At 44.5% G+C, this 129,101-nt stretch overlaps 7 protein-coding genes, 1 non-coding gene and 1 pseudogene across 12 annotated transcripts; 5 read left to right on the top strand and 4 right to left on the bottom strand.

Moving 5' to 3' along the window:
• The first annotated feature begins 10,939 nt into the window (after positions 1-10,939).
• Cnn1 (calponin 1) lies at positions 10,940-17,469 on the top strand. The gene is made up of 7 exons (XM_026399706.2): positions 10,940-11,071; positions 12,956-13,077; positions 15,532-15,598; positions 15,689-15,826; positions 16,013-16,123; positions 16,546-16,692; positions 16,767-17,469. Exons 1-7 carry the CDS (start codon positions 11,009-11,011, stop codon positions 17,010-17,012), a joined length of 894 nt encoding a protein of 297 aa, XP_026255491.1. The 5' UTR covers positions 10,940-11,008; the 3' UTR covers positions 17,013-17,469.
• A 2,348-nt stretch (positions 17,470-19,817) lies between these two features.
• On the bottom strand, positions 19,818-23,546 carry Elof1 (elongation factor 1). Of its 4 annotated transcripts, none has more exons than XM_026399725.2 (4): positions 23,484-23,546; positions 21,023-21,156; positions 20,796-20,866; positions 19,818-20,497 (listed from the first exon to the last, which is right to left on the bottom strand). In XM_026399725.2, the coding sequence occupies exons 2-4, from the start codon at positions 21,136-21,138 to the stop codon at positions 20,433-20,435; spliced, it is 252 nt and encodes an 83-aa protein (XP_026255510.1). In that variant the 5' UTR covers positions 21,139-21,156; positions 23,484-23,546; the 3' UTR covers positions 19,818-20,432. The 4 variants fall into 4 exon arrangements, with proteins under 4 accessions (XP_026255510.1, XP_026255509.1, XP_026255511.1 ...); XM_026399724.2 differs by having other exon boundaries at positions 23,474-23,533; XM_026399726.2 differs by lacking the exon at positions 23,484-23,546 and adding an exon at positions 23,262-23,467.
• An 8,034-nt stretch (positions 23,547-31,580) lies between these two features.
• Positions 31,581-32,439, bottom strand: LOC113190512 (neugrin pseudogene; annotated as a pseudogene).
• Positions 32,440-35,407: 2,968 nt separating this feature from the next.
• On the bottom strand, positions 35,408-80,089 carry Acp5 (acid phosphatase 5, tartrate resistant). 2 transcript variants are annotated; one of them, XM_026399677.2, is made up of 7 exons: positions 79,419-80,089; positions 39,830-39,926; positions 37,631-37,736; positions 37,120-37,386; positions 36,798-36,925; positions 36,349-36,694; positions 35,408-35,982 (listed from the first exon to the last, which is right to left on the bottom strand). In XM_026399677.2, the coding sequence occupies exons 4-7, from the start codon at positions 37,384-37,386 to the stop codon at positions 35,740-35,742; spliced, it is 984 nt and encodes a 327-aa protein (XP_026255462.1). In that variant the 5' UTR covers positions 37,631-37,736; positions 39,830-39,926; positions 79,419-80,089; the 3' UTR covers positions 35,408-35,739. The 2 variants fall into 2 exon arrangements, with proteins under 2 accessions (XP_026255462.1, XP_026255463.1); XM_026399678.2 differs by having other exon boundaries at positions 37,631-37,717.
• Positions 60,394-66,320, top strand: LOC113190419 (uncharacterized). The gene is made up of 2 exons (XM_026399676.2): positions 60,394-60,481; positions 64,041-66,320. Exon 2 carries the CDS (start codon positions 64,216-64,218, stop codon positions 65,326-65,328), a length of 1,113 nt encoding a protein of 370 aa, XP_026255461.2. The 5' UTR covers positions 60,394-60,481; positions 64,041-64,215; the 3' UTR covers positions 65,329-66,320.
• Positions 80,090-80,093: 4 nt separating the features above from the next.
• Positions 80,094-93,247, top strand: LOC113190418 (uncharacterized). The gene is made up of 4 exons (XM_026399675.2): positions 80,094-80,251; positions 89,166-89,292; positions 89,538-89,595; positions 90,923-93,247. Exons 1-4 carry the CDS (start codon positions 80,249-80,251, stop codon positions 91,899-91,901), a joined length of 1,167 nt encoding a protein of 388 aa, XP_026255460.2. The 5' UTR covers positions 80,094-80,248; the 3' UTR covers positions 91,902-93,247.
• Positions 93,248-100,100: 6,853 nt separating this feature from the next.
• Positions 100,101-115,496, top strand: LOC113190417 (uncharacterized). The gene is made up of 5 exons (XM_026399674.2): positions 100,101-100,215; positions 109,496-109,622; positions 109,818-109,878; positions 110,474-112,870; positions 114,232-115,496. The coding sequence occupies exons 1-4, from the start codon at positions 100,213-100,215 to the stop codon at positions 112,206-112,208; spliced, it is 1,926 nt and encodes a 641-aa protein (XP_026255459.2). The 5' UTR covers positions 100,101-100,212; the 3' UTR covers positions 112,209-112,870; positions 114,232-115,496.
• LOC113190536 (small nucleolar RNA U13) lies at positions 114,226-114,330 on the bottom strand. Its single transcript, XR_003301787.1, has one exon. It is a non-coding gene; the product is annotated as a small nucleolar RNA U13 (small nucleolar RNA).
• A 2,991-nt stretch (positions 115,497-118,487) lies between the features above and the next one.
• Positions 118,488-128,472, top strand: LOC113190516 (uncharacterized). Its single transcript, XM_026399847.2, has 4 exons — positions 118,488-118,577; positions 123,987-124,113; positions 124,301-124,412; positions 125,184-128,472. The coding sequence occupies exons 1-4, from the start codon at positions 118,575-118,577 to the stop codon at positions 126,841-126,843; spliced, it is 1,902 nt and encodes a 633-aa protein (XP_026255632.2). The 5' UTR covers positions 118,488-118,574; the 3' UTR covers positions 126,844-128,472.
• The last annotated feature ends 629 nt before the right edge of the window (positions 128,473-129,101 follow it).

Here is a 129,101-nt window from a genome sequence, read left to right as displayed (position 1 = left end):
ATTCGATGATGACATTAGTGAAGAAGACAGACTGATAACGTAGCGCCGTGACTGGGCCAGTGTTTAACCCCTATGTGCCTCGATTTCCTCACCCATGAAATGGACAATTACAAAACACTTGGCAGAGTTTTTTGTTGTTGTTTGTTTGTTGTTTTCTTGTTTTTGAGACAGCTTCTCACTATGTTGGGCAAGAATTCCTGGACTCAAGTTGTCTTCCCATCAGCCCTCCCACCACGCCCTGCTTTAGTAGGATTTCGCTACTGAGTGAGGAACCAGGGCTCTCCACGCGCTAGACAAGCTCTCTATCCCTTAGCCATATCCCCAGCCCTGTGACTGTGTTTTGAGTGCCCATGTGCTCTCTCTGTGTGTTTGTGTCCGATCCCCACGGTCTACACAGGGCCGACTACCCTAAACGTATGTGAGAGATACCGTCTGAGTCTCCTGATCTGCACCTCTGCTCCTGATATCCAGCTAATCTCACTTCGGGGGTATGGTGATATTGAGATGGTACAGCTGGCATCTGCCTCACTGGCTATAGAAGCCAGGCAGTAGGGCAGAGGAGAATCCTGGGGTGTGGACATGGCGACAGGAGATGACCACCTCCTGTTCCTCCCTGTGGGTGCCTCCTCCTCCTCTAGTTCTGGGCCCTGATTTCATCTTATACCAAATAAGCTCCTGCAAATACCCTGGAACCAGGCAAACTCCAGGAGCCAGAGTCCCGGTAGTAGGAAGATGCCGGGCTGGAGGGTGGGGTCATGCCGTAAGGGGCGGGGCCTAACTTGCCCCTGCCCCCTCCCCAGGTTTGCTCCCCCTGGCCATCAGTACTCTCATCTGGTGGCACCTGCTCTCCGTGGAGACAAGCATCCTCAGCCTTTAAGAGTGAGCTAGGGGGGCTGGGGATGTGGCTCAAGCGGTAGCGCGCTCACCTGGCATGCGTGCGGCCCGGGTTCGATCCTCAGCACCACATACAGACAAAGATGTTGTGTCCCCTGAAAACTAAAAAATAAATATTAAAATTCTCTCTCTCTCTCTCTCTCTCTCTCTCTCTCTCTCTCAAAAAAAAAAAAAAAAGTGAGCTAGGGGGCTGGGGTTGTGGCTCAGTGGTGGAGTGCTCACCTAGCATGCATGAGGCACTGGGTTCGATCCTCAGAACCACATAAATGTAAAAGATATTGTGTCCACCTAAAACTAAGAAATAAAATAAATATTAAAAAAGAGTGAGCTAGGTCCTGGCGGACACACTCCAGCTCCTGCTCTGCGCTCCTGTGGTGGGGGAAGCCATCAACATGGGTTGGGCACTGTTGAGGATGTCCAGCTGAAAAAGGAACCCTTTGGGGAAATTTCTCACCTAAGATTGGCCCGACTCAGGAGCCCCATGGGAAGGCCCACTGCCTCTTTCTGCCTCAGTGCTGTGATTGGGGTGTGGTTAGAGTGTGCCCGGGAAGGGCTCCTGTGTTGACATTTTATCCCCACTTTGAAGCATTAAGAGGGTGGAAACAATCCAACTGTGGTGGTAAAGTGGGACCTTTGGGAGGTGATTAGGATGACAAAAGGTCATCAGAACAGGGCCCCTGTGATTGAATATTGGTGACTTTATAAGAGGATGTAGAGAGCTGGGTATGATTCGTGCACACCTGTGACTCCAGTTAGGCGGGAGACGGAGGCAGGAAGATTGTAAGTTTGAGACCAGTTTGGGCAGCACAGTAAGATCTCTTCTCAAAAATAATAAATAAGTAAATAAATAATAAAAATAGAAATAAAGAAGTGGAAGAAAGACCAAAAGACACATGTGAACTCGGTCTCTTGCCACATGATGCCTTGAGGTGACTTGGTACTCTGCCAGCAAGAAGGCATCACCAAATGTGGGTGCTTGAATCTTCAGAACTATGAGCTAAATAAAATTTTATAAAATAAAATCACCCAGCCTCAGGTGTTTTGTTATAGTAAAAGAAAATGTGTGGGCTGGGGTTGTGGCTCAGTGGCAGAGCGCTTGCTTAGCATGTATGAGGCACTGGGTTCGATTCTTAGCACCAAATATCAATACATAAAATAAGGGTCCATTGACAACTAAAAAACATTAATGTTGAGAGCCACAGCCAAAGGGGCCCCAGCAAACTTCCAGCTGCCAGCTGATGATTGGCTCATAGCGGCCCCAGCAACATCTAGCTGATTGGCTCTTCTGCAGTGATGTTCATTGGGCTGTTTCCCTGCCCTTCAGACTGCCAGCTGATGATTGGCTCACAGCGGCCCCAGCAACATCTAGCTGATTGGCTCCTCCAGGGAGCTGCTCATTGGGAGACTTCTTTGGCTCCGCCCATGCAACCCAGCCAATCAGCCTCAAGAGCAGGAGGATTGTGGGAGGTGGAGAGGCTGGTGTGGGGGTGAGAGGCTTGTGGGAAGTTGGTGGTGGCAGTTGGGCTCTGAGGGTTTTTTCCTGAGGAGCTGTTTTGTTTGGCGTTTGTAGTTCTAAAAATAAAGTTAGTTTCTTTTGACAAGTGGCTCCTGAATTGTGCCCAACCAGACTGTGGCACATTAAAAAGGAAAGAATGAAAGAAAATTGGTGATTACACCCAGCCAAGGCAGAGGCAGATAGAGGAACTTGGCCTCTCTGTGTCAGTCCCCCATCTATCCTGGTTCAAGCTTTCTAGAGTGGAGGGTAGTGAGCCGTCTTCTCATCTCTTGAACTATGGCTCAGCCTTTTGGTTACCTACTCTATGATAGGTAGACTCCTGCTGGGTGAGTGGGCCAAGGGGTCCTATTCATTCAACCTCCTGCCCACTTCTGTCCCCTGCCTCCCTCCAGACCCAGTGCTGATTCTCTGCAACAGAGGGACCACATGTCCATATTGCCATGAAGTTTCTCTCTTTGCCTGTGACTACGGTATATAATGATCCCTGGAGATGCTATCTCCACCCATTCACCCACCCACATGCATTGGACATCTGTTGTGTGCTTGGTTATGCTGTTCTACTTTTGGAGCCCAGAAGAACTGGGTTGTAATCCCATTCCTGACCCTTACTAGCTGTATGTCCTCAAACATCTGACTTTCTCTTTCTGAGCCTCAGTTTTTGCATCTGTGCAATGGGAATAACAAAGTATCTCAAGAAACTGTGTGAAAGGGAGACAAGGTCATACAGGATTACTATAGTGCCTGCTACATACTTGGTGCTCAATAAGTGGAGTTATTTATTATTCTAATATATTCTTTTCACAGCGCTTACTATTTACCATAAACTCTGAGAAGAAGAAGGAATTTTTTTATTTGTGTGGTGCTAAGGATCAAATCCAGAGCCTCCATGCTAGGCAAGGTAATTGTTATAAAAATGAATAAATGAGGGTTTGGGAATTTAGCTCAATGGCAGCATGTGTAATGCAGCCCTCATTCAATCCTTGGCCCTGAAAAATAATAAAATGAATAAATGAGTGGATGGAGGTTTCTAATTTTCATCCTATCTGTAAACCCTAGCAACTCTCCCTTCTTGTTGGGATTCTGTCTGCTTCTGCTTCTGTTTGAAACTTTTTTTTAAAGAGAGAGAGAGAGAATTTTTTAATATTTATTTCTTAGTTATCGGCGGACACAACATCTTTGTTTGTATGTGGTGCTGAGGATCGAACTCGGCTGCACGCAAGCCAGGCGAGCACGATACCGCTTGAGCCACATCCCCAGCCCTCTGTTTGAAACTTTAAAATAAGCCCTGAGACTCTCTTCTGCACCACTGACTAATCACCTAACCACTGTCTTCCCAATCTTTCTGCAGACCCAGAGGTGACTGCTTTACCTTGTTGGCTTCTGTGCCCACTTCTATCTCCTTGCAGCCCTTGATCAATTCTGGGGACTTGGGTGTGGGGACATGTGGAGGCCTCCCTGGTCCTCTCCAGCTTCCCCTCCCACTCTCTAATGCCCAACTCCTATTCTTCTGTCCACAGTGGTTCCTGAGTACAGCTTCTGAAATTCTCTAATGGCCTTACTGTGTGCTGTGGTCATGGATAGAGTCTGCAGAGCTGGAATCACTTTGATGCCTCTCTAAACACACACACACACACACACACACACACACACACACACACACAGGAGATTGATGCCAGCGGTGCTCTACCACTGAGCTACATCCCCAGCAGTGGGTAAGGGAGTCCTCTGTCCCTAAAGTATGAAAAGGGACTGAAGAGAAGTGAAAGAGCTCCCCTCAACCCTGCTCACACCTGGACCCAGAGCCAAAGTGTGTGTAGGGTAAAAGGAGCCTGAGGCCAGGCCCATGCTGCCACAAGAAGGCTCAGAGTCCCTCAACAATCATGTGTTAAATGCCTCTAAGTGTTGGGGAACCGCAGTGAGCAAAAAGAGATCCCTGACCTTAGGGAATGGACATTCTATTGGGGGAAATAAACAAAAGGCCCATATTATAGATAAATATTTTATGGTTTGAACTTAGCAGTGATTATACAGGTGTGTTATGTAAAAATTTATCAAGCTCTTTATTAGGATCTGTGCATTTTACTTTGATACTTTGATCTTAAAAAGGCAGAAAGTGGTAAATGATGTCTTATACACTTTTTCATATACCTGATAGTCTTTAAAAATCAACTTTAAGGTCTGAGTGTGCAGCTCAGTGGTAAAGTTCTTGCCTAACATTTGGGAGGCCCTGGGTTCCATCCCTAGTGCCCCTTTAAAAATGATAAGTAATTTAGAGAAAAATGAAGCAGAGACAGGAGGCGGTGTGGAGGATGGGGGGGGGGAGAAACTGTTGGAAACCAGGCGGTTTAAGGAAAGCCTCACTGAGGTAAAGACCTGGAGGCAGTGAGGACTTGAGGTGAGACTGAGAGTCTCCGGTGCTCTCCCAGAGACACCCAGCTCTAGGCTGTTAGTAACCCAGATGAATTAGCACACAACACAGAGTCTTGGCAGTAGCCCTGGCCCTGGGCAAGGAGGGTTATCAGTCCTCACTAACCCATTTCTGAGGCAGGCGCGGAGGTGCGCACCTATAAGCCCAGCGTCTGGAGAAGCTGAGACTGGAGAACCTCAAATTCAATGCCACCCTTCAGGCCTGTCTCAAAATGAAAAATAAAAAGGTCTGGGTGGTGCAGCTCAGTGGCAAAGAGCCCCTGGGTTCGATTCTCAGTACAAAAAAATTAAAACACCAATTTCTGCAGTCTTTCAGTTATTCTGTTCAGAGAGCTGATGGGAGGTCGAGGATACCCATAAAGCTGCCTCAACAACTTTGCGCAGACGCAGCACACCCTCTTCATCAGGGCTCCGGTGATTGGCCAATCTTAGAGAATCTGCAGCCAATCAGCTGCAGGCCTAGAAGGCTTACGCGCCCCTCCCGGGACCAGATGACAGCCCACTCGGGCAGCGGCCGGGGACACTACTGACTTCTATTCCGTGTGTCCAGCTGCGCGTAGGCGCAGTTCATTCTATTGAGCTGGAACGTGGGCGGTGATGGGGTCACCTGGCTGCGGGCTTCAGAGTTCCCAAAGTCCCGCCTCATGAGGCATCTTGGCTCTTATTTTCTTATTTATGCTTCCAGAGTAGTCGGTTTCAACATAGACGTTTGCTTATTTTATATACGTATTAGCACGGAACACGGTGCTACATGTGAGACCCAAGCACACTCTAGCATGCAGTCCTCAGAAGCATCCTAGCAAAGCGCCGGGTGCGGCAGCACACGCCTGTAATCCCACCTACAGGGGAGGCTGTGGCAGGAAGATCTCATGTTTGAGGCCAGTCAGGGCAATTTAGCGAGCCCTGCCTCAAAAAATAAAAAGGACTGAGGGTGTAGCTGAAAGATAAAGCGCCCCTGGTACACACACACACACACACACACACACACACACACACACACACCCTAGAAAAGCGGCAGCTTCAGGGTGGAGGATCCCGGCAGACATCATCTTAACCAATTGACCATGGTTAATATCACCAGCAGTGAGTCATCGTGACATCATGAAGCCCTTGGAATGATGCACTAGGGCACATCGTCATCTTTTTGGCATCCTTCCCAGCAACGCCAAAACTTCAATCTAATCGACATAAACCAAACAAAGAGAGGGTCGACAAAATAACTTTCCGAAACTGTCAAGGTCGTTGTTCAAAACGTTACAAAGCTCATGACATATCATCTTTCATACATTTGACTCAATTGGGTTATGAATTCCCATTTTTACCCCAAATACAAATTGCAGTATCACATCGGTTACACACTCACGTTTTTACATAATGGCATATTAGTGACTGTTGTATTCTGCTACCTTTCCTATCCCCTACTATCCCCCCTCCCCTCCCCTCCCATCTTCACATATTCGAGGAATCTAAAGACACATGACAATTAAATGCAAGGAGGGATCTTGGCTTGAATCTTGAGACATAAGTGGAAAAGGAAAAACTGAAGAAATCCGAATGAAAATATAGCAATTGTAGCAAAGTTAATTTCTTAGTTTTTATAAATTTATGATGATTATGTAAGATGTTAACATTAGGAGCAGCTGGGTGAAGTGTAAATGAGAAGTCTCTATACTATTTTTTCAGCTCCTCTATAAGTCTAAAATTATCTCAGAAAGTCTTTTTTAAAAAGAAAACCCAGGGAACAGGCACTATTGACATACCCATCTTCTAGAGGAGGGAATGGATGTGCAGAAAAGTTAAGACATCTGTTCAAGGTCACACAGCCAGGAAGCAGCAGAGCAGGCTTCAAACTTGTAAGCCAGGGATCTAGAGTACTACCCCCCACCAGTCCTGGGGTCGAAGCCATTGAGTTACCACTGAGCTTCCCCTGCCCATTTTATTTTGAGACAGGGCCTCACTAAGTCAGCCAAGCTGGCCTCCAACTTGCAATCCTTCAGAGTAGCTTGGATTACAGTAGTTGTATGCCATCACAACTGGCTGAGAGCCCCTGCATTTAAATGCAGAGCCACCGTGACTTCATTTAGTTGAAAAAAAAAAAGTACTGTATATTCTGGATCCATCTTTGTCTATCTCCTTTGTCCCCTGTTGATGGACCCACAGGGTGATAAGGCCACTGTGATAAATATTCTTGCACATATTCTTGTTCTTCATATCTACATTTGTACTTCTTCATAATATTCTTTAAAAGAGGATATGCTGATTCAGAAGTTAAGGACATTTGTCATTTTGAAAACTCTCAATAAACTGCCCACATCCCTGCATTGCCTAGTGTTACATATTCTGATTTTGCCAGTCTGAGAGTCACCAGTAAAAAATTTTTAAGTTTATTCTACCAGATATTTTTTCTACAAAAAAAAAAATTCATTCAAAAGCTCAAGGTTAGATAAGGGATCGTCCAGGCTGGACAAGTTGTAGAATGGTTTTTATAGCCCCCATCACAGCCTGTGACACACACTCCCTGCCCACTCCCCTAATTGCTCTTCTAGGCAGAGGAAAAGTGAAAATATAAAAAATCCCCATACCTCTACTGACCTCCGTCCAGAAGGTGCTGGGAAATCATGCCCTTTCCTTGTGTATGGTTAGGCATCCACATGTCAGACAGACGTGAGCTCCAGTCCCTGCTCACCCACTTTAGTCATATTTGTAAGATGTCAGGAGAGGGCAAGGGAAAAAAAGGACAGGAACAGAAGAGAGTGGCATGGCTATTTTTATAAATCAATTTTTTTAATTAAAATGTTTTTCAGTGGTGGGGATTGGATTTAGGGCTTTGCACATGTTAGGCAAGTGCTTTACCACTGAGCTACACTCCCAGCCCAAAATTAAAGTTTTGAGAGATAAAAAACACCCATTTCCAGATGTAAACACTTAATGAACAGCTCCCTCCTGCCCACCCTCTCATGGGCAGTATGGGATTGGGGCATGCTATTGCTTTAGAGCAGGTGCTCAGGGAGGACCTCTTTGAAGAAGTGACATCTGAGCACAGACTGAATTAAGGGAGGAAGAGGCCACACAGACATCTTGCAGAGATGTGTTCCAGGTGGCAGGAACTGCCAGCACAAAGGCCCTGGAGGTGGGAACATACTTGGGGACTCTAGAAATATGGAAGCATCTGGAAGGAAGGGTATAAGCAGTGTGACCCTGGGAGAGTGGCTTGACCTCTCTGAACCTTGAGTTTCCTTACCCATGGAATAGATCTGAGAGTTTCCATTCTCAATGGGTTATGGTGAGGACTGAATGAGATTGTGCCTGGTACAGTGTCTGGTACCAACTGAGCACCCCAAAACAGAAGCCATTAGGAACAATGGCCTCTACCTGTTTTCTGGAGGGAAAAGCTAGGCCAGGAGGGAGCCAGCAAAGAGGGGCTGCCACCATAAGCAGATGCAGCATAGGACTTCAACCGTCTCCCAGGATACACAGGGACAGAGATGAGCTGTGTTCAAGGTTTGGGGCGTTCACTCAAGCAGAGGGGAGGCACGGGTTTTTCTTTCAGGACTGAGACTTGGAAGGAAACACTGTTCCTTCCAAGATCCCACACTTCTCATTTAGATGAGAAACTGAGGCACAGAGGGGTTGAAGCCTGGGAAATGCCAGCTGGGAGCTGGGCAGGGGGCTGCACGTGGTGGGCACTTGGAGATGGAGCTGTCTCCGGGGTTGGGGCCTCCGGTTGGGATCAGCCCCTTCTCTCTGCCTCCACCGCTCTCTTCCAGATAGAGAGACCATACAGCGACCTCAAGAGAGAGTCACAGAATGCGTCGGAGCCCTGGAACTAAAACGGAGATGGAGAGATGGAGAGAGAATGGAGGGAGCGATGAGACAGGAGGGCAGAGACAGTGAGCCAGGCCGATTCACAGCGCCATCAGAGAGAGAGAGAGGGAGAGAGAGAGGCAAAGGCAGAGACTGAAAGAAAAAAAAAAAAAAAAAAAAAAACCTTGGCGACACAGAAGGACCGACAAAGAGCGACCCAGAGACGGGGATGAATCAGGGCGAGAAGTACAGCGTCACAGACCCAGAATCGGAGAGGACAGACTCAGGGAGGGCTGCCCTTTCGGGAGACCCCGGGCTGCCCCGTCGGGGGCGAGCCAAGAGCTCCCCACCCCGCCCCCGTCGTGCCTGGACCGTGACTTCAGAGGCAGCGCAGATTCTATAAATGGCCAAGCGGCCGCGGGCCGGGGAGCGCGGCCCGGTGAGTCAGCGCGTGACGTCACCGCCGCCCGAACCCCCACAGGCCCCGCCCCTCCCGGGCCGCCAGGGGGCGCCGACTGCGAGCTGGGCCCAGGCACCGGTCCTCACATGCGCAGTAGTGACCTGCGGTCCTCTCAGCGAGGGCAGCAGGCAGTAATTTGCACGTTCGATTCCCAGCTGTGCCATCCTCGAGCCGTGTGATCCGCACTGCGGGCTTCGCTTCTCTGTGCCTCATACAGAACCACCTCACAGGCTGCTGTGAGGGATGAGTTAACTGAGCCAAAGCACTTAGGACATAGTAGGTGCTAACTGCCAGCTCGTTTGATGAATTTTATTGTACCTTCACTGTATGGTGACATGCCATCAACTGTTTCTTAGCATGTTGCCTTAGGCCAGTGGTTCTTAAATGGGGGCGATCTGCTCCACTGCCACCCCCAGCCCCAGAGGACACTTGGCAATGTTTGTCTACATTTTGACAAGCTAAGAGGATACTACTGGCATCTAATCAATAAAGGCCAGGGATGTTGCTTAAAAAGTCCTACAGCACCCAGGACAGCTTCCCATCAGGAAGAATGATCCAGCCCTGACTGGATGCCAAGGTTGAGAAACCCTGACTTTAGCCCATAGCATTAGGGACAGGGGCCTGCATTCATTCAAATTCTCTGCTCTGCAGGGTCTGGGAGTGTCGCTCAGTGGTACAGTATTTGCCTAATATGTACGAGGCCCTGGGCTCCATTTCCAGACAACAATTAAAAAAAAAAAAAAAAGATTCTGAGCAGTGGTGTATGTCTATAATCCCAACAACTCTGTAGGCTGAGGCTGGAGGATCACAAGTTTGAGGCCAGTCTCTGCAACTTAGCAAGCCAAAACCCTGTTTCAAAATAAAAACATATAAAATTCTGTGGGTGTAGCTCAGTGGTAAAGTACCCCTGGGTCAATGCCTAGCACCACCAGGGGAAAAAAAAGCAAAATATCTTATCAGCATGTGGCAGGTTGCTGGCATGTCATCCAAGTGTCTCTGTCGTGTCCTTGACATATGTTGCATAATGTGGATATGACATCTACCCCTGTGGTCCAGGGGTAAGAGCTGGCCAGGCAGGGCAAGTATCCAACTAGTCTAGCCAGTCTGGGACAGGGACACAGGTGATTATTCAAGGCCCAGGACTCACTAACAGTCAGCTCATGGTTCGAGTGACCCACAGGTGGATGGGAAGAGTAGATCCAAGATCTCTGCTCTCCTGGAGCCTTATGAGGGGCTGAAGGGGACCGAACTGGGGTATCAGATCCTCAGTAGAAATATTACTATTGCCTGAGTTCTTCTCCTGTGCATGTTGGAGGCAGCATTTGTTCTGATCTTCACAACACTACACAAGGTAGGAGCTGTCATTAGCCCATTTTACAGATGTGGCAACAGAGGACCAGAGAGAAGAGACTTGCCTAAGGCTATATATAGACTATTGGTGTCTGGGCTAAGCTCAGGGGTAGTGCTTGCTAAACTACCAGGGATGACAGTCTTGGCTCAAGATTGGAGAGGGACAAAGGGTGATGACCTCAGAAATAAAGTGCCTCAGAGACTCAGCCAGAGACTCAGTGGACAGTGACAGGCTGGGGTGGGGGAGAAAGTTGGTCTCTGTCTGATCAAGCCCCCTTCTCAGAATAATGCAGGCTGCCCCTCTAGGTGGAAACAATGACACAATTAGCTCCCAATACCAAGGCCCTGACATCACGAGGAAGGGGGTGGCCAAAGTGGGGGGGCGCCCCGCCCCTTGGCAGGCCCGTTCAGCCAATGGGACGGCCTTGGGAGAGACCCGGGCCACCTCCGGAGCTTCAAAAACGTGTGAGGAGGGAAGAGGGTGCAGACGGAGTCTGAGCTGCTGCCTCCCTGGTCCTCAGCGTCACTACTGTCCCCACCAGAGCCTTCTGGTCAACATGTCCTCTGCTCACTTCAACCGAGGCCCCGCCTACGGGCTGTCAGCTGAGGTCAAGAACAAGGTAAGACTGGCCCACACACTCTGCCAGGCCACAAGCCCCTCTCTTAGGGTTCCCTGAACCCCCTCCTGCCTATCCCATGTGACCGGGAACCTGAGACGGGAAGAGGGAGAGGTACAGGGTAGTTCTGGCTTTCTGCCTCTTGTGAACACCCCAGAGCCCTCAGATACTTTTGGGGAGTGGGATGGGGGCACCCAGCCACCTGATGGAAGTCTTTTGTCAACCTCTGGTGTTCCTGGCAGGACACAGAGGGAAGACTTGATTTTTCTCACAGCCCCCAGCCTGACAAAGAAATTGAGAACCCTTGACAGCTGGTTTCCTGGGACGTGAAGAAAGTGTGGGAGATCAGGAAGGAGATGGTTGGGGCGTCAGACCCCCCAGGGGGGTTCCTAATTGCAGTGCTAGGCAGACACCAGGATACCATGTTCACGTTATGGATGGGTTCACTGAGGTCCCAGCTAAGGCGGGCACAGAATTGGGACTCTGAACTCACCTCCCCACCCCATGCACGCCAGAATGAAGTCAGCTTCTCCAAGATAGGGCACTTGAAGCCCCATCCCACCGGAACGCTCCCGCGGCGTCACTAGGGCAGAAGTTCCAGCCCCATTTGACAGAGGGGACCACTGAGGCTCAGGACGGTTTTTCCCAGGTCCCACAGCAAGGGAGCGGGACGGGATTAGAACCTGGGTTGCGGGACCCTCGGGCTGGAGGAAGGGGCGGCAGGGGGCGGGTGCTCTGGCGGGAGTCCGATCCCGGCGCCGCCCCCTTCCCCCCAGAGCCGGCCCGGAGTCGCATCGAGCCGCCGCGCCATATAAGGCGGCCTCAGGGAGCCCGGGCCGCGCTATATAAGGGCGGGTTTGCTTTATAAAGCCGAGCTGGTGGGGAGGGGGGCGGCAGGACCCGGGCCAGGTGAGGGGCCGTCCCCTCCCACCTCCCTCCTCCCCACCCAGGGGAAGGGGCCGCCCGATTCCTGGGGGGGGGGGGCTGGGAGCCTGGCTGGGCTGGAGGATTCTAGAGACGTGGGAGTGGGGGCAAGTGGAGAGGGAAGGAGGGGGAAAGTAGACGGAGATACTGGGATCCTGAGACACCCGAGAGACAGACGGGGAGGGCGAGCCAGGAGCGAGATAAGAGCGAGGCGGGGAGGGGAGACTGAGGAGCCCCACCCCCCACCAGAGCCAGCAAACCTGAAGTCAGAGTCGCAGAAATGGACCTGCAGGGTGCTGGCTGGCCAGGAACTAGCTACAGAGATGGGGACCTGGAAACTGGGCCCAAGGAGGACACACAGAACTGGGGTTGTCCGGGAGAGCCTGAGGAGAGGGGGATTGGAGAAAGAGACAGAAGTATAGGGACCCAAGGATCAGAAGTGAGACAAGGCAAGCCCCCCACTTCTAGCCTGGCAGAGAGCCTGGGGGCAGAAGACCCAGAGAGACACGGAGAGACAGATGTTAGAGTATGCCCCCTAAAAGTCAGCACCCAGCTCTGTAACTTTCCCCCTCCCCTGCCTATGGCACCCCCTCTTCCCAAATGGGAGTAGAGGGGGCAGGGCCAAGGGAAACTAAGCCCCAAGTTTGGCCTGGAGGGGGAACCAGGAGGCCAGGCGCCACCCCCCAGCTTGAGGATCCAGCTCTCCACCCGCCTCCTTGTCTACATTCTCTGATGCCAAACCTCAGAATGCCCGGAATGGCCCCCTGGGCAGGTGCCACCTCAGCCCTGGCCCTCAGCCCCTTTCTAGCCCCCGCCCCCATGGACACTGGGATAGAATTACCTTAGTTGGGATGGGGCAAGGAAGGAGATCAGGCCTGGGGAGGCTCGAATCAGACTCAGGGAGCCAAAGCTGTCCTCCGTTGCCTGTGTCCTCACCACCCTCTCTGTGCCCCTAACCCCCAGCTGGCCCAGAAGTATGACCACCAGCGGGAACAGGAGCTGAGAGAGTGGATCGAGGGGGTGACGGGACGTCGCATCGGCAACAACTTCATGGATGGCCTCAAAGATGGTATCATCCTTTGCGAGTGAGTGGCGCTCTTGTGGTACAGACCTTACCTTCAGCGACTCCACACCCAAGTCCCTGTAGCCCCTCAAACCCCCTCAAATGACCACGAGCCTGGATCTTGGCTGACCACCTTATAGCTGATATCTCCAAATAGTCCTCTGAGCTGGCAAAGAATCACTGTGCCCATTTAACAGGCAAATAAAACTGAGGCTCAGGTGAGACACATTGTTCTAAGTCTCATGGTGTCACAAGGGAAATGATTCCAGAATCTTAACCAGCAGCTTTACAGGGTATGTCAATTTATGGTCTCCAGCATCCCAAGAAAGAGAGGTGACCGTTAAAAGGCAGGGGCAACCATGACTGTTCATCATGCGCTTGGTGATGGGCATGAGCCATGATAATTTTACTACCCTCAGAACCGCGCTGCCAAGGGAAATGAAAACCCTCAGTTCCGAAGCTCCCATCCCCTTCCTTGGATGGGGCCTGAGCCCAGCTGGGGTCTTGTGTGCCTCTCTGTGTCTGGTCCAGGCCCCCAGGCCGGTGACCACGAGAGCCAGAGCTTGCCCTTGAGCTTTCCAAAAGTGCAGACTATGGAGTCCTAGGTGCTGAGAAGGAGAAGTAAGGGTGCCCATCTTGCTCCATCTCCATCCATGCTGGTGTCCCACCTCATGAGCGCTGCTTGAGTCTCAAGAGTACAGAGCGAGGGCTGGGGTGCAGCTTGGTGGTAGAGTGCCTTCCTTGCATGAAAGAGGCCTTGGGTTGCACCCCTAGCACTGCCAAAAAAGAAGAAAAGAATACAGAGCTAACCAACCCATCCATAATCCACTCATGCAATAAGCATTTATAGCTTCTGCTGTGTACCAGGCTCTGGTCTAGGCACAGGGATAGTGAACCAGATCCACTTGGATGGAGTCTGATAGGAAGCTTTAATCCTACTGAGAGAGATCAAAGAATTGATCAAACAATCACACACTTGCTGATAAGTGCCAAGGAGAAGAATCAGTGGGAAGTGGGGTGGGAGGGCCCCAGGCGGAGTGGAAGTCCTCTCCTAGTGTGGTCTGGAGGGCCTTTCTGAGGAGGTAACATTGAACAGAGTTCTGGATGAAGCGAGGGAGGGAGCCAGGAGACCTGGGAGAAGAACAATGGAAGCAGAGCAGAGCAGACAGAGCAAAGGCCCTAAGATAGCATGCTGGTACTTACTCAGGGTGGGGAAATGGAGGGAGGTAAAGTCATCAGGTTAACTGGAGGCCACGTGATACAGGGTCTGTTAGTCATGTAGAGGAATTCAGACTTTATACTGAAGGCAATGAGAATCCAGTATGGGATTTTGAACTGGAAGGTAACTTAATGTGTGTGTGTGTGTGTGTGTGTGTCACTGGGGATCAAACCCAAGGCCTCATGAATGCTAGCCCTTGAATTGCTTTTAAAAGGCCATTTTGGGGCTGGGGATGTAGTTCAGTGGTAGAGAACAAGCTTGCTTAGCATAGGCTGGGTTTGATCCCCTGCACAGCAAAATAAGTAAATAAAATAAAAGGTCATTCTTGTCTGACACAATGTCTTGCCTGTAATCTCAGCTACTCGGGAGGCTGAGGCAGCATGGCAAGTTTGAGGCCAGCCTCAGCAACTGAGTGTTAGGACAACTTACCCTGCCTCAAAAATACATCAATAACTATGTAAAGGGCTGGGGTGCAGCTCAGTGGCAGAGCACTTGTCTAATATGCACAAGGGCCTGGGTTCCATTCCCGACTTAACAAGGAAAAACTAAAAAGGCCAAATGTTTGTGAAGGAGGAGGTAGAAGCTGGGAGCCCACGGACAGGAGGCCACTGCAAGGGCCCAGCAGAAGCGCTGGGGACTCAGAGCAGGGTAGGGGTGGTGAGGGGCAGCGGGCAAGTGGGTGGGCTTCCTTGTGCATTTAGAAGGCAGAGCCCAAGGACTTGCTGCCGAAGAGAAAGGGGAAGTCAAGTCCAAGTAATTTGGCTGAGCACCAGGAAAGGTGGGAATTGCTGCTTACTGAGCCAAGACAGAGGGAGGAGGGATTGGTGAGCAGATGTGTATGTCAGGAGTCTGGGGTGGTGGGTGCTGGATTTGAGCAGATTGGAGCTCCCATGGAGGGAGGGCTGGAGAGCGAGAGGCCTGGGCTGCTGGCCTTGCCCACTGGGGAATCACTGGCACATGGAGGGCACTGAAAGTGGGGATACTGATGAGATCACCAAGGGGGTGAGTGTGGTCAGCGAAGAGGTCCATGTGGGTTCCCCGCTGTGTCCACGAGAGAAAAAGAAACTGAGACACATGTGGCCACCAATGAAGCCATAGGAAAACCAGGAGATCCTGACATGGGGACTTTGTGGCTGGCGACCTGAGTCCACTTTCCCTGTGGTTGGTTTCCCATTCGCCCTGAGTGTGCTCATCCCACCTGCCTGGCCTGCTGGGAGCAGCAAGGGCTCACCCCGGACCCCCCTCCTGTCTTTGTAGATTCATCAATAAGCTCCAGCCAGGTTCTGTGAAGAAGGTAAACGAATCAACCCAAAATTGGCACCAGGTAAGCCCAGAGGCAACTTCTCTTGGTCCATTGTCCACAAGCCCCTCAGCCCTCCCCCTCTCACCTCTAATGTTGCCTGCTCCCCTCCAGCTGGAGAACATTGGCAATTTCATCAAGGCCATTACCAAGTATGGAGTGAAGCCCCACGACATCTTTGAAGCCAACGACCTGTTTGAGAACACCAACCACACCCAGGTGCAGTCCACCCTCCTGGCTCTGGCCAGCATGGTGAGTGTAGGGGCAGTGTGGGCACAGGATAGGGCTGGGCTAGGCTGGGCTGCATGCGGGGCCACTTGTGCCATCAAGCCCAGAATGGGTGACATGGGAGGACGGGTGACCTGCCAAGTCTCCCAGGGGACAACGCAGCCTGCTAGAGGCTCCCTTGTCAGTCCTTGTCCTCCTGGCCCCACCCAGGCCAAGACGAAGGGAAACAAGGTGAATGTGGGTGTGAAGTATGCGGAGAAGCAAGAGCGGAAATTTGAGCCAGAGAAGCTAAGAGAAGGTCGGAACATCATTGGGCTGCAGGTACTGCCCCTTCCCCATTCACTGCTGCGCTGAATGGGAGGTCAATGCCCTCCTGGAGGGAGGGCATCTGGTGCCTGGAGGTTTGCTGGGGCAGGACATCCGGCATTAACTAACACTAGGCCAGGACCTTGCTTAGCCCTTTCCACTCGTGTTCACTCCCTCTGCCAACAGACCAAGGGGCCAGACACTCTTCACCCCCCCGACCCCCAGGCCTGGAGAAGCTGCTAGCCTACTTTTGCCAGGATGGCCCAGTTGATGAGAATTGGGAACCCAAAATATTGGTTGTGTGCTATGCCCACTGATTCTCATTTTCTAGCTTGTAAACCAAGGGAGGAAGCAGGGCCTCATGATCTGACATCAGCTGTCTCATGGCCCACGTGGAGACTTTGTAATCTTTGGTGTGTCTCTTTCTGGTCTCCTAGATGGGCACCAACAAGTTTGCCAGCCAGCAAGGCATGACAGCCTATGGTACCCGGCGCCACCTCTATGACCCCAAGTTGGGCACAGACCAGCCCCTGGACCAGGCCACCATCAGCCTGCAGATGGGCACCAACAAGGGAGCCAGCCAGGTGAGTAGGGGGCTGTTGGTCACACTGGCCAGGTCCTCATGGTAACCACGGCCTGACCACTCTGTCCTATGTAGGCCGGTATGACTGCACCCGGGACCAAGAGACAGATCTTCGAGCCAGCATTGGGCATGGAGCATTGTGACATGCAGACTGTCAGCCTGCAGATGGGCAGCAACAAGGGGGCCTCACAGAGGGGCATGACGGTGTATGGGCTACCGCGCCAGGTCTATGACCCCAAGTACTGCCTGACGCCAGAGTACCCGGAGCTGGGTGAGCCCACCCCAAACCACCACGCACATAACTACTACAACTCTGCCTAGGGCCCCCCAGGAGGCTGGCTGCTGCTCTTGGCTGGACCCAACCGGCTCCAGCCAACCCTGTCCCCCTGCATGGCGTCCTCCAGCCCCCTGGCACCTGCCGATAGGGTTACAATTTGGGGAGTGCAGACTGGGGGACCTGTGAGGGAAGGGGGCCATCCTCCCTGTGGCACTGCAGGGTCCAACCTACAGCTGGGTGTCCTTGAAAGCACCCAGACGATGCACTGAGCAAAGCTATTCCAGCTGTCCCCCACTCCCTCACAAGTGGGTACCCCCAGGACCAGAAGCCCCCAAACCAAGCCCCCAGAGCCCAGGCTCCGCCTGCCCCCAGCCCATTCCCACAGTGGGAGCAAACTGCATGCCCAGAGACGCAGCGGACACACGCGGTTTGGTTTGCAGAGACTGGCGTACGCGGATGTGACAGCAGCGTTTGTAACGCGAGCACTTTTTTCCTATTTCACTGGAGCACAATAAATGCTGTAAAATCACCTGAGGCTTGGAACTGCTCTGTCCCAGAGCCCGTGTGGCTCTCGCACATATGCAAACAACCTTGCTCAGATCTCCTGCACCCACATACCTGCCCCAAGGAATGCACAGGGACCTCAGTCCACTAGACATAGGACAGGTACCGTGTCTAGGGCAACATCCACATGCACTCCTAACCTTGCACACAAGATGTGCACCCACATGTAGTCCACACTTGCCACCAGCGACATGTGAAATGGCAAATATTGGGTTGGGGTGGAGCTTGGTGGTAGAGCCCTTGCCCAGCATGTGTGAGGCCCTAGGTTCCACCCCCAGCACCACAAAGAAGAAATACCAGAATGGTGATACACGCACAGCCTCACACACCACAGTATCCATGCACGCACCCTCCTGTGGACAGATGGGCGGTAGTGAGGAAGACCGAGTGCTGACACTGTTGGGATGTGACTCTGCTGCTTGCTGGCTCAGTGACCTTGGGCACAGCCTGTTTTCTCATAAGAAAAATAGAACAGTGAATCTTGTAGGGTCAGGGGAAGCTTAAATGAAATGACATGCAAGGGTCCTGGTGGTACTCGTGGGCAAGGACAACCCCTTCAGCTTGACTGGGGGGAAGTGAAGATTGGTCCTATGGGGACAAGGCAATGTCCTACTGACTGGCATGGAGCTGCTGAGTGGCTTGCCACAGGGTACAGCTGCCCCTCTCTGCCTCACTTGCTCCTAGCCTTCTTAAGGCTGAGTCCCAGGACCTTAAGTTTGTGGATAGGCCTGTCAGTCCAGGACCTTAAGTTTGTGGACAGGGCTCCAACCACTTCACCCTTCAGAGGGCGCCTTGTTCTGGTGAGGAGGGTCCAGCCCTCCTGCCTGCAAGACACCAGTCACAGGGTGCTAAGGGGAGAATGCAGAGAATGGGAGGGGGACCCAGAGCAGTCTTCTTCCCCTCCCTCTTCACTCCCCCATAAGGACAGAGGTTGAGGCTGGAATGTGGGGACCTGCAGAGACAGACACCAGAAGTCCCTCATGTAGATGCACACAGTCCCTGGGGCCTCGTAAACCAGATTCCAGGCACTCTTGGCCTGGTGACCACAAGATCTGCTCCCCCCAGGGCGGCGCAGGGAAGCTATGCTGAGGAGGATCCATGCCTGGCCCAGGGCCCTGCCTCCTTAGGAAAACAGCACCATATTAGCACTTGGTCTGTCAGGCTAGGGTGGGCCGGTGACAGGGAGGGCTCTGGGTGCCAAAGGAACAAGACCCCTTTCAGCTGGATCTTGGTACTCCTGAACTCAGGGGCCTGTCTACCATGCTGCCTGGGTCCTCTATCTCCTTCCAGGTCTAGGGGACCTTACCCGAGGCGCTAGAGAAGGTAGAAGTGCCAGGGAGGGGTTCGTCACTGCACAGTGCATGGCGGCTAGGACTTCCAGGCCAGCTGAACCTTCCTTGGCTGTGCTCTTGTCCCTGCCCTGAGTGGCACTGGAGCTGTTTGAACAGTGCCAGGCACTCTCCCTGTCCATTCCCTCCTCTGCATAGCCCCAGAAATTTCTTACATCCTTCCCTCTGTACCACTGAGGACTCTGAAGCCAGGTCACCTGCTGCCCAGGTTCCATGAGGCCAAGTTCAGGTGCTGGATCTGCCCAGGTTACCAGGGTCAGGGCTCCTGCCACCCTTAAGACCCTCTGAGGGCAGGTGCACATCATGAACAAAGCACATCTATCCACAGTCTTCTGAACTCCCCGCCAGCCTTGCAAACAGGTCCTCTCAGTGGAACCAGTATGTTTCTCCAGGGTTCCGCCCCTGCCCACAGCCCCCAAAACATCCCATCAACTGCTGTTCCCTGGACTTATAAGGAAGATCACAGGCCGTGGAGCCAGCCCGAGTTCAAGACACAGCTATGTCTTTCTGGCTGAGGGACCTCAGTGGCCTCCTAGTTCTCAGGCCTGTTTCCCCATTTGTAAACCTAGGGTTACTTTGCACCCATCTCACAGGGCAGCTGTTGGGACATGGAAATAACAAGCCCTGAGAGCAGGGTCAGGTATGGGGTGGCCTTGAACACTGCCTCCTCTGTACTACCTCCAATACCCCAGGGTTTTCACTGTGACTTCTGTAAACACCTGGCCAGATGTGTCTGCTCCATCCTATGCACCCAGCATTGCCCGTTTCACCCTGAATGCTTCATGAATGAATGAAATATTGAACCGTTTGAAGGACTGTCAGAACCCCACCTCCAACCAGTGACCGCTACCTCTTAAGTGCCTCACCCTAAATCCCACCTCCTCTTCTGGCGCTGGGGTAGACACAGAAGCCAAGAAATCACAGCCAGCCAGGATCTGCCTGAGCTGCTTTATTGAAGGGCTGGTTGATTGACAGCTATCCCCACACCGTTCCTTGCCTCCTCTATAAAAGCAGCTCACATTAACACAGAGCTTCCTAGTTAGCACAGGGGAGCTGGCCTCCTACCGAGGCCCAGCCAAGGGACCTGGGGAACATGGCTCTGACACCCAGTTACAGGCACTGGGAGGAAGGGAAGAAGGGCGGGAAATTCTGTTCACACAGGTGAGGTGCTGGTGAGGTGGGTGAGGAGTCCAGGGAGGTCCCGCTTCAGATTCTGGTGGCTTCTCTTGCCCAGGATGTCAGGAACCTACCCCGAGGGAGCCAGGACTCCAAAGCCACAGGAGGCTGGGGCTGGAGAATGGAGCAGTTCAAAGGAGTCTGGAGCCAAATGAGGCCAGTTTGGGCCTCTCAGGCCCAGGAGACCCTCAATTCCACCCCAAGTCCACGTGCACACAGCCATGCTTGCAGCCACACCAGCTCACTCACACTCACACCCATTCCATACACACAGCTCTGGACCCACACCCTAAACCCCTGGAATGTCTCTGGATTGGGACCCGGCAGGTGGGTCCGTGGCAGGCAGGGCCACCAAGGGGTGGGTCCTCTGTGTTGCTACTGATTGGCTGCCTCACAGGCATCTATCCAATCGCTGTACACATCCACTGGTTCTGACAAATCTGAATTGCTGAGGTCAAGGACAATTAGTGGTACTGGACACCCCCTGCCCCATATACCTCTGTTCAACTTAGTGGCAGACAGACCCCTGCCCTTCATCTTGTTACCATATGTAAGCCAGTGGCACCCATTCTTCTGGGTGGCAGTGGCCCTGTGCTAGGCCACAGTGGGGCTGGAGGCGTAGGGATGGACTCCAGCCCCTTCACCCTTAGCGATCTGCCCCTAATTAGCCCACCCTGGGCAGGACAGCTCTGATTACCCCCGCCCCTCCCAGCCAAAAGCTGCATTTTCCAAGGATACATGTGATGGGCGTCTGAAATTCCTCTAGGCACACGGTACAAGAGATGACTCCAGTATTGCGAGCACGGTCCCTGATATGGGATAGAGTGAGGTGGAGAGAATGATGAGCAATAAGTCCTTGGTGACCCCCCAAACAGGAGGACTGGGGCAGGATGGAGAACTACAGGCAAAGGGGAGAGACTCGGGTACCCAGTGGGGCAGGAGGCCTCACCCAGCCCCTTACTCACATTTTCACGTCACAAGACTTTTCGTGGTTGCAGAAAGGACAGGTGAATTGGGTCTCCAGGGTGCCTGTCATCTTCTTCTTGGGGGGTGGTTTCCGTTTTGACTTCCTGCGTCCCATGGCTATAGGTGGGCAAACCTATGGAGGTGAGGGAGGGCAGAAGTCAGAGGCTCATAGTAGCTGGCAGTCCTCTCGTTTGATACTCTGCAGAAGCAGACTGGGAAGGGGCCTTGGCGGTGGCCCATGGAATAGGGAGGACTTGTACAATGGTGCCCAAGCTCTACTTCAGGGGGCTGAAGTTCCCAATCCCAAGGCAGAAAGACAGTCCCCTCCCCCAGTGCACTCTGGGTGGCTTTAACCCTTGCTCCCCAACTTACTTAAGCTTTCTGTGCCCTGGTTTCATTATCTTCAAAACAGAGTTAAGGATGCTACCTCAGAGTCCATTAGATCACTAACCACTTTCTACCTTGCTCATCTCTTAAAATGTCAGAAAACTACCTCTTCATCCTCCAGCTCCCCATTTCTCCGCAGGTTTTTCTCTGCTGTCTGTGTCCCCTCCCATTCTTTACACTTCTTGTCACTCAACCAAGGTCATCAAAGCCAACACCAACAGTCAGTCCCCCTTTCACGGCACTGGACCCACCTATCCCTCCCATCTTTCCCCTGTAGTTCTCGGGACCCCAGCCTCTCCCTACCCGCTGCCTCCCTGGTGGTCCCCTCTAGCCCTCCTGTCCTCTGTTGCTTCTTCAGCCTCCCCAGTAATAAGAAAGTCCATGAGCTCCATCTTTTGGGCCTCTGCCTGCTCCCTCCACACACCTCCACGGAGGTCCTAGGGCTTCATGCATCCCACCTCTTCAGCCTCCACCACAGACCCAATGGTCTCCTTGTCTTGGACACAACGTCACCTGATGTCTATGAATGTTTCAAAGTAACATGACCAAAATTGAGCTCCGGGCACCTCAACCTCTTCTCTTGAAGCTTTCTCCATCTCAGCAGACAGCACCTCCATCTTTCCAGTTTTCAGGCCAAAACCCTTGAACTCATCCTTCTTGTTTTCTTTCTTCCTCATACACCCTTCACCAGACTCTGCCCCTACCCTTCTGAAATACATCCAGAACCTTACCACTTTTCATCACCTCTAAGGCAATCCCCATGGTCTGAGGTGCAGTAATCTCAGCCTTCTCATTCTAATCCCGGGCTTTCTGATCTCCAATTCAATTATACCTCCTATAGATTCCACAAGGGCAGGAATCTGTCTTTTCTTTGTATCCTCAGAATCTGGAATTGCTCATGGCCATAGAGTTGCCCTCTCCCTCCAACATATATTTACTGAATGAGTGAGTAAGCAGATCCCGGGAACTCTGTCCAATCACACTAATGCCGCAACCAACAAGGCAGGCAAGGTGTCTGTTCCTGAAGTTCCAATGGAGGATGGCAGGCTTTATGAAGTAAGCACATAAGCAAGAGAATTTCGTGTATTAGTAAGTGCTATGAAGGTTATTAAACAGGGCAAAGTGAAAGTTTCTGAGGTGAGGCTGCTCCAGATAAGGGGATTGGGAAGGACCCTTTCTGGGTGTCATTTAAGCTGAGGCCTCAATGACAGGAGGCAGTCATGATGCAAAGATGTGCAGGCAGAGGAATGGCCAACTCTAAGTGCCCTCAGGCAAACTGTTTTTTTCCAGAGTGTGGCTGTAGCCCAGAGAGCAATGGAGAGAAGAGTGTGAGATGCAACAGATCAGCTACATCCCACAAGACCTTTAAGGTTTAAATAAGGTGCCACCTGGTCTGTAGCCCATCTTGTCACCTGCCAGGACAGTGTGTTTTATTTTTTTCTTGAAAGCTCAACTCTGGCTACAACAAAAATCAGCTCAGGGTGCTCAAAAAAGGCAGTTCTCTGACTCTAATCCTAGACCTCCTCCCATGAGAATGTCAGTTCTGCAGGGACATGTTTTGTTCACTGCTGAATTCCTTGCACGCACAGTGCCTGGAACACATTAAGTACTTAACTACTTATTGAATGAATAAATAAGTCTCCTGAATGAGAGCAACGGAGGGGGCCCAGTATCTCATTTCACCCGGTGATCACAGCACCGCACCTGAGGAATGGATTCTGCCTTGCACAAGAACCAGAGGTCCAGGTGTGTCCTATGGCGCGTCAAGGGAGTGCTGGAAGAGGGTTGATCCCCGCCCCCCAAACTGCCGCGACACAAGAGGCGAGGGGCGGGCTGTTTCTCCAAGCTCACCGAGGCCTGGACGTCGCCTCCTGACGACCACCCGAAGGAGGCAGGGCCAGAGCTGCCCAACTTGGAGGGCTAGAGTCCGGAGATCAATTTCCCCGACCAGCCGCCCCCCAAGCCGGGGACCCTGGCGGCTGTTCCAGGACCGAGCGAGTGTCCCAGAGTAGAAGAACGACCAGTCTGGCCCAGCCCCAACGCCCGCCCGCGCGCACGATCACCTGCACTCGCCTTCCCTCGTTGCAAAGGCCCGGTTCGCCCGGGAGACAGTGACTTCCGGCTCTCGGAGGAAGCGGAAATCCCCTTCCCTCTCAGGTCCCGCCCACCCCGCCCTAAGAGACCCGGCAAATAGGCCCCACCGCCTCCAGCTGCTTCTCTGTGCGCACGCGTACTCAAATTTCAGGCAGCGAGGATACAGTGCGCCTGCGCAATGGCCCGTACTACTTGTAATTGTTGCACCGCTTTGTCGCTACTCTTACTTTCTAGTCAAGTTCCCGGGATTGACTGTTCTGGCGCTTCAGGACCAAATCAGTGCTGGGAAGGCGGTCTCGCCGTGGGCTGCACCACTTGCATGGTCTCTCTCAGTTCTAGCCCTAGCCCCTTTCCTTCACTGCCCACCTAGACCTCCACCTCGGGCACCCTGTTCATTTTACAATCCCAGCCTTGAGTAGTAGCAAATACCCTTAAGGCTAAATGAGGTTTGAGGGGGAGATTATAAGAAGCTGTCCTCAAACCCTAAGAGCACCTGCAGATCTCTTAAAAAATTCAAGTTACATTCAGCAAGTCAAGAATCTGTATTCCTAACTAGCTTCTCAGCTGGTCCAAGGACTACAATTTGAGTGCAGAGGTTGGATATGGAATAGAGACCATGTGAGGCCTTGTGGGCCATGTTAAGGCCTTTATTGGATTTTAGGTTGAGGAAGTTATGTTTGGTTTAGGGGTAGGGTTTGGTTGGTTCTTGTTTTTGCTTTCTGGTCTGGGTTCTAAGAAGCCCACTCCAGCTGCTTAGCGAAGAATGAGATGGTAGAGTGGAGCTAAGAGAACATTTTGAAAGCCCTAGCTGTGATTGGAGGAAAGATGGTGTTACAGAGCTCTGGCGCCTTCCATGAAACTGAGGCAACACAAAGGCCCGCTCCAAACCAGATTTTTGCAATTATGTCAGAAAGATTTCAGTCATATGATCAGAGTAACAGGCCTGAGTTAATTGAAGGGCTAGAAAAAGAGAAAAGGCACACTCTAGGAAGACAGGAGATCCTCTCAGAGGGGAGGGGGACATTTCAGTACCTCCTGTCCCCCAGTTTTATTGGGAGTCCCAGGAAAGTTTCCAGAGAATCCCACCCAGGAGCCACCTCTTTCTTATTTCTTAACTTTTGACTGAGCAGGATGACACCAAACTTAAGTTCCTACTGCCATGGCAACTCTAGGTCACCTTGATCCATGCTGATCAGCCTAACTGGAACCTATTCTTACAGATTTTGGTTAGGGGAAATTAAACTTACCTCCTTGAGTTCTGGGATCTGGTCTTTGTAAGGGTCTCAAACCCCCCCTGTATTCGTCAGGGTTCTCTAAAGGAACATAATCAACAGGAAGTATAATTATAAAAAGGAGTCTTACTAGCTTGACTTATGTGACCAGAAGCTGGATGGTCCACAATGGCCGTCTGCAGGCTGGAGATTTGGAAGAACAAGTACCTGCGCAGTCCACAGGCTGAAGCCTCAGAACAAGAGACTGAAGGCTTTTGGAGAATCACTAGCAGAGTCTGCTTTGGAAGAGTGAAGAAGTGAGAGTCCAATTCCTCAGATAAAGAGACCGTACTCAAGAAGAACCGAGCTTGCGTCTGCTGCTGCCGCCTTATTCTACCAGCTTTTATTCCATCCAAGCCGTCATCCTATTGGGCGGTACTTCCCACACTTAGGGAGGGTCTCCATTTCTGTTGGCTATCCCACATGCCAGTCATTCTTAGACACACCCCCATCGTCACACCCATAATCGCCTTAATCCTTTCTATTTCTTAATCCAATCAAGTTGATAATTCTAGCCCGGTGTGGTGCCGCATGCCTGTGATCCCAGCAGTTTGAGGACAATTAGGAATTTAAAGCCAGTCTCATCAGGCATTCAGTAACTCAGGGAGGCCCTGTCTCTAAATAAAATACAAAATAGGGCTGGGGATGTGTCTTAGTGTTTGAGTGCCCCTGGGTTCAATCCCCAGGGGGGGGAAAAAAGTTAACAATTCCAATTAACCATTACACCACCCACTTTAGAATAACTTGGATTCTTATTGCCATTTTGGAGTCTGCAGTTCTCCTGCAGACAACAGGTAATTCGCTGAGGAATGAAACATTCTATTGACTTAAGCCAGATAGGGCTGCAGGTAAATTGCTTTTTTTTTTTTTTAACAATTATTTTTTAGTTGTAGTTGGACACAATATCCTTATTTCATTTATTTTTATGTGGTGATGAGGACTGAACCCAGGGCCCTGCACCAAGTGCTCCACTGCTGAGCCACGGTCCAAGTCTGGTAAATTGCTTTTTTTTTTTTTTTTTAATATTTTTTAGTTGTCAATGGACCTTTATTTTATTTACTTATATGTGATGCTCAGAATCGAACCCAGTGCCTCACACATGCTAAGCAAGTGCTCTACCACTGAGCTACCACACCAATCCCTCACCCCCCCGGAAATTGCTTTTTTAAAAGAGAAAGCATGTGGGGGTCTGCACAATGGAACTATTTTTTAGAATTATCCTCTTAACCTCCTGTTCCTATTGCTCATATCTCTGTAGCCCCTATCAGTGGCCTAGGCTGGGGTAGAATTAGTGGAGGTGGATGGAAGTTTCCACATCTAGAAATCTAATGTGAAGCCAAATTTTGTTTTTTGGACCTAGAATGGGCAGAGAAAGGCCCCAGAATTCCCCCAATTTAGTGAGGACATAAAGGATCAACTCAATGCTTCAGTGCAGCAGAGAAGGCGAAGGAGGGAAGGGGTTGGCAACTCATCTGAGAGGTTAGGGGAGGTTTCTGTGGAGGCCTGATGCTCAGGTGGAAACCAGAAGTCTGAGTAGGAGTTAAACAGGCAGGGAGCACCTATCAAATTTATGATGGATGGGCTGGAGATGTGGCTCAAGCGAAGCGCGCTTGCATAGCATGCGTGGGACCCGGGTTCGATCCTCAGCACCACATACAAACAAAGATGTTGTGTCTGCCGAAAACTAAAAAATAAATATTAAAAAGAAAAAAAAAAAACATGTGGAGGTTACTGGAAGCCCTGGGGATAGAGGAGGTCACTTGGTGTCAGGGGTGAGGGGCAAAGGACAGTGAAGAGGGCTCAGGAGGAGACCAGGAGTATCCACCTCAGACCTTAGCAGGAGGAGACCAGTGAAGTAGGAGGAAAAAGTTGTGTATCTTTTCCTGGAAGTCTCCAGAAGAAGGTGTTTCAAGATGGGAAAAGTGGTCAGATGTATCACACATCACTGAGAGTTTGAGGAAGATGAGGAAAGAGAATTGACTATTGACTTTGGCAATGTTTTAATTACTGGGGATATTGTTAAGAGCTGTTTCTTTTTTGTTTGTTTTGTTTTTTGTTTGTTGGAGGGGGTACCAGGAATTGAATTCAGGGGCACTCGACCACTGAGCCACATCCCCAGCCCTATTTTGTATTTTATTTAGAGACAGGGTGTCACTGAGTTGCTTAGCATGTCACCATTTCTGAGGCTGGCTTTGAACTTGCAATCCTCCTGCCTCAGCCTCCTGAGCCGCTGGGATTACAGGCGTGGGCCACCATGCCTGGCTGATCTGTTTCATTTTAGCATTCCAGAAAATAATTTGTAATGCAATTTATTTTAAATGAATGGATCTCCAAGATGTCCCCTAGGGGGCAGTGTTATCCTTGGAACTGCCCTGCTGGAAGACCCTTTTCTCAGTGCTGGCAGAAAGCTGAATACACAGGATGGGAGCATACATGCAACCTTGCAACTTGCTTTTTCCAATTATTGGTTTATACATATTCGCATAACTCTTGTTTTCAGTAGCTACCCAGTCCATAGTGCAATTCAGCCATAGTGTATCCAAATATTATTCTGCTAATGAACAATCTCAAGAGCTTTTCCAGTTTTTTTTTCCCCCTGTGATGAAGCAGTAAAAGTCCTTGGACCAACATCCTTAAGACTAGCTATTTTATTGTGTAGGATAGATTTCCAAAAGATGACATTGCTTAGTCACAGGGTGGGTATGTTCTTCAGTTTGCTTGAGATCAACAGGTTAATGTTCTTTCTTTTATTTCTCCTTTTCTTCTTTCCTTCTTCCATAGGTTAGTCCATCCATCTTTCTTCCTTCCTTTAAGATATAATTTACAGACAGGGAAACAGCTTGTTTTTACATAATGACATTTGTTATAATACACATGTCACAACTATGAAACCATCACCACAAGCCAGATAGTGCAGATCTCCAAGAACTTCCTTAACCTTTTTGTGTTCCTTTCCTCATCCTTGCACCTAGCACCATCTGCTCCATAGTTTTCATAAAGTCATATAAACAAAATAAAATGACATGTAGGTTTTAAGTTTTGTCTCTTTCACTGATTGTATTACATGAAACATATGAGATACCAGTAGTATGTTCCTTTTTATTATTGAGTTGTGTTCTATTAAATACTTGTTCCATAGTTTGTATATACTTTCATCTGCTAATAATGTTGAGTTATTTCCAGTTTGGGATAATTTCTTTTTTCTTTTCTTTCTTTTTTGTGTCTCATAGAACCCTTATGATTTATCTCAGGGGGAAGGGTGGCAGAATGTGCCACCCCCAAATATGCCACTTTGTCATACAAATTATTCTGAATTAGAAGCTGTTGAAAGTCAGTAGGTGTAAGAAGCCCCTCTGACCTCCTTTGCTTCCCGCCCTCCCCAGTGCTAGGGATGGAACTCAGGGCCTTGCATATGCTAGGCAAGTGCTTTTCCACGGAGTTACCTCTCTTTGCTTCTTGAATGCAAGAGATAAACCTCTAGATGAAAGATGCCTTCCCTAAACCAAGAGGAAAATAATACCCATCTTTTCAGAAGACAGAAGTCACAGCTAAATACAATTTGTTCAGACCAACCTATATATTTCTAGGTATTTTTCCACCATTAACTGCCCTAGCCCATGCCCCTTTATCTTATTATATTTTCATAATTGACAATTGTGTCCAAATCAGTAGGTAAGGTATTGGACTCTGCTTCTTTGGGTCTTCATTTCCTTTTGAGGGCTTTTGTGTCTCATAGAACTTATATTAAATAAACATGCATGCTTTTCTCCTGCTAATCTGTTTTATGTCAATTTAATTATGAGTCTCATCCAAAGACCCAGGAAGGTAGAAGAGAAATCCTGTCTTCCCCTACACAGGTCTCTGGTGGATGTTCATTTTCACCTTTTACTGTGACTTATTTATTTTTAAATTGGCTAATTTAAAAAATTTCTTTCTTTGTTGTGGTGCTAGGGAGGGACCCCAAGGCCTGGTGCTAGGGAAGTGCTCTACCACACTCCCGATATTTTATTTTGGTACCAGGAATTTGAACCAGGGGAACTTAATCACTGAGCCTCATCCCCAGCCCTTTTTATTTTTTGTTTTGAGACAAGGTCTCTCTACATTGCTGAGGATGGCTTTGAACTTGCAATCCTCCTACCTTAGTCTCCTGAATCACTGGGATCACAGGCATAGCTACCACTCCCAGCCCAAATTTATTTTTGCATATGGTCTAAAATAGGGTTCAGGATTTGACTTCTTATGATCAGTCAAAACTCACCTCCTTTCCCATGAAGCTGCATATCCCTCAACTTATCATCATGTTCATCTATGACCCTGAATTTGTTCCTGGATAGTCTCTTGCTGTTTGCAGAGCTGATGTCATACTGCTTTGATGATAGTGTGCTTTGTCTTATCTTCCTACTCATGCTTCTTGGCCTGGAATGGTGACTAGGAAGTGGCAAGGTCTCACTCTCTGTGACATTGTCTGCTGGTGATACGAGGATGCCTGTCCCTTTCCCAGCACCTGGTGTGCAGCCTGGAATGGGGAGTTGAAAATATCCAAATACCCAAGGTGGCTGAAGCCAGTAGTGGTTATTTGGGAAAATGGAGAAGAGGTGAGACCTTGTGACCTGGATGGGGAACTTTGCCATCATGGTCCTTGCATTTAGAAGTCTTTCTTTCTTTCCCTCCCTCCCTCCCTCCCTCCCTCCTTCTTTCCCTCCCTCCCTCCCTCCTTCTTTTCCTCCCTTCCTCCTTCTTTCCCTCCCTCCCTTCCTTTCTTTTTTGGTACTGGAGGTTGAACTCAAGGGCACTCAACCCCTGAGCTACATCTCCAGGCCTTTTTAAAAGTTTTGAGACAGGTTGGGCACAGTGGCACACACCTGTAGTCCCAGCAGCTTGGGAGGCTGAGGCAGGAGGATTGTGAGTTCAAAGCCAGCCTCAGCAACTGCAAGGTGCTAAGCAACTCGGTGAGACCCTATCTATAAATAAAATACAAAATAGGGCTGGGGATATTGCTCAGTGGTTAAGTGCCCCTGAGTTCAATCCCTAGTACAAAAAAAAAAAAAAATTGAGATAGGATCTCACTAAAATGCCCAGGCTGGCCTAAACTTGCAATCCTCCTGCCTCAGCCTTCAGAGTAACTGGAATTCCAAGCATGCTGCCATGCTGGGCTCCAAAAACGCATCTTTCTAATGATGGTCAAGGGCTAGCTGGTACTGTTTCCTCAGTTGGACAGAAGACCTCCAGGGCCATCGCCCACCGTGCCTTGTTCCTCAGTGTCCTTGGGTCACCAGCTGCTGGTCTCAGAGCTTTGTTACTTGGTGCCCATGGAAATTAGTGCAAAGGAGGGGGCCTGGGTTACAATCCTTCCCTTTGCCACTCGTTTCCCATGTGACATTGAATGTGTCACTTCTCCTTTCTGAGCTCTGGGCCCTGGGAACAAGGACATTGGGCTAAAGTGATCTCTGATTCAGACCCCTGCCTTTCCTGAGTCAGTGGGACAAACCAGGATGGCTGTGAACTGCCCAGATTGTTGGAGTTGAGTGAGGGTCTAAGCCAGGAGCTGTGATGTATGTATAGCCTGGACTACTCCAGAGGCTGAGGCAAGAGGATCCTTGAGCCCAGGAGGCCGAGGCCAGCCTGGATAATATAAGGAGACCCTGTCTCAAAAAAGAAAAAAGAAAAAAAATTGAGGGTCTGCCACTTCCTGTGCCTAAACTTGGACTTGATATTTAAGATACTTAATCTGTCCCAGCCTCTTTAATGTCCTCTGAGAAATAAAGAGGATTCTGGCGCTTGTCTCATGGATCAGTGCCGCGTCCCCTCGCCAGCAAAGGAAACACGACACAGGATTCTTCCTTCAGCAGTTTATTCAGGCCTTTATTTTGACATGTCTTCTAGTTTCTACTTCTACTCCTACTGCTACTTCTACTGCTACTCCTACTACTGCTTCTACTACTACTCCTACTACTACTCCTATTACTACTTCTCCTGCTACGTGCCCCAGCCTTAATAAAGCAGATAAAGCCCCAATGCACAACTGCCACGTGGATCTTTCTCATAGGGTGTTTTACAGCTACGTGCCAACTCTCCCAAAATAAGGAGTTGTTTATCACAGGCCACGGCGCTTATCAGCGCCATCTTGTAATGGCGGCCACAGTACACAGAAACGGCTCACTACAGATCAGGATCAGAAGTGAGGGGGTTTTCTGGTTTTGCCTTTTTTATTTTTTGATGCCAGGGATTGAACCCAGGGGTGCTTAATCACTGAGCCACATCCCCAGCCCTTTTTATGTTTTGAGACAGGGTCTCTCTAAGTTGCTTAGGCCTACTGAGTTGCTCAGGCTGGCTTCCAACTTGCAATCCTCCTACCTCAGCCTCCTGAGTTGCTGGGATTATTATAAAATTGTGCCCCTGTGACTGGTTTGCCTTTTTTTTTTTTTTTTTAAGAGATAGGGTCTTTTTTTTTTTTTTTTTTTCACAAACTGCTACATTTTATTTTTGCACCAAAGGAAAATAAAAGAACCAATTTTCTAAGCAGCTCAAAAACTGTTAAGTGTTCAATGATCAAGAAGGAAATGAGGTCAGAAAGCAAACTTTTCACTTCCTCCCAAACATATTATTGCAAGTATCACAGAAACAATACTGATTTTCAACATACAGAAGTTAATCAAAAAGGAGAATACTGCAGATACACAGGTCAGACTGGGAGTAGTGATCCAAGAAGCTTGAATAACCAAGCAGCTCTTTCTGTCCATATTCCAGGCTCATCAAATTCCTCCTATTTCAAAGTAGATATCCACATGCAGAAATCTTGGCAGCTCCAAATATATTAGTCTAGCTGTTTCACATGGCATCTCCACAAGCCGGGCCCCAACTCAAATTCTGTACAGGAAGTTCCCATTGCTGTCAAAGAACCCCCGTCCCCTCTGCACTACTTTGCTGCTGAAGTTCTGGTTCCGTAGCTCCCCTGTCTTCAACATTTCCAGTTTCTCATCACTTGGCAATCCATTACTGTCAGTTCTTCTGGTACCTACACAATCATTGGAGTATTTTTGCAGCTCTCTCTGATGATCTAAGGCTGCAGTGATAGGCTCAAAGCTTTCCTTCTTCAAGCCCTGGATTCCTTTATTCCTTCCCTTTTGTCTCAGTGCATTTGTACTGTGAGTTTTTGACTCTATCACTGTCAAAGCTGTGCTGTGATGCTGACCTTCAGATGAGGCTTCATCCCCTGGCATCAGAAAAGAGTTTGATACAGAGTGGCCTGCAGCAAGTGAGTGAGTGGGCAAACTCAGCTTTCTTAAGAACTTTTTGGTCCTGCTTCAGTTTCTGTTCCAAAGTGGGTACAAATTTACTTTTTAAAACCCTTCGGATAACATCGGTGCTGACATCAAAACCTTCAGCCAACCTGGGAACTGACCAGGACTCAGCAAATTCCTTATGTAAATACCATATCTGCTCCATGGCTTACCATGTCAGAGTTCTGGGCGGGGCACCTGGCGCCTCCATTTGCCTCCGAATTTTCTGGAATCGAATGGCTTTTTTCCTGTTGTTTCAGGGTGCTGCGGGAGAGAACCAATGGCAGAAGCCATGCGTGGAAGCAAGATGGGTGTTTGAAAAGTCTTGGGCTAAATCACCAAGAGCCCAGCCCTCTTTGGTGTCAGTAAAGGCCACGGGGCCATGTTTGCCAGCTTAACGCCGCTCTGTCCACCGACCCCCAAATCTAACACCTACAACAATAACTGCCCGTCAGCATGCTGAACTATCTGAAAGTGTAACGAAATATACGTCACTAGCGAAGGAACCTGTGGTCGCAAGGGAGCTGAACATCTGTCCCTACGCCACTAACAACAGGTAAGGTAACAACAGGGTAACCGCCGTGGAGAAGTAAACCAGCCTCCAGCAGCCCTCTACCCTACAGCACCGAGATAGGGTCTTAGTATGTTGCCCAGGCTGGCCCCAGACTCCTGGGCTTAACTGATCTTCCTTCAGCCTTCTGAAGTTCCCCATCCTAGTCACAAGGTCTCACCTCTTCTCAGTTTTCCCAAATAACCACTGCTGGACTCAGCCACCATGGGTATTTGGTTATTTTCAACTCCCCATTCCACTCTGCACACAGGTGTCTCCACTGCATTGGCATGTAGTGGTGGTGTTCTTTAGCTAATAGGCTTGGCTGATAGTTATGCCAGCCAGGTAAATGCCAGCTGGAACCCACTCAGGGTTGCACTTTGGTAAGATAGCTTTATTTAATTATACTATATGTGCCTTGTCCCTAAGTCAACAGTATTAATATCTATGAGGTAGCAAACAAAAGAGGTCACTTCCCCAAGTAACATTCTGTCCAGGTTGCTGTTTTGCTTCACTCAGCTGGACTGACAGTTGGAGCCAAACAGTGAGGTCCCTGCCCTGTAGCCACTGGAGTGGTGGTTGAAGGCGAGCCAAGGGAGCGGTTACTGTGGCTTGCCTTGCACCCGTGGCTCAGCCGTGTGTGGGTGAATGTTTCTCAACTCTCCCTCAGAGGGGAACTTTGCCCCTGAAGCTGTCAGCTCAGCATGAACACTCTGCTTTCTGTGTTGATCCTAAGTGGGGGTTGGGGGTGTGGGGCTGAGATGTGACTCAGTGGTAGAGCACTTGCCTTGCATGCGTAAGGCCCTGGATTCCATCCATAGCACCCAAAAGGAAAAAAAAAAATCTGTATTCACCCCAAGAAACAGGCCCTGAAATAATTGTTCTAGAGGTTTTCCTTCATGTATATTTTCACAGATGTATAAAAGCATTGGTCCACGGATATCTATAGCAGCTTTGTTGGTGAAGATTGAGGGCTGGGGTTGTAGCACAGTGATAGAGCGCTTGCCTAGCATGTGTGAGGCACTGAGTTCAATGTTTTGCACCATATTAAAAAAAAAAAAAAAGAATAAGTTACTAAAAAAAAAAAAAAAAAAAAAAAAAGAAGGGAAGATTGAAAAAGGCCTCAAAGATCACCAGCAAGGAGCCAGTGACATGAGGTGGAGGCTCCGTGGCTGTCCAAACAAAGGCAATCTGGGCTGGCTGTGTGGCTCGAAGCTAGCATACTTGCTGAGACGCACCAGTTACTGGGATTGCTTCTCAGCACTCCCAAGAGAAGGTGACAAAAAAAAAAAAAAAAAAAAAGCAATTCACCCTGAGAGCAAATCCTGTTTATCCAGAAACATGTCTGCACATGTAGAAAAGAATGTGCAAGATCACTGCTTGCAGCACTGTTTGAGGGTTGCAAAATGATTGGAAATAATTCAGATGACCCTCAGTACATAAGAAAAACAATGGTATACAAAGGGGACCTTTGGGGCAGATGGAAATGCTGTGTGTGGGTCTGTGCCTTTTTCAAAACTTATCAAACCAGGGATGGGGGTGTAGCTCAGCGGTAGGGTGTGTGCTCAGCATGCATGAGGTCCTAGGTTCCATCCCCAAAAGCAAAGTTCAGATCAGTGAGAAGGAGGAAAAAAGCCAATTACCCTTTGTTTTGATTTGCACCAAGAAATTCAGGGGGGGGGTGGGAAAGACATGGCATTTATAAAAAGGCATTTCCTCAGGAGAGGGGAAGGAATGGGGTGAGCTGGGACGGGGAGGGGGTGAGGCATTACACTTTTCTATGAACTTCAGATTGTGAATGGTGTGAACGTGTCACTGGATCCATATACAAACCAACAAAAATGAATGTCCTCAGACAAACCATGGAAGAACCGTGGTTAAATAGTGGAAGGACCCCATGCAGAATTGTGTGTGTCACTTTGGGGTAGAAAAGGAGGATGTTGGCTGGGGGTGTGCCTCAGTGGCAAAACACAAGCTTAGCATGCCCAAGGCCCTAGTTGAACCCCCAGCACCTCCAAGAATAAGAAAAAACACAAAAGAAGGATTTTTTTTTTATTATGAAAAAAATTAACTTATTTCTAGAAAAAGAATATAATAATGGCAGCTGCCGCTGGGAAGAGGGAAGGCACAGGTTGAGGTTTTTTGGTACTGGGTATTGCTCTTGGGGGTACTATTCCACTGAGCTAGATCTCCAGCTCAATTTCTGGGGGGGGTTCCAGGGATTGAACTCAGAGGCACTCAACCACTGAGCCGCATCTCCAGCCCTATTTTGTATTTTATTTAGAGAGAGGGTCTCACTGAGTTGTTTAGTGCCTCGCTGTTGCTAAGGCTGGCTTTGAACTTGCAATCCTCTGGCCTCAGCCTCCCAAGTCCCTGGGATTACAGATGTGCATCACAATACTTGGCTAGGAGGAGGGCATGGTTTGGAGAGAGGGCCTGCAGATTTGGCCTAGAAGACTTGCTTTATTTTGTATCTTTCTTCCTGCTTGTTTTGTTTTTGTTGTTTGTTTGTTTTGTTTTTTTTTTTGAGACCCGGTCTCACTATTTTACCCCAGGTTGACCTTGAACTCCTGGACTCAAGTGATCCTCTTGCATCAGCTTCCCAAGTAGCCGGGACTACAGACACACCACGGCACCTGGCTCTTGATTTTTACTTAAAATCATATGCATGTATGAGGACACTTGGTTATGGATAGGATTAGGAGGTGGTGGAAGCAGGGGGCAGGGGCTCAGGGGAGCCCGGGCGCTCTAACCCTAAAGAGACAACACATTCCAGGCACACATGAAGCCTTGACAGTTATGCTTTTATTAAATGGCAGTATCAGAAACATGATTGCTTCAGGAACAAGTTTTCCCTCTCTTCCTCCCGGCTCCCCAAAACTCAGCCTAGGTGAGTCTGGCCGTGGGGAGTGACATGCCGGCCGGAACACATGTCCATGCATCTTTCACATGTGTGGGCATCTGTGCCACCATGGCCATGTGGTGCTGTGGCTCTCTTTCCTGCTCTGCCAGCGCACCAGGGGCCTGAGAGACAACCTACCTGTGGCTGGGGTCTCCACAGGGCCACGCACCACCCTTGCAGAAGCCCCACTGCCTCCGGCCTCCAAGTGGGCAGGCAGGGTCCTCCTGGGTGTTCAGGCTTTGGCTCGCTTGGGCAGGCTGGTCTTGAAGAGGGATTTTCCCGAGGCTTCGATGTATGTGACGGTCATCTCCTTAGGGCTTATCTCCACGTAGGCAAAACCACCCAGTGAGTCCTCGGACCCATAGTGGAAGCGCAGGTAGCCGTTGGGGACTTTGCGCTGATGCCGCACCGAAGGGTCCATGAAGTTGCCTGCCCCACTCAGCACGTAGCCCACTCCATTCTCATCTTGAAGGTACTGAGGATAGAGGAGAAGGCAAGGTCAGTGGAGTCCCCAGCCCTGACTTGGGGTGAACCAGGGGTTCCACCCACAGCTGCCTTGGGTACAGGGCCAAATTTGTCCCTGACCCCATGATTTTTTTTTTAGCAAAATGCACAACCCCCCTGACCTCAGTTTCCCCTACAGGGGTGTATTAATGCCACCTCACAGGTCCAGCACTAGTAAGCAACTATTGTCATGACTTTTATGAAACTTTAGGGTATTTTCCTGGATAGAGAGAAAATTCAAGTTCAAACCCTTCAGAAGGCCCCAGGAGGCCCCCAAACAGCAGGAGGACACCAGAGCTAAGAACCTGGCTCCCCTCCCCACGCACAGAGTCCTCACCTGCAGGTTGTGGTCATGGCCGCACAGGTAGGCAGTGACCCCATATTTGACCAGCAGTGGTTGCAGGTGCTTGACCAGGCAGCGGGTGGGTCCATGCTCAGCAATCGACCACACGGGATAGTGGCCGGCCACCAGCACGTAGTCCTCTTTGGCTGCCGCCAGCTGCTTCTTGAGCCAGGACATCTGGGCTCGGGCCAGCGTCAGGTCTTTGGGCCTCTCAGGCTGCTGGCTGAGGAAATCATTCGAGTTGCCACACAGCGTCACAGTGTCCAGCATGAAGATGGCCACAGACGTGTTGGTCCGTGGGATCTTGAAGTGCAGGCGGTAGAAGGGGCTGGGGAAGTTCCTGTGGAGGAAACCGAGGTCAGGTGTGAGCATTTTGGGCAGAGAAGCACCAGAACTGTCTCGGGTCCCTTTGTCACTGTGCGTGAGAGGCAGAGCAGGCTCACCAGCGCTTGGAGACCTTGGAGTAGGCAATCTGTGCCGAGACGTTGCCCAGGTGGTCATGGTTCCCTGCCAGCACATACCAGGGCACATTACGCAGGGAGCGGTCAGAGAACACATCCTCAAAGGTCTCCTGCGGCCGACAGAAAGGACACCCCCACCAACAAGGGTCAACAGCTACCCCAATGCTGCCACAATCAGGGCCCAGGGCCCAGGGAGTTGGTGCGTGTTTCAGGCACTGGTCAGCTTCCCTTTGCCCTCCCCAGAAGGTCACCAGATTGGGTGGCTTCTTCCCACTGCCATCCCCCTACTTTGCCAATCACATACCTGGAACCTCTTGTCATTGACATCATGCACGCCATTGAAGTAGAAGTTGTCCCCCAGGGACAGGATCAAGTCTGCACCCATGGTCTGCACAGTTCTGGCCATCTCCTTAGCGTTGGCCATCTCCCGGGCTGTGTGGAACGGGGCATTGGGGACTCCTCCCCAGTCACCCACAGCCACAAAGCGCAGGGTGGGGGTGGGGGCAGTACAGTCAGCCAGAGGGAGCAGCAGCAAGGCTTGCAGGACCAGCAGCACCGTCCATGTGTCCATCTGGAGGGGAGAGAACATGTCTGGGGCCCTGGCTGAGGCTGGGGAGCAAACCCTTGAGACCCCAGGCTGCCCTGCTCTGAGAAGAGGAGACCCCTCCCTACAGGGCTGGCGCGACAGGAAACCCTTGGGTGTCGAGTTCCCAGGACACTGTGGCATGAACTGGCTGGAAGGACTCCAGGGGCCAGGAAGAGTGGCTCTGCAGGGCCCTTCCACCCTCCCTCATTCTGTTGTGCCCAGCACTTACCCTGGGGGAGACACAAGTCAGGCTGTGGGGGCTACGAGAGGCAGGTGGGCTCCAGGGCAGAAGTGGAGGTCACAGAGCCTTTATTCCCTGGGGTGGAAGCGGATCACTAGAGAGGATGATGCAGTTTCTCCGAGGACTGTCCCAGAAGCCCTCCCCTTGGGTCATGTGAGCCCTGGACTTCCCCAGAACTGGACATGGGATTCTGGCAGGGGGTCTGGACTCCCGTGGGAAGCAGCGCTGCCTGCACAGCCTCTGGGCTGCCTGCAGGGGCTCGTTTGTGTTGTGGGCAGAGGTGTCCTGTGTGTCCGAGTGTGTCTGTGCATCTGTGTGTGTGCACGCGCATGGGTGCATGAGGCTGTGGGTTGTATACTACGTGTCTGAGAACATCATGCACATCTGTGTTCTCTGAAGACACGCTTGTCCGACCATGTCTGGGTGGGACTGTTTCCTGTGTGTGGCTGATCAGGCCTGCCTGGGTCTCTGTTCTCTGCAGGGGAGGCCTGGGCTGTGGAGACCTGTCTGCTGAGCCAGCAAGTCCTGTGTTGAAGCGCTAGAGTTCTCCTGCAGAGCATTGTGTAGAAGTTTGTGTGGACCAGAATTTGCAAGTCCATCTTCCAGGCCTAGTTGTGCTGTGTGTGTGTCTCCGTGATGTGTTGTTTGACAACATCTGAGCGTGGGACTCTCCAGGGTCCCAGTGCTCTCCCACTTCTCCATCCCCCACAAAAGCGGCAGTGGTGGCCTCCCTTTTCCAGGAAGTCGTCCCACACCCTTCCCTAGTCTCCCACCCCCCTTTCCAGCAGGAGGAACCCAGGCAGGAGGCCTCTGGAGACACATCATGTGACTGCAGCCTTCTGACCCTCATACCCTGAGCAGCTGCCCGCAGGCGGTTCGTGGAAGCCCAGCCTCAGAGGGAGGGGAACAGGGCTGGGTAGTGCAGGGGTGTGGCCTGCTCCTCACCTCCTGGCCTCCCTCCTCTGCTTTGAACACCGCCCAGACGCGTTCCCTGAACACTCACCACCAGTCCCTCCAATCCCTGCGAGCGAGCGCGGATGGAGAAACCCTCATTCAATGTCAAGGACACAGGCACAGAGAGGGTCGACGGTCACCCAGCTAGGGCTGGCTGTTGGTCCCCTCTCCCTACCCCCCAACCTCTCAGCCGAGACCAACAGGAAGGAAGTGAGAAAGAGGGCAGGCTGAGACCCCTCCCCCGGGGGCGCGGTGCCGAGAGCCCTGGCCAGGGATCTCACCTGCGGTCGGTGGGTTCAGGGTCGAGCCCAAGCGCTGCCACCCGAGCTGAGCTGCAGATCCACAGGGTGCTCGCTCTGGGGCTGCCCGGGTTTTAAGAAGGTGGCAGCCGGCCGGCCCTGCCCGCGGGCCCCAGGCCAGCCCCAGGTGAGCCTAGGCGGAGAGGGCGGGTGCCTCCGCCTCCCCACCCCGAACCCGGAGCCGCCACGCCTCCCAGAGGCCGGCTTGGCGTCTGTGAAATGGACCGAGGACTCCAGAAGCTGCTCAAACCCATGCCTTGAGGTTGTGGCTTGGCCGAGAGGTCAGCTCCAGGACCCGATCGCCTCCTCCTCCTCCCGCACCTGCAGCCCCGACGCCAACTGGGAGTTGCCACCTGCCCAATGTACTTGGGGCGCCCACTGGCCCTCCGCCCCCGGTGGCAGCGCTGGAGGAGCCTCAACTCTGGGCTGAGCCAAGATCTAGGAAGGAGGCCTGACACCTTCAGCCGCGGGCTCCTGGACTTTAAAATGTGTGTGAAAGGCTGGGGATGTCGCTCGGAGGTAGAGCGCTGGCCTAGCATGCACGAGGCCCTGGATTCCATCCCCAGCACCGAACAAACAGAAGAGAGGGGAGAAGAGTCCATTTTTTCCTTAGAATTCCAAAAAGCATGAGTAACCCCAGAGCCCTAGAAAGGAGCTTAACTCCTTTCCCATCCGCCAGCCTCCACCCAGGGGATAATGTAGGGAAAAGTGAAAAATAGCGACTTTGCCATGGCAGACACCTGGCAGATGCCACCTTAAGGAAATGATCCAGATGAAACGTCATAGTTATCTCTCATTGGTACCATGTGTCTTTCTGCTAATGTCTGAGGACACCTCCTGTCTGTGGTTTCTTTCAGAAACTCATAACCACAAGCTGTTGTTGAGAAAAATAACTAACAGACAAGACCACATCGAAGAACAGTCAACAGAATACCTGACCAGTGCTCTACAAACACGTCCAGAGTTGTTGTCGACTGGAGGGGACCAAGGAGGCATGAGGACTGGATGAAGTGTGGGGTCCTGGGCGGATTCTGTACAAGAAAGAGGATGCGTGGAAAACTGATGAAATCTGGAGAAGGCCTTGAGTTTTGTAAATAGCAGCACAGCCAAGAAATGCATTTCTCAGTGGGCCTGGGGGTAATCCCAGTGGCTCAGGAAGCTGAGGCAGGAGGATGGGCAGCCTCAGTTCAAAAAGTTCAAAGCCAGCCTCAGCAACTTAGCAGGCGCTCAGTGAGACCCCCATCTCTAAATAAAATACAAAATAGGGCTGAGGATGTGGCTCAGTGGTCGAGTGCTCCTGAGTTCAATCTCTGGTACCCTTCCCTCCCAAAAAATGCATTTGTCTTCTTTTATTTTTTTGGTAAGAAATGAGGTCTCTCCATGTTGCCCAGGCTGGCCTTCAACTTCCAATTCAAATGATCCCTGTTCCTCACCAGAGCTGCCTTCAAAGCTGGAATTACAGATGGGCACCACTATACCCTAGCTGAACATCTATTACTTTTTCTATGCCTGCATTTATCTTTAGAAAAATAGGATACTCTTGGTACCGTTTGATAACTGTTTTAAATTTTTAATTAATTAATTAATTAATTTAGTTTAATGATCTTCATTGGCTTTACTTTCAGTTCTAGAATTGGGCGATGCTTAAGTCCAGTAAGTAGAGAAAATGTTTCCTTATGACTTTTTCACTTAAGTTAGTGAAGCCAGAATTAGACAGGCAGTCAGTGTAGATGGGTAAATCAAGTCAAGTCCGATCAAGGAGGCCAATTTTGAGTGAGTCTGGGGTGTTGGAGACTGTTCCCTGGGGGATTAAAATGTTAATTCCTTCAGAGCCCTTCCTCCACCCTTAGCAAGAGCCTGCCCCTGCTCCAACCTGCTTCCAAGGTAACCTGTCGCAGGAATTTGCTCTCCCTACAGGAAGCCATAAGGTTGTTAATGTGCCCTGGGCTACTCACCCTGCTCTTCCCCCTTCAGCCCACCTGTTTCCCACTTTTGGTCCTCCCAGGGAGCATTCCTGGGCCTTGTCACGTATGCAGGAAGAAGGATGGAAGGATAAGGGGGAAAGGGCAGGAGAACAAAGGAAGCCAAGGACACAGAAAAGGGGTAGAACTGCCTCGCTTCTGGGGATACCAGGATACCAGCTACGGCCCCCTTCTCCCTCGCGGGCCAAGTCTATGTTACCCCCTTTTAAATAAATCCTGCTTTAGGGGCTGGGGATGTGGCTCAAGTGGTAGCGCGCTCGCCTGGTATGTGTGGGGCCCGAGTTCGATCCTCAGCAACACATACAAACAAAGATGTTGTTAAATAAATAAGTTAAATTAACCATAATTAATGTGATAAAACCTGTGGATCCTTGTATATTTCTCTGGTCCCCTCCAGTGTTCAGAAGAGGGTCTTCTCTCTGGATTCATCAGGAGAGACCCCCTTCTGCAGATTTTCTGTGGGGTTGGATTAGGATTTGGTTCAACGTCTCCTTCCCCCTCCACCCATGTCCTTTTATTTTATTTTATTATTATTATTTTTGTGTGTGTGGTGCTGGGGATTAAATCCAGGCCTTGTGCATGCAAGGCAAGCACTCTACCAACTAAGCAATATCCCCAGCCCCCACCCATGTCCTTTTTCCCAGTACCCATGTCAACCCCAGGTGACATCAATCCCAAACTGGAGTTCCTCCTTGGGCTACACCGGCAGGTCCTCCTCCTAACTCTTCTTCCCTCCCTCCCCAACCCTTCCCTAATTTCCAGCCCCCTCCCTTTGTTCTGCTTCTCTGACCTCCACACCCTCCCAGGAACATCCCCAGTCCTCTGACCTCAAGGCCTTCACACTGCAGCTCTGGCTGACTGTAGGATTCTTCCTGACTCAGATACCTAGTGGCTTCCTGGCCCACTGTATTTCCCTCCCTTTAACTTATCTTTTGGGGTGTGCTGGGGATGGCACCAGGGCCTCCTGCCTGCTAGGCAAAGGCTCTGCCTGGGACCTACACCCCCAGCCTGTCCCCAGCCTACAAGCTTATCATCTTGCTATAGTTTTCTCTGAAGCAATTATCACTGGGGACAGACTGGTTTATCTAGTTTTCCATCTCTCTCCCCAAGGTGTGAACTCAAAGGAACAAGAATGTTCTCTGTTTTTCTGGCATCTGCAATTGGAAGCCCGCACAGGTGGTCGCTCAGGAATCATTGGGGAAATGACAGAATGAAGGGATGCCCTTTCAGGACACACTGTTCTGTCCACCTTCCATCCAGCCTGAATAGGCAGGCTCTCCCCACCCTCCTGGATTGGATTCCATTGACTCATTTTTAAGTGGTGCCTTTTTTTCTGTGTGTGTGGTTGCTTTTGTTTTTATTTTGGTGCTGGAGCTTGAACCTATGACCTCACCCATGGTAAGCTCCACCACCGAGCTGCATTCCCAGCCCCTAAGGGTCATCATTAGTAATCAGCTGGGACATAACTCTCCCATGATTCCTGGTTAGTTGGAGAGAGAGGGAGAGAGAGATCCATATCTGTATTTATACCCCTGTATCTTGGTACAAAACTTCAAGTACTCTAGTCAGTACACACTAAGAAGTGCTGGTACAATAGAAACCAAAGTAAAATGTGGTATTTGGGGCTGTATCTTTGAGGTAGATTGCATGTTTAGCATGGATAAGTACCTGAATTCAAGGTTTTGTTCCAATGAATCAATAAATTGAATGAGTGAATAAAGGTGGGTAAGCTTGGGCACACCTCAGTGGACTTTCTGTTTCAGATTCTAGGTCCTCTGCTGTTATTTAGCTGTGTAACTGTGGGCCAGAAATTTTACCTCTCTGTGCCATACTTCATCTCTAATGTGGGAGATGTTAAAGTTGCTTAGTCAGAGTGTGTGGATCAAGTGATTAGCCACAGTGAAAGGATATACAACACTACCTTGCACATGGCCAGCAACACTCTAAGGCAGCTGTCACTGTTCATTATTATTTCTGCTATTATGTGTGTGAGTATTAGGTCAAGTGGTGGTAATTCGGATAAACTGAATATGTTTAAGAGACAGAAATGCAGGCTTGGGGTGGGGCTCAGTGGTAGAGCACTTGTCTAGAATGTGTAAAACCTTTGGTTTGATACCCAGCACTGCAAAAATAAATTCTTTTTAAAATATTTTTTTTTAGTTGTAGATGGACTCAATACCTTTAATTAATTAATTAATTAATTTTATGTGGTGCTGAGGATCAAACCCAGTGCCTCAAACTTGCTAGGCAAGCACTCTACCACTGAGCCACAACCCAGCCCTAAATATTTTTTTAATTAAGAAAAAGGCCAAAATGATAGGTTGGGGACCAACTCATTCTAGTCTTTCTTGAACTGTCTTGGTTTTATCACAGAAAGTTCATATTCTTGGAAACCCTTAAGTCCCAGATAAATTGGAACAGTTGGTTGCCCCAAGATAGTGAAACACAGGGGTGGGGCTGGGGTTGTGACTCAGTGGTAGAGCGCTTGCCTAGCACAAGTGAGGCACTGAGTTCTATTCCTAGCACCACATTAAAAAAAAATTAAATAAACAAAATAAAGGTATTAAAAAAAAAAAAAAAGCTAGTGAGATACAACCATTGGTGAGAACTGTAGCAGGATCCCAGCCTTTTACGATGAATAATTTCAAACATCCAGCAAAGTTGAAAGAATTACACAGTGAAACCCCTTCATATTCATCCCTGGATAATGCAATTAATATCTGAATATGTTTTGCTTTGGTATCACTCACCGTCACAGCTTGGTGTGAAGCTTGGAATCCACCCCTGAGGAGGAGGTGCAGGGAGAGGAAATGCTTTGGGGGAAGTGAACCAACCCCTGTGTGGATGCACTAGGCATGAGGGCGCCCTCCTGTTCAGGTGGGGAGACAGGCTTTCTTGTGGGAGGCTCAGGACAGAGACCTGTGTTAGCCGATTTTCCGTTACTCTCATGGATACCTAAAATAATCAACTTATGGAGAGGAACGGTTTATTTTGGTTCACAGTTCTGGAGGTGCTAGTCCATGACAGGTTGGCCCTGTCGCTTTGGATCTGTGGAGAAGCAGCACATCATGGCAGGAGCATGTGGTGGATCAAAGAAGCCACAGGGAGAGAATGGGACCCCATTCCTCTGTGACAGCACTCATGAAGGACCCTCAACCTCCTACTAGGGCCCACCTCTTAAAGTTTCTACCACCTCCAAGTAGTGCCAGGCTCGGGCCCAAACTTTTAACACTGGGCCTGTGGAGGACATTCCAAACCCTAAGTATAGCCAGTCCCTAGCATTTTATTTTGCTTATTTATATTTTATTTGCTTATTTATAATTGCTCATTTATATTTTATATTGCTGATTTATATTTTATATTTTACTTATTTATATTTTGGCTCTGGGGATAGAATCGAGGGCTTCACATAAGATATAAAAGTGATCTATCCATGACCTACATCCCCAGTCCTTTTTGTAAACTTTATTTTAAGACAAGATCTCGCTAAGTTGCCCAGGCTGGCCTCAAACTTATAACCCTTCTGCCTTAGCTTCCCAAGTAGCTAGCTCCTGGCATTTTACTATGAAGAATTTTCAAACACAGCAAATTTGGGGAAGTTATATAGAGGACACCCCTACATACTGACCCCTGGATGATGCAATTAATGTTTGGAGCATGTTTGCTTTTATATCTATTTATCTCTATGTATGGACTCATCCATCTTAATCCTTGTCTTTTTTTTTTTTTTTTTTTTTTTTTGCAGTGCTGTGTCCCAATAACTCAGGGCCTCATGTATCCTTGGTAATTCTATGCAATTTCTATGCACTTTAATATTAGTTGCATAAATTTGTACGTTTCCTTGCTAACACTTCAGTGCTCTCATTACTAGCTAGAGTTCATTATTTGTTCATAGTCCCTCTCCTCAACCATGTAAAATTTACATACAATGTTTCACCGAAATCTACGGGTACATTGATAAATATCAGCTGCAATATAAGCTGGACTTCAAAGCCACTTCCCTGGGATTACTCATTGAATATATCCCATGATATATTGAATATGTCTCATGTATATATGAAATATACATGTTAATAAACTGTTTAGCCAGGTGCTAAACAGTTTATAATGCAACCATTAAATAAATAACTTATTCACTCCCCAATTATATTTAAAACAACAACAACAAAATATAATACAATATAAAAATAACAGGAGGGGCTGGAGATGTGGCTCAGTGGTAGCGCGCTCGCCTGGCATGCGTGCGGCCCGGGTTCGATCCTCAGCACCATATACCAACAAAGATGTTGTGTCCGCCAAGAACTAAAAAATAAATATTAAAAAAAATAAAAAATAAAAAAAATAAAAATAAAAATAACAGGAAATGTAAGGTCTTGAAAAATAACCTTTTCCTCAACTCTTCTAAGTTCTTAGCTGAAATGGATCCCTGTCACTCTCTCTCTCTCTCTCTCTCTCTCTCTCTCTCTCTCTCTCACACACACACACACACACACACACACACACGTGAACAAAAGAAAATGAAACAGTTTATTTATTTTCATTTTTTTGGTGAGGGGTACTGGGGATTGAACTCAGGGGCACTCAAACACTGAGCCACATCCCAAGCCCAATTTTGTATTTTATTTAGAGGCAGGGTCTCATTGAATTGCTTAATATCTTGCTGTTGCTGAGGCTGGCTTTGAGCTTGCGATCCTCCTCCCTCAGCCTCCTGAGCCGCTGGGTTTACAGGCGTGGGCTACCACACCTGGCTAAACAGTTTATTAATATGTATAGTTCATATATACATGGGACATATTCAATGAGTAATCTCAAAGAAGTGGCTTTGAAGTCCAGCTTATATTGAATGTTCAAGAGGAATAGTAAATTTTTAGAGAGCTGATAGAATCAGGGGATGGCAACTTCTGGGAAATCAAATAAATAGCAGATAGAGGCTAGTTACTAAAGCTCACGTTCCTGTGGTGCCATGTCCAGAGCCATAGTGTCTAATGTCATCTTCAGTGTCTCAAACGGTAACCCATAGGTGTGACATAGGTTGGGCCAACTGGCATCTACAATTATGCCACTGGTTGCTGGAGGACCTCCTGAGTTTACAGGGGGTATCAGAATGGAGTGTCCCCCTCCTCATTTTTTTTTTCCAAAAGGGTCCACAGAAGGAAAGAAGTTCAGGGACATTTGAAAGAAATCTTTGCTGTCCCATAGTCTTCATTCCATCATAATAGGAAAGAATTAATTCTATTTCCTTTCTTTTTTTATTTTAATCTGGAGTTTGAAGTAGGGACAGTTTATATCCCCAGTCCTTTTTAAACACTGTGACTCAGTGGTTAAGTATCTCTGGGTTCAATCCCCAGTACCACCTTCCCAAACTGGGAGTGCCTACCACTTAGTACATACTTTAAAAAGGTTCACTTTAAATAATTTTTTTTCCTGTGCTGGTGATGGATCCCAGGGTCTAAGCCATGCTAAATACATACTTTACCACTGAGTTCCATCCTCAACCCCTCCATATTTACTATTACCTGGTTGTAATCGTCAAAGGAGTTATAGTTGTTGGGAGAAGAAATAAAGAAGTACGATGGCTTGGATAAGTGTCCCCCAGGCCCGTGGGTTAAGGACTAGGTCCCTAACCCATAGTGCCACTGGGAGGTGGCGGAGCCTTTGAGAGCAGGAGCCTAGTTGGAGGTCAGCTGATCAATGGGGACATGCCCTGGAAGGGGAGATGAGGACCACATCCCTTCCTCTTTCTCCTCCTACTATGAGGTGACAGTTTGCTGTAGCCTGCTCTCCCTGCCCTGATATGCCACATTGCTCCAGGGCCAACCGCCTGACCATAACCACCAAACTCCAAGACCTTGAGCCAAAATAACCTTTCCTCTTTTTAAGTTGCCTTGGGTATCTGTTACAGTAACAGAAAGTTGACTGACACGGGGACAAGAGTAAAAATGTTAAACATGGCCAAGAGAGCAACTTTAAGGCCAGGACCACATAGAAGGCAGGGAGGGATGGAGGAAGAAGATAGCTGAAAACAAAATCTTGATCCATCTGCACAGAAAATCAGCAAATGAGAGTTCCATTCACCAGTGGGTGGATCAAGGAAGAGGAGCTGTTCAGAACCCAGGAGAGTCGTAAAGGGAGAAAACCAAAGAATCCATAGATGCTCACTTAAAAAAAAAATGTTTTTAAGTTGTCAATGGACCTTTATTTAATTTATTTATATGTGGTGCTGAGAATTGAACCCAGTGCCTCACACATGCCAGGCAAGTGCACTGCCACTGAGCCCTAGCTGCAGCCCCAGCCCCAGATGCTCGTCTTTTATGACACATTTTATCAGTCTTTTCTCTGCTGCAAACACCTGAGGCTACACAGTTTACAAAGAAAAGAGTTTGTTTGGGTGCAGTGGCACATACCTGTACTCTGAGTGCCTTGGGATGTTGAGGCAGGAGAATTGCAAGTTTGAGGCCAGCCTGGGCCATTTAGTGAGACCCTGACTCAACATAAAAAAAGGCGGGGGGGGGGGGGGGGAGACTGGGGCTGTGGCTCAGTGGTAGAGCGCTTGCCTCACATGGGTGAGGCCCTGGGTTCAATCCTCAGCGACACATCTAAATAAAAAACAAATAAAATAAAGGTATGTGTCCATCTACAACTAATATATACATACAGTTAGAGATATATTATATATTATATATATATTTTATATTTTTAAAGGATTGGGATGTAGCTCAATGGTAGACCACCCCTGGGTTTAATCCCAGTACTGGGGGAGGGGTGCTTATTTAGCTTGTTCTTTTGGACATTTGGATGCTAAAAGTCCTCCGGTGGCCCCCTGTGTGCAGCCTCTGGTGAGGACCTTTGTGGCTCAGCACATGGTGGGGAAGCAGAAGGGAATCCTCGGCTTGGAGAAGAAAACAACTGCACGGGTAGTGCCCCTTCATAACGACTCATTCTTGCAAGAACTAAATCACTAGCATTCATCCCTTCCAAGGGTGAGGCCACCAGGACCCAACCACCTCCCACAAGGTCCCACCTATTAAAGTTTCTGCCACCTAACTTCCCCACACTGGGGACCAAACTTCCAGCAGAGAAGACTTTAGGGGACACATTCAAGCTCTATTCAAACTGTAGCACACACCCTGCACAGATCTGGCTTTAAGATCATGTGCACATGAATTTGCACTTAAAAACCATAAGTTAAAAAATTTATTTGAAGTTAATTTTATAAACATTGAAAAGATTCTGACACATGATCCACTTGGTTGAACCTCAAGGGCATTATGCTCAGCAAAATAAGTCAGATGTAAAAGGACAAATAGTGTAGGATTCCACTTATTTGAGATCCCTAAAGTAGTCAGATTCATAGAAAATGGAGTGGAAGTTACCCAGGGTGGGTGAGGGAGAGGGAGCATTTAATGGGGACAGATCATCAGTTTAGGAATATGAAAAAGCCCCGGAGCTGATGATGGTGATATTTGCACAACAGTGTGAGTGTGCTTCATGCTACTGAACTGTATGCTTCAAAATGATGAAGATGGCAATGTTTTTGTGATACGTATTTTATCACAATTAGAATTTTAAAATACAGAAAAGTACAGAGAATAAACCCTAAAACATGCCACTGTACCCACCATATGAAAAATAAAATGTACATTTGGTCATAATTATTTCACATACACATCCCCCCTCCCCTCACTCCCCCCTCCCCCTCCTCCCCCCTTCCCCTGCCCTCTCCTCACAGTACTGGGTATTGAACCCAGGGCCCCACACTGCTAGGCAAGCCCTCTACCACTGAACCACACCCCTCACCCCTTTTTATTTTTTGAGACAGGGTCTTGTTAAGTTGCCCCGGCTGGCCTCAGACTTGGGATCTTCCTGCCTCAGCCTACTGAGTTGCTGGGATTACAGGTATGTGCCACCATGCCCAGTTAACATTTTCTTTTTCTCTTTTTGGAGGTACTGGGGAATCAAACCCAGAGCCTGGCACATGCTAGGTAAGAACTCTCCTACCATTGAGCTACATTCCCAGCCCCACACATTTTCTTTTCTTTTTCTTTTTTGGTACTAGAAATTGAACCCAGGGGTGCTTAACCGCTGAGCCACATCCCCAGCCCTTTTTATTTTAGTTTTGAGACAGGGTCTCATTAAGTTGCTTAGGGCCTTGCTGAGTTGCTGAGTTTGGCCTTGAACTTGTGATCTTCCTTCCTCAGCCTCCCAAGCTGCTGGGATTACAGGCCTGCATCACCCTGCATGGCCACCTACTTTTCTTGTAATGAAACAAAGAAAATCAGGAGAAGTAAGAAGCCTCATCCCCACCCATGATTTCAGCTCAAAAAAATCCTATGTTTTGTATCCTAATCCTGTCCTCTAATTGCTTCTCTCTCATTGGAAGGAACAAATACTGCCAGATATTTATGTCTATAAAAGACTGACAACTTTAAATAGAAAAGTATCTGATAATGAGGTGGAGCTTGGAGTAGCAGCAGAATATTTAAGAGAACTTAAGTTCCTGCTCATTGAAATATAATCTTCTTGCTGAGGTATTAAGAGGTGGGGCAGCTGGGACTATTAAGAGTCGATGGTCATCTAGGCTCTGACCTCACCAGTGGGAGAATCCACTAGTTAATGATCAGTGGGTTCTTGCAGGATGGCCTTTATTGCAAAAGCCAGTTCTTTCTGGAGCGCTTGCTCTGTCTCTCCAGGTGACGTCCCTGCCATATCATGATCTGGCAGGTAGCTCCTCCCCAGATACCAGGCAGAGGCCAGGTCCATGCTCTTAGGCTTGCAAAAACCATGAGCTAAATAAGTCTGGTTTCTTCATAAATTACACAATCTGATATTCCGTTATAGCAACAAATAATATTTATTAATTTAGTCCAGTGTGGGGTTTGAATCCAGGATATTAGGCAAGTGCTCTACCCATGAGCTACAGCCCCAGTCCCTCCTCTTATTTATTGAACCCCTGCCCCACGCTGGGGATTGGACACGGGGCCTCCTGCTTGCTAGGCAAGTGCTCTATCACTGTCCTACATCCCTGTTCTCCTTATTTATATGTTTACATTTTAGATTTGCCCTGGATGTCATGGACTTGAGAAGGATTTGCTGGGTGGAGACATTTCAAAAGGTTCAAATGTAAAATGCGTCCCACTGATAAATGTAAAATGTTTAAATGACTTCAATTCAATAAACTTGTAAATGGACTAAAAAATGTAACCAACAGCCTCTTGCAAAGAATCCAGCAGCTATGGAAGTAACAAGATGATGGTGATTGTAATTGTAACTGAAAGTTTAAGGGAAATTTTATTTCTAAAGGTGTAAGTAACTCAAATGCACTTCACACTTACAAAGTAACCATCATAAGGGTGGAATCTTCTGGGACTAATAGCTGGAGCAGAGTGAGCAAGGAGGTAGGGAGGAGAGATGACCACAGGGAGAGAAGGAAGGAGGGGGTGTTTGGGGCAGATCATGTGGCCTTCGGGATAGTTGATGAATGAGTGAGGTGGGGGCCCTGGAGGGTTCTGAGCAGAGGAGGGATGATTTGAGTGGAGTTTTGCATAATGTCCCTTAGGTGTTGGGGTGCATGGACTAGCCATTGGACAGGTTGGGTCTCAGCCAAAGGTTTGGGCCAGGTTCTGGTATCTGGGGGCACCTTGCTGGGCCCAGCAGCTCCTGTGTTTTCTGCAGATGTCTTGACCTGCCACTGCCTCTGTGTGGCACAGCCTGAGGTGTAGCAATGTCCTGCAGACCTGCTGTTTTGTTGGAATGAAGGGCAGAACTCCTTCCAGCCCCCTTGGTGCTAGGCCTGAGTCGGGTGTAGAGGATCCTATGATGGATCAGAGACTGCCCCAGAGAAACTCCAGAGACGGACTGCGAGAGAGATGTGCCCAGAGGCAGGAGGATGGCAAGTTTGAGGCTAGTCCAGGCAACTTAATCAGACCCTGTCTCAAAATAAAAAGAGCACAGGATGCACCTCAGTCGCGGGATGCTTGCCTAGCATGCACAAGATCCTGGGTTCAATCTCCGGGACTATGAATAAACAAACAAATAGCAATGCTGTAGTTGGGATCTTGAGTGTTTCCTAAAGGCCCGGGTATTGAGGGCTTGTAACCCCATGGTTCTATTGGGAGGTGGCGGACCCTTTAGGAGGTAGGGACTAGTGGAAGGAAGTTAGGTCATTGGAGGTGTGCTCTTGAAGGGACCCCAGCACCCCTCCTCCTTTATTTGCTTCCCAGCAGCCATGAGGCAGTAGCTTCCTCCATCAGGGACACCTGCCATGATGTGCTGCCTTGCCACGGATCCCAAAGTAACAGACCAACAGACTATGGACTGAAACCTCTGAAGCTGCCAGACAAAATAAACCTTTCCTCTTAACAAATTGATTATCTCAGGTATTTTGTCACAGTGACAGAAAGTTGACTAACCCAGGCACGAATCCCATCATGAGGGTCCCACCATCCGACATCATCTAACCCTACGGCTTTGATATATGAATATTCAGGGGAAGTAAACATTCCAGTTCATAACAGTCTCCCTTCTGACCTTGTTCAGATTTCACCAGGCTTACGTGCACTCATTTGTGTGTGTGCGTGTGTGTGTGTGTGTGTGTGTCTACACTCATGTGTGTGCATGTAGGTGTGGGGGGTTCTTTAGTTCTCTGCAGTTTTATCACCTGACTAGGTTCTGGTGGGCACTAACCCAATGAAGATATACAGCAATTTCACTGTCATAAGCCCTCATACTGTCCTTCCACAACCATAGTCATTTTCCCCCAGCCTACTCCTGACAACCACACATTTGTTTTCCATGTCTATAATTTTGTCATTTAAAGAATATTTAATGTGGTGCTGGGGATAAAACCCAGAGCCTCATGCATACTGGTAAAGCACTCTCCCACTGAGCTACCTCCACAGCCCCTCAATAATATTAGTCTATTTATATAATGAAATATTATTCAATAAAAAGACATCAAGTCCTGATACATGCTGTAATATGGATGAACGTTGATAACATTATGTGAAAACACACACACACAAAAAAAAAAGAAAAAAGGAAAAAAACAAAACAAAACAAAAGAACAAATGATTGGAGCCATTTGAGAAGGATTACACATTGTATAATTCCATGTATCTGAAATATCCAGAAGAGGCAAACTTACTGAGATAAAGAATACACTAGTGGTTGCCTAGGGGTGGTAGAAAGTTGAGACAGGTAAAAAGGGGTTGGTAGGCAAGGGGTATGGATTTTTGAGGGGAGAACAATGAAAATGTCTTAAAATTTATCATGATGATGGGTGTATAAGTCTATAAATGTAATAAAAGCCATTGAATTTGTACTTTAGATGGGTGAATTGTATGGCATATGAATCATATCTCAATAAACCAATCTTTTAAAAAGCATCCTGGCCAGGCTGAGTGCAGTGATGCATGCCTATAATCCCAGTAACTCAGGAGGCTGAGGTGGGAGGGTTGCAGGTTTAAGGCCAGTCTCAGCCATTTAGGGAGGCCCTAAGCAACATCGAAAGATCCTGCCTCAAAATAAAAAAAATAAATAAATAAAAAGACTGGAGATGTGGCTTAGGGTTTAAGCACTCTTGAATTCAATCTCTGGTACCAAAAATAAATAACTAAATAAAATAAAATATAAAAAAATTCCATGTTACTGGAATTCATGGGATATGTAATTGTTGAGACTGGCTTTTTCTTCTTTCAATCTAATTCCCTTGAGATACGTTGAGGTTATTGCAGTTATCAGCAGTTGGTTCCTTTGCAGTACTAGCTAAGAGCTAAAGACCATTTTCTATCTTTTTGTGTGTTGTTTTCAATGTGGGGTCTTGTTATGTTGGCCAGGCTGCCTCGAATTCTTGGGCTCAAGAGCTTTTCCTGCCTCAGCCTCCTGAGTAGCCAGGACTTCAGGTAAGCCACTGAGCCCAGCTCACATTTGACATTCGTATTTGCTATAGATATCTCTGTGAAGTATTAATTACATTGCTTTCAGGTTATTAATTTTTGACAATTATTAATATATTCTGGAAATAAATACTCCATTGAATTATGATTTGTAATTGTTTTTTTCCCTTATTATGAAAATGTAATAAACTTCCTTAGTAATTACTTTAACAGAGTGAAGTTCCTAATTTTTTACATATATTTTGATGCTGAGGATTGACCCCAAGTCCTATGCATGCTAAACTCATGCCCTGCCACTCACTTACTGACCTATACCCTGGCCCAAAGTTCCTTTTTTTTTTTTTTTTAATTGGGAATTGAACCCAGTGGCACTTAACCACTGAGCCACATCTGCAGCCATTTTTTGTATAATATTTAGAGACAGGGTCTCACTGAGGGCCTCGCTAGGTTGCTGAGGCTGGCTTTGAACTCATGATCCTTCTGCCTCAGCCTCTTGAGCTACTGGGATTACAGGAGTGCGCCAACGCGCCCATGATATTTCTGCATTCTTTTTCCATTCCGTTGATGTGTTTGTCTATCTGTGTGCCAAAACCAATTAGTTTGATTATTATGGCTTTTAAATAAGAATTTAGGCATTATTAAGTCTTCCAAAATTGATTTTTTCCCCCTTCACTATGTTGAAGATTGAATCCAGGGTCTCACACATGCTGGGCCAGTGCTTTACCACTGAACTTTGCCCCAGCACCTAGTTTTTTTTTTTCGTTTACTGCCAGATTTGTTTAGCTATACCAGGTAACTTGTATTTCCATATTATTATTATTATTTTAGTTGAAGATGTACACATACCTTTATTTATTTATTTTTATGTGATGTTAAGAATCAAACTGAGTGCCTCAAGTATGCTAGGCAAGAACTCTACCTCTGAGCCACAACCTCAGTCCCTCCATATTAATTTTAATACCCCATAACTTGTTCTCATTATTGTTTAACAGAATCAATGATCTCTCTCTCTCTCTCTCTCTCTCTCTCTCTCTCTCTCTCTCTCTCTCTCTCTTTAATTTCTTTTGGTGCCAGGGATTGAACACTCAGGGGCACTCAACCTCTGAGCCACATCCCCAGCCCTATTTTGTATTTTATTTAGAGACAGGGGCTCAATGAGTTGCTTAGCACCTCACCATTGCTGAGGCTGGCTCTGAGCTCATGATCCTCCTGTCTCAGCCTCCTGCTGGGATTATAGGCGTGTACTACTGTGCCCAGCAACTTTTCTTTTTCTTAAAATTTTGAAGATCTTTTGCATGTTTTTTTTTTGTATATATATATTAATCCACCATTTTTCAGAGGCAATGACCTTTTAAAAATATTTAAACAACATTGAAATGCCTTTCATATTTACCCATATTTATAATGTTTGGTACTTCCTTTGTGTATATCCAGATTTCCATATGGTATCATTTTCCTTCTGCCTCAGGCATACCTTGGATATTTTTTTATAGAGCAAGTATACTGATTACAAATTCTTTCACTATATCTAGACAAACTATTTATTTTCCCTTCATTGGGAAACATATTATTTGTTGAGCATAGGATTCTTGCTTAATGTACCTGTTCATTCCATTCTTTAAGTTGCTGTTCCATTGTCTCATGGCTCACATTGTTTCTGGTGAGAAGTATGAAGTTAATTTTTGGTTTTCTGTGGTTAACCTGCCTTATATCTCTGGTTAATTCAAGGAATTTTTCTATATCCCTGGGTAAGCAATTTGATGATGCTGTGCTTGGTATATATTTTTTTCATAATCTCGTACTTGCAGTTTGTTGAGCTTTTTGGAACTCCATATTTATGTTTTTAATCTAATCAGGATTTGTGTGTGTCTTTGTGTGTGTGTGTGTGTGTGTGTATGTATGTATGTGTGTGTACATGTATGTGTGTTCATACTGGGGGGATGTAACCAGGTCATTGTGTGTTCTAGGCAAGTGTTTCTACCACTAAGCTCCCTATTCAACCCCTAATTTAAAAAATTTGAAGCAATTATTTGTTCAAACTTTTCTGTCCTTCCTGCTTCCCCTTTTAAGGAATCCAAGTGTTAACATATTATAATAGATATATTTGTTCCATTATATAGCATGTTGATGTTATCTTCATTTTTTTCCATCACTTTTTAATTCTTGATAGTTTGTATTGCTACATGTCTCTCTCTCTCTCTCTCTCTCTCTCTCTCTCTCTCTCTCTCTCCTGAGGATTAAACCCAGGAGCACTTTACCACTGAGTTACAACCCCAACCATTAAAAAAAATATATTTTGGGACAGAGTCTGGCAAAATTGCTGAGAATCTGGCTAAGGTGCTGTGGCTGACTTTGAACTTGCCATCCTGGTGCTCAGCCTCCAGAGTCTGGGATTACAAGTGTGTGCCACTATGCTCAGCCTAACTCATTTTTTCAACTGTAATGTCTGACTTAATGTTTATTTTTGTTGAACATAATGCATAACATAAAATTTGTCATTTCAACCATTTTACAGGTGGAATTTAATAGCAATAAGTACACTTACAATGTGGTGCAGTCATTACTGCTATGTGTTTCCACAATTTTTTTTTTTTAAAGAGAGAGTGAGGGGGACACAGAGAGAGAGAGAGTTTTAACATTTATTTATTTTTTCTTAGTTCTCGGCGGACACAACATCTTCGTTTGTATGTGGTGCTGAGGATCCAACCCGGGCCACACGCACGCTAGGCGAGCGCACTACCGCTTGAGCCATATCACCAGCCCCACAATTTTTTTTAACCTTTTTTTTTTATTTGTTTGTTTTAGGTATCAGGGATTGAATCCAGGGTGCTTACCCACTGAGCAACTTCCTCAGCTTTTTAAATTTCTTATTTAGAGACAGGTTTCACTAAGTTGTTGAGGGCCCAAGTTGCTGAGGCAGGCCTTGGACTTTTGATCCTCCTGCCTCAGCCTCCTGATGTGCTGAAATTACAGGCATGTGCAACAGTGCCCAGATTTTACACCAATATCATCAGAAACTCTGGCCCCATTAAATAATAACTCCTAGCTGGTCATGATGGTGCACACCTGTACTCTCAGATACTAGGGAAACTGAAGCAGGAGAATTACTTGAGCAAGATCAAGAGAAGTACATAGCAAGATCCCAACCCAAACAAACAACAATAACAAAAATAAACAATTAACTTCATGCTGTTAAGCTACATTCTACTTTTTCTCTTTCTCTCTCTCTCTCTTTCTTTTTCATTGCTAGAGATGGAACCCAGGGCCCCTGCTTTACCATTGAGGGATACCCTTGGCCCCTCTACTTTTTCTCTCTGTGAGCTTTCTAAGTACTTCATGCAAGTGGAAGCATGTAATATCTGTCCTGTGTTTGGCTTATTACGCCTGGCATAATGTTTTCAAAGCTCATCTGCATTGTAACTTTGATCATTACTTCCTTCTTTTTAGGGCTGGTTGATATTACATTGTGTGAATGTTCCATAGTTTGTTCCTAAGTTGATGGATGCTTGGGTGGTTTCCGCTACAGTCTTTTGGCTATTGAGAAAACCACAGATAGGAAAACTGGTGGATATGTATCTGTTTAAGTCCTTGATTTTAGTATGGTTTGATACATATTGTATCATTTGTATGCATATGTATATGTGCACATATATACGTACTGTGTAGGAGGGGAGAGGCTATGTCATTGGGTAATTGTATGTTCATGCTTACCTGCAATGCCCAAGAGTTCCAATTTCTACAAATCCTCATGATCACTGGTTATTTTATTTAAAACAACAACAACAAACAGGACTGGGTTGTGGCTCAGTGGTAGAGCATGTGTGAGGCTCTGGATTTTTATTTTTTATTTTGAGACAAGAGTCTGGCTAAGTTGCTGAGGCTGACCTAGAACTTGTGATCCTTCTGCTTTAGTATCATGAGTCACTGTAATCACAGGTTCATGTTATCCTGACTGCTTGTTTTTCCTTCTTGTTTTCTTTCTTTCTTTTTTACACAATACCATTTATTTATCTAATGTGGTGCTTAGGATCAAACCCAGTGCCTCCCATGTACTAGGCAAGTGTTCTACAACTGAGCTACAACCCCAGCTCTTCTTTCTTTTTTTGAAACAGGGTCTTGCTGGGTTGCCTAGGTGACCTTACTCCAACTTTATGTGTAGATTTTTTCAGTTACTTTTCAGAATTAGGGATAGACAATGAAAATTCACAGGGCTTATTGCTTTTTTAATTACCTAGGATTATTATCTGTTTGTTTTGTTTGTTTGTTTGTTTATTTATTTATTTATTTATTTTGTACCAGGGTTGAACCCAGAGACACTTTACCATTGAGCCAAATCTCCAAATCCCCCCCCCCTTTTTTTTAGAGAGAGAGAATTTATTTATTTATGTTAGTTCTCGGCGGACACAACATCTTTGTTTGTATGTGGTGCTGAGGCTTGAACCCTGGCCGCACGCAATGCCAGGCGAGCGCGCTACCGCTTGAGCCACATCCCCAGCCCCAAATCCCCTTTTTTTTTTATTTTGAGACAGGGTCTTACTAAGTTGCTTAAAGCCTAGGCTAAGTTGCTGAGGCTGGCCTCAGACTGGAGATCCTCCTGCCTCAGCCTCCTAAGTTGCTGGGATTAGAGGTATGCGTCACACGCCCAGCTAACAACCTATAAAAAACTAAATAATATAAATGGAATTAAATTGAATGGTGGTGTTACCTTTATTTCTACCAACTGGTTTTCCCTTAATAAAGAAGTCCTCCAGAAACTGCTTTGAGCCACTTTCTAGAAAGGGAAAGTCAGTTTGCGCCCTCTTGTGGTGAGGATAGCAGTAGCATCCATACCTCCCTTAAGTATGGGGACTTCTCAAGGTTCTGCTGAGAGGACCCCTCCATCCCGCCTCACAGCGCCCCACCGGCCCCACCCCAGGTAATTTCCATCAGGTAAAGGTCAGTGTAGGATATGCTCTGTGTATCCTCAATAAGCAAGTTCTGTGACAAATTAAAGAGAACAGAATCAAGTAAAAGAGATGTGGTCCTCATCCAAGATATCATATTTTATCCTAGATGACAGTTTTGAATGAATAATTTAAATTGGGAGACAGGAGAGAGCATCAGATGGGTTCAACCCGGGGATAGTAGAGTGCAGTAAAGGAAAACTTCATACAGTCTAGCATTCAGTTACAAAACTGACTCAATGGGTCAGTCAGTGGTGTGGATGTGGGATGGAAAGAGGGTTTCAACTGATAAACTGGAGGCTGGAGATGTAGTTCTGTGGTAGAGGGCTTTCTTGGCATGCATGAGCCCTGGGGTTGATCCCCAGCACGCACACACACACACACACACACACACACACACACACAGAGAGAGAGAGAGACAGAGAGAGAGAGAGAGAGAGAGAGAGAGAGAGGTGTGGGGTAAACTGGACATGTAAATCCTCAGACAGAGACCCCAGATAGCAACCATCCACTGTGAAGTTCAGGGAAGAGAAAAGGGAAAGTTCACATTTTTTTTTTGTTTTAGCTCTTTTCCACAATAATTTCTTAATGTGGAAATAATAGTTTGCCAGCAAATTTTTTTTTCTCAAAGAAATAATTTTTATTTGCCAGTTTTTTAATCAACATAAAATACGTTAGAAATTTCCTCTTTTGTACATAAACAGAAGGAAAACAGGAGTTCTGCAGACTTCTTTTTTTAATATTTATTTTTTAGTTGTAGTTGGACACAATATCTTTACTTATTTTATTTATTTTTATGTGGAGCTGAGGTTTGAACCCAGGGCCTTGCACGTGCCGCAAGCACTCTGCCCCTGAGCCCCAGCCTCAGCCCCAGCCCCCAGCAGACTTCTTATTCAATACAATTGAAGGTCTTTGTCTTATTTAACTAATTGAATATTGGTATTGGAGCAGGTGAATAACTTATAGAGAGGGGAGCAGCGGCCTGTGGCCAGTGACTCCAAACTGAGGCCAAGCCTGAGCCTGCAGAGGAGGGCAATGAAGTTTCTCTTGGTGCGTCCTGGGCAGGCGCCCTCTCCTGGATGTGGTCTCCAGCTGCTTAGAATAGTTAACAGAAGCAAAGTTGATGCTGGAAAACTTAAGAGCTCTGGGAGACAGGGAACCCACATGCAGATGTAGTTGGGGGTGTGTGTGCCTGTCCTTTCTGAGGCTGTGATTCTGGTTGCATGGGACTGTTTTCTGATAAGTATTTTGATTGTGGCTTACAGAGTTACTGGAGTTACTTTCACAATTATACCCTGTGAAGGTCAGGTTTAGAGACTCAGTCTCCTGGAAAAAGAGTTTATGATTTTGACAGTTTATTTAGGGCAGAACTCTAATGTGATTCCAAATGGGTGTCCCTCTGGAGAATATTAACGTATCAAGAAAGGGAGAGTTTCCACACTATAAGGAGGGGACAGTAGCACATGGTGAGCTCCCAGAGTTAAATCTTTAGATGTCCTGCTTCAGAACCAGGGAGTGATCCACAATGGGCTCCATTTCAGCAGCATCTGCTCCCAAGACTACATTATGATAACCTCTGGATGTGGGGTTTCTTTGTGAACTGTGGGCGAAACAGGATGCTTACCTGAACTACATGAAATGTTTACTTTTCTCTCTTTTCAATTCCTTTATAGAATACTGATGCCATATAATTCCAGTTTTTCCATGCCTTTCATATGTTTGTTCTCTCCTTAGAGTGTTTTCATTTTCCTGGATGAAAATGAGTAGTTTGCAAGATAAAATTTCAGGAAGCTTTGGTCATGCTTTTGATAACATCAACCTCATATCACATTCCTAACCTTTGCAGGACATCAAGCTATTCCTCCTGTTGTAGTCTGGTCTGACCTGGCCTGAGATCCTCTCCTCCTGTGAGGCCAGGGGATTGCTTCATCGGAAGCTGAGTCTGGAATTCCCTGAGCCCATTGTGACCCCGAGTCTAGTAGGAAAAAGGGGAGGGCTGGGGTTGTGGCTCAGCTGTAGAGCGCTCCCCTAGCACGTGCGCGGCGCTGGGTTCGATCCTCAGCACCACATAAAAATAAGTAAATAAAATAAAGGTATTGTGTACACTTACAACTAAAATAAATTTTTAAAAAGGCGGCGGGGGTGGGGGGAAGCTTCATGAATACAGGTAAGATGCCAGTATCTGGGTTGGGTTTGGGGCTCAGTGGTAGAGCGCTTGCCTAGCACAGGTGAGGCACTGGGTGCGATCCTCAGCACCACATAGATAGTGTGTGTGTGTGTGTGTGTGTGTGTGTGTGTGTGTATCTACCATTTAAAAAAAGAGATCTAAAAAAAAAGATGCCAGTGTCTTCTCTGGAAAGCCAAGAGTTAAGTTCTCCCGAAATGCAAATATTCACCTACTTGGCCTCCCTTTATCAGGCAAGGTTCTGGGGAGAAGAGAAAACCCAGTCTCAGAAAGGATGGAGGCTAGGACCTGTCATTCCCGCTCCGCTTGCTTCTTCTTTCAATATTCGGGGGCGGGGCCTGAACCGTATCCAATCAGGAGCGCAGGGGTGGGCTGCGGGCTGTCCAATCCGGCGGCGCGACCCCGCCGCGCCCGCGGGTGTTCAACATTCTCGCGGGATCTTATTTCTCGCACCCCCCAGCTCCACTGCGGTTTGGCTTCCCTGCTACGGGGGGCGGGTCGCTCTGCTCCTCCGGGACCGAGCTGTAGGCCGGTTGCGGGAGCCGTGGGGAGAACCCAGGAGCTCTCGGAAGCGGGGAAACGGTGAGTGAGGGGCGGGGCGTTCTGAGATGGGGCTGAGGCTGGTGGAACCGGCCCTGGGGGGACCCCGGCCTCCCTGCCTCAGTTCCGCAGTCTGTGGCCCTGTCAGCCGCCGGCGCCTCTGGGTCCTCGGGCACCTCTGGGTCCTCGGGCACCTCGGCCCAGCGGGGTGGGGCCGGGCGGGAGGCCCGTACCCACTGTCCTCTCCTGTACCTGCGCCGCGACTTGGGCCGAGCCAGAAGCCCTTTCTGGACAGCGCTGTGTCCCCCCCGACTGTGCGGTGGCGGCGGAAGGGTCGAGGGGACATCTCGCGTGAGGGGTTCGTGCGCTGAAGGGGCTGTGGTCGGTGGGGTCCTCTGTCCCTCCTTTTCCCGCTCCAGGGTCATCGTTTTCCCCTTGAGTTTTACAGATGTATGGGAAACAGTGTCACAAATCCACATCCCTGTCCCCATGCCCAAATGCCAACTGTCCTCCTCCAGTTCACAACATCAGTGTCAACTATTCATCTTTCGTTTTGCGATTCATACGGACATCACATTTTAATTGCTTAGTTTCCCACAAAGCAATGAATGACGTTCTTTAAAAGATGTATTTTGTTTGGAATCTTTTCAACCAAGAGTAAAGCAGAGGAAAACTTCCTGACACTCCACTGTAAGAATCTTCCAATCTCCTTTTTTATATTATCTAGACACAGACGCCTTTTAAGAATGTCTCGGGGGCTGGGATTGTGGCTCAAAGGTAGAGCTTTCGCCTGCCACACAGGAGGCACTGGGTTGGATCCTCAGTACCACATAAAAATAAGATAAAGATATTACATCCATCTATAACTAAAAAATAAATATTAAAAAAGAATGTCTTTGGGTAGAGGGTTCCCTTTAGAAACTTTATGGGTACTAGGTGTGGGTGGACCTCTCCAGTAATCCCAGCAATTCAGGAAGCTGGGCAGGAGAATCAAAAGTTCGAGGCTAGCCTCAGTAACTTATCCAGACCCCATCTCAAGATTAAAAATTTAAAAAAGGGCTAAGGATGAAGCTCAATGGTAGAGTGTCCCTGGGTTCAATCCCCAGCACCGTAGTGAATGAATGAATGAATGAATGTATGTAAGACCAAAATTCCATAAGGCCAATGTTGATTCTGCAAAGAGAGGTCATTGAAGTCCTGCCTGGTTGGTTCTTCCTGGGGAGCCTTCTCTGTGTCCTGCTTGCCCACACCAACTATGGCAGGCACCCTTTATTTTTATTTATTTATTTTTTTAATTTTTTAGTTCTCGGTGGACACAACATCTTTGTTGGTATGTGGTGCTGAGGATCGAACCCGGGCCGCACGCATGCCAGGCAAGCGTGCTACCGCTTGAGCCACATCCCCAGCCGGCAGGCACCCTTTAAATTGAGAAGATGTACTGGACAGCTGGGGATGCATATGCTGATGGGGTTGGGTCGAAGAGAGGGGGTCTTGATGTCCTCTCTCCTTCTTTGTTTTTAGTGGTGCTAGGGATGAAACCTGGGGCCTTGTGCATGCTAGGCCAGCATTCTGTCACTGAATTACACACTCTGTCCTTAATACCTTTTCTGAAGGTGTTATTTGCACTAGGGCTGTTTCTGGACAGTGTCTTTCAAACAAAATCCTGATTGAGGTGTGAAGTGATTTTATTTGAAAGGAATATTGTAATAGGGAGAAACCCCTACTATCTCAACAGTTAATGAGGAGCAAATGAGTAGAAAACAGGTGGAGTCCTGCATGGTGGTGCACACCTGTAATCCCTGAGGCCAGAGATTCTGTATGACAATAGATAAGGCCAGAGGATGGCAAATTCCAGGCCAGCCTGGGTAACTTGGTGAGACCCTGTCTCAAAATAAAAAGGGCCAAATATATCTCAGTGGAAGTGTCCCTTTGTCCCCAATACCATGGGGAGGGAGGAAGGTGGAGATCAGGGGATGACATAGGGTCGCATTTCAGGGAATGTTTTCCCCTGAGGTCAACCTGTTCTTAAGAGAACATTAAGGGAGGGGCTGTCTGCTAGTTTAGGTTGAGAGGGCTCACTCCTAAGCAGTGATTCAAGAAATTTAATTCTGGCACCTCCACACCCTACTGTCTCCTCCTCTTTCAGGGTCTCAATTCTCACCTGCACAGGAGGGTGGTCTTCAGGCTTGGGAGTGTGTTTCACCTTCTGAGTGTGGGTCCCCATGTGAACTGTGGGTGAAGCAGGCTGCTTTCCTTAGCTGCTTTCCCCTTGTTCCCTTTGTGGGATCTTGTTGCCACTGGATCACACTTTGTTCATGTGCTTAGGCATGGGATACCATGGTGTAGGTTTAAGAGTTTTTCTTGTTTGGAACCCGAATGGATTGAATAATAAGATCTGAAGTGGCAAAGAGAGTCTTGAAATAAATTATTTATTCTATGCTTAGTTTATACAGTAAGAACATAAACATGCATGGACTTACCACCCAAGTGACTAAATTGACTATTGTCAGTTATGCTATGACTCCTTGATGTCACCACCTATCTGCACTCAGAAGTCACCACTGCCCCAATTGTTTTCATTATTCTGTAGAGCATACCATCTGTTTATCATGAAGCAGAATTTTGCCTCTTTTCAGAGTTCAGTAAGTTAATATTATTATCAACATACCATTGATATTGTGCCGAAGGGCTTTTCTTGTGCTTTCTTTGCCTTAGTCTGTCGCACACATGCTGCTGAGGCACGGCTCACACAGTTCACTCACCATCTACTGCTATAAGACTTGGGTTGTTTCGAGTTTGTCCTTTAATTAGTTATTTTGCATGCTGAGAATTGAACCCAGGACTTTGCATTTGCACATGCTAGGCAAGTGCTTTGCCACTGAGCTAGATCCCCAGCTCTCAAGGTGTTTCTCTCTCTCTCTCTCTCTCTCTGTATGTTATTGGGGATTAAACCCAGGGTTCTTTACCATGAGCTACACCCCTGGACTTTCTAATTTATTTTTTGAGACAGGGTCTTACTAAATTGCCTAGACTAACCTGGAACTTGGAATCCTCATGCCTCCTGAATAGTATGCACCACCACACCCAAGTTTATTATTGTTTATTATTATTGTTGTTATTTTCAGTCCCGGGGAATTGAACCTAGGTGTGCTCTACCACTGAATTACATCCTCAGTCCTGCCCCTCCCTGCCTTTTTTTTCACCAGGGATTTAACCTAGGGGTACTTTACCTCTGAGCTATATCACTAGCTCCCTAATCCTTTAAAAATTTTTTTTAGGTCTTGCTAAGTTGCCCAGGCTGGTCTTGTGATCCTCTTGCCTCTGATTTATGAGTAGCTAGGATTATAGGCATGTGCCACTGTGCCTGGCTGAAGTTTGTTGACAGTGTCATTCTTGTTCTTGTCCACAAGTTTTAATGCCTTGAAAACTTTTTATACAGTGGGGAAAATGGCTTGGTTGTCGGTTATGGATAAATTCAGATTTAATAGGAAATGTTGCTGGAGCACGTGTAATAACTGTCTGACCTTTCCTAAGTATTTATTCTTGCAATTTGTCAATGTTTCCAATTATCTAATTAATCTTTTCATCTATTGTCATACAGACTCTCCAATGGTCATATATTACTTTACATAGTCATGTTCTGCATAATGACATTTCAGCCAACAACGGACCCTGTGTAGGACAGTAGTCACCAGCAGCCTCCTACAGCTGGTGGTTTACTGCATCTTTTGATTGTTCTCATATACTCAATTTAATTTTATGCTATTGTGTTCATCATGGCTCCTACTCACACAAAATCCACTGCTAAAGTTGCCAGTAAGAGGCCACGTCGAGTGATTGACCTAGAAACAAAATTAAAATTGATTAAGGACTATGAAGGTGGAAAATCAGTAATGGTTATTGCTCGCCAATCAGGGATGTCCCATTCCACCATAGCTACAATCTTGAAGAACAAGAACAAAGTGACAGAAGCTCTTAAAGGATCTGCCTCATTGAAGGCCACCAGACTAACAAAAATTCGAGAAGGGCCCATATCAGATATGGAGAAACTTCTAATGACCTGGATTGAAGATCAGACACGGAAGCGGGTCCCTCTCAGTACTATGATGATTACAGCTAAAGCCAAAAGTTTGTTTGCAATGTTGAAGGAAAAGGCTGGACCCGACTATAATGTTGAATTCACTGCCAGCTCTGGGTGGTTCAAGCGATTCAAGAATCGCTATTCATTACATAATGTGAAAGGGAGTGCTGATGTCACCAAGGAATGTATGAATGGCATCTGGAAGAAGACACTCAAGAGGTTTGTCCATGATTTCAAAGGATTTGCTCAGGAAGAGGAAGGTACAAACATGGATAAGGCTGTGGTTGAGATGGCCAACAACTTTACTCTGGGTATGGAGGAGGATGACATGGAGGATGACATGGAGCTCCTGGAGGTGGTTCCTGAGGAACTGACCAGTGAGGAGTCGTTGGACCAGGAGCGCAAAGCCCAAGAAAAAGCAAGAGAAAAGGAAACTGCAAAAGAAGAGAAAGAACTTCCAAGAAAATTCACAGTGTCGGGTCTAGCAGAAGCTTTTACAGACCTCAACAAGCTCCTTAAAAAGTTTGAAAGCATGGACCCCAACCCTGAAAGGTTTTCATTAATAGAGAAGAATGTTCATGGTGCATTATCTGTGTACAAACAGATCTATGAGGCAAAAAGGAAGCAAACCACCACAGACATATTTCTGAGAAGAGTGACACCTCAAGAGCCTCAGGCAGGTCCCTCAGGAGGCATTGTCATCATAGGAGATGATGGCACTATGCACATTATTGCCCCTGAGGACCTACCGGTGGACCATGTCAGAGAGGGGGAAGTCAGTGATATTGATGATCCTGATCTTGTGTAGGCCTAGGCTCATTCGTATGTTCATGTCATAGTTTTTTAACAAAAAGCTAAGAAGTTTAAGAAAAATTAAAAATCAAAAAAAGCATCTAGAATAAGGATATAAAGAAAAGATTTTTATACAGCTGTGTAATGTGTCGGTTTTAAACTGTTATTACAAAAGAGTCAAAGGTTTAACATCTTAAAAAGTTGATAAAGTAAAAAAAAAAGTCTGGTAAGGTTAATTTGTTATGGAAGAATGGAAAAATTATATATTTTAATAATCTGGAATAACCTAAGTGTACAGTGTTGATAAAGTCTTACAGCAGTGTACAGGAATGTCTGCAGCCTCCACATTTACCCCTCACTCGCTGATAACCAGAGAAACGTCCAGTCCTGCAAGCTCCATTCATGGTAAGTACCCTCTACCTGTGTACCATTGGTTATTTTTTATCTTGTTTTTGCTGTACCTTAGACACACAAATACTTAACATTGCATTACAGCTAAGCATGGTGGCACATGCCTATAACCCCAGCAGCTTGGGAGGCTGAGGCAGGAAGATCACAACTTCAAAACCAGCCTCACCAACAGTGAGGTGCTTAGCAACTCAGTGAGACCCTGTCACTAAATAAAATACAAAATAGGGCTGGGGATGTGGCTCAGTGGTCGAGTGCCCCTGAGTTCAATCCCTGGTAGCAAAACAAAAACAAACAAACAAAAAAACCCATTGCATTATACCTGTCCATTGTGTGAAAGCAATATTGTATTTTATACATTTAAAATTTTTTGTGTGTGCTAAAACTGGAAATGAACCACATGTATGTTTAAGTCATAGTTTTTAACAAAAAAAAGTTGAAGAAGTTAAAAGAAGGTTATAGAGTAAGAATATAAAGAAAGAAAATATTTTGTACAGCTGTGTAATGTGTTTGTGTTTTAAACTAAGGGTCCAGTGTTCAGTAACAAGCTGTCAAGGTTTGTTGCCTGGGAACAGTCAGCTATGGCACATGGCCTGAGTGTAGGAGCTGTCCTGCCAGAGTTGCACACTCTGATGTACAATGAAAACACCTAATTAAATGTCTCTCAGAACATGTTCCCCTTGTTAAGTGATGCATGATTTTAATAAAAATAAACAAAAAAGAAAAAAAGTGACACATTCTTCTACTGGTCACCCCTGGTTTTGAGCATTTTTCTTCATGTCTTTAAACTTCTATGAAATAGTTTTCAGTCATTTTAAAAAATATATATTTTAATTGTAGTTGCATACAATACCTTTATTTTATTGATTTCTATGTGCTAAGGATTGAACCCAGGGCCTTACACGTGCAAGGTGAGTAGTACCACTGAGCCACAACCCCAGCCTGTTTTCAGTCATTTCTTATGATTAATTCATTTGCTTTTTTTTTTTTAATGTTTCATTTGTAGGGATTTTTGAAAGAACTTGAGGAGGATGGTGTCAGTTCTTGAAATCTGTAGATTTCAAGAGTGAAACCTTTTGGTCCCAGGCTTTCATTTGTTAGGGAGTTTTTGATTATTGTATCAAGCTCTGTGTTGTAGGCTTGCTCAGATTTTCTATTTTTTCATGACTGCCTCTGTAGATTACGTTTCTAGACATTCATTGATATCATCATTGTTACCCAATTTGTTGGCGTGCCCCTGGGGACTTCCAAGGGGGCTCTAAGCTCTGTTCTCAGTGCATTCTGCAGGTGGTGCAGGATGCTCTGGCAGGGAGAAGTGTTCCACTGCCCTGTGATCAGGCCTTGTTTTGAGGAAGCCTGTGTTCCTGGTTGGTGACTTGTCATTTCACCCCTCCACTGGTAGAGGTAGACAGGTTAGAGGGACATGGACTTACTTGGGTGTTTCCCTTCCTCCCAGAGGTTGGGCTCTGGGAACATTCCATTTGGTTATGCTTTTGGCTTACAGTTTTCTTTTGAAGGAAACTTAAGGAGGACAGAATTCTCTGGGGATATTTCTAAACAACTGCTGTTTTCATCTCCCTATCAGAAGCAGGAAGCCATTTTTCTTGAATCCACTGGGTTTCTGACAGTGAGGTTTACAAATCTGTGCAGTTCCCTAAGCCTGGGCCTTTTCAAGTATTTAAGTCTCGGGTCTGTCCTTGCTTATCCCCAGCAATTCATTAATTACAGTTTAGGTTGACCTCCTTCTGCTCACAGGGCAATCCTGAAGTTGCTGCTCATTGATCTTTGTTCTAGGAAATGATGATTCTTGATCTGCCTTTTATCTCTGCAACTTGGGGACAGTGGATTGCCCTGTGACCTCGGTTCTCCTGTGGATCTAGGAGGAGCTGCTGCTTGAGCATCTTTGTCTTTTTCTTGTGGAGCAGGACTGTTGTCCTCTATGTCCTTCTCTGCTGGTTTGGAACCAACACTGATTTCTTCTGAGGGCAGAGTCCATATGAGCTTCTGCTCGTCCCTACCTCAACACTGCCACACTGGGGACCAAGTTTCTAGCACATGAACCCTTGGGGGACACACACAAACCAAGGTTTCTTCTGTTAAATATGTTTTGGCCATTTCCCCATGGTTTAATTATGTGTTCATTAATTTATTTTCACTCTGCACACTAATTCTTTAAATTTATTATTTTTAAATTTTCTAGTTGTAAGTGAATCCAATACCTTTATATTATTTATTTTTATTTAGTGCTAAGGATCAAACCCAGTGTCTCATATATGCTAGGCAAGTGCTCTATCCCTGAGCCACCATCCCAGCCCCACACTAATTCTTTTATATTGCATGTATGGCTGATATTCTCTCCGACTTTTTGTTTGTCTTCTACCTCTTGTTAGTACATTTCTTCATGGCTTGCTCTGTTTCTTTTATGAGAAAATTCTCTATTCTGGCATCAAAAAGATTTGTGATTTCTCAAAGAGACTAGATTTACCATTCACATTCGCAGGAAGAGTAAATTGATTATTAACTCTGAATTGGAAAGGATGCATGTTTCTAGTTTGATACAACTTTGTTCCTGCCTTATGTACTAAAGTGATCCCGATTTATGCTACTATTCTACAATGTCTGCTCCATCAATAGACAGCCTACCAAATATACGGTGGCCCATAGAAGGCTCTTTTCCCTCTCTTGGTCTATTTGTCAGTAATGTGATCTGCTGATCTTAAAATCTTTTATGTATGTTGGTCAAGTTTTCACTTTCTTCTTCAGATGGCTATAAGTATTGTCAGTTACTTGTTACTCCTATTAGATTTGGTAAAGTATTTCTGTTGACTACTAAAAGCTTTTTTTATTTTTTGAAATTTACTTTTGAAAGGTGACATTTTTAAGAATATGCGCCATCTTTTATTTCATTCTTTTTTTGGTGGCGGGGGTGGTGGTGTCAGGGATTGAACTCAAGGGTACTCAACCACTGAGCCACATTCTCAGCCCTATTTTGTACTTTATTTAGAGACAGGGTCTCACTGAGTTGCTTAGCACCTTGCTGTTGCTGAGGCTGACTTTGAACTCACGATCCTCCTGCCTCAGCCTCCCAAGTCACTGGGATTATAGGCCTGCATCACCACGCCTGGCTATTTCACCCCCCCCCTTTTTTTTAATGGACACAATATTTTATTCACTTTTTTGTGGTGTTGAGGATCAAGCCCAGTGCCTCACACATGCCAGGTGAGCGCTCTACCACTGAGCCACAACCCCAACCCTATTTCATTCTTTTTTAACATATCCAATAATCATCTGGTCACAGTGGTGCTTGCTCATAATCACAGCTAGTTGGGAAACTGAGGCAGGAGGATCCCAATTTCGAGGGCAGCTTGGGCAACTTAGTGAGACCCTGTCTCAAAAAATAAACCAAAAGGGCCAGGGATGTAGCTCAATGGTAGAATGCTTGGTGTGAGGCCCAGTACTGCAGAATAAATAATTAATTAATGTAAAAATAAAAATTTGCCATTAGGGCAATGAAATAGCTTTTATTAGTGTTTTATCCTACTTAATTAAATTGTTCTACAGTACATGTTTCCAAGTGTTCTCTTGATATAATCACATAAGATAGGCTTAATTCACACAGTAACACTTTGGGACAAAAAGAGAGAGAAGTCCATTGAGACTCGGGCTCAGAGTTATTTGGGGGCTGATCAAGTAGGCTACCTCTGCCAAACATGGGATAAAATTCCAAACTACCAGAGAGAAAAAAGAAACAGGAGTTAAGTAAATACCATATTGTTCACATAAACAGTTCAGGCTCACTGAGCCCTGGGTGCCTTCCAAAATCCAGTTCCCAAATGCCGGCAAAGGTTGAAAACTTTGACCAAGCACTTGTAAGGTTATTCAGTTTCAGGACTGCTATTCTTAACTCTTTTCCACCCAGAGTTAGTAGGACTTGGGTAAGAGAGGTACTGTAGACCTAGGGTACAGAGAGAAAGTAGGGGTGATTCAGGCACCATGTTTTAAATCACTGAGTTCACCAACAGGAGGTGTGTTTCTAGTCCACTGTTGCTTTACTGACTCCTTCAGTCCTAACATTAGAACAGCTGTGCAGGAAGAAGTCAGTGAAGATGGAGAGTGAGAATCTGATGAACGAGTCATGAGATAAATGGGGACCTCAGAGTCATGTGAACTGATGAATTGAGTACACACCCCAGTGCTGTCGGCATCACCCTTCCTCCTGTGCACGTGCAGATCTCTCGGGACTCACTGGGCTTTGAAGGCTGAACTTCAGCTGGAAGGAGAGAACTTTGCTGGATCCTTCCCACCACACTCTCTACCAAGATGCAGTGCTGGCAGCCCTCAGGAACCTGGCCTTTGAAGGTAAGCGTGAGATCATGCCAGATTAGCTGGAGGTCGAGAGTTTCTTGCTCATCAATGCTGCTCAGTGATTTAGAAAATGGAAGGGGAGTACTTTGGTCAAGATGGCCTTAGTGTACCATAAGCCTAGAATCTGATATTTTTTATAATGGTGTAAGTAATTCATAATGATTTTCTAGGTCTACATTTTAGAAATAAAATTGGAAGACTAGAACATTGAAGACCAGTGCAGAAATCAAATCTATACTCTCAGTCACTCAGGAGCCTGAGGCAAGAGGATGGTGAGTTGCCTGGGCAACTTAGTGATCCTCAGTCCACATGCAAAGCAAGGATCATATCCTTTGAGAAATCAAAGGTAATTTGTAAGAGAAACTTTGTTCCTTGAAAGGATCTGAGAATCTTAAAAAATAAGATTAAATAAAAAAATAAAACATAATGCCATTTTCAAATTTTTTATTATTAGAACATTTTTTTCTAAAAATATATATTTATGGCTGGGGATATAGCTCAGTGGCAGAGCACTTGCCTAGCATGTGTGAGGTGAGGCCAGGGATTCAATCCCAAGCACCACAAAAACAAAACAAAACAACAATAAAAAAGTACTTAAATGTGACATTGATGTTTAGAGTTTGCAAAGTAGCTCATTTGAATACAGTATTAAGAAATCCCATTAATAGCTAGGCATGGTGGTGCACATGCCAGAAATCTCAGTGGTGAGATAGGAGGATTGGGAATTCAAAGCCAGCTTGAAGAAAGTTAGCGAGGCACGAAGCAACTTAGCGACACCCTGTCTCTAATAAAAAATATTTTGGAAAGGGCTGGGGATGTGGCTTGTATTTAAGCACCCTGGGTTCAATCCCTGGTACCAAAACTAAACCAAACCAAACCAAACCAAACACCCATTGATGTTATTGGGCATGGTGGCACAAATCTATAATCTCAGTCACTCAGGAGCCTGAGGCAAGAGGATGGTGAGTTGCCTGGGCAACTTAGTGATCCTCAGTCCACATGCAAAGCAAGGATCATATCCATTGCCCAGGTGATGAAGCTGGGTTCAGCAATGCAGCATTAATGCTATTTAAAGGAAAGAGAGGATTCTCCCTCATCTGAATTTCACTGTGTCACTTGGACACATGAATCCTGAGAGTTCTCTTCAGGAATGGGGAGTGAGACTCAGGCCTATGTCACAGAGCTGTGCTCTCTCATCACACAGTAATCCTGTCATTGGGGGAGGGACAAGATGAGGAGGCAGCACCACACCCCTGCCCATCCTCCAGCCAGCAGGTCTTCTGTTTTCCTGAGCTTTCTAGATCTTTACTTCCATCTCCACTTGCCCACCCTGTCAGAGAAGACCTCAGTATATTCAATATTCTTTTCCCCTGGAACCCAGACATTGCCTGCTTTCTTGTAGATCTCTGTTTGAGCTCCATAATTTCAAGGTTTTGGAAATTCTTATTATGTCTGGAAATTTTATTTCTCTGGGAATATTACTTTCAGGATCTCTTCTCTTAAAAATTTCACCTCTTCCATACAATATGTTTTTGCCTTGATCAACTAAGCATAGAACTGGAATTTCTCTTATGCTTATTCAGTCATGCTAATTTTAAATGAAAGCTTTTCAAATTTATTTTACTATCTTCAACTAGAGGGTTTAGACAAAAGAATTGATACACGATTAATACAAATTTATAAGACTAAGTACAAAAATTGAAATAAACTCTCAAAAGATATATTTTTGTATGATTTTAATAGTTTTTTTTTTGTAAAAATAAGTGAAAGTTAAACTTCAAGAGAATTTTGGGATTCATGTCTACACACACAGTATAAAGATGGCCTTAGCCTAAGCAACTCCATTTTAAAACTCCATATTAAAATAAAACTGGAGTTCCTGCCAGACAAGCCTTCAGAGCCCTTCAATATTGTCATCAGGCATAGCCTAATAAAATAAGTCATTTTCCACAACCCTGATAAAACTCAGAGTGAAGTCACTGTCATTTGCCTTCACCCTGATAAAAGTCAGAAGAGAGAGATCAGGGCAGAAACCACCAGACCCTAGAATGTCCTAACCCTAGAATGAAAGACATCAATAAGACACCCAGTAACAGCTGATAGGGACTGAAAGGGCAAGCAGAAACCCCAAAATTTAGTATAAATGATGTAACAAATGAACAGACATTCAGCCAACCGACACTGATGCCCCCATGCTGGAGAGCCTGAGGAGGACATGTGGATGGACATCCCAACTCTTCACATCATCCTTACCACTCTCCAACTCTACAGCCACATCTTGACCCTGATGAGAACAGCAGCTTCTCCTTATGACCCTCTCTTCAACCAGCCTTCAGCTTCACCCAGTGAGAAGCCTCCATAGATTCCTGACCTGATTATTGTGGGGTCTGAGTGAGTGTGCATCTGCTGGACTTAAGGACCAGGACTTGAGACTCGAGATCTGCTGAGGATATAGCTCAGTGGTAGCACGCACTTGCCTAGGATACGTGAGGCCCTGGGTTCAATCTCCAGCAACACACACATGAAAGAAAAAGAAAAAAACTGGTTAGTGTGTACTGCTGTTTTGATGACAGCTGTGGTACAGATCTTGCAGAACATTCAGTCCATGCAGATTCAGACAGTCCAGACAGGGCATCGAGTCTATACTTTGATGATAATGTTATAAAGAAGTCCACGGGGCTGGGGATAGAGCTCAGTGGGAGAGCACTTGCCTAGTATGCTTAAGACCCTGTGTTCCATCCCCAACACCTCAAAAATTTTATATTTATTTTTAAATGTAAGTTCAATACCTATGAACAAATGCAAAATCATTGATAAACAAACCCTTGGTTGTGTGCATCTCATTTCTTACAGAGGTAATATGATAGATAACACGAAGAAGATAGTCAATGTGGAGAAACTTCCAGCCAGATTCCAGGTCATAATCTAAAAAAGAAAACACCTCCTAGAATAAAACCTTGTGAAAGCCATGTGTTTGGATAAGTCTTCCTTGGTCATTCAATCCTACATAGGCTTATCAGAGTTCAGCCTGGTCAGAGTATGGAAAGGAGCCATGTACACACAAGGAATGTGGGAAAGCCTGCAGCCATGGCCAGTGCTTTCAAATGAATGAAAGGACTCATGCTGGAGAGAAACTCTGGGAATGTAAAGTATGGAGAACATTTCTCTGAAACGTATTCAGAGACACAACATAAAACACAGTGGACCTTTTAAATGTAAGATGTGTGGGAAAGCCCCTGATTATCTCAATTTACTTCATACACGAGAAAGGACACACTGGAGAGGAATCTTGTGATTGTATGAATGTGGGAAAGCCTTCAATTATAATATAAATCTTTAAAAATGTGAAAGGACTCACACAAAAGAGAACTAAATAATGTGGGACAGCTTTTATTATCAACAAAGCCTTCGAGCCACATGTGGGGAGAGTGCATTGTTTGACAAAGGCCTATAAACATAAAGTGTGTGGGAAAGTCTTTCATCATCCCAGTTCAATTCAGAGTCATAAAGAAGCAGAGTGGAGAGAAGCCTCTTGAATAGAAGTGATGTGCGATTGGCCTACATGTAAGAACACACACAACCAGGCATGGTGGTACCTGCCTTCAGTCCCAGCCACTGGGGCTGGGCAGGGAGCGTTGCTTGAGCCCAAGAGCTCAAGACCAGTCAGGGCAACAGGGGGAGACCCCTTCTCAAAAGAAAACAAAACAAATGTACATTGGATCAAAACTCCATAAATGTGAAAAATACAAGAAAGTTTTCAATTTTAACAAATACATTTTAAAACCAAGCTGGGTGCAGCGGTGCACGCCTGTAATCCCAGCAGCTCAGGTGACTGAGACAGGAGGATCGCAAATTCAAAGCCAGACTCAACAACCTAGTGAGGTACTATGCAACTCAGTGAGACATTGTCTATAAATAAAATAGAAACCAACCAACAAAAAATGGGGCGGGGCACTAGGGATGTGGCTTAGTGGTTGAGTGCCCCTGAGTTTAGTTTCTAGTACCCACCCCCCAAAAAAAGTAATCTGAAAATGCCCAGTGTAATTTGTAATTGGTATTTAATGCTCCAGAAAATATACAACCCAAAGGAAATGTTATAAAATCATAAATGTATTGTGTCTACCAGTGGCTCATTCCTAAAAACAGGCCCCTGAACTATGTGTTAAAAAAAATCCACCTTGCAGTTTGGATTTTCTTTCAAGTCCTAAGTCTAGACTCTAAGAAGATCTAATTTGTATGTCAGGTATCTTTGTTCATGGGGATAGTGATAGTGTTCTTGATTGAGCATGACAGCTACAAGGATGCTAGCAAAACCCACTGGATGAGAGTTTGTTATGGTTTGGATGTGAAAGCTCATGTGTGACAATGTAGGAATGTTCAGAGGTGAAATGATTCGATTTTTAAGAGCTGTGGCCTAATTGTGGATTAACCAGTTGGGTTAGTAATTTGAATGTAGGCAGGAAGGGCATGACTGCAGGAAGCAGGTCACTGGGGGCCTGCCCTGGGGAGTAATAATATTCCTGGCTCCTTGCATTCAAGTTCTTTCTGCTTCCCTCCACCACACCCTTCTGCCTTGATGTTCTGCCTCACCTCAGGCCCAGAGCTATGAAATTGTCCAGCCATGGACTGAAACTCTGAAATGGTGAGCCAGAATAAAATTTTCCTCCTGAGTTATTCTTGTTGGGTATGTTGGTCACAGCAGTGCAAAGCTGACTATAACAAGAGTTTGTTCCTCTGCTGCACTGATTGTGCAGTAACTGCTCTCCCAGCCTTTCATGGGAGAATAAGCACCTTCTTCCTGTGTGGAAGATCATGGGTGTTTCCTCTGATGCAGCTGAATGTAATACCTCAGTTCCAGTTCAACTAGGTTTCAGTGTATGTGATTAAAAACAAAATATTTTTTTTCCTCAGACACAAGATTCATATTTATGTTTCTTAAAAATAGTTTATTAGCTACTTTCAGATAGCTTGTACACTAAAAAATGTTATTGTCTTATTCATTTACTGAGAAGCTACATTAAAATTTTCCATTGATTTCATGGATGAAATAAAATATATAATTTGCCAGGGTGTTTATTTCACGCTGTGAGTCACTGTGAGCATTTATACTGCACATACATCAGGCATCTTTTATTATGTAAAATTTACTTCTCATGCTTATACAGTTACAAAGTTTATCTTTTTTTTTTTTTTTTTATTATAGTGCTGAGAGTGGAACCTAGGGGCTTTGCGTATGTTAGAACAGTACTCTACCACAGAGGTACACCCACAACTCCACAACTCTCACCTGTTATTTGTTCTTTGATTAATTTTTTTTTAGATGTAGGAGGATACAATACCTTTATTTTATTTATATGGTGCTGAGGATTGAACCCAGGGCCTCCATGTGCAAGACAAGTGCTCTACTGCTAAGACATAGCCACAGCCCCTTGATTAATTTATTCTTAAACTAAGTGTTGTTTATCCTCATTTTGTGAATTTTCAAGTTTTCCTTCAGTTATTTATTCCTAAGTTCATCTCATTGTGTTTAGAGGAGATACTCTGGATATTTACTTTTATTTTTTGTTTTATCATTAACTACTTTTATATTCTATTTTGATATTCTATCATTTTAGTATTTTAACAACATAAATTTACATTACTTATGTCAAATGTATATTATAAAATCATATTACTTTTCATTATTCATATTTTTTAAACAGACTTGGGGCTGGGGGTGTATGTAGTTCAGTGAGAGAGTGCTTGCTTAGCATGTGTGAGGACACCCTAGGTTCAATCCCCAACACCATTAAAAAAAAAAAAAAGTTCAATCTGGCCTTTCTGGCCTTTCCTAAACCTGGAAAGGATGAATGATGCCTCACCAAGGATCACAGAGAGTCACTGAAGCAGAGGAAAAAGGAAGGTTTACACTTAATTAGTTGCTTTCCATAAGAATTTGTTAATATGAAAATAATAGTTTGTTGGGGCTGGGGATGTGGCTCAAGCGGTAGCGTGCTCGCCTGGCATGCATGCGGCCCGGGTTCGATCCTCAGCACCACATACAAACAAAGATGTTGTGTCCGCTGAGAATTGGAAAATAAATATTAAAAAATTCTCTCTCTCTCTCTCTCTCTCTCTCTCATTCTCTCTCTCACTCTTTCTTAAAAAGAAAATAAAAGAATAGTTTGCTAATATCTTTGTTTTTCTCAAAGGAATAATTATTTGCCAGTATTTTAGTTTTCCTCCTTTACTGTACACAAAAGCACAGAAGGAAAGCAGGGTCTCTGCTGGTTTTCTTATTCAAACAATGTAAGTGAAGGTCTCTGTGTCATTGAACTTATCAGTGTTGGTGTGAAGCAGGTGAATGACCTGCAGTGGGGGGCACAGGACTGAGACAGGTGGCTAAGAGCTGAGGCCAAACTTGAGCCTGCAAAGGAGTGACAATGGAGTTCTCCTTGGTGCCTCCTGGGCAGGTGCTGTCCTCTATAGGTGACCTTGTGCTACAGAACAGCTACAGAACAGCTGATCTAAGCTGCAGAGCACTGAAAAGTGGGAGATGCACAGCAGAGTTGGGAGTGTCTGTCCTTTCTGAGACTGTGACTCTTGTTGTCATGGGGCTGTTTTCTGGACAGTTTGGTTTTGGCACTATAGAGTTGCTGGTGTCAGACTGTCATCCATGTAAGTGAAAAAAACCTGTGAAGGTCAGACTTAGAGAAAGACTCATTTTGGGTATCTCCTAGAGAAAGTTCATAATTTGATGGTTTACATAAATCAGAACCTGAAATTGATTCCTGGTTAGTTTCTTGCTGGTGAAAATGAAGATCTTGAAGAAAGGAGCATTTCTACACAGTTTGGAAGAGACAGAGGGCAAGGTGAACTCCCAGAGTTCAATCCGTAAGTGTCCCTGCCTCATGGCCAGGGAATGAGCCAACTGGGGCTTCATTTCAGCAGTCAGTCTGGCTTCCAGCTTGGAATATGTTCAACCCAAATGCCAGTTTCCTTGTGAACTGGGTGAAGCAGTCTGTCTGAGTACAAATATTTGTTGTTATTCTCTTTATTGTTATAGAATATTACTGACATAATCTGCACATTTAATAATTTTTCCACACATTTAATAATTTTATTACAGTGGCATGTGCCTGTGGCCTCTTCAAGGGGGCTGAAGTAGAAGGATTGCTTGAGTCCAGTAGTTCAAGGCCAGCCTGGGCAATATAGGGAGACCTTATCTCAAAATAAATAATTAAAAAATAAGAATTCCCGACCCCTGCCAAACACCAAGCCCTCCTGTTCCAGTCTGGCTGGCCTGGACAGGTCTCTCCTACTCTGAGGCCAAGGATCTCTCCATTCAACACATATGTCTGGAATTCTTTGCGCACACTGTGACCCAGTATTCATACGCTGTGACTTGTATGGATCACAGGATCCTGTAGGAAGATGCCAGGAGACCTCAAAAGAAAGGAATGGTGAACAAGGAGCCAGCATCCTGAGCTAGGGAGTGAGGGCTGATTGGAAAAGGCCATGTGGGACCCTGGCCTCCTCAGACCCTGGCATCCTGTTCCATCCCTACTTGGAGACTTGGCATGGCACTGAGCCCCTTTCTGGGCAGCTCTGCCGGCAGCCCTGCATCTCCAAGGGAGCATGGTGTGTGAGGTCCCTGGACCTTAGTCTCAAATCCACCTCCCCCAAAATAAGGCTTAGGGGTATTTATGGGATAAAGAAGCAGGGTGGCAGGGCATGGTGGTGCACTTCTGTAATCTCAGCCTCAGGAGGTTGTGGCTGGAGGATAACAAGTTCAAAGCCAGCCTCAGCAACTTGAGGCCCTAGGTAACATACTGAGATCTTTCAAGATAAAAAATAAAAGGGGCTAGGGATGTGGCTCAGTGTTTATGTGCCCCTGAGTTCAAGCCCTGGTATCAAAACAAACAAAAAACCACCCAAATATGGTGGTCTGAGATATGAGGGAAAGATGATCAGAGGCAGGGAAAACTGAAGTAATCAGCAGTACTGGAATAAGGTCCGAGAGGCTGCTTTTACTAAAAGTACTTCACTTGGCTCTGTAGACACCTGCAGATGCCTGATGGCTAACTAAAAAACAGTTAAAAATGTGGCATCTCTGCCTCCGTTCTGATCTGTTTCCTTTGCTCAGTGCCATTTTCTCCTGTGGTCACAATGGATTCTAGGCAGGTCTGATGAATAAATATCCTATGAGAAGACTTGAACTACTCCCCAGCAACAGCAATTTCTTGTCCCAGACAAGGGCCCCTGACCAATCTTGAAATAATGATAAACCAGATTGTAGCTTGACAAGACTACACTTGATCATGCACACTTCTGGCCTCCTTAAACTCTATAAGCTGGGAGTTCATGCAAGTACCCCTGAAGACAGGGTTGAGGATGTAAGTCCCCTTGTCTTCCTGGTATAGCTACACTGATTAAAGTTCCTTTCCTGCCTTCACAACTGCATGTCTCTTGGACTGGAATCTTGGATGTGTGTCAGAACCAATAGTCCACCAAGACCCCTAGCACTGGGGCCTTTGCCTCAAAACTCTGGTAAAGTCACATATGCATAACCAAATTTTATGGCTTTTATATTGAACCCGGCATTTGAGTTGAACATATTCCAAGCTGGAAGCCAGACTGACTTCTGAAAATGTTGGCAACGGTATGCTCTGAGGTTCAAATTTTGGGCCCTGGACCTCAAAAAGTCACCCATCAGACAGCTTGGCAGGCCCAAGTGAAAGGTCATTGGTTTCAACAGGTTTGAAAGTGACAAAAGTAGCCTAAAAAACAATGCAGACAACTACCTTCATGACCAATATGACTGAGATGTTAGTTAATGTGACCCACAAAATTGGTGATGAAAGCATTAGCTAAAAGCAAATGAAGCTTGAGGATTTATCCCTGTTTCCCCTTGGTTCCATCTTTGTCCCCCTGAAGCTGACATTTTACTTTTGCGTGCGGTGGGGCAGTACTGGGGATTGAACCCAGGGGTACTTTACCAGTCAGCTGCGTCTCTAATCCTTGTTATATTTTGAGACAGGGTGTTGGCAAGTTGCCAAAGCTGGTCCCAAATTTCTGATCCTCTTGCCTCAGTCTCCTGAACCACTGGGATTATAGGCCTGAGTCACCATGCCTGGTATTTTAGTTTTGATCCTATGTGCTATTACTTTTTTCAGACTCATTCTGTATTTCTAAAACCTGTTATTGCTTTCCTAGTATCTATCAAAGAGAGTAGGAATTCCAATTACCTTAGAAGTGTCCTAACCTTTTACAAAGTTTTATAGGGGCACATGGAAAGAATGATCTGAAATACCCTTCTGGAGTAAACACACCTGACAATTTTAAAGAACATACCTTATAGGTGGCAGTTGATTGAGAAGAGTTTCTGATCTCAGACTTGGCCAGCAAAGTTCACACTTCCTGCCAGAATCAAAGTGCCAGATGTGCAGGGTGAGGAAGGGATGGTTTAGGCCTCAACGCTGGCAACGGTCAAGATCAAACTCGAGGCTGACTGTATTATATACGCTGACGTCACTTTTAAGTGTCTGTGATTCTAAGTGATCCTAAAAGAGCATCACAGTTCCATGAATGGCCTTCATGCCTTAATGCCAAGCCCCTGACCCGGTGGAGAAAAGCTGGCACTCCTTTCAGTTCTGGCCTTGCTCCCCTCTTGCTTTGCACAAGTGGGTCGCTCCAAGTGAAAACAGTCTGGAACTACTTGCCCACGCGGTGCCAGTCTTCTTTCTGGGATAGGAACAAATTCTTAAAATGCCAATACGTTAGGGCTGAGGTGTGGCTCAGTGGTGGAGCACCTGCTTAACGCGCTGAAGCTCAGGATTCCTTCCTCGCCCCTTCCTCAAGGTTGGGAAGGACTGGCCTTGACCGCTCGGAAGAAGGCCGGCAAGCGGGCTGGGTCACGGGAGGTTCGCCTACCACGTCACTTAGGCGAGGGGGCGTGGCCTCAGTTATTGTCCAATCAGATGCGCCTCTTGGAGGGGCGGGGAGTCGCTACGCAACGTCGCCTGGGCTTTGGTCCTGGGCTTCTGTCGGCTCTTGGGAAGGGTCTTTCCGGCCGGTCGCCACCTTAGGTCCTTCTGCCAGCAGCTTCCGCCCTCTGTAACCTGGTGACCTGAGGCTCCGGGAGCCGTGGGAGGACGCCGGGCAGGACGCCCCGGAAGCCGGAAATGGTGAGTGTCGGGGCCGGGAGTCGGGAGTCCGGCTGGCGCTGTCGGAACCCCCAGGAAATGGAGGGCCTCCTGGCGCAAGCCCCGAGTTTGCCGCCAGGTCCACCGCTGGCCCCGCTCGGCCCTCGGTCCCCTATGGCCCGAGAATGGGGCTGGACTGGCATCTGGGACCCCAGCGACCTGTCCTGTCCCTGTGCGGCCCCTTAGCTTGATCAGGAGCCTTCTCTGGGCAGCTTCGCGACGGCAGAGTGTCGCGGGAGACTCCGACTCTGGGGGGGGGGGTTCTTGCCGTGGAGGAGGTGGAGTGTGCAGGGCCGCAGTCCCTCCGTTCCCCCCAAGGGGGACCCTTTTGCCCGGAGTTTTCCAAAAGTAGGGGAGGTCTCAAATCTAGGACCCTAATCCCTCCCAAGTCTTCCTAGGGCTGGCAGTAAATCCCTAGATTTCCAGTACCCTTTCCAAGTTCCCAAATGGTAACTTCCCTCTCTCATTCAACTATTTGTCCTTTCTACACACGAAGTTTTAATTATAATTTTCCCATAGTACCATGGATGCCTGTATGTAAAGACTTTTTTTCTTTTTGTTGGTTTTGTTTTCTTTGTTTGTTTGTTAGTATTTTACCTGAAAGGAAAGCAAGAGAATAACCACTTGGATCTGTTGTCTCTCAGATGCATGCGCCCCTTCTTATAATCTTTACTGGACAGGAACATTCAAGGGAACTCCTTTGGATTGAGGTTCTTCTTTAGAAATCTTCCAGACTGATCTGCCTTTAAGTTCAGCTGTAGATCAACCCTGCCCTTCCTTGGCATTTCAACCTCTATTGATTTAATTACTACTGATACTTACAGAAAACTGAATATCTCTATTGATTTAACTACTGACATTTACAGAAAACTGAATACGTTTATGTATTCAGTTTTGTATTCAGTTTTCTGTAAATGTCATTAGTAGTTAAATCAGTAGAGGTTGAAAGACAATACAAAATATTTCCTAGAGTCAAGAAAGACATGAATTTCAGAATAAACAAAAGAGTCCTAGCTTACATTACAATTTTTCTCCAATTATCAGAGCCTATTATATTCCATCTTTATTTTTTAGTTTTTTATATTAGGCATTGAGCCCAGCAGTGTTTTACCACCGAGCTACATTCCCAGCCTCTTTTTTTTTTTTTTTTTTAATTTTTTAGTTGTAGTTGGACACAATATCTTTATTTTATTTTTTCTGTGGTGCTGAGGCTCGAACCCAGGGCTTCACACCGCGAGGCGAGTGCCCTTCCACTGAGCCACAACCCTAGCCCCCCAGCCTTTTAAAAAATAAATTTTAGGCTGGGGATGTGGCTCAAGCGGTAGCGGGCTCGCCTGGCATGCGTGCGGCCTGGATTCGATCCTCAGCACCACATACCAACAAAGATGTTGTGTCCTCCGAGAACTAAAAAAAAAAATAAATAAATATTTAAAAATTCTCTCTCTCTCTCTCATTCTCTTTTTAAAAAAAATAAATTAAAAAAAAATTGTAACAGGGTCTCATTAAGTTGCTGAGGCCTTGAACTTATGATCCTTCTGCTTCAGCCTCCTTAGCCGCTGGAATTATAGGTGTGTACTACCACACCTGGCTTCATCTTTATTTTTATTTCTCTTATAGTGCCAGGGATCTAATCAAAGTCCTGTGAGTGCAGGAGCTCTACCATTGAGCTACATGCCCAGACTTTTTTATATATTTATCTTTTTGAGACAGTATTGCTAAGTTACCCAGCCTGACCTCAAACTTGTGTTCAAATATCATTAATTGTATACAAAATAATTTCCTACGTGAATGTTTTAGAGTGAACTGAAGCCTTCATTTTCTGAAAAACAACAACAAAAATCTGGATATTTGTAGTTTTTCTTGCTGAGTTGGCAAATGTACATTACAGTTTTCTTTCCATGAATACTAGGTTTGAGTGATTTTGCTGGATTCTTCAAACACTGGCTTTGTATCATTTAAAATATCAATGGAGGAAGAGAGATGTAGCTCAGAGTGTGTACCTTGCATGGGCAAGGCCCTGGGTTCCATCCCTAGCATCACACACATGAAAAAAATCATCGGTGACCTTCAGAACTATGAGTTAAATAAAACCTCTTTTCTTTATATAGTTAATTAGATTATCAGTGGTTGTTCAAAGCTACTTGTTGACTCAGAGGCAGAAGCCCAAGGCCAGTGACACTGAGTTAAGGCTACCTTTGAGCCTGCAGAGGGAAGTAATGGAAGATCAAACTGGTTCTTTCTGGGGATTGTCCCCTGGCAGGTGTCCTGCCTGCTCACACCCACCTAGGAAAGAGCTCTTTGTATTAAGTAAAGATGCAGAGCACTGGAAAACTGGGCATCCACATGCATGATAGGTGACAGAGGCTCATTCTTGGGTCTGTATATAGACCCTTTTGAATTTTGTATCCAGAAATTTGTTGCACATAGAGTGTTAATTGTGCATACTGGGAAAATCAGTGAAGATCAGGGTTTCTATGTTTTGGAAAAACTGTTAATAAATTTGGGGATTTATTTGATTCAAACCCTAAACTGAATCCAACTGAGAGTTTCCTCACTTATGAGAACAGGCTTATGTGGGGTGGGAGGTATTTCCTTGCTATCTAGGAAGAGGACTCCATTCCTGTGGCTGCCCAGGTACCCTGCCCTCCATCTCCAGGGATTGACCTATGCTAGGAGTTATATTTAAATTATGAAAGGCCACCCCCAGACTTGGGAATGTTTTAACCCTCAGTATGTGGTTTTTCCTTATGAATGAATGGGAAACAGTTTGCTTATCTGAACAGATTCAGTGTTGCATTTATTTGTTATTTTGATTCCTTGATGGGATATTGCTTTCTTTTAACATAGTTTCCTTAAACTTTGTAATTTTATTCCTTCTGTTATGTGTAAATTTTAGTTTCTTGTTTGAATCTGTAGATTAAGAGACATGTTAGTCAAGGAAATTCTGAAACAGCACAATTTTTGACACTTTTAGGCATGAGACACTCAGTGATGGGAGGATGTATTTTAAGTTCTCAGGTGAATTTTTCTTTCTTTAGATCATTTTTTAGGGCTGAGGATATGGCTCAATGGTAGAGCACTTGCCTAGCATACTCAGGGCCCTGGATCTGATCTCCAGCAACACACACAAAATCATTTTAGAAGCCAAAGTCAATAGAGTATTGAGTTGGGGGTATGGCTCAGTGGCAGAGAGCTTACTTAGCATGTGGGAAGCTCTGTTTTCTGCCCACCCCTCCGCACTGCAAAACAAAAAATTTTAAAAAAGAGAGAGAGTATTAAACAGTAACACAAAGCATTGTGTACATAAATTTATCTTAATTTACAGTAAATAATGCAGGGAGATTTATAAAACCCTCAAGAGGGAAGTCTGACTTGAGAAGACTCACTACCATATATCCTGTGCTCCTGCTCTAACTTTTCCAACAAAAACCCTTTTGGGAGCTGGGTTGTGGCTCAGTGGTAGAGCATTTGCCTGGGATGCGTGAGGCCCTGGGTTCGATTCTCAACACCACATAAAATAAATAAATAAATAAAAAATAAACAAAATAAAGGTATTGTGAACACTAAAAAATAAATATTTTAAAAAGCCCTTTTGTTAATTCCTTGTGCATATTCTCTGTTTTTTTAATGTAAAAATAAGCAGTTGGGAATGCATATTCTCCCTGTCTCTGTTCTTCATTGTATGAGTAGTCAGACTCTAGTGTTTTTTTTGTGTGTGGTTCTGGGGATCGAACTCAAGGCCTTGTGTATGCAAGGCAAGCACTCTACCAACTAAGCTGTATCTCCAGTTCTTGCTGTTGTTTTTTGGTTTGCTTGTTTTGCAGTACTGGAAATCCATCCCTGGGCCTTGCACACTCAGCTGCATCCTTAGCTCTTTTTAATTTGTGACAGGGTGTGACCAAGTTGCCCAGAATGGCCTTGAACTTATGATCCTCTGGACTCAGCTTCTGGGTCTCAGCTTCCAGAGTAGCTGTGGTTACAGGTTTATGCTATTGCATCTGGCCAGACTCCAGTTTCTGATGTGTGATTGCTGAGACTAAAGCCTCTGTCTTTATTCTTCCCTTGCATCCATTCCTGGACCAACTTCCCAGAAAGCTTGGGGCTCCCTTCTCTGGCTTAGCCCCTGGAACTCCCATCCATCCCCAACCACAATTAAATTGCAGGCCAGGCTGCTGTTTTCCTCTCAAGCCATTACACACCCTGCTGTTCCCCAGAGACCTGAATTACTGCCTTACGACAATGTACCACTTTTGGGGGAGTTCACTTGAGCTGTGCTGCTCTGGGTGGAATAGCTGAGCCTTCTCAAACCTGGATGAAGCTAAGAAGGTAGATTTTTTTTTTTTTTTTTTTTTTGGTGCTGGGGATGAAACACGGGGCTTCATACATGCTAGGCAAACCACTGAGCCATACCCCCTGCCTGATTTGGCAGTTTTGATAAGATATTGGCATTTAGAAGCAGGAATGTTGGGTGGGGGGCCCTCCTTAATTCTGTCTTGGGTGATGTCTTAGCCAGATTCTATCTGTATCTTCAGAATGAAAGCCAGGGTGGCCTTGGTATGGGTGGGAGTTGTGAGGGTGGAAATATTTCCTGGGCAAAAGGTAGACCCACCGGACTGAGGTTGTGACTCAGTGGTAGAGCGCTTGCCTAGCATGTGTGAGGCCCTGGATTTGATTCTCAGCACCATATATAAATGAATAAATAAAATGACAGTCCATTGACAACTACAAAAATATTTTTTTAAAAAAGGTGGGCCCATATGATGATCCTCCTCTCCACATAGAGCCTTTATTTAGAGAAAGAGAAGGGTGGGAAAACTACTAGATAGCAGGCCAAATTCAGTATCCTAACAGCAGGAGGTTCACAAGGCCTTTTAAGTATTTTTGCTGCTATAGTTCCTTGGGCTACTATCATAACAAGATCCCAACTCTTGGTTTTATAGGTGACAACACTCAAACACCCCTGGGGCACTGCAGAGAGATGTTAATTCAAGTTCAGGTTCAACATGAAGCCCTTAACCTTATAACCATTGCCATGAGGAAACCTAAAACCCTGGTGATGCCAGTGTGAGGCTGTGTGTGGGAAGAAATTCATGAATCTTAGGGAAGACAAGACAAGACAGTCCCTTTCTGTTGAGAGCCACAGCCAAAGCAGCCCCAGCAAACTTCCAGCTGCCAGCTGATGATTGGCTCCCAGCTCCCAATAACTTCTAGCTGCCAACTGATCGGCTCCTCTGCGGTGATGCTCATTGGGCTGTTTCCCTGCCCTTTCAGACCACTGAGTTGCTCATTGGGGGACTTTTTTGGCTCCGCCCATGGGACCCAGCCAATCGGTCTCAAGAGCAGGAGGAGTGGGGGAGGTTGAGAGGCTTGGGGGAAGCCGATGGTGGCAGTTGGGCTCTGAAGGTTTTCCTGAAGAGCTGTTTTGTTTGGTGTGTGTGGTTAATAAAGTTCGTTTCTTTTGACAAGTGGCTCCTGACTTGTGCCCAGCTAGACTGCGGCACCTTTCCCCTCTCCACAGAGTATCTGGAGACTCAAACCAGGAGCTAGGAGTGAGTGCTTAGTGGCAGAGCATGTGCTTAGGATGCATGGTGCCCAGAATTCATGCCCAGCATAGAAAATACAGCCTGCCAGGGAAGGAAGAGAGAGAGGGAACAAAATAAAAACATGGAAACAGTTGTCCATACTGTGACTTAATTGGAAATCCAGAGTGTACTCCCAAGTATTTCCACAACTAAATAGATAAAATAGCACTGATTGCTTTTTTTTCCTCTGCAAGGTAAGTTCTGAATTCATATCTGCTATATGCACTAATTGGCAATCCTTTATGTGGTTAATCTACACAAGACTCTAATTACATTATATCTCGGGATCCCATTAACTGTAAGCAAGGTTTACTCTAATCTTTGAAGAGTAATGGGTTATAAAATAGAGGAGAAACAGACATGTCTTCCCTTAAGATCTATGGTCTTGCCTAAATCCTCATGGTCATAGCAGCCATTGTTTTAAAATATCCCATGGTGAGTGGAAGCTCTAAATCAATGAGAAATAAAATAAAATTAGATCTTTGGCACTTACAAAGAACCTTACCAAAATCAGATCTCCTATACCTTCATTCTGTGGTTAACTTATTTAGCATGGTCTAATGTAAGTTGTGTACATCTCTGAAGGATTAAAGAGCATTATTCAAAATCTGTTTTGCCTTTAAACCTGGAAAGGATGAATGGCATCTCACAGTGGACAACCACATTAATCCCTATACCCAGTAACCACCATTACATAAATTCCTGATTGTGTGCAGCCAGCAACTTGTAAATATTCTGCTGTCACCGTGCTGGGTAGGTCTGTGCCCACTGCAGCAGCCTCTTAGCTGCAGTTTGCCTTTGTCTTTGGAGAAGTGTGGTCCACCTCAGGAACCTCGGCAGCCTTGTCATCACATGGTCTTTTCAGGAAAGATTTGAACTACACTGAACTTTCTCCAGGAACACAGGCTGACATTATGTTGAAGTCAGGAAGCCATCCTTTTCTGGGAACATCCATTTAGCATTCATTGAGAGCATACAAATATTGAGAAAAAAAAAAAAAGAGCTCAGAAAAAGTGGGCCATTGCCTCACACTTAATACCAGGGACCCTGATACCCCAGTTAATTCCTGAAAACAGGGCTACTCCCTCCCTGACAGTATGAATAGCCATTGACCCTGTCACCACCCACAACATTTTCTGGGTTTGGGATGTTATAGAGGCGATGTGTTCCTTGTTGACACATTTTACTTACTCCAGTTTACCTCTGATTTGCAAATTGACCACCCTACCACAAGGGCTTCAGCCTGTTAGAACTGCCAAACAACAGGCACTCCTGTTAGTGCCTAAGAAACAGACCACATGATTAACGAGGCTTCAGCAAACTCCAAGCATTCCCTGTAGAATCTCTGGACCTCTCATCATGGCCATAAGTTGTCCATTGTCTTTATTTATTCATTTGGCACTGGGAATTGAATCAGGGCTGCTTTACCATTGAGCTACACCCCTAACTTTTTTGAGATAGGGTCTCACTAAGTTGCTGAGGGTCTTGTTAAATTGCTGAAGCTAGCCTTGAACTTGAGATCCTCCTGATTCAGCTTCCTGAGTTACTGGGATCATAGGCAAGTGCCACTGTGCTAGCTGTCCATCGTTTTCTAATGCAAAAAAGGCCCCTCATCCCCACACTGTAGACCATTAGAACTACAGTGTCTGGTCCTGAAAATAGAAGCTTTCCCAGGCTTTGAACAGGTGACACTACTCAGCTGCCTGTGATGTCTTGAGTCTTGAAAAAAAAAAAAAATCCCATAAGTTCAGCACAGCTACCTACCTGTCCTTGCTATAGGGTGGAGCCAAACCTTTGCCATCCAGTGTTTCCTGCCTGTAGGAGGAGGTGACCTCATCCTTCCCCAGTCTCTTGCCAGATGTCACCAATGCTGAAGGAGGTTCACCCTATTCTCAAATTTCTTGGTTCCCCAGGAGAGCTCCTTGGGATTAATTGAGTGGATACTGGTAGAGAGTTTGAAGGCTTTACAGATGACACTGCCAAATTCATATAGGATAGCTTTTCTCTCTCTCTCTCTCTCTCTCTCTCTCTCTCTCTCTCTCTCTCTCTCTCTCTCTCTTTCTCTCTCTCTCTTTCTTCGGACCCTTAAGATCAGGGGAGCCATCACAGCACCTCCAAAGAAAAAAGGTATTTCTGTCTCTTGTGTAGTTATTTTGTGCAGCCCAGTTCCCCTGGAGTAACCCCTGAGTGTTTTAGACATGTGCAACCTGGCAATTGGCATCCCTGGGTGGGCAAAAGGTCTGAGTGTTTAAGTCGCTGGGAAAGCGACAAGTGTGTGTTCATTAAAGGTAGAAAACCTCACCCTGGATGTGACTGGAGTGCTGGGCAGTATGGTAGGTAATAAGGAAGGAAGTAGAAAAATTTTTCTCATAAGGATTGATGGTCCTAAAATTTGTTTTTTTGTACAGCATCTCTCTTATTTCTCCAAGATTCTGGATTCTGCCATTAGAGAGCAATAAAACTTGTACTATGACCACAATTTAAACATAGAGATTGATTCTATGTGTTCTTGGTGCTAGGATTAGAATTCTGATCCCCACATTCACTTACCATAAATGTTTAGAAACCACAGAATTATATGTGAAATTCTTTTTTTCAAATATTTTTTAGTGTTGATGGACCTTTATTTTATTCATTTATTTATATTTGTTGCTGAGAATTGAACCCAGTGCCTCACACATGTGAGGCAAGCACTCTTCCACTTAGCCACAACCCCAGCCCCAGTGAAATTTTTTTTTTTTTGTATTGAGTATTGAACCCCAAGGTGCTTAAACACTAGGCAGCATCCCCAGCCCCTTTTAGGTGTTTTTTTTTTTTTTTTTTAATTTTTTTTTTAAGCTGTAGATGGACACATAGTATCTTTGTTTATTAATTTATTTTTTATGTGGTGCTGAGGCTCGAACCCAGTGTCTCACATGTGCGAGGCAAGCATTCTACCACTGAGCTACAGCCCCAGCCCCCTTTTTATTTATTTACTTATTTTTTTAATTTTTAAAATACCTTATTTTATTTATTTTTATGTGGTGCTGAGGATCAAACTCAGGGCCTCGTGCATCCATGCAAGCGTTCTACCGCTGAGTCACAACCTCTGCCCCCTTTTTAGTTTTTATTTGGAGACAGGGTCTTGCTAAGTTGCTGAGGCTGGCTTTGAATTTGCAATCTCCTGCCTCAGCCTCCCAAGCTGCTGGGATTACAGGTGTGTACCACCATGCATGATTTATGAATTAAATGAATATGAATTAAATATGAATTAAATGCAGACCTTCTTTACTATAGTTCACCTTTCCTCTGTAAACATGTCTGGGATGTTTCAGGACTCAGTGACCTTTGAGGATGTGGTCGTGAACTTCACTGTGGATGAATGGGCTATGTTGGATCATGCCCAGCGGGAACTCTACAGAGATGTTGTCGGGGAAATCTTTATGAGCTTGGCCTTTATAGGTAAGGAAGACAATTTTTCTTTACTTACTCAATTAAAGAGCAAGTGCTTCTTGCCCATCAGTGATGTTCATGATTTGAAACGTGGAAAGGAAATACTGTGGTAAATAAACTGGCATGGTTGCAACTCATCAGAAACTTAGAGTCTAATATAATATGTTTCCTTTTAAGTTGTAATAATTAATGATTCTGACATTTTCTCTAAGTTATAATAATTCATAATGGTTTTTTCTGGCTCTACTTTCTAGGGGAAAAATGGGACCAGAACATTGAAGATTGGTATAGAAATCAGGGGAGAAATTTAAGGTAATTTACAATGAAAGGAGAAAGAAGTCTTACCAAAGCATCTTAATATGTCCTAGAGGTTTTTGTTGTTGTTGTTGTTTGTTTTGTTTTGTTTTTGTTTTTTGGTCCCAGGGATTCAACTCAGGAGCACTCTACCACTGAGCCACATCCCCAGACCTATTTTATATTTTATTTAGAGACAGGGTTTCACTGAGTTGCTTAGTACCTCGTCATTGCTGAGGCTGGTTTTGAACTTGTGATTCTCCTGTCTCAGCCTCCCAAGCCGCTGGGATTACAGACATGTAACACCTAGCCCAGCTGTCATAGAGTTTTTTATGTAAGTAAATAAATAAGCCCCTCTCCAAATTTTATGTGTTCAGAAAAATTTCACCTATATATGTATTCAAGTGTGATGTTCAATGTTTGAAAAATAGGAACCATTTATTAGAGTCTGCAAATATCACTGAGTATTGCTGTTTTATTTAATAGATGAGATTAAGCCCTCTTGCAGACCATTCAATCTGTTCACTTTCAAATAATTTAGACAGGGCAGAAAACCCTCACTTTCTCTGATAACAATAAAAATGTCAATTTACATAATCCCAGTGGCTCAGGGGGCTGAGGCAGGAGGATCACAGGTTCAAAGCCAGCCTCAGCAACTTAGAAAGGCCCTAAGAAATTTAGTGAGACCCTGTCTCATTATAAAAAAAAGGTCTGGGCATGGCAGCAGGAAAGATGATGGAAGAGATAGACATCATTACCCTAGGTATATGTATGACTGTGCGTATGCTGCAATGCTACATCATGTACAACCAGAGAAATGAAAAGTGCTGTAATTGTGTACAATGAATCAAAATGCATTTTGTTGTCACATACCTAATTAAAATAAATAAATAAATAAATAATTTTTAAAAAAAGGTCTGGGGATGTGGCTCAGTGCTTAAGTGCCTCTGGGTTCAATTCCTGGACCAAAAAAAGGAAAAAAAAAAACAAAAAACACATCCCCAGTGCTTAAGTGCCTCTGGGTTCAATTCCTGAACCAAAAAAAGGAAAAAAAAAAAAAAAAAAGAGTTGGGCATGTGTGGTGAGGCACTGGATTCTTTTTTTTTTTTTTTTTTTAATAACTTTATTTATTTATTTTTATGTGGTGCTGAGGATCAAACCCAGTGCCTCATACCTGGGACGCAAGCGCTCTGCCATTGAGCCACAATCTCAGCCCTGAGGCACTGGATTCTATTCTCTGCACCACATATAATAAACTTTTTTAAAAAGTAAGTTTAATACATATCAAAAATGTATAAAGGTAAATTGTTAGTAGTTAATACGTTCTTTTTTTTTTTTTAAACAGTAATCATATTATAGAGAGACTCAGAGAAAGTGAAGAAAATAGTCAATATGGAGAAATCTTCACCCAGATTCCAGATCATAATCTGAACAAGAAAATTCCAACTGGAGTAAAATTACATGAATGTAGTGTGTGTGGGATAGTCTTTATGCCTCGTGTATCCCTTAACAGTCCAATCGGATCCCACACTGGACAGGAATTGTTTGAATATCAGGACTATGAAGGAAAGCCAAATAAGTGTAAGCAGTGTGAGAAAGCCTCAAGTTACTATTGCTCTTTGCAAATTGATGACAGCAGTCATGTTGGAGAGAAACCTTATGAGTGTCAGGAGCAGGAGAAAACCTTCATTTCCCTCACTAGCCTTGGAGGATATGTGATAACACATGCCGGAGGTGGACCACATAAATGCAGCATGTGTGGAAAAGGCTTCCAGTATCCCAGTTCACTTAGAGTACATGAACGGACTCACACTGGAGAGAAGCCATATCAGTGTAAACAGTGTGGGAAAGCCTTCAGCTGCTTGGCTTCAGTTCGAAGACATCAAAGAACTCACACTGGAGAGAAACCCTATAAATGTAAAGAGTGTGGGAAGGCTTTTAGTTCACTCTCAGGCCTTCAAGGACACATGATAAGGCACACTGGAGGTGGACCTTATAAATGTAAGGAATGTGGAAAAGCCTTCAACTCTCCTAGTGCACTTAGAAAACATGAAAGAACTCACACTGGAGAGAAACCTTATCCATGTAAACATTGTGGCAAAGCCTTCATTTGTTCAACTTCAGTTCGAAAACATGAAAGGAGTCACACAGGAGAAAAACCCTATGAATGTAAGCAGTGTGGGAAAGCCTACATTTCTCTCTCAGGCCTTCAAGGACACATGATAAGACACACTGGAGTTGGTCCTTATAAATGTAAATTTTGTGGGAAAGCCTTTGGCTTTCCCAGTGCAGTTCTAAGGCATGAAAGTGCTCATGTTGTTTAGAGTTCTGTGACTAAAGAGTGGGGGGAAGCCTTCATTTCTTCTTCAGACATTTCAGGACAAATAATCACATACACTGGGTGATACTATAAATTAAATGTAAGGTATTCAAGAAAACCTTTTCTGTCCTAGTTCACTTTCCTAGTACAGAAAGAAATTTGCACTGGAGAGAAACCCTGTGTATGTAATGAATGTGGGATTGCCTCAGACCTTCAAAAGCGTATTTGGAATGCATGCAAGGGCTTATATTGGAGAAGAATTCTTTGAATAAAAAGCAACGTAAAATCTTCAGTTTTCCCAGTTCCTTTGAAAACATGGCAAAAATTTATGGTGAAGTCTTTAGTTTTACTTTCTGATGTATGTAAGAGCTCATACTGGAGAGCAACCTTATGAAGGGAATAAATGTGGGAAAGCATATTTCTAACTGTCACACTTATGGAAGAGAGAAACCTGTGTGGAAAAACTTTTATTCATTGCACAAACTTCAGCATATGAGAGAATGCATAATGGTGAAATACCTTATGAATGCCAGGGTGTTAGAATCCCTCCATCCTTCCAGTTCAGTTCAAAGGCATATATAAGTGTTGTAGAAAAGCCTCCAATTGTCCCACATTCTGACTAAAATATGTAGGAATACAGAATGAATTCAAACTGTTCAAGGTAGTATTTCAGTGTGAATCCAAAGCTTGTCTGGTTCTTTGAAAACAAATTTTTTCCCCTTTAGGTTCTTTACACTGAGATAATATTATATTTAAAGATAATATTTCAATGTAATATTAAAGAAATATTCAAAAAATATATACAGTGAATTGAAATCCTAATTATTTTTTAAAATAACAAAAAAAATCAATTTAACAAATATTTTGAGTCCTGTGAAAATCCTATAAAGATAATATGGAAAGCTCAAGTGGAAGTTAGTTTTGTGTGTAATGCTGAAGAAAATTCCCAGCATTGAAGAAATATTGTAAAAATGGTAAAGGTATTTATTATTTTATCACTTTCCCACATTTATCATTAAAGTGGATCTGTGGACCATGGACTTCTACTCCTTTTGCAAATTAGCACAGGAGTGAGATCATTCTGTAAGTACCTGTAAATAATGAGTTTAACAGGTAATGTTTTTATTTTTAAGTCAGCTAATTTTTTTTTTCACCATTTGGAACCATGCTGGTTCTGTGTATGAATCTGATATGTATTTCTTATTTGCAGGTTGTCTTCATTATTACACAGTTTAATTGTTCTGTGATTAATAGGCCACTGGAAAATGAGTTTAATTCTTGAAATTTTTCTACTGGTTTCTTTTACCTATTTTATATATTCCAGCTTTCTTATGGGAAATGCTAATTTTAAAAAATTGGGACAAAAACAGCTTTATTCAGTTTTCCTTATTAATAAATAGTTGTCATCAATCTATAAGTATGTGATGTTTTATTATATTCTTTTGTGAGTTTTCACTTTTTCCCCTATTGTGTTGGGTGTTATTTTCTGTAGACCTTGTACATGCTCTTCCACCGAGCTACACTCCCAGCTTGATCTTAGCAGTCTTGATCTTAGTATTTAAAACATGTTACACTCAAGTGTGAGCCTCTATGAATCAAGTGCAGGCTTCTTGGAAGAAGGGAGTTCTCACTTCTCACTCTGTCTCCCATATTTAAGGCACAGTCCTGGGTAGCTGGGAATGGAGAGAGAGTGAAGTTTGCACCTCTCAGGAGGAAAGCTCTCTCTGTGCAAACTTAAGGCAGAAAGAGTCTTGTGTTTTGGGCTGTAGAGTCTCCAACCTCCCTGAGCTGAGCCAAAGGAAGTGTGTGAGTAACCTTATTTCAAATATGGTGAACTTTCTCCTTTTTACCAAATTTACATAGATTTCCGTAAGTGTTTCTCCTGTTGCTCTGTACCCTCAGAGCTTTCCTGGAGGCTTTTCATCTGGTGATTTTCTTTTTGACACTTATCACTTTCCTTTGGGACTAATCTACAGGTTCCTCACATACTACCAGATGACAAGCCCCAGGATTCTTTCTTAGTATATAAGTTTATGCATTTGTTTATTTAGAGAAACTGGAGATAAGTCTTTGTTTTAGCAGTGCCAGGGATGGAACCCAAGGCCTTGTGCATGCCAGGCAAATGTTTTACATGGAGCCACATCTTCATATTTATATGTGGTGCTAAGGATCCAACCCAGGGCCTCACACATGCCAGGCAACTGCTCTACCACTGAGCCACAACCCCAGCCCATCATTAAAATCTTAAATGAAACAAACTCAGTGTTTGAAGAATCCAGCAAAATCACTCAATCCAACTTTTATGTATAAGGAGGAGAGAAAACTATAAGGAATATTTACTAATTCCACAAGAAAACCCACAAGTTTCTGTTCTTTTCAGAAAATGAAGTATTGGGAGAAAGCTTGCCTCGCATGCAGGAGGCCCTGGGTTTGATCCTCGGCACCCACCCAAAACACACATAACAAGAAAATGCTGTCAATCAATTGTTACTTCCAAGGCAAGAAATTATTTTATAAACTCATATTTGAACACTTCAAGGTGTTAGAAGCTTAAGCCCTGGAATTCTTTTTGAAATCATCAAAAAAGAAAAAACAGACCCGAGAAACTTACTATATATGCTCCAAGAAGAAATAGGGAAACAAGAATTAAGACAAATGTAACACTGAAAAATTTTTCCCCCTGAAATTCATGTCTTTCTTGCCTCTTTGGAAATATATTGTATCACACTTTATTAATTATAAATATTTTGCATTTACTGGAAAAAATGAGACTCAAATGAGTACATAAATTTTTTTGGCTTTTCACTATGTTGTTTTAAAATTTAGGCTTCACTTATTTAATTACTTTTTACCCATTCCATCCATCATTTTTCCTTTTCATGATATTCACTTATACATATATTAAACTAATAAATAGTGCCCCAAAGCTTACTCAACTTTATATAATTTCATTAAATTCTTTTCCTATTAACTATTTTCAAGTTCACCAATGCCTTGTTTTTGTCTAAAATTTGTTGCTAAGCATATTCGTGAATGTTTTTAAACATTCTGATATTAATCTTTTTAAGGTGACAAATGCAGAGAGGGACAGTACTCAACTGGAACAATGCTGAAAGGCTAGATCACCCAAAAAGTTTGCAAAGAGGAACTTCAAAAAAACCCTAAAGAGATCCCACAAGATAACTTATATCCAGGAAAGATGCTGCTCAAGAGGAATCACGGCTTGGAGTCACTGGAGGAGACACACAAAGATTTTGTGCAACCAGTTCCAAGTGTTGTTCTTTCTCTTGTAAAAATTCTCAAACAAAAAGCAAATCTTTAAAAAAGAACCATCCAGGGCTGGGGTTGTAGCTCAGTGGAAGAGCGTTTGCCTAGTATGTGTGAGGCCCTGGGTTTGATCCTCCACACCACATAAAGATAGATAAATAAAATAAAAGTATCCATCTAAACTATGAAAAAAAACAAAAGAAAACAAACAAAACCATCCACTGCTCTGTGAGAAGAAATGATATTTAAAATAGTGCATTTGACCAGGCATGGTGGCACAGGCCTGTAATCCCAGCTTCTCAGGAGGTTGAGGCAGGATGATGGCAAGTGTCAGGGCAGCCTGGGCAAACTAACACCATGCTTGCCTAGCCATGCATGCCCTGGGTTCAATCCCCAGTACTGATGGGGAAAAACAGTGTCATAGGGGCTGGAGTTGTGGCTCAGTGGTGGAGCGCTTGCCTAGCGTGTGTGAGGCCCTGGGTTCGAGCCTCAGCACCATATAAATACAATAAAATAAAGGTCCATCTACAACTAAAAAAATTAAAACACACACAAAACAAACAAACAAAAAACAGTGCCATAGTTTGAAAATCAGCATAGATGACGAAATCAAATCAAAACATCTGATTGGCTTTTATTTGCAATTCTAAAACAGATTCTACAAATCTGAATGTGTGCTTCTTCGGTGAGCTGAGCAGAAGGAGTTTGGGCTTTAAAGGCAGAAAAGGGCCGAGAGAGAACAAAAGTCCCATTGTTCTGTTCAAAGTTACTTTCCACAGAAAGGTTAAAGCAAAAGGGGCTTTTTTTTTTTTTTTTTTTTTAATCACCCAGCCTAACACTGGCCCATTTGGGGATCTGGCCATTGTCTGTCTCCTGATTTTCTTGGCAGATTGGACTTGCTGACATGGAACTTGTGTATGAGTAAATCCATCTGGTGGTCAGCTGGACCTAGTTCAGGAGCTCAGAACAAATCAGTGGTCTTTCTTTTTCTAAAATATTTATTTTTTAGTTGTAGATGGACACAATACATTTATTTTATTTTTTTATTTTTATGTGGTGCTGAGGATCAAACCCCGGGCCTCATGTGCTAGGCAAGCACTCTACTGCTGAGCCACAACTCCAGCCCTAAACCAGTGGTCTTCTATAAACTCTATTTAATAGGACAAGTACTAATAATGTCTACTGGAGAGAGGATGGAACTTGGAACGTGGGTTGGAAACTGGAAGTCTGGGATCTGTAGCCAGCACTGGGGAGAGCGAGGTGGGGCTGAGGATTTGAGATCCTGCTCTGAGTTGGGGAGAGAGGCAGCTCCTCCCATGCACGACTCCCTTGAAGGAGTTGGCATCACAGTGACCCTCCATGGGTCACTACACAGTTGGGAGAAGAGGGGCTGCAGGCGGAGCTGCCCAGAGAGGATTCTATGCCAGGCCGATTCGCAGTTTTCCAAGGAATATATACAAATGACCAAGAGCAAATGAAAAATGCTGAGTATCTTCCAATACAAAGAAATCATATATGTCTGAAATGATAGATATGCCAGTTACCCTGACGTGATCATAACATTATATGCATTTACTGAAATGTCACACTGTACCCCATAAGTATGCACAATTACTATTTTATTTATTTTAAAAATAAAGATTTTTTAAAAAGAAAGATTTTGGGGCCAGGCTGGGTGGCACACACCTATAATCCCAGCAACTCAGAAGGCTGAGATAGGAGGATGGTGAAAAAGCCAGCCTCAGCAAAGGTGAGGCACTAAGCAACTCAGTGAGACCTTGTCTCTCATAAAATACAAAATTGCACTGGGGATGTGGCTCAGTGGTTGAGTGCCCCTTAGTTCAATCCCGGTGCCCCCTCCCAAAAAAAGAAAGATGTGCTAGGGGGTGTGGTTCAGTGGTCAAGTGCTTGCCTAGTATGCTCCAGTCCTTGGGTTCAATCCCCAGCACTGATGTTGAACATTATTATCCATGAAGGAAATGGAAATTAAAACCACAATGAAACGAAGGTCTAGCATGGTGGCACACTTCTACAAACCCTGCTACTTGGGAAGCTGAGGCAGGAGGACCTCAATTTGAGGTCAGACTGAGTAATTTAAAAGCCTGCTTCAAAATAAAAAAATACAAAAAGGGCTGAAGATGTAGCTCAGTGGTAGAGCACGCCTGGGTCCAATTTCCAGTACTGCCAAAAAAAAAAAGAAACAAATCCACAGTGAAGCCAGGTGTGGTAGCACACACTAGTAGTCCTGTTAGGAGCCACAGCAAAAATATTGATATAGGCACCTTTGGATTTAATGACTGCCAGCCAGCAATTCACATTCATATGGTAATTGGACTCATGCTGTTTAGCTGGGCCCATTTCAGGACTCAGGTTACTCATGTCACTCTTGTAATGGGAGAGTTCCCATTGGCTGGAATAGGATGGTAGGAGGGTGTTCCGGGGGAAGTGGAAGCCCCCCCCCCGCCCCCTCAGGTAGAACACACACGTGGCGGACCCACCTGTTGGGGGACGCACACGGCCTCTCTCTAAATAAAACTTTGTCTCAGTTTGACTGGCTTGTGTTTTTGTGCCCAACCGGGTTGCAAGATTGCAAGCCCGCGTGCACTGACAGCTCAGCAGGGAATCGCTCAGCAGGGGTGCCGCAGGCAGTGCTCGGCAGCAGGAGCGGGACTCAGCCGGCCCGGGGCCGGGCAGTTTGCGGCATAGTCCAGCTACTTTGGAGGCCAAGGTAGGAGGATCACTTGAGTTCAAGATCAGCCTGGGCAACATAGTGAGACTGTCTCAAAAAAAAAAAAAAAAAAAAAATATATATATATATATATATATATATACCACTTCACAGTCACTAGGATGACTAGAATCAAAAAGATTCTGGGTTGGGGGTATAGCTCAGAGGTAAAGCACTTGTCTAACATGTGCAAGACCTTGAGTTCCATCTGTAGCACTGCCCCCTTCAAATAAAGGGGGAGGGAATATGGTAACAAGTGATGCTGAAGATATGAAAAAAAATTAGAATCCTCATGCATTGCTTGTGGGAATCTAGCACAGTAGCCTTCTTAGAAAACTGTTAGTTTCTTGGAGATTAAACATAGAAGTACTAGGAGTCCCATTCATTCCACTCTAAAAGAAATGAAATTAGATATCCATTAAAAAACTGTACATGAATGTTTATAGCAAACATTAATAATAGTTTAAAAGAATGAAACAACCAAATGTTATAAACAGACATGAATGGATAAGCAAATGAGTTATTTGGATACTAGAAAGTTCACTGAGGTTAACAAAATGAATAAATTTGAGCCCCAAATGAAAGGGCCTATAATCCCAGTTACTCAGAGGCTGAGTAACTGTTCCAGGCAACATGGAAAACTTTTAGTAGAGTGCAAATATTAATACATACTACAACACAAATGTCTCTGGAAATAATTATGACAAGTAATAATTACAAAGAACACATGTAATTTTATTCCAAGTATGGAAAACTATAGCAACAGAAAGTAAATTAATGCTCGCCTAGAGGCTTAGATAAAGAAGTGAAAAGATAGGAGATGGAGAGCTAAAGAGCATAGTGTTTCTTCTTTATTTCTTGTAGTTGTTGTTCTGGGGATGAAACCCAGGCACTTTAGTATTCTAGGCAAGCACTCTACTACTGAACTTCACCCCCCAGCCCCTAATTTTAAATTGATACATAATAATACACATTTATGGGTTACCATATGAAGGGATTTCTTTATTAGGTGTTGAAAATGTTCTAAAATGACGGTAATTAACGGAGCGTGGTGGCCTGTGCCTGGTAGTCTCAGCTACTGTGGAGAATGAAGCAGGGAACCTAGAGTTTGCTTGAGCCCAAGGAGTTCGAGGTCAACCTGGCCAACCCATCGAGACTCTCTCAAAAAGCAGAATAGCCGCCGCGTGGCGTAAGAAACACGAAGATTACAAGTTCCAGGCCACCCTGGGCAATTTAGAGAGATCCTGTCACAAAAAAAGTAAAAAGGGACTTTAGCTCAGCGGTGGGGCTCCCAGGATTAAATCCCCAGTTTTTGTTTTTTTTAAAATCGACTGCACTAATGATTGTTTGTATATGTGAATATATTGAAAGCCACTGAATTCTACCCTATAATTAGATGTATTGTGTGAGTATGCATTATACAAAACTGTTCAAATAAATAAGTAAACGCCTTAGGAGTTTCGATCCAACTTAAGGTTTATTCACTGTTTTCTCTAATGGCAGAAAAAACGGGAATTAATCGCCTCATGAATATCACACCCATTTCCATTCCAAAGTTCTCTAGGTGCACAAATTGATGGCTATCCATCCAGTGCAAAATGTACAGTTCATAGTTTTAATGAACATATCTCATAGCTTGTGTCTTATCTAGAGAAAGTTTCTCCTCCCAGGCTAGGGCTTCGGGTTTTACCACTTAGTACCAGTACCAAGTGTTTGGGGGAAGGCTCAACCCTGTCAATTGTCAAAGACCAAATGGAGCCAGATTCTTTGTTGGATATGGCGAGGTTACTTTAAGTGTTTGTGTTTGTAAACAAGCGTTATAAGTCCACAAGAGGCCTCAAAGTCTTAGGTCAAGCCTAAGACATCTGACCCTTCAGTTTCTACCTTGCAAGACCTGAACAAAAGGCCTCGCTTTCTTTAGAAACTAAACCCGTGATTCCCTGCACACACTTCTGTCTCCGCGTTCAGCAGGAGCTGTAGGAAGCCACCAACACCAAACCCAAGGAGCAGTACGACTTGTGCTTAAAGCCAAAACCCCCTAACAGGTACCGGTTCCCGGCCCGGGTAACACCCCGGCGGCTCGGTGAGCGTCTTTCCGCCCGCTGTCACAAAGGGGGCGTGTCCGTGAGAACCGTCCAATCAGGAACGCCGCCGGAAAGGTGTGGGCGGGAGCCGCGGCGCGCACGGCAAGGGGACGCTACGCGCTGGGGCCGCTCTCCACCTTGGGTCTCCTCGCCGCTGGAGGGCCTCAGGTGGCACTAACACCTGCGCGGGCCGCCTGAGCCATAGGGAGGACGCCGGGACACCCGGAAGCCGGGAAATGGTGAGCTGGGACCAGGCCTCCAGGGGCGGGGAGGGGCTGAAGGAGCCGGCCGGAAGCGGCCGGGGCGGGACCCGGGCCTCCTCGCCTGGCTCTGGAGTCTGCGGTCCAGTCCGCCGGCGCCGCTCGGCCCTGGCTCCCTTACCGTCCGCCGTAGCTCCGACAGGCAGCTGGGACCCTGGTCTCCTGTCCTGCCTCTGCGAGGCGACTTGGGCCTGGCCCAGAGCCTATCCGGGCAGCTCCGCCGCACGTCTCCCCAGTCTGCGGCGACCGCGGCTGGGTCACGGGGAGACCCTCACTCGCGCGTTGGATCCGTGCGCGGGAGGAGCTGCGGTCTACCCAGGCCCGGGTTTCGCTTTCCTCCCCAAGGGCGACCCATTTTCCCGAGCTTTCTAAATATCTGAGAAACGGGGGTCGCAAATCCACAGTTCTGTGCCCGGGTCCAGCCCTTCCTAGAGCTGACAGTAAATTCCTAATTTCTAGATAGGTTTTCGCATGCCCAGATGCCACCTTCCCTTCTCCAGTTGACAGCATCACTCATTAAAAGCATCTTCGGTGGTGCATTTCAATTAAACGCAGTATTTTAATTACCATTTTTCCACTATGAATTAACAGTTCTTTTTTTCAAAAAATTCAGTTGTTTGTGGATAATCTTATGAGAGGGAAGCTCAGAATAGTCGCCTGAAGCTAGGTTGTCTGATATCTTTGTGCCTCTTAGTCACTTTCCCAGGCACATACATCCTAGGGGAATTCTCTTGGATAGAAGTTCCTATTTGCAAACTTTCCTGGGAAGTCTGACCTTTTAGCACAGCTCCAGGTCATCACTGTCCCTCAGTTTGTCACCCTGAAAAGATTTAAGTACTCATTTGATTTTCATTTTCTTTCAGAAATATAAAATATGTGTCATGAAGAGATCTTGGGGGAAGATGTGAAATATTTCCAAAAGTTGAAGTCCAGTTTTTCTAGCACTACTTGTTGAAATGACTATCTTTTGTTGTTGTCATTCTAGGTTTTTTTTTTTTTTTTTTTTTTTTTTTTTTGTGTGTGTGTGTGTGGTAATGCAGATGGAACTCAGAGCTATGTTTATTTTTTATACCTTGGTCTTTTTTTTTTCCAACCCCACCCCTATACCTTGGTCTTTTAACTTATGCTGGAATTAGAAATATACATACCACCACTATAGTGTTAGAATATTTTAGATATGACTGCAGTAGGACTCCCTACCCACAGCTTTGCTTTTCATAGTTTCAGTTACATGTGATTAACTATGGTCTGATTAAATGGAAATTTTCAGTAATATAAACAACTCACAATTTAAAATTCGCACCTTTCTGAATAGTATGCTAATATCTCATACTATCTTGTGTCTTACCTGAGATCAAGGACAAAAGGACCCTTTTGTCCTGCATATCCCTGTTCTATGATACCTGCCTGCTAGTCGCTTAGTAATAATCTCATCATCATAAAAAGGATGAGTACAATGCAGTAAGGTATTTTGAGAGAGAGAAAGAGAAATTCATATAACATATATTTTATAGTATTATTATTATATTTTGTAGTACTGGGGGTTGAACCCAGGACTTGGGAGTGCTAGGCAAGTGTATTATCTCTGAGTTATATGCCTAACCCTTTTAATTTTTTATTCTGAGCCAAGGTCCCACTAAGTTACCCAGGCTGCCTTGAACTTGCAATCCTCCTGCCTTAGCCTTCTGACCAGCTAGAATTACAGGCCTGTACCACCATGTCCAGTTTATGACAGCATTGTTATGATTGTTCTACTTTATTATTGTTGTTATTGTTCATTTGTGGTACTCCGGATGGAATGCAAGGCCTTGTGCATGCTAAGCAAGTGCTCTACCACTGAGCCACATCCCTGGCCCGGATGTTACTGTTAATTTTTTACTGTGCCTGTTGTAATCTCTTACTGTTCCTTTATCATAGGTACGTGTGGATAAGGGAAAACAGTACTTATGCTACTGCCAGCCAGCTCAGGGAACCCATCTGAATCTCAGTCACTTGCATGCGTAAGAAACAAGCAAATGATGTAAACAGGAAAAATGAATTTAATCAAACTGGGAAGCAGCTAGATTGTTTTTCTGCAAGTCCTATAGAAGCAGAACTATTTAAAGAAACAAAACCAGGCACCTGATATATGTAGGCTTAGTCAGGCTGTGCTAGCCAGGGAACATGTCAGTTCTAGCTTCCTTGGTGCCCAGCTGGGCCAGGGGGTGGTTTTTCAGCATGAGGATGTTTGAGAGCTAAAATAGTTTGGAATATTTAATTTCACAGGATCTCTGTTTCATATATAGGGTTCAGTACCATTTGAGGTTTCAGGAATCCATTGGGATTCTTGGAATGTATGCATCCTTTTTTTTTTCTCATCACTGAATTTTATACCTTCCTGCATTCATGTTGCCATTGAGCATTGTTTTGTTTCAACTTGAAGTCTTCCCATGAGTACTTCTCCAAAGGCAAGTCTAGTGGTCAGGGGCTCCCTCAGCTTGTTTACCTGGGAACTTTAGCTCTTAGTTTCTAAAGATTGGCCTTGCTTGAGTAATGTCTTCCTGAGCAGTTATTTTCTTCCAACACTCTGAATATGTTGTCCTGTTGTCTGTTGGCCTGCAAGGCTTTTGTGAAGAAATCTGCCCATAGTCATGTAGATGCCAGCGATGATTTTGAGGAGAGGGAACCCTAATACATTGTTAGTAGGAATGTAAATGGGTACAGCCATTATGGGTAACTGTATAGTGGATTATAAAAACAAAGAGGGCTGGGGATGTGGCTCAAGTGGTAGCACGCTGGCTCGCCTGGCATGTGCAGGGCGCTGGGTTTGATCCTCAGCACCACATAAAAATAAAATAAAGATGTAGTATCCACTGAAAACTAAAAAATAAATATTAAAAAAATTCTCTCTCTGTCTCTTAAAAAAAAATTAAAGGGGTGGGGATGTGGCTCAAGTGGTAGCGCGCTCGCCTAGCATGCCTGAGGCTCTGGGTTCGATTCTCAGCACTACCTAAAACTAAAAAATTTTTATTAAAAAGAATTACCATATTCTTCAGTTGTCCAACTTGTACATATTTATCTAAAAGAATTACAATCAGAATCTCAAAGAGATACCCACACTTCCATGTGTATTGCAGCCTCATTCATAATAGTCAAGATATGTAAACAATCTAAATATCCATCAGTGAGCGAATGGGTAGAGTAAGTGCAATATTTACATGCAATGGAATATTAAAATAGAGCAATCCTGCCGTGTGCCACACTAAGAATAGACTTGGGGGATGTTACAGTCAGAAAAACAAATACTATGAGATCTCATGTATATGTAATAATCTAAAATATTTGAATTCTTGGAAGCAGAGAGTAGAATGATCATTTGCAGGGGAGTGGGGAAATGAGCAGGTGATATTCAAGGGAACATTTAAGTTATGCAGATAAATTGTGGAGGTCTGTACAACATGGTGCCTTTACTAGCAATACTGTATTTTTCAGTTAAAACTTTTCAAGTAGATCTTGCGTTCTTTTTTCTTATTTATTTATTTATTTACTGTGTTAACACAAACAAGAATGTATACATGAACAAATAGTAGTAATAATGAGAGTGGGGATAGTAATGAGGTTGTTGATGGCTATGCCTGTGGCCTTATGGGGTGATGGTTGAGCTGGTGTATACTCATCCCCAAACTCATGGGGTTGTTTACATTAAATGTTTACAACCTCAGTAAAGTGCTTTTTAAAATATGTATTCGTAAGTGGACCCTGAGCAGGCATTAGTCTCTTCATGTTCACTGGTTCATCCTGATTCTTTGATTAGTCTTTATACCTTTATCATCTTTTCTTATCTGTTACACAGTCTTCTTTTACTTTAGCTTCATCTGAACTTTCTGCAAATGAGCATTAATGAAGTTATAGTGAATAGGTTTTTGAGTGGTTTCTTTGCCTCTGAATGTTTCACACATGATGGAACATGGGATATTTTCTGTCCAGTATTTATTGTGTTTGGGCTTTCTCGGGTTGATTTTTTTGCTCTAATAAAGATGGGGGGGTGGGGCTGGGGTTGTGGCTCAGCCGTAGAGCACTTGCCTAGCGTGTATGAGGCCCTGGGTTTGATCCTCAGCATCACATAAAAATAAAAAAATAAAATAAAGGTATTATGTCCAACTACAATTATTTAAAAAAAAATACTGATCGGGCTGGGGTTGTGGCTCTGGGGTTGTAGCTAGGTAGAGAGCTCACTTCGCATGTGCGAAGCCCTGGGTTCAATCTTCAGCACCACATAAAAATAAATAAATAAAGATATTGTGCCCAACTACAAATAAAAAATAAATATATATATAAAAAGAATTCTGGGCTGGGGATGTGGCTCAGGTGGTAGCGCGCTCGCCTGGCATGCGTGCGGCCCGGGTTCGATCCTCAGCACCACATACCAACAAAGATGTTGTGTCAGCCGAGAACTAGAAAATAAATATTAAAAATTCTCTCTCTCTCTCTCTCCCCCCTCTCTCTCTCTCTTTAAAAAAAAATTTAAAAAAAATGAATTCTGATCCTGGGCTAGGGTTGTGGCTCAGTGGTACAGCGCTTGCCTAGCATGTATAAGGCACTGGGTTCGATTCTCAGCACCACATACAAAAAAGTAAAATAAAGGTTCATTGACAACTAAAAAAATATTTTTAAAAATACCAATCCTATCATTTTGCTATCCATCACTAAGTAAATACAGTAAATCCTTTGCACATTGGAGAAAAATCATTGGATTGTAGGTCATGCTCATGTATAAATTTACAGGAAATAGCAATGGAGTGTATCACTTGACTCTTCTGCCATTCAGTCATAATCTAACTTATAAGAACTTCCTGCCATTTCATTTAGCTGTTTCCTCCTCATCAAAATCTTATATGGTGTATGTGTATGAGATGGCACACACCTGTAATCCCAGCTACTTGGGAGACTGAGGCAGCAGGAAGATTGCAAATTTGAGACAAACCTTGGAAACTTAGACCCTGTCTCAAAATTTAAAAATGGCTGGGCATGTACTTCAGTGGTAGAGTACTTGCCTAGCATGCTCAAGTGCCGCAGTCTGGCTGGGCACAATTCAGGAGCCACTTGTCAAAAGAAACAAACTTTATTTTTAGAACACACACGCAAAACCACACAGCTCTTCAGGAAAACCTTCAGAGCCCAACTGCCACCACTGGCTTCCCACAAGCCTCTCAACCTCCCCCACTCCTCCTGCTCTTGAGGTGGATTGGCTGGGTCGCATGGGTGGAGCCAAAAAAAGTCCCCCAATGAGCAGCTCCATGGTCTGAAAGGGCGGGGAAACAACCCAATGAGCATCACTGCAGAGGAGCCAATCAGTTGGCAGCTAGAAGTTTGCTGGGGCTGCTGTGAGCCAATCATCAGCTGGCAGCTGGAAGTTTGCTGGGGCCCCTTCGGCTGTGGATCTCAACACTCAAGCCCCTGGGTTCAATCTCCAGAACTCATGAGGCCATGGAGATGGGGGGATTACTTTGGGATTACAGGCTTATGTGCTTATTTTTATTTTGCACACTAATATTGTATATATCAGAGATAATTATATTCTACTTTGGTTTGTCTTTTAACTTTTTTCATTTTAATATATTTGAATGTCTTGGTCTTATCCTTTATAGCTTACTATTATATGAGAAAATTCTTCCTGTTCTTGCATCAAAATAAATTAGGGGCCTTGGGTTGTAGCTCAGTGGTAGAGTATGTACTTAGCGTTCAGGAAGTCCTGGGTCTCATCTTCAGCACTATACACGAAAAATTTGCCTGTGACTTCTGAAAGTGTTTTTATGTTTTTCACATTTAAACCTACATCAAATTGGTTATTATCTGTGGAATAGAGGTGGTACAATGCATTTTTTCAATTAGGTAACAGTTGTTCATTCCCCACATATTAAAGTATCAGTGAGCCCTTGAATTTCTCTGCAGTGTTTTCTTCTGTCATTAATCAACTTTACATGTAAATACAAGCCCTTTGAAGACTTTTTCCATTCCCTTGATCTGTTTGTTTATCTCTTACTATGTCATCCTGTTCAGAATATTGTAACTCGAAAAATCCTTGACAAGTTAGATGAGCCTCACTTTGTTCTGCAGATGACTTTACCCACTGTTTGACACTTGTTCCTTGGAGGTTCACAGAAGTAGTTCTGTACTCCTAAACAAATTCCATTTGTTATGGAATTTTTTGAGATGCCTTGTGGGAGAAATGACACTTTTTTCCCTTTGTGGTTGAACTGGGGATTGAACCCAGGATCCTCTTCATGCTTGGCAAGTGTTCTACAGTTGGTGCTCCCAAGCCCTTTTTTGAAATTTTGAAACAGGCTTGCCGAGTTTCCCAGGCAGGTTTCAAACCTATGATCCTCCTGCCTTAGCCTACTGAGTATCTGGGATTATAGGTGTGCACTACTGTGCCATGAGAAGTGACATCTGGTTTATTCTAAAAATGATGAAGTCTTTATACTGATTTCTCTGCATAGACATTAACCAATATTTCTTACTTTTTTTTATGTTTTGGTTCTGGGGATTGAACCCAGCTATACCCTTAGACCCAATAAAAATTTCGTCCGTTAGGATTGTTAACTTTCTTTAGTCTTTTCTAGTAGTTGTGTGTGTTCTGGAGGAAAGCAGCTGCAGGTTTCCAATGTTCCCTCCTAATGTAATGACACAGAATGGGCTCAGATCTCCAAGCAGTAACTTGTGACAACATCTGCAATATCATCTACCAGGGAAGCTCATTAGAGTAAGTGCTCACGGTGCTTTCTGGGGGCTCATCAAGTAGCTCTCTGCCGAGGATGTAAAAGGGACCAGATTATCAGGAGGAAAACAGAAAATTCAGAATACCAAGCCACTCTTTCAACTTTTTATTTATGGTGCTGGGAATTGAACTCAGGACCCTTGCACATGCTAGGTAAGCACTGTATCACTGAACTATACCCCTAGCTCTTGTGTACATTTTTTTATTATTATTACCGGGGGATTCATCCCCAGTCCTTTTTATGTTTTTTATTTTGAGATAGGGTCTTGCTAAATTGCTGAGGCTGGCCTTGAACTTTTCATTCCTCCTGACTCAGTCTCCTGAGTTGCTGGGATTATAGGCATTTGCCACCACACCATGTAGGTTTTGTTTTGATGTTCCTTCCCCCACCCCAAGTCACTCTTATAACTAAAATTGGGTCCCTCTGAAATGATCTCTTTGCAAATAGGAGTAAAGGGCAAATTTCTTAAGCAGGCATTGCTAACAGTAAGCATCTCAGACCTACTACTGTTAAAACCTTTCTGATCACTAATTAGTAAGACCTTCTTTGAGAAAGTCATATAATGATTCTTTCTACAAGGAGTAATTAGGGCAGACCCAAGCAGCTCATTTTCCATACACCAATCAGCAAGAGGGATGTTGATTTCTGCTGTAAACTCTCATATCAGAGTTTCTGTTTGGGAGTATTTTCCTCTGTCCCCTGCACATGGATATCAGTAGGTTAGTACTCTGTTTTAGAGATCAGCATTTGGTCTCTCTTTTAGAGATCAGCTAGAAACTGATGAGCAGCAGCCCTGAGGCTCATTATATGACTGAGAGATTCCTGTGCTCACTTGGGTTCTCAGGTATACCTCATGAGAGCTGAAATGAGTGACATGGCAATCAGCCTCTAGAGTAACATAGGGAATCACTTCCTCCTGAGGTTGGAGAAAGGGGAATTCATTTCTTCTGGAGGATAGCACTGCTGAATCTTTTGTATAGTTTGTAATCATGGGTAAATTTATCCTGTTAGTCAGCTTTCTGTTATCTGAGACATTATAATAAAGATTTATTTTGGTTCAGTTTTAGCCCATGTTTGCTTGGCCCTGTTACTTTGGGCCTGTGGTGGCACAGCACATCATAGCAGGAATGTGTGGGAGAGAGGCCTGTTCACCTGGGAAGTAATAATAAAACAGGAGGGGACAGGGTCCCAATATCCATTTTTGGGACACCCCCAATGATCTAATTTCCTTCCAGTAGGCCCCACCTCCTAAAGGTTCCACCACCTCCCAGTAGTGCCACAGGCTGGGGACCAGGTCTTCAACACATGGGCCTTTAGAGGACACTGAAGAACCAAATCATCATTCACTCTCCAACCATTGTGGACATCAGCAGACTTCCTTCAAATTGCAACTCTTAACCCAACTCTGATCCTGAAGGTCAGCATTGCGTAGGGTATACTGTTAAGGTTCTTAGGGGAAGAATTGCTATAGTACCTTATCACCTTTGTTTTATGTGTGCTAGAAACTGAACAGCAGCCCTGAAGCTCATGAACACAGGGATTCTGTGGAGGTCTAAGTTGTCATGCCTTCCTCCTTATGCCTGTTGTCTTCCTTCCCTGCATCAAATTGGACTTGGAAAAAAAAAGAAGAGCTGAGTCTGTGGTACATATCACACAATGAATTCTTCTCTGAAGGAATATTTTCTTTCAGCCAATGGGATTTGACTACTTCTTAAGAAACTGCAGGGGCTGGGGTTGTGGCTCAGTGGTGGCGTGCTTGCCTGGCATGCATGAGGCACTGGGTTTGATTCTCAGCACCTCATACAAATAAATAAAAAAAGAAGGTCTATCAACAACTAAAAAATATTAAAAAAAAAAAAAGAAAACTGCAGAACTTCAGGAACATGACCATCTGGATATTGTTACAAATGGAAGGTACTACCAGCCTTTTGTTATCATATATGCAATTATGGGAATAGAAGAAAAAGTGTACAATATTTAAGTATGTATTTATATATTAAAACCTCATACAGCTGAGTGTGATAGCACATACCTGTAATCCCAGCTATTCAGGAGACTAAGGCAGGAGGATCGCAAGTTCAAGGCCAGTCTTGGCAACTTGATGAGACCTTGTCTCAAAATAAAATCAAAAGGATTGGGGGAATAGCTCAATGGTAGAGCACTTGACTAGCATGCACAAAGTGAGCAATTGCTAGTCTTATAATGGAAATATTTGTTTAATTTATTTAGAATTTATCCAAGATGTTATATATTCTTTTGTTGCAAAGCAATAAAACAGTGTGACCACAGTAAAATGTAGAAACAATTTCCATATATTTGTAGTGCTGTTAAATTTACAAGCAAGCGATTGTTGACAGAAATTCAGAGTTTTGATGACCAAGTTATAGAATGAATGTCTGGAGACCAAAGACTTGTGAACTTTTTAGTGGATTGAGTGTAGGTCCCCTATGCTGTAAGTCTTATCCATCCTTCTTTACACATACGTATGTGTAATGTTTTAGGACTCAGTGGCCTTTGAGGATGTGGCTGTGAACTTCACCCAGGAGGAGTGGGCTTTGCTGGATCCCTTTCAGAAGAAACTCTACAGAGATGTGATGCAGGAAACCTTCATTAACTTGGCATCTATAGGTAAGAACAAAATCATTCCCACACTTAGTCTTAGAGAACAAGTATTTCTTGTTCCTCAACCAGATTTTAAGACTTTGATTTTAGAAAGGGAATACTTTGGTGAGTAAATGTGGCCAGTCATCGTGGACCTAGAATCTAATAATTTTTGTATAATTTCTAATAATTTGCAGTGATTTTTCTGGGTTTGCTTTGTAGGGGAAAATTGGGAAGACCAGAACACTGAAGATAAATACAAAAGCCAGGGGAGAAATCTTAGGTGAGTTGTACCTAGGAAAAAAGTAGTATTCCATGGGGGAATATTAGCATGTGATGAAATTTTAAGAAATAAGTAAACAAAACAAATAAACTCAATTATGTATTTATGGCTTTTAGAAATATTTCACTGAGATTTTTTAAAAAATGGCATAAATATTCAGTATTTGTTTACCTAAAACTATTAATAAATTCAACATTATGAATATCACTGGTTTCTTCTTTTTCTTTTCTTTCTTTTCTTTTTTTTTGGTCCTGGTGGTTGAGCTCATGGCCTCACACACAGTAGGCAAGCAGTCTACCTTTGAGTAGCCCTTTATTTTATTTAATTTTATTTTGAGACAGTGTCTTGCTAGGTTGCTCAGATTAGTCTTGAATTTGTAATCACCCTGACTCAGCCTCCCAAACTGCAGGATTACAGGCATGTGCCACTGTGCCTGTTTAATATCACTGTTTTGGTTATAGCTCTAGTTACTCTTCCAGAGCATTCATTACTTACATTGAAGATACCAAACGTGCAATTCTGCTACCTATTGTGAAATCTTTAATCATCATTAATAAAAAAATACCACTGATAATGCATGTCTTGTTTTCTACAGAGGTTGTACTGTAGAGAGACTCTGTGAAAGAAAAGAAGGTCAATTTGGGGAAACCATCCGTCAGACTCCAAATCTTAAACGGAACAAGAAAACTATTCCTGGAGTAAAACCACATGAGTGCAGTGTGTGTGGAAAAGTCTACATGTGTCATTCATCTCTTAACAGGCACATGAAATGTCACACAGAACGCAAACCATATGAGAACCACAAATATGGAGAGAAGTCCTATGAATGTAAGGAATGTGGGAAAACATTCAATTTTCGGAGTTCATTTCGAATACATGAAAGGACTCACACTGGAGAGAAACCCTATAAATGCAAGCAATGTGGGAAAGCTTTCTGTTGGCCCAGTTCCTTTCAGATACATGAAAGGACTCACACTGGAGAGAAACCCTATGAATGTAAGGAGTGTGGCAAAGCCTTCATTTATCACACAACATATCGAGGACACATGAGAATGCACACAGGAGAGAAACCTTATCAGTGTAAAGAATGTGGGAAAACCTTCAGTCATCCCAGTTCATTTCGAAACCATGAAAGAACTCACTCTGGAGAGAAACCTTATGTATGTGAACAATGTGGAAAAGCCTTCAGATACTACCAAACTTTTCAAATACATGAAAGGACTCACACTGGAGAAAAGCCCTATCAGTGTAAGCAATGTGGGAAAGCTCTCAGTTGTCCCACTTCATTTCGAAGTCATGAAAGGATTCACACTGGAGAAAAACCCTACAAATGTAGAAAATGTGGCAAAGCCTTCAGTTTTCCTAGTTCCTTTCGAAAACATGAAAGAATTCATACTGGAGAGAAACCTTATGATTGTAAGCAGTGTGGGAAAGCGTTCATTTCTCTTCCAAGCTTTCGAAGACATATGATAATGCACACTGGGAATGGGCCTTATAAATGTAAGGAATGTGGGAAAGCCTTTGATTGTCCCAGTTCATTTCAAATTCATGAAAGAACTCACACTGGAGAGAAACCCTATGAGTGTAAACAGTGTGGGAAAGCCTTCAGTTGTTCCAGTTCCTTTCGAATGCATGAAAGGACTCACACTGGGGAAAAACCCCATGAATGTAAACAATGTGGTAAGGCCTTCAGTTGTTCAAGTTCTGTTCGAATACATGAAAGGACTCACACTGGAGAGAAGCCCTATGAGTGTAAACAGTGTGGAAAAGCCTTTAGTTGTTCCAGTTCATTTAGAATGCATGAAAGAATTCACACTGGAGAGAAGCCCTATGAGTGTAAACAGTGTGGTAAGGCCTTCAGTTTTTCCAGTTCATTTCGAATGCATGAAAGGACACACACCGGAGAGAAGCCTTATGAATGTAAGCAATGTGGGAAAGCCTTCAGTTGTTCCAGTTCATTTCGAATGCATGAAAGGACTCACACTGGGGAAAAACCCTATGAATGTAAGCATTGTGGGAAAGCCTTCAGTTGTTCAAGTTCCATTCGAATACATGAAAGGACTCACACTGGGGAAAAACCCTATGAATGTAAACAATGTGGCAAAGCCTTCAGTTGTTCTAGTTCTGTTCGAATGCATGAAAGAACTCACACTGGAAAGAAACCCTATGAATGTCAACAGTGTCATAAGGCCTTCAGTTGTTCCCGATCCTTTCGGATCCATGAAAGAACTCACACTGGAGAGAAACCCTATGAATGTCAACAGTGTGGTAAAGCATTTAAGTGTTCCCGTTCCTTTCGAATACATGGAAGAACTCACAATGGACAGTAACTAATTGTAGACAGCATGGTAAAGCTTTCAGTTGTCTTTGAAGATATGAAAGGACTTTTGCTGTAGAGAAACCCTGTGAATATAAAATGAAAGAAAACTTTCAGTTCTCTGGGTGTGAATACCAGAAGGAGCTCTTACTGGAGAGAAACTCTATGACCACAAGCAATATGGGAAAAAGCCTTCAGTGATCAGCTTTTTGAGGATACGCAAGAATGCATTCTGGAGGAATATTCATAAATGTCAAGAATATGTAAAAGCCTTCAGTTGTCCCGGTTTATTTAGAAATCATACACAAACACACTGGAGAGCAGTTTATCGAATGCAAACAATGTGGGAAAGATTTCAGTTGGCCACGTTCTAACATAATATATGAGAAGGCACACTGGAGAGGAATTGTATAAAAGTGAAAAGCAATGGAAAGGTTTTTATTGTCAAATATTCATGTAATATTCCCTCTATGTGAATCTTCAAACTCATGTAAAGACTCCTACTGGAGAGAGGTCCTTTAAGTGTACATAATACAAATTAATTCATGTCTATCATTCCGGAACATTTACAACATGAAAGAAATGTTATAAAACATGCAAGTTTATTTTTCAGTTTATATTAAAGTATCCCTGGACTATGGATTTCTATTTATTACTTTCACACATGAACATCAGGTGAGATAATTCTATAAGCCCTTGTTAAGCAACTGTACATGCGTTTAATAGGTAGTGTTTTATCATTGAATCAGTTACTATAATTTTCTTTTTTGAAGTCTGCTGAATTCATGGGTGAACCAAAGTGTATTTCCAATATGAAAATTTTTAATATTTTTTTTGTTCTGTGAATAATAGATCATTGAAAAATGACAATTCAGAAATCATTGGGATTTTCCTACTGGCCTTGGGTGGCAGAGACTAGATGTCTCTTACTCATATACTTTTAATTATTTTTTCTGATTTAGATAGGCTTGTTTGAAGGGGGAGCAGAGGAGACTTACTTTATTTTCTATGCTAATAGTGGCCATAAATTTATGAATATGCAAAGTTTATCTTATGGGATAATCTCATTTAAATTATTTTCACCTTTTGCTGTTAGTCATTCCTTTGGGCTGTGATTTAGATGATGGATTTTGCATTAAGAAGAGACTTGTGGTAGCACAATATAATCTTAGTTGGAAATGGCTTTCCTGAATTGTGTTAACACAGATAACTGTGTGGCCTGTCTTCTACAATCCATCTCTTCCAGTTCCATGCTAGAATTCATCAATAATATATTTGTTTGAGATATAGAGAGCAGAATTGATGAAGGGTTTTTGAGTTTTATAACCATTAATATGGAACTAGATGGATGAATAGGGCTTCAGGGATACCTGCTTCTACCTCATTTTCCTGATGCTTTGCCATGCTGATCATGAGTACAGTTGTGTGTCGAATAATAGTGTTTCAGTCAATAACAGGCTGCATATGTGGTGGTCTCTTAAGATTACAATAGACCTGAAAAATTTCCTATTGCTTAGTGGCATCATATCCATTGTGATGTCATAGTGCAATACTGCTCTACCAGTAATGTAAAAATATAGCACTTGCAATTAGTTTTAGACATAATACTTATAGTAATAATAGACAACTGTGTTACTGGTTTATGTATTCTCTATCCTGTAGTTTTTATCATTTTAGGTTGCATTCTTATTTTTAAAAAAGTGTACTGTAAAAACAGCCCTAGACAGGTCCCTTAGGAGGCAGTTCAGGAGAAGGCATTGTTACCATCTGTGGGCAGCTCCGTGTGTGGTGTTGCCCCCTAAAATCTTCCAGGGGACAGAGGTGGAAGTGGAAGACTTCATAAGTCTTCCCAGGATTGTTAATGGTCCTGCACTAGACTAATGAGTGTGTTTGTGTCCTAGTTTTTAACAAAAAAGTTAAAAATCAGAAAAAATAAAAATAAAAATAAATCTCATAGGGTAAGAACATAAAGAAGATATTTTTGTACAGCTATGCAATGTGTTTGTGTTTTTCTTTTTTTTTTTTTCCATTTTCAGATGGGTAACATGCTGATGTTGTCACAAGGTTGGAGGGAGGCACCTCTCAACACATCTGTGTGGAAACCCAAGCCTGTGCTTGTAAATCATAAAAAGGATTTTGTGTTTTAAGCTAAGTGTTATTATAAAAGAGTCAAAATGCAAAAAAGATTGCAGGGGGCTGTGTGTGTAGTGCAATGTTAGAGTACTTGCCTAGCAAGTATGAGGCCCTGGGTTTGATTCATAGCACTGAAAAAAAGTTATTTTTAAGTTTATAAAGTAAAAATGGTGCAGTAAACTGAGGATAATATATTATTGAATAAATAAATTTTTAAGAAAAATTAGTATAGCCTAACTGTGCACATAATGTTTATAAAATCTACAGTAGTGTACAGGAAGTCCTAAGACTTTACATCCATCCACCACTCAATGACTCACCCACAGCAACTTCCACTCCTTCAGCCTCCTTTTATGATAAGTGCCCTATATAGGTGTACCACTGTTTATCTTTTATATGGTATTTTTACTGTACCTTTTCTATGTTTAGAAACACAAATACCATGTGTTATAATTGCCTATAATATTGAATATAGATACATGTTGTATAGGTTTATAGCTTAGGAGCAATAGGCTGTGCCATATAGTCTAGATGTACAGTAGGCTACACCATCAAGGTTTGTGAAGTAAGTATATTTTATGTCTGTACAAAGACGAATCTGCTTGATAATGCATTTTTAGAACATCTTGTTCCTTAAACAGTATATGCCTGTATTCTCAAAGTTAGCATTAATTGCTTGATTGTCATCTTTATAGAGGTGTAGTGTATAGATACCTCCCAAGTTCCACTCAGCATCCATTGCTGTTTAGATTTTCCTGCAAACTCTAATGTGTGCATAATTTGGACTCGCAAGATTGGGAGTGTTCCCTGATGTTTTGACTTACCTCATCTCTAGACTGAATTCATCTAGGGTCTTACATTATGTAGTAAACACCTGTTGTATTAATGTTGCCAGTGACTGTATGTAGTTAAAGTGGTGCATTCAGAAAGGACTCTTATGGACTTGGGCTTTTGTTAGTAAATGAAGTGAGACTTTTCTCTATATTGGATACTGTGCATTGAATTTAGTTGCATCACTGGTTATCATAATAGTTCTTATCTAGAAAGAAGGAAGAATGAAGTTGAGATAATCTACATGGGTCAAGTATGGTGGAGTATACCTGTAATCCCAGATACTGGGGAGGCTGAGGCAGGAGGATCCCAAGTTCAGGGCCAGCCTCAGCAATTTAGTGAGACCCTAGCTCAATTTAAAAAAAGGGGGGTGGGGTGGGGCTGGGGAGATAGTAGTAAAGCATCCCTGGGGTTAGTTCCCAGCATTGCAACAGCAACAAGAGAACTACATGGGTAGTTTTTTTCCTTTATTGCATTGGACAGTGAATGCATTGACTGATCCTTAGTTTTAAGAATGAGCATCTTCCTCATAGCAAGCGGTTTGTCTATTTCCTGTCACTGTTGAACATAATCTTAGTATGTTTTTAATTACTTAGTATGTTTTCAATTACATTTCACTGTATGTGATAAAGTGTGCATGTTTTTGTCAAATAGACTCTTCTGTAGATGTTTTCTAGAATATTTTAGAAATTTTTCAAATAATTTGTATACTATCAATTGTCTTTTTCATTTCCTGTAAGGATATATTAAAATACTCCATTACAGTTATGGGCTTTCAGATTGTTTGTAAATTTGTCAAGTTAACCATTGGCTATTCTGAATTAATATTAACTCGTACATACAAGATCAAGTATTGTAAGGGAATTTTTATTTTTATTAAGATAGTTCATTTTTTAAAAAACAAAACAGATTTCTCCATTCATTCTGAATAAGCTAAAACTCAAATCATCATTTGTCAATGCCCTCTTGCCAGAGACTTCCAGGATCTCTGGTGCTCAGTGTTTAGACTACCCCTAGGTCAATCCCCAGAGCTGCTGAAAAGAAAACTACATGGAACCAGGCATGGTGGCATGAGAGTATAAATGAGGTATCTATATTTTGAACTCAAGGTTAGAGGAGTATTCCCTGATGTTCTGACTCCCCTTATCTCTAGATCGAATTCTTTTAGGGTATTGTAGTGAAATAGAGGAGTGTTATGAGTTGAAATAAGAATGACCACAAACCATTAGCAGCTATGGGGAGAATCAGTAAAAAGGTATTGAAAAAGATTTTTGGACTTGCGCTTTTGTTAGTCTATGAAGTGAGACTTTTCTCTATATTGGATGCTGTGCACTGAATTTATTTATATCACTGGTTATCATAATAGTTCTTATCTAGAAAGAAGGAAGAATAGAGTTAAGCTAACCTCATTTCCAAGTAACTCCAGTTCTATTGGTCAGTAGGGGACAATTTTGGTCAATTTTGTGGCTTTGGTGCTGCTGTCCCCTCCACTCCTTTTTAAAGAGTTAAATGTTTTTTCAGTGCTGGGAAATCAAAACCAGGGCCTGGTGCTTGCTAGGCAAGTGATCTGCCACAGAGCTACATCCCCAGCCCTAACATTCCCCTCTCCATTTTTAAAAAAGAACTTCTTATCATGTTGCACAGGTTGGTCTTGAACTCCTTGGCTCAGGAGAAATGTAAACATATGTGCACAGAAAAACCATGTACCTGAATGGTGTTGGCAACATTATTCACAATATCCGAAAGGTAGAAACAAAGCAAATGTACATTAATGGATGAATAAGTAAAAACAACATGCTACATGTAAACAATGGAAGAATCAGAAACAAATGAGGATGTGTTGATACCTGCTACAATGTAGATATTCCTTGAAAACACTGTTAGGTGAATAAAGTCAATCCCAAAGATCCCAGATTGTCTAATCCTATTCATATTCATATTAAAATTATTCATATTAAAGTCCAGAATAGGAACTATATCCAAACAGAATAGATGAGTAGTTGTCTAGGGTTTGAAGGAAAGTGAAGGGATAACTAATGACTACCGGGTTTGGTTTTTGTTGTCATGGCCGATGGTAATGTTCTAAACTTGCAAAATTGCAAGTATAAGTGAATATACTAAAAAATCTGAATAGTGCACATTAAAGGAGTGTATTTATGTATGATATCTCAAAAAACAGGTTCCAATAAAAGACACATTAGGAGTTTTACCCAATTTTTAAGCACATTGAGTTTCAATGTACATCCAAAGTTTACATAGCTTTTTATTTTTTCTTATATCAGTGAAATAGGTATTCAGTTTGCCTTAGGGATAGCATACATTTACATTTCAAAGTTCACTAGGAGCACCTTCAAAAATTATCAATAAGAAATTGCCTTCCAAGGTTGGGACTACAGCTTAGTGGTAAAGTGCTTGCTTTAAATGCGTGAGACCCTGGGTTTAAAAAAAAAAAAAGTTTTGTAGTGTAAATTGCATGCTTAAGACTTATATATATATAGAGAGAGAGAATTTCTTAATATTTTTTTTTTTTAGTTTTCGGCGGACACAACATCTTAGTTCCTTGTATATGGTGCTGAGGATCGAACCTGGGCCCCTATGCATGCCAGGCGAGTACGCTACCGCTTGAGCCACACCCCCAGCCCCACATGCCTCAGACTTTGTAACCAGAACACACAGCTTGCTGTTGATGGAAAAGAGTCACTGCACCCAGTCTAGGGCTGTGATGTTCTACATCCCCTGCCCTTCTATTGTATTTTGAGACAAGGTCTTCCTAATTTGCCCGGACTGGCTTCGAACCTGCAATCCTGCGTCAACCTCCGGAGTCGCTGGGAGGACAGGTGTGCCATCGCACCTATCTGGCTTGATAATTCTCTTTGAAATGTCTGTGTTCGTTTTAAACAGAAGAGCTCTAAAAGGCCTCAGGGACTCATGCCAAGCCTCAGACCCTCGGAGCACACTGGAGCCCGCTATTCCAGTCTGGGCTGATCTGGGCGCCCGTCTTACACTGGCGTCCTCCCCTGGGAAAAAGGAGTCCAATTCTCTGCGCACCGGGCGTCCCGGTCCGCGGGAGCTGGGGGAAGGGCCAGCGGGGGCCTAGCGCGGGGGCCTGGCGCCGGGAACGAGTTCTGACTGAGCCGACCGCGGCTGGCCGGGTCCAGCTCGGGCCCACCGCGGGAAGCCCACTCCGCCAGCTACGTGGCGTCCCCCGTCGCTGTCACTCATTCAGAAGAGGGAGGGTCTCGGCCAATCAGGCACGTCGCAGGAGAGGCCCGCGGAGGGACGCCAGGGGAAGTAGGTGGGCGTCCCTCCACCTTCCGGTTGCCCTTGAGGACCCGGAGCGGTGCTCGTGGTCAGTTTGCCTGTGGCCTGCGCCCGAGCTGTGGGGAGGACGTGGGGACACCCTAGAGGCCGAGAAATGGTGAGCGCGGCGCGGGGGCGGCTGTGGGCGCGCGGGACCCGGTCGGGCCGGCCTCCCGCGGCAGCTCCGCAGTCTGTGGCCGGGGCCACCGCTGGCCGCTCCGCCCTCCGTCCCCGCGTGCCCGCGGGGGGGGGGGGGCTGGGCTGGGCGGGCAGCCGCGACCCCGGAGCCCCGTCGCGTCCCTCCTTGGCGACCTGGCCCGGCGCGGAGCCCTCTCTGGGCAGCTCCCCGGCTCTCAGCCTGTGCGGTCCCTGCGGGGAGGGTCGCGGGGACCCCGGTTGCGCGTGGGGCGAGGGTCCCGAGGCCCCGGCCCTCCATTCTCCTCAACGGAAAGGGACGCACCGTCCTGCTCGCCGCCTCGCCCTTCCTAGGCCGAGGATCCCTAAACTTGGCGATCCTTCCCGGTGTTCGCACACCCAGCCCCTCCCCGGGTCCCACCGTTATCCACCCTCGGACGGCCTTTTCTCAGAGTCCAGTGCGCGCGGGTTTTTGGTTTTGTTTGTTTGCAGTGTTGGGGACGGAGCCCGGGGCCTCGCGCATGCCCGCAAGCGCTCCACCCCGAGCTGTGGTAGCCCCAGTTTGTGGACTTTTCTCTTGAGAGTTAAGCAGAGAATAACCACCCGGCTCTAAGGTGAAGGTGGAAAATGTCCTGTGCCCCTCCTCTTCCCTCCCAAGCAGGATGTCTCTCCTTTTCCGTGGTTTTTACTGGTGCATCATAGTTGCACGGAGTGACGGGATTTGTTGTTGGATATTATACGTGCACCCAGTTTAACCTGAAGCAGGCTGACTTCGAATTGAGGTCACTCTAGGAAACGTTACAGTGATGTGGCCCAGCTCACCCTCCTGTTTTTCCCCTATTTCTGGATAGACCCAGGATCCCCGCAGCCATGTCTCTTGGGATGCTCAGCGAATGCCAGCTCCTTCCACAGCCAGTGTGAGGTGCGCGCTGTGGGGCCCCTCAGAGGGGCAGCTGGAGGTCTGAGGCCGCGAGCAGCCTTCCTCATCTAAATATCTAACTGCTTGGGACAGTCAGCTTTTCTTTCTTCCCAGTCCTAGGTTCCATTCCTTAGAGAACCAGTGGTGATCAGCCAGTCAGTTTGCTGGTATTGAGGCGACAGGACAGAAATTTTTCCTGCCCTTTGGGATACCTTAGGATGGTGAAGGGAGAAAAACTGCCTCAAGAGATCAAGGAAAGCCCACCCCGGGGAGGTGGTGCAAGAACCCGAAAAGAACGCACTTTGGGCACTCCAGGGCAGGTCTCTCGGCAGGGTGAACATGGAGCATTTCAGTGGTATCCCCCTTTTTCTTGGGGGTTGTTATTTTCCATATCCTTCACGTACACTTGTGCTTTATTGCTATGATATAAATTATTTATATGCATCCATCTCTCATCCATTAAAATGCTGAGTTGGGGTGATTTGGCTGGATTCTTCAAACAGTGTCCTCCCAGACCCCCTTCTTAAAGTGAGTGAGTAGCCTTGGCTGGGAATCAGAGGTCCAGGGTCAATTGCAAACTTATAATGTGAAGTCATTGATTCTTTTTGGGTGTTTCAGACTGCCCATTCCCGCCACTGGGACTTATTTATATTCTGAGAGCTTTCTAAAAATATTAAATATGAATCCATATATAAAACAATTACATAGTCAATAGAAACATCAAAAGAGAACAGCTGTGGGGCACTGTGGTGCATGCCTGTAATTCCAGTGATTCAGGAGGCTGAGGCAGGATGATTGAAAGTTCAAGGCCAGCCTCAGCAACCTAGCAAGACCCTGTCTCAAATTTAAAAAAAAATAAAAAGGGCCAGGGATGTGTCTCAGTGGTAGAGTATCCCTGGGTTCAGTCTCCAGTTAACCCCCCACCCCAATCACCACCAAAAAGGGAACATCTGTGTAATTGCAGCCATACTGAGACTTAGAAAATGCCTTCACACCACATGCCCACCTGGAATGACTCCTAAAGGCTGCATCATCTCATCTCTCTCTAGATGGAGCCAGTCTTTTAAATTCTTAGATAATCTCCTTGTTTATCTTGCCGGTTTTATAACCTGTGTTTGCATTTCTTTTTCAGTATCTTATTTTTGCATATTTTATGCAAATTATAATATCCTCTTTATAATAGTATGTGTCAGGTTTCTTTTTTTGCACAGTTAGGTTTTTCATGGGATGATAGCTTAGTTTATTTATTAGACTTTATTTTTCAGGGCTTTTTAAAATTTACAGAAAAATTGAGCAGATAAGATTTTCTTCATAGCTAGTTATTTCCCCTGCTTCATTTTTAATTTTTTAAGTTGTTACATTAATGGTTTTTTAATACTTATTTTTTTAGTTATAGTTGTTCACAATACCTTTGTTTTATTTATTTATTTTTACATGGTACTGAGGATTGAACCCAGGGCCTCGCTTGCTAGGTGAGCACTCTACCACTGAGCCACAACCCCAGCCCCTGTATTAATGTTTTTTAGTGGTCATTTTAATATTTTTTAGTGATTATGTAGTGCTGAGGCTCAAACCCAGTGCTTTACACATGCTAGGCAAAAGCTCTACCACTGAGCCACAACCCTGGTCCCAGTTTCCCCTGTTTTTAACATCTTGTATATGTATAGTGTATTTGTTATGAATTAATATGTTTGATGATGTTGAGAATTAACATCATCATTATTCACTCAAATCCATACTTTACATTAGGATTGACTCCTTGCTTTGTTTCGTTTTATTAGTTTTGACAATGTATGTGTCATGTATCCACCATCAGTACCATATAACTTAACTGTCCTAAAAATGAATTCCCTGTGCTCCACCTATTTATCACCTTTCCCTTCCCTCCGTTACCCCTCCTCCCTCCCCCAATAAATACCCTGGCAACCACTGATTGTGTGTGTGTGTGTGTGTGTGTGTGTGTGTGTGTGTGTGTGGTGTTGGGGATTGAACCCAGAGCCTTGTGTGTGCAAGGCAAGCGTTCTTATCAACTGACCTATATTCCCAGCACCCCTTCCCCGCTTTTTTTTTTAACGTCTCTATGGTTATATACTTGGAATCTGCTGTTAGGCAAGTGTTTTAGATTGTCTTCTTTCAGTTAGCAATAAGCATTTAAATCCCTCTGAGTTTGTAACTTGATACCTATCTTAAAAAAATGATTTTAGTTATAGATGGACACAATACCTTTATTTTGTCTATTTGGTTTTTTTTTTTTTTTTATGTGGTGCTGGGGATCAAAACTAGTGCCTCATGTGTGCTAGGCAAGTGCTCCACCACTGAGCCACAACCCCAGCCCAATACTTAGTTTTTCAATCACTGAATATTATTCTTCACATAGATGTACTATTGTTTATCCATTAACCTATTGAAAGGTATGTATTGGTTCCTTCTAGAATTACAAAGAAGGTTGCTATTAATGTTTGTGTGAAGAGGTGTGTGTGAACCTATGTTTTGGGTTCATTTGGGTAAGTAGCTAGGTGTGTGATTACTGAATAGTTAAACCATGTTTATCTCCTTAAGAGCATGCCATACTGTCTTCCAAAATAGCTGCATTATTTTCCATTCACACCAACAGTAAGAGTCAGTGCTGTATGTTTTGTCAGCACTTGTTGACAGTGTTTTGGATTTAGCACCTCACTAGGTATATGATAGTACATTATTGCTTTTGATTTGCACTTACCTAATAGCATATAATGTTGAGCACCCTTCATATACTTATTTGCTAAGTTGCTGAGGTTGGCCTTAAACTCTTGAACTAAAGTGATTCTTCTGCATTAGAACCCCAGTTAGCTGGGGCTGTGTCTCATCATTTGTTTGTTTGGTTGGTTGGTTTTTGAGACGGGGTCCCCCTTCTATGTTACCCTAGGCTGGTTTTGAATTCCTGGGCTCAAGTGATCCTTCCACTTCAGCTGGGACTGCAGGCATTTACCACCTTATCCAGCTCTGGTTGCTTGTTTTCTATACCGGTCTTGTTTTGCAGACATTGTGTCCTAGCCTGTGGTTTTTCTTTTGACAGTGCCTCTGGCAACACAGAAAATTTTACTTAATGGGGTCCAATTTAAGAATTTACTCATTCATGGTTAATGCTTTTGGTGTCCTCTCTGAAATCTCCTTCTCAAATCCATGGTCATCTACAGTTTCCTCTATTTTGTGTCCTATTGGAATTCTCATGTTTGCATTTTACATTTAGGCTTCTGATCCATTTTCAGTTAATCTCGATGAAGTCGTAAGGTCTGTATCTAATCCATTTTTATGGATATGGTATCCCAGGTTTTCCACATCATTTTTGAAATCAGCCTCAGTTTTTTACCATCTCCATTGAACTGTTTTGGCCTCTTTGGCACGTATCAGTTGGCTGCATGTTGTGGTTTTATTTCTGGGCTCCCTTTCTGCCCTGGTCTGTCTGTCCTGTTGATCTGAAGGTCTCTTTTACAAATACTATACCGCTTGATTGCTGTTATGGTAATTTTTTTCTTTATTATATTATTTTATTTACGTGGTGCTGAGGGTGGAACCCAGTGCCTTGTGTGTGCGCTCTACTACTGAGCCACAACCCCAGCCCCTTCGTGGTGATTTTGACATGGTTGTCAATACAACTTTATTCTCAAGTATATTGTGTTGGTCATTTTGGATCTTTTACCTTTTCAAATGAACTTTGATTCTAAAGTTTAAAAGTGGTTCTAGTTTTCTATTGTTCCTCCCCAACCCTTCAACCCTTCTCTGTTGGGGACCAAATCCAGGCCTCACACATACTAGGCAAGTGTTCTCCCACTGAGCTCCCCCTTAGCCGTTGATTCTAGTTTTCTTAAAACTGACTGTAGTTTTGTTTTGTTTTCTTCATAACTTGCTAGAATAATCCTAATTGAGATAGTGTTGAATCAGGTTTCTGCTCTAGTAAGTTGCACTTTATGGGCTTTTGTCTTTGTCGCTCCATTTGGGGCATCAGTTTTCCTGTAAACACATTTCTCTGATGGAGGTAAGAAGAGTTGCTAATTTTTAGTTCATGTGCTTTCTCATTCTCTGGAGGTGAGTGTTGCCTTCTATGTCCTTACAAGCCACAGTGGAACTGAGAATTACCTGACTTCACTTTTTGATATTAGTTGGCACTTTTTTTTTTTTTTGTGGTGCCTTGGGTGGAGCCCAGGATCTTGGGTTTGCTCAGCACGCATTCTGCCACCCAGCCACACCACCAGACCCACTGACAACTTGTAAACCTCAGACTTCCTCCACCCCCTGTGCCTACATCTGGATAAGGTAGTGTTCCTATTCTGCTGTTGCCCTGTGGATAATTCATTTGTCATCTCAGTTGCTACGAGGAAGGATATGAATGTCGGCAGAGAGCAAGAGTCTGATGACCAAGTTATAGAATAAATGTTTGGGGACCAGAATCGTGAACTTATGAATCCTCCTTTACATACATGTGGGATGTTTTAGGACCCAGTGACCTTTGAGGATGTGGCTGTGAACTTCACTCAGGAGGAGTGGGCTTTGTTGGATCTTTCCCAGAAGAATCTCTACAGAGATGTGATGAGGGAAACCCTCAGGAACCTGGCCTTTGTAGGTAAGTGTAAAAACATTCCTGCCCTTAGTCATTTAAAGAACAAGTGTTTCTTTATCATCAGTGCTGTTCAGTGGTTTAGAATATGGAAAGGGAATGCTTTGGCGAATAAAATAAATCAGCAGAGTTTCATTGTGCCATAAATTTTCTAAATTTTTATTCATAATGATTTTCTGGATCTACATTTTAGGAATAAAATGGAAAGACCAACATATTGAAGACCAATGCAAAAATTCAAGTTTTTCTAAATACTTGAAAGAATTCATACTGAAGAACAACCGTACAAATGAGAGAAACCTAAGGTACTTTGTGCTCATAAGGGAAAGCAGTGTCCCTAGAGAGAATTTATACCATGTTTTAAAATTTTGTTTTTAGTTTTTATTAAAACTTTGTTGTTGAGACAGGGTGTCACCAGGTTACCCAGGCTGTTTTTGAACTTGTGGGTTCAGGCAATCTTCCTGCTTCAACCTCCAGAGTAGCTGGGATTATAGGCATAAACCAGTATGCCCAGGCTCATGAAAATATAAAAACAAAGAAACAGAACATATAAACCCATTTAAAGTTTTTTTATCCTTCAAAAATTTTGTTCGAAATCCACATACTTATATATTACATAGCTCATAGTTCACTACATTTCACCGTATATTAAAAATTCCCATCTGTGAATATTACTGTTTTGATAATAGCTATGATCAAGCCCCCTTGCAGAGCTTTCCGTCCCCCACCACCACCACCAGGGATTGAACAATCCAGGAGCACTCAGCCACTGAGCTGCATCCCCAGCCCTTTTTTACATTTTATTTAGAGACAGGGTCTCACTGAGTTGCATAGGGCCTCACTAGCTTGCTGAAGCTGGCTTTGAACTCACAATCTGTCTGCCGCAGCCTCCCAAGCTACTGGGATTTCAGGTGTGCGCCACCATGCCCAGGCCTTGCAGAGCATTTGATCAATTCAAGCTCAAGCAATTTTGAGAGTGAATAAAACCCTTATTTCCCAATAATAGACATGTGTAATTCGTATTAATAAATATAAAATTATAAGAAACAGTCAATACTGCTTTTCCTTTTTTACAGAAGTCATCTGGTAGAGAGACTCTGTGAAAGTGAAGAAGGCAGTCAGAATGAAGAAACCATCAGCCAGATTCTAGATCTTAATCTGACTGAGAAAACAAGTGGAGTTGAACCCTGTGATAGCACCACATGTGGAGAGGAGTCCATAAGTCATTCGTCTCTTAGTAAGCACCCAAGAGCTCACACCGGACAAAAAACCCATGACCATCATGGTGGAAAGGAGACACATCAAGATAAGCAGTGCGCAAAAGCCAACGGTTATCATCACACTGGAGAGAAACGTTATGAATGTCAGGAATGTGGAAAAGTCTTCATTTCTCTTGCAAGCTTTCAAAGACACAGGATAACACACACTGAAGCGGAACCTCATAAATGTAAATGTAAAGTATGTGGGAAAGCCTTTTATTCTACTAATTTATGTCAAATACATGAAAAAACTCACCCTGAAAAGAAACCTTATCAATGTAAGCAATGTGGTAAAGGGCTAAGTACTGCCAAGTCCTTCCAAATACATAAGAGGATTCACACTGGAGAGAAACCCTATGAATGTAAGGAATGTGGGAAAGCCTTCAGATGTCCCAGTGATTTTCGAAGACATAAAAGAACACACACTGGAGAGAAGCCCTTTGAGTGTAAACAGTGTGGTAAAGCTTTTGCTCGTTCTAGTTCTGTTCGAATACATGAAAAAACTCACACCAGAACAAACACAGGCTGTGAATGTAAGGAATGTGGGAAAACCTTTGTTTCTCTCTCAACCTTTCAGAGGCATATGATAAGGCATACCGGAGATGGGCCTTATAAATGTAAGGACTGTGGAAAAGCTTTCATTAGTCTTGTTTCATTTCAAATACATGAAAAACTACACACTGGAGAGAAAGTCTATCAGTGTAAACAATGTGGGAAAACCTTAAGCAATCCCAGTTCCTTTCGCATCCATGAAAGAACTCACACTGGAGAGAGACCCTATGAATGTAAGGAGTGTGGGAAATCCTTCAATTGTCCAAGTTCCTTTCAAAGACATGAAAAAACTCACACTGGAGAGAAACCCTTTGAGTGTAAAAAGTGTGGGAAAGCCTTCAGTCGTTCCTGTTACCTGCAGATGCATGAACGGATTCACACAGGAGAGAAGCCCTATGAATGTAAACAATGTGGCAAAGCATTTAGCAGTTCCAGTTCCTTTGGAATACATAAAAGAACTCACACTGGAGAGAAACCCTATCAATGTAAAGAATGTGGGAAAGCCTTCAGTTGCCACAGCTCTTTTCAAAGACATCAAAGGATTCACACTGGAGAAAAACCCTATGAATGTACAAAGTGTGGTAAAGCCTTCAGCCGCTCCAGTGTCTTTCAAATACATGCAAGAACTCACACCAAAGAGAAACCCTACGAATGTCAAGAATGTGGGAAAGTCTTTGGTTGTTCTAGTTCCTTTCAAATACATAGAAGAACGCACACTGGAGAGAAACCCTATGTATGTCAAGAATGTGGGAAAGCATTTAGTTGTTCTAGCACCTTTCAAAAACACAAAAGGACACACACTGGAGAAAGACCCTATGAGTGTCTAAAATGTGGTAAAGCCTTCAGTCGCTCTAGTACCCTGCAGATACATAATAGAATTCATGAAAGAACGCTTAATGAAGGAAAAACTGCCCAAATACCGTGAGTATGGGAAAGCCTTCATTTGTCACAATCCCTTTCAAAACAGGAAAGAAGGCATACTGGAGAGAAACCCTGTGTAAGGAATGTGGGAAAGCTTTGGCTGAGTGGGAAAGCACATTGAGAACACCCACTGGTGAGCAACTCTAATAGGCTGAAGGTTCAGGTGCCTTTTGTTGTCCCACTTCACTTCAAAGCCATGAGAGAATGCGTGGAGGAGAGATGAAGCAGTGGAACAGCAGCAGTGGGCAAAGCCCTCGGTTGGCTCATCTTAAGGGACATGTAAAACACACACTGGGGCTTGAGTGGAGCTTGGCATGTTAGAGCTGCTGACCAGCCCCATGACCCCTGGTCAGTACCCAGGCAAAGGTGGAGAGAAATAATGAACACTGCATTGAAGACTTGAAGTGTGAAAAACAAGAAGAATGTTTTCAATTTTGACAGTTACTTTGAAAGCCTTATAAAAGCTTCCAATTTAGAGAAAACATACATATTGAAGTAATATGCAAAGCCTGATGCAAATTAATACACATATAATGCTCCAGAAAATACACATCCTGAAGGAAATGTTATTAAAGGTGTAAACTGATTTTCTCACCTGCCTTCCTCTTTTTTTTTTTTTCCTTTTGTTTAATACATAAATGGGGGCTGAACTCAGGAGTGTGCTACCACTGAGCTGCATTCCCAACCCTTTTTAAGATTTTAAGACAGGGTCTTGCTAAGTTACCAAGGCTGATCTTGAATCTGTGGTCCTCCTGCCTCAGCCTCCTGAATTGCTGGGATTTAATAGGCATGGGCCACTGCTCCCAGCTTAAATTGATTTTCTTTATTAATAGCTCATTCTTTTTTTTGGAGAAGGGTACTGGGGATTGAACTTGGGGGACCTCAACCACTGAGCCACATTCCCAGTCCTATTTTGTATTTTATTTAGAGACGGGGTCTCACTGAGTTGCTTAGTGCCTCACCATTGCTGAGGCTGGCTTTGAACTCACGATCCTCCTGCTTTAGCCTTCCAAACTGCTGGGATTATAGGTGTGGACTACTGCACCCAGCTGATAGCTCATTTTTAATATAGATCTCTAGACTTTGAATTTTTACTAATTTCCACAAAGAATCATTAAGACTTGATAATTTTCATAAGTACTTTTAAAGCAACAGTAAAAGAGTTTAATAGGTAGTGTTTTTAAGTTACTTAATAAAATTTTTATCTATTTTTAATTGTGGGGTTCATGGGTAAATTGAAATGTTTCTAATATACAGAGAAGTTTGATTTTTATGTACTTTTTAAATTTTGTGTTTAGTAGGTCACTTAAAACAATTGTTAACTGTTGGAATTTCTTACTGGTCATGTGGTGGGTTATAGCTCTGTCTCCTCCATCTCTATATTCTACCATTTCTTATGGGAGAAACTGCTTTGTAAAAAACGTGCATAGAATTTTATTTTCTTGGGTAATAAGGAGTTGCCATCAATTTTTAAGTATGTAAAGTTTTTATCATAATCTCATGTTGATTCTTATTTTCATCTTTTGCCTTTTACTGTTTGTTGTTATTTCTGGCTGTTATTTGGATAGTTCACTTTGAGTGACAGAGACCTGTGATTGAACAATAAAAGTGTGGGAAAGCCATCAGTCCTTCCTGTTACCTGCAAATGCATGAAAGGACTCACACAGGAGAGAAGCCCTATGAATGTAAACAATGTGGCAAAGCATTTAGCAGTGCCAGTGTTGGACTGTGATATGACTTTGCTGGTAATGGTGGGAAGCAGACTTCCCAGAATCTAGTCCCCTTATGGTGCCTTGTTAGAAGTTGGCAGTAGTCTAAACTTAGATGAGAACTGGAAAGAAGTGAAGAGGCATTTATCAGATTTTTGAAGTCACACATATTTTTGCCTAGTGTGTGAGGCTCTGGGTTCGATCCTCAGCGCCACATATAAAGGTATTGTGTCATCTACAACTGAAAAAAAAGAGTTGGATTCCCTGTTCTGAGATGTGAAGTTTCTTGTAAATTTTTGTACCAGTTCCACATGAGATATCTCAGTTGGAATTTTCCCCCAAACCCTAATGTGCTGTCAGGCAGCCAGTTTAGACAGTCATTCTTGGAAATACTCTGACTCCCCTCTACGGGTTGAATTGATATAAGGTCTGATTTGTATAGTGAATGTCCGTTTTCAGTGCCAGTTACTGTGTTCCAGATTGCATGGCAGCTACAGTGATGCCAAAGAAATAACTAGATGAGGGGCTGGTGGTGTAGCTCAGTGGGAGGGCA

Source organism: Urocitellus parryii, chromosome 3, assembly GCF_045843805.1.
Source record: "Urocitellus parryii isolate mUroPar1 chromosome 3, mUroPar1.hap1, whole genome shotgun sequence".
In the NCBI taxonomy this organism is placed as follows: Eukaryota; Metazoa; Chordata; class Mammalia; order Rodentia; family Sciuridae; genus Urocitellus; species Urocitellus parryii.
This window is presented reverse-complemented; position numbering and strand designations above follow the sequence as displayed.

Coding starts and splice junctions, on each gene's coding strand:
- Cnn1 (XM_026399706.2), top strand. CDS start 11,009: ATGTCCTCTGCTCACTTCAACCGAGGCCCCGCCTACGGGCTGTCAGCT. Junction 13,078..15,531: donor GATGGTATCATCCTTTGCGA/GTGAGTGGCGCT, acceptor CTGTCTTTGTAG/ATTCATCAATAAGCTCCAGC. Junction 16,124..16,545: donor GGAACATCATTGGGCTGCAG/GTACTGCCCCTT, acceptor CTGGTCTCCTAG/ATGGGCACCAACAAGTTTGC.
- Elof1 (XM_026399725.2), bottom strand. CDS start 21,138: ATGGGACGCAGGAAGTCAAAACGGAAACCACCCCCCAAGAAGAAGATG. Junction 20,867..21,022: donor AAGTCTTGTGACGTGAAAAT/GTGAGTAAGGGG, acceptor ATCCCATATCAG/GGACCGTGCTCGCAATACTG. Junction 20,498..20,795: donor ATTTCAGACGCCCATCACAT/GTATCCTTGGAA, acceptor TCAGCAATTCAG/ATTTGTCAGAACCAGTGGAT.
- Acp5 (XM_026399677.2), bottom strand. CDS start 37,386: ATGGACACATGGACGGTGCTGCTGGTCCTGCAAGCCTTGCTGCTGCTC. Junction 36,926..37,119: donor TCAATGACAAGAGGTTCCAG/GTATGTGATTGG, acceptor TGTCGGCCGCAG/GAGACCTTTGAGGATGTGTT. Junction 36,695..36,797: donor TCCAAGGTCTCCAAGCGCTG/GTGAGCCTGCTC, acceptor TTTCCTCCACAG/GAACTTCCCCAGCCCCTTCT.
- LOC113190419 (XM_026399676.2), top strand. CDS start 64,216: ATGGCTCCTACTCACACAAAATCCACTGCTAAAGTTGCCAGTAAGAGG.
- LOC113190418 (XM_026399675.2), top strand. Junction 89,293..89,537: donor TATGAGCTTGGCCTTTATAG/GTAAGGAAGACA, acceptor TCTACTTTCTAG/GGGAAAAATGGGACCAGAAC. Junction 89,596..90,922: donor AATCAGGGGAGAAATTTAAG/GTAATTTACAAT, acceptor TTTTTTAAACAG/TAATCATATTATAGAGAGAC.
- LOC113190417 (XM_026399674.2), top strand. Junction 109,623..109,817: donor CATTAACTTGGCATCTATAG/GTAAGAACAAAA, acceptor TTTGCTTTGTAG/GGGAAAATTGGGAAGACCAG. Junction 109,879..110,473: donor AGCCAGGGGAGAAATCTTAG/GTGAGTTGTACC, acceptor TGTTTTCTACAG/AGGTTGTACTGTAGAGAGAC.
- LOC113190516 (XM_026399847.2), top strand. Junction 124,114..124,300: donor CAGGAACCTGGCCTTTGTAG/GTAAGTGTAAAA, acceptor TCTACATTTTAG/GAATAAAATGGAAAGACCAA. Junction 124,413..125,183: donor ACAAATGAGAGAAACCTAAG/GTACTTTGTGCT, acceptor CCTTTTTTACAG/AAGTCATCTGGTAGAGAGAC.